General features: G+C 36.7%; 2 protein-coding genes, 1 long non-coding RNA gene and 2 pseudogenes across 4 annotated transcripts; 4 read left to right on the top strand and 1 right to left on the bottom strand.

Annotated features, from left to right (window-relative positions):
- The first annotated feature begins 4683 nt into the window (after positions 1 to 4683).
- LOC146138099 (uncharacterized) lies at positions 4684 to 5256 on the top strand. Its single transcript, XM_083394516.1, has one exon. It carries the CDS (start codon positions 4684 to 4686, stop codon positions 5254 to 5256), a length of 573 nt encoding a protein of 190 aa, XP_083250642.1.
- A 13463-nt stretch (positions 5257 to 18719) lies between these two features.
- LOC146138098 (glutathione peroxidase-like) lies at positions 18720 to 27006 on the top strand (annotated as a pseudogene). The gene is made up of 5 exons (XR_014501411.1): positions 18720 to 18977; positions 24545 to 24675; positions 24756 to 24893; positions 24979 to 25106; positions 26698 to 27006. The product of XR_014501411.1 is annotated as a glutathione peroxidase-like (transcript).
- A 3804-nt stretch (positions 27007 to 30810) lies between these two features.
- Positions 30811 to 32703, bottom strand: LOC146138097 (uncharacterized). Its single transcript, XR_014501429.1, has 2 exons — positions 32540 to 32703; positions 30811 to 32046 (listed from the first exon to the last, which is right to left on the bottom strand). It is a non-coding gene; the product is annotated as an uncharacterized LOC146138097 (long non-coding RNA).
- Positions 32704 to 48200: 15497 nt separating this feature from the next.
- Positions 48201 to 68526, top strand: LOC146138096 (ubiquitin thioesterase otubain-like). The gene is made up of 7 exons (XM_083393577.1): positions 48201 to 48509; positions 56999 to 57060; positions 63652 to 63750; positions 64132 to 64250; positions 66406 to 66490; positions 67533 to 67727; positions 67790 to 68526. The coding sequence occupies exons 1-7, from the start codon at positions 48452 to 48454 to the stop codon at positions 67985 to 67987; spliced, it is 816 nt and encodes a 271-aa protein (XP_083249703.1). The 5' UTR covers positions 48201 to 48451; the 3' UTR covers positions 67988 to 68526.
- A 34893-nt stretch (positions 68527 to 103419) lies between these two features.
- LOC146138095 (uncharacterized) lies at positions 103420 to 104498 on the top strand (annotated as a pseudogene).
- Positions 104499 to 109111: the final 4613 nt, after the last annotated feature.

The raw sequence follows: 109111 nt of genomic DNA, 5'->3' as shown, positions 1-109111 counted from the left end.
TGAAACCGAAATTTATTTTCAGGACGTAAATTTTTAACACAATTACAGTTTTTACGCGATTTAGGTGCAGATACAGCTGTGGGGTCAATAATGGCGCCCTCACAAGTTGACAAAATCATCTTGATAAATGCAAAGGAGCGGATAGTTTGTGATTCTTGATTGTGCGCGAAAAGCATCACGCATTATGTTTGTAAAATTAAACCTTTTGTCAATTTAATCCAAGTATTCAGTGGCGTAGCCAGCCGAAAATTTTGGGGTGGCCAAAAAGTTGGAATTTTCTGTTCAGCTTTTGTCATTGTATTAACTGCCGTAACGAACACAAATAACAATGCTAGCAAACCGTTTCGAGCAGCAACTGACTTAGTGTTAACGCAATACTCAAAAAACAGTCAAAGAGGAAAAACTGTCTAAAAGTAGTAAAAGTACATTAATGTATAGTAAATGCTATATTAACTACATCGTTTGTGACGTAACAATGCATGACAATTACAGAGTGGCATGCCTGTGATCAAATGTTGTGGTACTGCTCATAAATGCTACAAAACAAATTATTAAGAGTAAAATATTTATAAATTTTGGGGGGGGCCATGGCCCCTCATGCCCCCCCCCCCTGGTTACGCCTATGCAAGTATTCGGATTTTTTTTTCGCGCGTCCGCATTGTTTGCCATATCCTTGTTTCATGTCGTCACGCTTTGTGACGTCATCTTTAAAAGTTTCAAACCTCGCCCCCAATACAAAAAACATTGATCTGCCGCGAGCTCCTGCCAACGCAGCCGTAAAATATTCTTGCGCACCACAGAAATATTCTTGCGCACTACAAAAAATATTTGCGCAGTAGAAAATGTTCTTAGAGGGAACACTGCTCACATCACGAAATTTAGTTACTTTGTATCCCGTTGAGTTCCCGAGAATGATGTGGCGCCGGTAATACATTTTTGTTTGGACCGACCATCGCCTTCGCTAAATCGCAAATGGTGTTGCCACTAAAACACTGTCCGCAATCCCCATTCTTGAATTTTTTTTTTAATGTGGATTTGGACGACCTATTTTAGACACAAAACGGAATTTTTTTTTTTTAAGTAATTTTTTAATCGTCGGTTATAAAGCGAGATATAAGCACACTGACACATTATGGGTCAATAGTGATGAAGCTTAACAGGTAACAGCTTGATGGCCACCCGAGAACGATTTGGCACCGGGTACATATTTGTTTTAAATATGACGCCAATCGATTAACTGCCGCTTTTATACAGACCGTTTCCATATAAGGTTTTACTGGTATTTTGGGAAAATATTGTTCATTTCACACGTAATCAGCGGCTAAAATCACAGGGACGAACAGCTTCCAGTGCCATTGTTGTTTTACTATTACAAGCTACCTGATAATTGCGAACTACCAAAAAACACATAATGTGAAATTTATTTTACCGAACGTGTAGCTCCATGAAGTTCAACAAGGAAATTAAAATGTTTTACCACTTTACGCACTATTTAGCACTCTAGCCAGGATATAACGGTATCAGTAAGACTACTCTTTACAGTAGCCTACACTCTTTAGTAACATGGTAAATTGCCTTTTTTAAATCATCGACAATAACACGCGGCTCAAGCAAATGACGCAGGGTTCAAAATAATATGTAATAAAGTTATTAATATGCCGCAGCTTAATATAATCTTACATTTTGTTCAACCTATACTCAAAATGATTTAACCTGGGTAATACGCATTTGTTATGTACACACGCATTTGTTATGGGACAAGCCGCATCCTACTTTAACTGTGAAAAAGTATTTACTCGACCCATTTTATACACAATACGGAACATTACTTTCGGTTACAATTTAAATTACACATCATTTACACTTGAAATGGTACACCATAATATCCGTTGGTGATCAACAATGAAAAGTTTGATGGCTTCATACATTTAATCTACATAATAAAAGAGAAAGTTTGTGAGATGTAAGTGTGTGGCAAGATGTTCGCACAGTCGGTGATGATTATGATATGAAAGCGTTTGTTTTTTCAATGAGGATTTTTCTCACGTTTGACGCAGTTTAGCACCGGGATTACGTATTTGCTTAAATATGACGCTATCAAGCAAGTCTAGGCAATTGCTGCTGCAACCCAAAGTTTTACGTTTGGGAATTATTCTCAATTGACAAACGTAACGGGTTTTCGTTACTGAAAAGATGTCCGTTGTCTACGCATTTGTTGTGCTGCGGCGTTTCGTTTAAGGAGAGTCTGACATTTACCAAGATTGTATTTAAGCACGTATCCCAGGCCCGAGCGTTAGTTAATTTAATATAGGTATATTTATAAATTGTTGTGTTAAGTAGAGTTTAAGTAAAAGATAGTCCAAGTTTAACGTATCCGCGCAAAACTTTTTTTAAGCGCAATTATTACCTGCCGGGAAATAAAAAAATGAAAGTAAGTATGTTTCCTTAGTAAAGTAAAATTTTAATGTTTCCAACTAAGACTATTATGTTTAGGAACTTATTGATGCCTGTTTACGCGTAAAATTTAGGTAAATTTTATGTGGCAAAGTTTATACTTTTATGTTTAATATCTTTTTGCAGTTTGTTTAACCACTTAAGACAATATTGATTGTAAAATTGAGGGTCAGTAGAGTGAGAAGTGGTTAATTTGTTAAGAATTTTTTTTTTTTTCCTAAAAAACACTAACAAGTAGGTTTACCCAAAATTTATTTTAATAAGTTTTAATTTTAAAACTGTGAAACTTTTTCGCATGCCTTTCAATTTCAAAATGTTTCTCCGTATCGGCCAGCTTTTCTTACAATTCTTAAATTACACATTTTTCTCGTCGTGGAATTACAATTTTTAACTAACTAAATTATAAACGCTGTTCGCGTACTGTGAGTTGCAGTAATCTCGGATTTTACTTAAAATTTAAGTTTTTTGCAAAATAGAAGGTTACTAAAAATTCACACTTTCTTTGGTCGGTAAATTGACAACTAACAATATAAACGACATAATAGATGAACTTTTAATATTGACGTTATTTTTTAAATTAGATTTTCTATGTTCATTAATTCAAACGATTCCCTCAGCGGTATCACAAAGCAGTTCCTTAATAAGGGTTCCGTTTTAACATTTGTAGATACCTTAAATACAACTACTTTATCATATTGTTATGTAGAAACTGATTATTGTACCAACTTGGTATTATGGCAACCGATTTCGAGCATAGTTTTTAAATTCTGTTTACTGAATCATGTTCAATAAATTTGTATCACGTCGGTGGCGGAGCCCATAGCCTTCAAAACGATATAATTTTTCTGTAGTTCAGAAATATCACTGGAAAAATGTACTTCTCCCGCTATGTCACCTGCTGCAAAACGCATGAGGGCTTTAAGGGAGACAGAATCTGAAGAGCAGCGACGAAATCGGTTGCAAGCGAATGCAGCACGTAAATTACTGGAAACACCGGAGGAACGTCGGACTCGGCTCGAACGGACTACCGCAACACGAGAATTGTGGAAACAACGGGAAACACCAGAAGAACGTCAGACTCGCCTTCAACAAAACGCCGCAGCACAACAAATGCGTAGACAACGGGAGACTCCTGAGGAACGTCAGACTCGCCTTCAACAAAACGCCGCAGCACAAGAAATGCGTAGACAACGGGAGACTCCTGAGGAACGTCAGACTCGCCTTCAACAAAACGCCGCAGCACGAGCAACACGTGAACAATTGGAGACGCCTGAGGAATGTCAGACTCGCCTTGAACGAAACGCCGCAGCACAACAAATGCGTAGACAACGGGAGACTCCTGAGGAACGTCAGACTCGCCTTCAACAAAACGCCGCAGCACGAGCAACACGTGAACAATTGGAGACACCTGAGGAATGTCAGACTCGCCTTGAACGAAACGCCGCAGCACAAGAAATGCGTAGACAACGGGAGACTCCTGAGGAACGTCAGACTCGCCTTCAACAAAACGCCGCAGCACGAGCAACACGTGAACAATTGGAGACACCTGAGGAAAGGCAGACTCGGCTTCAGCATCAAGCTGTCCAGATGGCTGGGCTAAGATGTAACGAAACGTCAGAACAGCGTCAGACAAGACAGAGATCACAACGTTCAAGGCAAGCTACAGTTCGATCCCGGCCCTTTACAACTCAGCACTGGAATTTGGCTGCATTCAATTATAATCCTGTGCATGACTACACTTCAGAGAGTGTTGTTTCGGTTGGAACGATGTCAAAGCAATGTTGCATATGTGGCGCTAAAAAGTGGAAAGATGAAACGGCTTCGTTGTGTTGCAACAGTGGAAAAGTAAGTATATCATTATTAGTTGATCCAACGGAGACTCTATTAACTCTTCTTTCTGGCGACAATGAGGAATCCAGGCATTTTTTGCAAAATATCAGGAAATATAATTGTGCCTTTCAAATTACTTCTTTCGGAGCTAACATCGTGAGGGAACAGGGTTTTATGCCGACATTTAAAGTTCATGGACAAATTTATCACAGGATCGGATCACTACAACCGTCCCTTAACAGTGATCCAAGTTTTTTACAATTATACTTCGTTGAGGATTTGAACTCACAGGCTCACAGTAGAAACGCAATCTCCACAGGCACAATGTTATCATTGATACTACAATTGCAAGAAATGATCCACGAAAATAATAGTTATGTAAGAAGTTTTAAATGTGTAATGGAGACTACACCCACTGTAGACTTCCATGTTGTCATCGATGCAGACAAGATGCCTTCTGGCGAACACTCTAGACGTTTCAATGCACCAGAATGCAATGAGGTCGCTGTAATTATATGCGGAGAGCAAGCTGGCAAAAGAGACATCATACTAAAGCGCAGAGATAACACTCTTAAAAATATAAATGAGACACACAGATCGTACGATGCACTGCAATACCCTCTTCTTTATGTCAATGGGGAAGATGGATATCACTTTGGAATTCCGCAAGCCAACCCGCGTTCTAACAAATCTGTATCTTGCATGGCTTTCTATTCTTTTCATTTTATGATTCGGGATGCTTCCTTCAACCACCTTCATCGCAGTCAAAACCTTTTTCATCAGTTTGCCGTAGATATGTTTGCCAAAATTCAGTCTGAAAGGTTGTGTTATATCAGAACTCACCAGAAGGAGCTTAGAGCAGATTCGTATGTACATTTAAGAGATTCTATTAACAACGATTCGGACGGAAACGAACTTCCAACTTTGTATACTTCCTTTAAGTTTTACTGGCAGCCCCCGATACATGCATGAACGGACACAGGATGCGATGACATATGTTCGTCGTTTTGGAAAACCGGATCTTTTCATAACGTTTACTTGCAATCCAAAATGGCAAGAAATTAAGCAGGAACTCCTTCCAGGCCAAAGTTACGTCCACCGGCATGACTTAACTGCGCGAGTGTTTCACTTAAAACTCATGAAAATGATGTGTCTGATCACTGTGTCAAGTGTTCGGAACAGTAAGGTGTTATATGTACACGATATAATGGCAATAACGAGGTTTGCCACATGCGCACATCCTTTTATGGCTGGAAAATGCCATCTACACCAATCAAGTTAATTCCATTATATCAGCGGAACTTCCGGATCCTGGCGTTGACAAGCATCTTTTCAACTGCGTTAAAACTCAAATGGTTCACGGCCCCTGTGGTGCAATCAACCGGAATTCCCCTTGCATGAAAGACGGAAAATGTACGAAACGTTTTCCGCGAGCATTTGTTAAAGAAACCCAAACAGGCGAACACAGCAATATGGTTGCAACGATGCACTGAAGCAATTTCCAAAAGCCTGAATGTTTTGTGGTGCGGGTCAAAAACCAAAGCACACCGCGGGCCGCATTCGGAAGAGTCTAACTTGGGCTGCTGAACTTATTGACTACGATCAGATTTGGTTCAAAAGGCAGAGTTCAAACAGTTAAAAAACTATACTGAATTTTGGGTATCGCTTCTCAACAGTCCAAAATACCAAAATCTCAGTCTAAAAGCGATTTCCATTCTTGTTCGCATGCACCGACATACCTTTGCTCGCAAAGATGTTCTGCTCTTGTTAAAATTAAATCCAAAAAGGAATTCTATCAAGAATGTTGATACGGAAGGAGAACTTGAAACAAGGCTACCCTTCGCACAACTGACTAAAGAAATTCAAGAGCAGCGCTCGCGTTAACTGACGTAATATGTATTACTTATGAAGGTTAAAATATTATATATTATCCATTGATATACTTTAAAAAATATAAAAATACCATACCGGTACTTTTAACTTCAGACGAAACACCCGGTGTTGCCCATGTTAAATAGGGAAGAAAAACCAAGTTCATAGGCAAAATTCGAGCGTGGGAACCCAAACTAAAATATTTATTGTTAATTTCAAAAATTGAAGTGAGTTGAATAACCAAATGCATTTTTTAACGGACTAAAATAACGATTAAGGTCAATCAACAAAACAGCTTCAAAAACAGTACAATGCGATTTTAAGCAGTACCGGTAATAATAAACATTTGGCAGTCACAAACCTAATAAAAAATCAACCAAAAAGCACAACAAACATTCAACACCAGTATGAACTATATGGTGTGATTAAATGTAGTAGTAATAATAGGTATAGTTTTCGCAGATTTCCTTTAAATAACCACAACAGTAACAACAGATGTAATTTATTTCACCATCGTTAAACGTACTTTTTAGAATTAGTAGAAATCAAAAATATACTAATTGAAATTAAATAAACAGTATAATTGCAAACTTGCTCTTCTTAACGTAATACTTCTGGATAGACAATGTTTTTGGTCGTCCCAGACGGAGCATATATAAACAGATGGCTAGGGCTTCCGACACGTGAACATCCAACGTCAAGTTGGCCATGGGCAAAGCAGGATTCTTCGAGATGAATGCCTCCCACTGCTAACGTCTGACCTTGAGATTTGTTGATGGACATGGCGAAACTAAGACGTATTGGAAACTGTAGTCTTTTAAACTGGAAAGGTACATCTGTTGGAATTAGTGGAATCCTGGGTATTACGGCTTCATCACCTTTAGCGCATCCAGTGATAATTGTGGCGATAATCACATGTGCCATTAGCTTTTTAACAATCAGTCTAGTACCGTTGCATAACCGCGGCTGATCTAAATTTCGCAGTAACATAATCGGGGAGCCAACTTTTAGTTCTAGTTTGTGTGGTGGTAGTCCGGAAGGTTGCAGAGAGTTTAAAAATTCTATTGGAAAATGAACGATTTCTTCTTGATGTACTACAGTGTCAATTGACTTGTAAATTGTGGTGCTACCTGGAAGTTGCTGCAACAGTTGCCAGTTGATTTTGTTGACTGTTACGTTTTTTGGCGCAAGGATAGCTCTTTCGCATAACCATTCGTGTGACAAATAATTGTATTCTAAACCGGAGAATACCTTTAATAGCAGTTCATCTTCATTGATCAGCACTGTGCTGATAGAGTCTGGATTTATTGCGCCATTGCTATCCAAAGGGAATGATCCATTTCCAATTTAATAATACAGGGGCGGATTTCGTCGGCCTTGGTTCCCCTAGAAATAATTGGCAGGGTTTGTCGAAAGTCACCAGACAACACTACTGTGACTCCTCCCATTGTCGAGGAGTTGTTACGCAAGTCGTGAAGCGTTCTATCCAATGCCTCGAGAGCTTTTTTGTGAGTCATGGTGCACTCATCCCACACAATTAACCGACATCGTTGTAATACCGTTCCGGTTCCCGATTGTTTGGAGATGTTGCAGACAGGTGCGTCATTCGTTTCGAAGTTTAGTGGAAGTTTAAGAGCTGAATGTGCAGTCCGGCCACCTGGAAGTAACCTTGCAGCAATACCCGTGGAAGCAATGGCAAACGCAATCTCATTTTCTTGTCGCACTTTGGCCAATAAAAGGCCGATAAGAAATGTCTTTCCAGTTCCTCCAGAGGCATCTATGAAGTAGATACCACCTTGTTTCTGTTTAACTTTATCCAAAATTGAAGCATATACTAATCTTTGATCTGATGTGAGTTTTGGTTCATTTTGATTCACATATCTTGCTAAGGTTTCGGCGTCGTAGGAAGTTTCTCGAATGATTTCTGCAGATAAAGTAGCGGCAAATGTACGGTTAGGTTGAGGAAGACCGCACGTTTGAAGCTCCTGGCCGTTCAAATCCTTTAGCTTGTTGTCTATATCTATAAGTGCTGCGTTATACATTTCCTCCGAGTAACCTAGTTCTAAATCTGGCTGAAGTTGTTGGGCGCGATGCTTAAAATCTTCCGCAAAGTCGTCACGGAACTTTTCCCATAGCTGAAGTGGGCTAGCAGGTTCACAACACCTTAAAATAATGGCAAAAAGAACCCTAAGACTCGTTGCTGACTTGGTTACAGAAGCTTCATACAACGTGGCATCCCACTGGGCGTCATTCTCTAACAAATATAGCCTGCGACACGCCCATCTGTAGGTGGTGCACACTTCGCCATCTACTGTCCGAAGATCTTTAAACGAACGTGAACCTCGAAATTCGTGTAAAAGCATTCTCAAATAAAAACATTCATGCTGACTTGGGTGAACTGTGTAAACTCTACCTATAGCACTGTCAAATCTGATATCTGGCTGGCCGTCGACAGGGGTACCTTTCTTTCTACGCCTCCATTGCTTGCTGCTCCATGTATAATACGAAGGGACCTCATGATAAAGTAATGTTTTTGCAAATGAATCCTCTTCACAGAGCTTAAAAACGCTGTAAGTGTGGTTGTGCGCAGCGTTGTTTGTGCGCAGCGTTGTTTGAAGTGAAATAAACACGTTGGCCATTTTCGAGGTGAACTGCAAGCTGCTGAATTGTTGGATATCTTTGATGAATGGGAAAGCCAAAAATACGCCAAAAAGCCTCGTTGCTGCTGATGTATTGACCCTGTTGAAATTGAGTAACCTCATCGCGGTGGTTTTGCTCTCCCTGGGCAAAATCGCAGCGTCAGAGACCTTGTTGACGTATTTGCAAACGTATTTAATTGACTTAATTGAATTGCAAAACTCTACATTAATATGCGCATTGAAAATTTTAAGCAGAAGTGGGCAGTATAGAACGATCCACCTGTCGTCTATCTCATAGACCCGAACCAACGTTTGAAATCCTCCGTCCTCTGGTGCTTTCATTCAAGGGGAATTCCGGTTGATTGCACCACAGGGGCCGTGAACCATTTGAGTTTTAACGCAGTTGAAAAGATGCTTGTCAACGCCAGGATCCGGAAGTTCCGCTGATATAATGGAATCAACTTGATTGGTGTAGATAGCATTTTCCAGCCATAAAAGGATGTGCGCATGCCCCAAACCTCGTTTTTGCCATTATATCGTGAACATATGACACCTTCCTGGTCCGAACACTTGACACAGTGATCAGACACATCATTTTCATGAGTTTTAAGTGAAACACTCGCGCAGTTAAGTCATGCCGGTGGACGTAACTTTGGCCTGGAAGGAGTTCCTGCTTAATTTCTTGCCATTTTGGATTGCAAGTAAACGTTATGAAAAGATCCGGTTTTCCAAAACGACGAACATATGTCATCGCATCCTGTGTCCGTTCATGCATGTATCGGGGGCTGCCAGTAAAACTTAAAGGAAGTATACAAAGTTGGCCAAGTTCGTTTCCGTCCGCATCGTTGTTAATAGAATCTCTTAAATGTACATACGAATCTGCTCTAAGCTCCTTCTGGTGAGTTCTGATATAACACAACCTTTCAGACTGAATTTTGGCGAACATATCTACGGCAAACTGATAAAAAAGGTTTTGACTGCGATGAAGGTGGTTGAAGGAAGCATCCCGAATCATAAAATGAAAAGAATAGAAAGCCATGCAAGATACAGATTTGTTAGAACGCGGGTTGGCTTGCGGAATTCCAAAGTGATATCCATCTTCCCCATTGACATAAAGAAGAGGGTATTGCAGTGCATCGTACGATCTGTGTGTCTCATTTATATTTTTAAGAGTGTTATCTCTGCGCTTTAGTATGATGTCTCTTTTGCCAGCTTGCTCTCCGCTTATAATTACAGCGACCTCATTGCATTCTGGTGCATTGAAACGTCTAGAGTGTTCGCCAGAAGGCCTCTTGTCTGCATCGATGACAACATGGAAGTCTACAGTGGGTGTAGTCTCCATTGCACATTTAAAACTTCTTACATAACTATTCTTTTCGTGGATCATTTCTTGCAACACAACGAAGCCGTTTCATCTTTCCACTTTTTAGCGCCACATATGCAACATTGCTTTGACATCGTTCCAACCGAAACAACACTCTCTGAAGTGTAGTCATGCACAGGATTATAATTGAATGCAGCCAAATTCCAGTGCTGAGTTGTAAAGGGCCGGGATCGAACTGTAGCTTGCCTTGAACGTTGTGATCTCTGCCTTGTCTGACGCTGTTCTGACGTTTCGTTGCATCTTAGCCCAGCCATCTGGACAGCTTGATGCTGAAGCCGAGTCTGCCTTTCCTCAGGTGTCTCCAATTGTTCACGTGTTGCTCGTGCTGCGGCGTTTTGTTGAAGGCGAGTCTGACGTTCCTCGGGAGTCTCCCGTTGTCGACGCAGTTGTTGTGCTGCGGCGTTTCGTTCAAGGCGAGTCTGACATTCCTCAGTCGTCTCCCGTTGTCTACGAATTTGTTGTGCTGCGGCGTTTTGTTGAAGGCAAGTCTGGCGTTCCTCAGGAGTCTCCCGTTGTCTACGCATTTGTTGTGCTGCGGCGTTTCGTTCAAGGCGAGTCTGACATTCCTCAGGCGTCTCCAATTGTTCACGTGTTGCTCGTGCTGCGGCGTTTTGTTGAAAGCGAGTCTGACGTTTCTCAGGAGTCTCCCGTTGTCTACGCATTTGTTGTGCTGCGGCGTTTTGTTGAAGGCGAGTCTGACGTTCTTCTGGTGTTTCCCGTTGTTTCCACAATTCTCGTGTTGCGGTAGCCCGTTCGAGCCGAGTCCGACGTTCCTCCGGTGTTTCCAGTAATTTACGTGCTGCATTCGCTTGCAACCGATTTCGTCGCTGCTCTTCAGATTCTGTCTCCCTTAAAGCCCTCATGCGTTTTGCAGCAGGTGACATAGCGGGAGAAGTACATTTTTCCAGTGTCATTTCTGAACTAAAGAAAAATTATATCGTTTTGAAGGCTATGGGCTCCGCCACCGACGTGATACAAATTTATTGAACATAATTCAGTAAACAGAATTTAAAAAGTATGCTCGAAATCGGTTGTCATAATACCAAGTCGGTACAATAATCAGTTTCTACATAACAATATGATAAAGTAATTGTATTTAAGGTATCTACAAATGTTAAAACGGAACCCTTATTAAGGAACTGCTTTGTGATACCGCTGAGGGAATCGTTTGAATTAATGTACATAGAAAATCTAATTTCAAAAATAACGTCAATATTAAAAGTTCATCTATTATGTCGTTTATATTGTTAGTTGTTAATTTACCGACCAAAGAAAGTGTGAATTTTTAGTAACCTTCTATTTTGCAAAAAACTTAAATTTTAAGTAAAATCCGAGATTACTGCAACTTACAGTACGCGAACAGCGTTTATAATTTAATTAGTTAAAAATTGTAATTCCCCGACGAAAAAATGTGAGTAATTTAAGAATTGTAAGAAAAGCTGGACGATACGGTGAAACATTTTGAAATTGAAAGGCATGCGAAAAAGTTTCACAGTTTTAAAATTAAAACTTATTAAAATAAATTTTGGGTAAACCTACTTGTTAGTGTTCTTTAGAATTACCTTGGTAGCCGTGAAATGTTTTTGACTTGATTTAAAAAATTCTTAACAAATTAACCACTTCCCACTCTACTGACCCTCAATTTTACAATCAATATTGTCTTAAGTGGTTAAACAAACTGCAAAAAGATATTAAACATAAAAGTATAAACTTTGCCACATAAAATTTACCTAAATTTTACGCGTAAACAGGCATCAATAAGTTCCTAAACATAATAGTCTTAGTTGGAAACATTAAAATTTTACTTTACTAAGGAAATATACTTACTTTCATTTTTTTATTTCCCGGCAGGTAATTGCGCTTGAAAAAAAGTTTTGCGCGGATACGTTAAACTTGGACTATCTTTTACTTAAACTCTACTTAACACAAAAATTTATAAATATACCTATATTAAATTAACTAACGCTGGGGCCTGGGATACGTGCTTAAATACAATCTTGGTAAATGTCAGACTCTCCTTAAACGAAACGCCGCAGCACAACAAATGCGTAGACAACGGACATCTTTTCAGTAACGAAAACCCGTTACGTTTGTCAATTGAGAATAACTCCCAAACGTAAAACTTTGGGTTGCAGCAGCAATTGCTTAGACTTGCTTGATAGCGTCATATTTAAGCAAATACGTAATCCCGGTGCTAAACTGCGTCAAACGTGAGAAAAATCCTCATTGAAAAAACAAATGCTTACTGTTAACTGTTGCAATAAAGCTTTTTTCGCGAACTCTGCTAAGTATTGCGTGGGTAAACACATTGTAAGAAGTCATTAGGCTTTGGCCTGAATCACTATCGCTAACAAACGGCTTGAAAATAAAAATTCAATTCTTCGTGAATTTGCGAACTCTACCTAAATTTTAGGCGGTAACAGGCATCAATAAGTTCCTCAACATAATAGTCTTAGTTGGAAACAATAAAATTTTACTTTACTAAGGAAATATGCTTACTTTTAGTTTTTTATTTCCCCGCAGGTAATTGCGCTTGGAAAAAAGTTTTGCGCGGATACGTTAAACTTGGACTATCTTTTACTTAAACTCTACTTAACACAAAAACTTATAAATATACCTATATTAAATTAACTAACGCTGGGGCCTGGGATACGTGCTTAAACACAATCTTGGTAAGTGACAAATCACATTGTAACATTTTGTAAAAACACGTTGTAAATCGCATTGAGTGTGACGTAACATTGTGATGCAACACATTATAAATTGAAAGTGAGCATTACAACAGTTTTCCACCAGTGAGCTAAAGCGGCGCAACGTCAATCTGGTCGAACATCTTGCCACACACATAAGCTGGATGCACACCGCGAAACGATACGATAACGACAGGGGAATTCCCAGCCGTCGTCCGACCGCCGTCTGACGCTCTGAACCGACGCCGACGGTTGCTACCGACGTTTAATGCACATTGCTTACGATTGTCGGTTACAAACATATGGGTTAATATTTACAAATTCGGATACTAACGGAAATAATAATTAATCTACGGCTGACAGACTAAATTACCTTACACCTCCTCATTCATAAATTAAAGATCAAAATACAAAAATATGCTGTTGTATTTATAGTTGCTTCAAATTTCCCATACATATACATACATGGGTAAATGGCAATGTAAATTAGATAGAGACACTGTACATAATATGAAATAGAAAAGAGTGCAATCATAACACTTAAAAGAAACCTGTTTTTACATGACACTGAAAACAGTACTCAAAAAAGCCAAGTCATTGGCAGAAATAAAACCCAGTGATGTTGATTATAGCGGAATGGAAGGCTAAAATAGTATTACTTAATTGTCTATTTCTTATCTCTATTTATACTAACAGTCAGTTTTGTGTACAGGAAAAATAAATGTAAATGTCATAATTAAACAAATGCAGTCATCTTGAATAAGTGTCCATTGCCAGAAAACAGTATCAAATTTAATGGAATTTACACAGCAGATGCCTGATTTTTCTAGCATCATTGCACTATATCATTATTATGGTAGCCACAGTTAACAAAATATTAACATAGATGAATATGTTATTGTAATGAGCATCACATGAATCAAAATTAAATGGTACAAATCTCTTGTAGCTGCAGAATCAATAGCCACTGTATGTATGACATTAATCCTAAAGTGTTTGCCACCCAAAGAAACAAAACAATTTGGGAATATACTTTTGACTTTGTTGTCTGAGTCAAATTCAGTCATTTATAAGTTCTAGTTTTTATTAGAGAAATATATTTTGCCAATCCGACATCATCAGTCTCTAAAAAATCAAACACAAAACAATGCAAACATGTAAACTAGGTGGTAGAAATTAAAAGTCATAAATAATAATAGAACCAAGAGCAACAAACTATGTGACTAGGCATAAAATCTAAGATAAAAGTAATAGGTAGGCCTATAGGAAACTGGCCCATCCTACTGCCCAAGTCTTGGGAAAAACAACAACCCGCTGTGTTTGACACAGCGAAAATAAAAAAGGAAAAAAGGGTGGCAACAAAGAAGATAAGGCAAACGGAGAGGCCCATGTAACTAAAAATAAAAAAGTAAAAACAGAGAAGACACATAATTATTTGATTCCGGGTAAAACCATTTCAAATGGTAGCAATATACTGCCAACTCTGTTGTCTGAGTTAAAATCAGTCATTTATGATTTTGACTCGACAACAAACTGGAAAGTATATTGCTACCAGTCATTGTCATCATTAACGTGCTTTAGGGGGAGTAGATATCTTCTTTTCTACATATTCAGTTTGCAACAATTTGGGAAGTTCCAAATAATCTCCTGTAATTGTGTGCTTAAAATTCTTTCCAACCAACAACAGTCCAAAGTGGTTTTGAGTTTCTTTCGAAAAGTGGTCTTGAGTTTTCTTTTTTGAAAAATCAATTAAAACAGAACATGATTAGAAAAGTTATTTGTCTGAAATAATTGCTAAATAAACACATAAAAACATGCTTATATTGATTCAGTCATTTGAAAAGCAAAATCACACTAGTGTCAAAATTAATCTTTGCCCTGGACTCAATAGCTTACAAAAAATTTAATAAAAATTGTTTGCTGTTTTTGTTTAAAATGAGTTACTTACTGTAGTACATCATAAAACTGGTTTGACATATGTTTTTATAACATATCATCAACCCATACACATCTAAAAAATATTGCCAAAATTACCTAAATATTGCATCAAGTGTCTAAATTTTGCTTTCCATCATTTTTACCCTGTGTTTATCTGTTGCATCAACCATAACACCATTATTACTTAAAATATTGAACACAACTTTTCACATTTAAGTTCAACAATTTACGAAGAACATAACGACATTAGCATTTACTGTTTAAAAGGCTTCAACTAGTAAAAATAATAAGGTGGCGTTTGCCAAAACTATAACTGCATGTTTTTCCAACAAAAGAGCTTCCCGACGCGCTAACGACGCCCGACGAAGTAGGATTGAATCCTACTCGATCGGGCCGTCGTAGCAAGCACTTATCGCGTCGGGAGAGCCGCGAAAATTCGCTTCTCTCAGTATGCTCTGACGCGGTGTGCATTGGCATACGTAAGCGCTCGTCGGCGTCGCGTCGGAAGGCGCTTACGACACGATAACGACGGCAGTGTGCATTGGGCTATACACACATTTCACAAACTTTCTCTTTTATTATGTAGAAGGCTTTATGTATGTAGTAGCCTTGTTTCAAGTGCTCCTCCCAATAAGCGTATCAACATTCTTGATAGAATTTCTTTTTTGGATTTAATTTTAACAAGAGCAGAACATCTTTGCGAGCAAAGGTATGTCGGTGCATGCGAACAAGAATGGAAATCGCTTTTAGACTGAGATTTTGGTATTTTGGACTGTTGAGAATCGATACCCAAAATTCAGTATAGTTTTTTAACTGTTTGAACTCTTCCTTTTGAACCACATCTGATCGTAGTCAATAAGTTCAGCAGCCCAAGTTAGACTCTTCCAAATGCGGCCCGCGGTATGCTTTGGTTTTTGACCCGCACCAAAAAACATTCAGGCTTTTGGAAATTGCTTTAGTGCATCGTTGCAACCATATTTTGCTCTAACTAGTGCAGTGGTTCTTAACCTGGGTTCGATCGACCCTTGGGGTTCAACGCAGCTGTTTCAAGGGTTCGGCGAAAACGTCCTCTGAAACATAAATGCTGTTATTTCAAGCTAAATTTGAATCTCTTTTATTTGCCAAGGTGTAATGTAATGTTATAAATCGGCCAATTTAATCTATATAAATGCAAGTTTATAATTTGATTTTGCCAAGTTTCAGCTGCTAGGAGGAAGAACAAATACTGAGCGAAAATTTGGGGTTCGACGAAAACTTGCGGAATAACATAAGGGTTCGACAGGTTACCAAAGGTTAAGAACCACTGAACTAGTGTATCACAAAATTTTACGACAGATATCCTAAAGTTGCTATTTTGTGCTGGCACACCTTGAACTGGTACAGCAAAAACTGGTTCCTACAGGTCAAACTGGTCGCACGATAAAATGCTTTGAGATAGCTGTTTTACATCCTTTAAAAATATAGTACACCCTGGGGTGTACCATACACCCGGTTGAAAAGCACTGGGATAACAAATCAGCCTTGCTCTATTGTTCACGAGAACTAAACGATATGCGATATACCCGGCGTTGCCCTAGTTGAATAGGGTAATTACTAATTACCAGTTTAATACTATTTTGTCTTACATTTGATATGATACAAAAATTGATTTGGCTACTGACCTTGTCCCGGCAGAATAAAGTAATTACCGCTGTAATAAACGCAAAAAAAATCCAACAAGTATAGTGGGCTTTAATTATACTTGTAAAATACATAGTATCGTGGCCTTGTAAGTTTACCGAAGCCTTATTTTATAGCTCACGGTGATCCAAACACGTCATTTTTGGAGGCCCGCAAAACGTTATTCACACTAATTATTCCTAAACCTAATTTTTTAATTAGTCCCAAACATTATTTTTTGTACACTTATAGCAGGTTTCAAGATGGCCGTTACATTAATGCAGTGTTTCTCAACCTTTTTTACTTGGGGGCGCAGCTAGAGACATATGAAAACGTGGCGGCGCACCTTGTGAGCGAAGCGAGTGCGAAAGTTTTGAGGTGTACCGGTATTTGTTTTAAATTGCTTGCAATTTTTCATTATATAGGTTTTTTAGTTGCAAATCTTTAAAGGGATTCTATGCAGCCTTGAGACCAAAATTGGAACAACATCAACTTCGAAATGAAAGACAGTAGGAATAAGGCGTATATAGGACTAATACCTAATAGTCGTAAAAATGACGAAATTGAAATCAGACCTAAATAGCCCAAATAAGGCCTATACAACATTTTGTCTAATCCCAAACCCATAAATATTACTGACTATCCTAATATTTTCAGCCCTAACCAAATTGCTAACATCCCATGAGCCAAAACAGGTGCAAAAAATCCGTGGCTAAAATAGCTGCGCCCAAATGTCGACAGCGAACGGCCAATGCCAGACAGGTGTCCCCCAATCATCCTATACCCTTTCTCTGCAGTCTTAGGCGTTATTTTGTTCATTTAAGTGTTATTCAGGTTAACTTTGGACTTATTTCGACATGTTTAGGTCTTATCTAGACTATTTTAGATCTTATTCTGTCGTGGTTATTACTGCACATTTGGCGTTTATGTCGGTGGTCTCATTACTATGGTATCATAGATTATATCTGATTTAGATATTGCTGCTTTGTAATTCTTATGATGTCTTCTACTTTAAGTATAACTGTGAAATCAGTGAGCTAAGCTTAATAGGAAAGTAAACAATATATATAATCTGAAACACTTTAGAAAGTAAGGATCTCCCGCGGACAACAAAATGTAAAAGAAAGATTCTTGTCTTCGTATTCAAAGATCTTAAGACTGTTTATTTATTAAAACAGATAAAACATAAAATCATTTCTTAAAATCTTACAGAAATATATAAATTACTCCTATAAGGCATCATCAGTTTCTTATTCAAATAGAATAAGAATAAGAAACTGATGATGCCTTATAGGCGTAATATATATATTTCTGTAAGATTTTAAGAAATGATTTTATGTTTTATCTGTTTTAATAAATAAACAGTCTTAAGATCAATATATATATATGTTTTATTTATCATTTTTTTCCTTTTGCTTGCGGCGCACCTGGCAACCTTCCATGGCGCACCGGTTGAGAAGCGCTGCATTAATGTTTTGTTCGCAATTCCAAAAAACGAAAACGTCGAACGAATTGCATAAAAATTATGAATACTAAGTTTGCAAAACTTTTTTAAAAGAGTGTCATACTACTAGACAGAGCAATTTTCGTATGAAAGAAGCCTCAAAAATGTCATAACTTTGTCCAATTGTGCCCAATAGAATTTTTCGTTACCCTTACTTGTTTTTTAATATTTTTATATGAGACCAAACTCATGTTCTATAAGCATTTTAATTTCCCATGATAAACATCGAAGGCGTCATTTGACATGCTAGTTGTGATGTTTTTCCGGGAACAGGACTTTTTTAGGCAAAGGTACAATATTATGACTGTTGCCAGTAAGATAAAATAATAGATAAAACAACATTATACAGGTACAAACTATCTCTTAAATAATCAAAACACGAAAATGTGAACAATAAAAAGAAACGAAGTAAGAGAAATGGAGGTGGTATACTGAAACAAATTACAAGGTGAGCGTTCACCCATCAAACAGAATTAGTGGTCTTACTTTTGCTACTTTTGCTAAGAAAAATGCTTGGCAAAATTGTCTGTGCAATTAATATGTTTTATTTAAATGCGCTATAAATTGCGGGTTTTTAACTGTGGCAGTCCACATAATTTGTCCTGACGGCAGCGGGCTCAAACCCCTGGGAAAAGGCTTCACCAGTCAAGCGATTGTTCATGTAGGTTGTAGGTGGTCCTTTTTTTAGTGCAACGCTTGACTGGCGCGCAACGAAAAGAGAAAGGAATGTAAGCCATTTACATCGGACACGTCGATACGAGTTTGCAATAGGGCTGTTGTTTTTTCCGTCAGGCACGGACAGTCGGACAGCTTTAACACAAAAATGTTTAGGCAAATAGTTTTAACCGTAAGTCTCTTGGTCTGTTGTTTTACGTTGACTACTTTGGGTCATCGAAGTACTTCACATAGAGTAAAATGCTTTAAATCGCCAAGAACAATTTTTGATTTCAACTACCGTTTTACTACTTTGCAAAACAACACCGAGGTTCCTTTAGCTCAATATAGAGGTAAGTAGAAGTGTGTGAAAAATTCGAGGGTGAGAACCTCTTCAGGTAGTTATATCTAAATTTAAAGTTCTACCAATTTAAACCAAATAAACGCAAGTTTCTCTGCGCCTCGCGCGGTAAGACTCTACCTCAATTGAATATTTGCGCATTTTAAAACAAGAAACACAGGTTTCTTAAGATTCGCTGTTTTATGACGTCACGTTACAACTTTTTAAACAAAAGCTATTTGGAGATTAATTTATGAGTTTAAATTGAGTACATAACAGTTGGTTTCTCACGAATTTTTCGGTCGCGAACTCAAAAAGATTGAGAAGCACTGTTATATTAGATACTAGACGAAATACCCGGCGTTGCCCAGGTTAAATAGAATATTTACCAGTTATTTCAACTGGCTAAAAATGAATTACACCTACAATAACCGTCATAATGTACGAAGTCTACCTGAATTTTGTCTGGTTAAACAAAATGAAACAATCTATCATACTGTTTGCTCTTTATCACTTTGCACGTTACGTTGTTACATGTCAAACTACTGGCCTCATGTTATAGCCCATGATTATGGAAGATAGATGTGGTAATCAGAATATATCCAAAAAGTAATGTTACGGATAGCGCAAAAATTTCGTAAGAGGCATAAATAATGCAAACATATTAATTTAATGTCATAACAAATTTGCTTATGCCTAAACGTTTGCACTGCGTGTCCCTAAATACAAATTTCAAATCATGTGATGTGTTTCAAATCATGTCATATTGTGTGTTTAAAGTCTGTTAACCTAATGCTTTCCACAATCAGAGTAATACCTCACATCCTGTGTGAAAGTGGCATTAATGCAATGGCGTGTTTAATTGTGTGACTTATCTGCGTGGCTCTAAAGATTTAATTCTTGGCTTCTGTAAACTCCCAATAATTTTTGCATTTGGTTAAAACAGTGTAAAAATGAAAAATTAGCGTATAAAAAGCCGTTTTAGGTCTGAAATAAGTCACTAAAAGGAAAGGCGCGAACGCGCTCTGACCATTTAATCACTAATCACGTGTTACCAGCATTGTATAACCTTTTTCCTGAAGCCGCATGTTATAGCTGATAATTAAAAAATATATATTTAACTTCAAACCAAATTGCAACGATGGGTGTTTTTTTAAATAGAGCTACTAAACCAGGGGTAGGCAACCTACGGCCCACCGATGTAATTCATCCGGCCCGCCGCCTCTTTGATAAATTAGAAACGAGTCCATTTCACATACTTTTTGACTATTTTCACTACGTAAGTGCGAAATTAGCTCTTTATTACCGTTGCGCCGTGGAAGGTTGCCAAGTGCGTCGCGGAAAAATGGAAAACGTACTTATTCTAAAATATTGGACATATATTTTTTAACATGTTATTTATTTTTCATTTTCGGCAATGTAATAAAAACTTGCTAGAAATTTAAACGAAATGCCCGTATACAAAAAAAAATCGTGTTCGCTTCGCTCGCCAGGTGTCCCTTGACTTAAAAAGGTTAACAAACACTGAGCTATAGATTACCTTTAAATGTTATCGCTTTCCATCAAAGTAATTTTATTACACTTTTCATTCGTTGCACGGATGACGACGCTAATTTTAAACCAAACAAACTCTTTTTTTCGCTTTGCGTCAACACTTTACTGCCTCCTTAAATGTAATTAAACACGTTTTTAAGTGCAAAAACGATCCGAGGCCCGCCTGATTCACATTTCTAACATTTAATAACACAATTATTAGTTAACATTTTGTGCGGCCCGCAGAGGCCTTTCTGAGTTTGGTTTTGGCCTGCGACTAGAAAAAGGTTGCCGACCCTTGTACTAAACAGACAACCTTGGCTAAACACGTCTCGCATATTTTACGTAATGGAAACCCGTAACTTATATCGATCAAAAATCATTAACTAACGTAAAACCGTATGTCGTAGAAGCAATAATTCAAATTGCGCGAAATTCAAGCAAATACGTAATATTCCGGTAGATATCACACTGCATCCAACGAAAAAAAATCCCGTTTGAAAAGTAAATTTGCTTACTGTGCAAACCGCTGCAATAAAGGCGATATTTTGCAAACTCAGTCCAAATGTTGCGTAGTTTATACTCGGTTATAGGGTTGCTGTACGTTGTCTGTGTAAGTGACATAATGCCTCATGAAGAATGTTAAGGAAACGGCTGCAATACACGCAATATTATGCGAACTTAGGCTCCATTAACGTGTTAAACAAACTGTAAAAAGCTATAAAACATAAAGCTGAAATTTTGCCACATGAAATTTTATTTTTACCAAGGCAATGCAATTGACTTGATTTTTGCGGTCACGCAGATTATTGCCTTATAAATGTTTGGAAGCGTTTTACCCTTATACGTCAATATGTTTTGCGAGAAGTTGCACGCGCGCCCTTTGTATTTAACATGCAAACAAACTACAATGCTGTGTGATGTTTTGGAAATGGTACGACTAAATAATCAACTGTATCACACATCACTTGGGTAAGCATGTCATACATCCTTTAAGTAACGAAACCCCGTAACATTTGTCAAATGAGAATAACTCTCAGACGTAAAACTTTAGGTTGTAGCAGCAATTGTGCTAAACTGCGTCAAAAGTGGGAAAAATCCCCCATGAAAAAACAAATGCCTACTGTTCTGCTGCAATAAACGCAATATTTTGCGAACTCTGCCAAGTATTGCGTGGTTAAACACGTTTGTTGTTGGATGTCCGTGCAGGTTTCCTGATGTTTATTCTTTTATTTAAGTATGTTTAAAAAAAATTTAAAAATGCTAAACCTTTGCACTAAACGCCAAATTAAAGTGCGTCAAACGTCAGACAAACCCGTAATCCGTTGAAAATATAAATTGTTTACTGTTCAAACTGCGACAACAATCGCGATATTTTGCGAACTCTGCCTAAATTTGGCCTTGTTAAACTTGAATCTTTACTTGGAACTTTGCAAACGTTTGTTAACATGGATTATAACATGCGGTGTGCTTTTAACGTAATGCCGACACCATGCCGGTACTAAATTCAGTTCTTCGTAATTTTGCGAACTCTTCCTAAATTTTAGGCGGTAACAGACATCAATAAGTTCCTAAACATAACAGTCTGCAGTTGGAAACATTAAAATTGTACTTTATTAAGGAAATATACTTATTTTTTTTATTTCCCGGCAGGTAATTGCATTGAAAAAACGTTTTGCATGGATACGTTAAATTTGGACTATGTTTTACGTACTGCGACAACAAACGCGATATTTTGCGAATCAAAAATTTGGCATTGTTAAACTTAAGTCTTTACTTGGAACGTTGCACACGTTTGCTAACATGAATTATAACATGTGATGTGCATTTTACGTAATCCCAGTACCATATTTCTTCCAACGTAAATAGAATCTCGCTTAAAACTGACAATGGGTTACTATTAAAACTGAAGGATTAAATACCCAACGGCTAAGCACGTCAAACATCAAGTTGAAAACATTAAAATTTATTTTTCACGCGCGCGCCCGTGGAGAAGCGAGCCACGGGGAGTCGCCGGTCCTTTTGTTAATGTCGTGTGGGCGCCCGTGGAGAATTGTGCACACGACGGGGAGCCGCCGGTCCTTTTGTTAGTCGATGACGACGTTGCTCTGCCAGCGACCGACCGGGCGAACATGTTGCCACATCTCACAAATCTCCTATTTTATATATATAAAGACAATGTTATATTTCGTTTTACGCGGTACAACGCAAACTCGGTTGGAAACTTGTTTGTGAAGTTTTTCTGATGTCCCGGTATTTAAAATACTCCTTGTTCAGTCCTTTTAGATTACTTTGGTCCCAGTCTGGGGCGGATCGAGTGGAGGTGGGTACCAGTACCATTCCCTAAACTAAATTTTTTGCCAACTGTTACTATATAAAAACCGAAAATTGTTCGTGAAACTTCCATCCACTTTAACTATGTTTTTTCAGCAAGAAACTGTAAAATTTTTGACCCAACACAATTCAGGGGTCTCAACTCAAATTGTTAGCAATCCGGCCCGCCAAAGGAATTTAATCTGGGCCGCGTCTCATTTTTTTTATAAAAAAAATCAAGTAAAACTAAGTCTTTACATATTCATCTTTAGATCATGTTGTTAAATAAATTATCGTTTTTGAGCAACCTCACTTTATCTTAACGTCACCTGTTTGCTGAAGTAATGTTATTCACATATTTTTTAATACAGAACGATACTTAATATTAGTTGCTTTTCAGTGTCTATTTAAGATTTCAGTGTCGGCTTTTCAAGATGTTTTTTTATTCTCATGATGCTTCCTCCTGTTGTCGATTAACTAGAAACGCAATTGACTAGACCAGGGTAATCCAAGATCGCCAGCACCTTTAATATACTATCGGTGTATCGTTCGCTGGCTAAACACGATACAACGGCGGCCCCTGATCCCTGCTGCCAATCAGTCTTCGGTGGACTGCGGGCATATAATATTTTATCATTTTCAGCCAGTAACTCAATTTTCATAACTTAATAATGACCTCAGAGAACTTCCTATTGACATTCAGTAAACGAATTTTCTGAAAGTTTCGGAAACAGGTGGCACAAACTGTTAATGCCCCATGGAAGAGACCTAACCACTGTAATAGGCTTAAACTCACATGCTAATGTTTGTTTAGTATGTACGTCATAACGTAACGTAAAACAATTCATCCCAAATAAAGGCTGTTTCTCGAGATCTCGTATGTAAATATGCAACTGGAAAAAAATCGTGTATGGACAAAACGCCAAACAGGGTTTATCCAGATTCAAAAGTTATCGAAATATAATTTTCTATACAATGGCCATATTGCAAAGACGGTATAGATTCGCACAAACACCTAAAAACATTAGATTTAATCGATGAATATCGTAGATTTGCGATTTCCATATATCCGGAATTCACAAGGCGCTAGTAGGAAAAAATACTTCTTTATCGTTTGTACAATTTGTCTGTGTAAAAAACATGTGTGATATTTTGCACTGTGCGCTAACTTTTCACGTAGATTCTGTGCATTAGCAAAAGTTGAAAAACAAAGGTTAAATCATTTGTTTGACCTTGTCAAGTCTTTAGCCTAAAATTTCGAGTGCCTATTAACACACGGGATCGACCTAGAACAGCAGGTGTCTTAAGGTTGCTTGTTTTATGACGTAACTTTGCAACGTAATCCCTGAAAATTTTCACGCGTTCCAGTAAGAGAATTATTCTACTTTCGCCTAAAAACTACCCGTCTTCGGCTATATAGCTACCCGTTTGTACTAAATATCGGGGATCTGACCGGGCATATCAAGTTTCTTTGCAACCAAAGCAAATCATTTACTTTTTTTCGGAGTCACGATTTTACAAATATGTTATGTCCGTCTTTAAACATTATTGTTTTCTTAATCTTCTTTAGCTTTCGATTTAGCTGTTTTTACACTTTTACTTGTATTATTCTTGGCATTTTACAAACAGTTGGCCTAAAAAGGGATTAATGGGCAGCCAGCTCATATTAACCAATCGCCAAGAATAACAGTAGTGTTTTATAAATTAATTTAACACCAGTTATATTTGTTTAAGGCGATGTGTTGGTGATCGTCAATGTTGCTTCTTTCTGAGCATCGACTTGGCAGTATCCACGATTAAACGCACTGCAATCAATGGAGGGTGTTACCGTTCTCGCGTTTCCTTGTAATCAGTTTGGACTTCAGGTCGCATATACTGCATGTTTTTCCAATCTAAACAATTTTCTATGATTTTTATTATACAAACTTTTAAATTATATTTACAGGAACCAAGTAGAAACAATGAAATTTTAAATGTGTTGCAACACGTGCGACCAGGAAATGGATATCGACCTAATTTTCCTATTTTTGAAAAACTAGATGTCAATGGAGAAAATGCTCATCCTTTATTTAAGTTTATGAAAGTAAGTGGGTCACAACATGTGGACAACAAAGTTGCGATACCGAGCACTACAGACTTTATGTTAACATACTTTAATGCACAAACAGAGTCAATGTCATGGAGTTACAAACAGGTTCGAGCCTCGCCATAGGTTGTTCTACGACCCTATGCAGCCAAATGATATCGAATGGAACTACCACAAGTTTTTGGTTGACCACGTAGGTCACGTACATAGGTAATACTTATTAGTTCAACGTTAAACAACTATTTCATATTAACAATCAAACGCTTGTTTAAACATACTAATATAAATAGGACAGCAGCAGTTTAGTAAAAAAAGTTCAAACAGTCTAATACTCTATACGTAATGATTGCTTTGGATTAGTGTTCCTTAACTTAACCTATGTTTACCGGGTTCAGTATATTTTGACCCTTTAGATCAGCGGGTTCCCAAACTAGGTTCCGCGGACCAAACGGGGTCCGTAGAGCTGTTTTAGAGGGTCCGCAAGGAGCAGTTTTTAAACATTAGGCTTTAGCGAATGTTTTTAACATTAGTCTATGAGACTCCATGTTTTAAGCATTATCTGTCATCACTATTGTCTTTAATTATACTTTATTATTTAATCATATAGCGTGTGTTATAATGCCTCCTGTGACATCATAAATCATTATGCTGTACTACCTGCTATCAGCGAATCGTTCGCATTAGTTAAAAAATTGTTACATTTGAAAGATCGTGACTGCACTAGTGTAGGCTACTATAATGAACATGGGTCAACTGACCCTTGAATTTTTATAGGGCCGCGAAATATCAAAATAATTGCAACGGGTCCACCAGGTAACATTTTTAGAAAAGTCTGGGAACCGCTGCTTTAGATTATAACTAGTTGTCATATCAAACGCAATATGTTTTTGTTGATTACCCAACAGTGAGATAATTGATAATGCTACTTTAGAAACTAAAGTGAAATTTGAAGCGAGTATTTAATCTATTTTTTGCACAACTTGGGGCGCACGGGGATTTTTGTTAAAGGAGGTTTTTAGAATTTATTACGCTACAAAATTGCGTCGTAGGCCTAACATGTTGTCATAAAAAAGGAAATTATATAAGAAATCTGTCGTTCTCGGGAAAACTGATATGCAAATGTTAAACTATCCTGCGAAAAAAATGCGTTCATTTGGTTTAAAATGACGAAATTTTCAATATATAAGAAAGACGTTTTTCGGGCGAATTAGTGACAATGCTCGAAAACATGTCATTGATTTATAACATGATTTTAGGAGACATTGTGTGAGAGTTATGGTCTCAACAGCAGTGCACGGAATAGTAAAAAGCCTTAATATATAGGCTACACAATGTTAAAGTACTTATGAAGACTTACAGCTGAAATAGATCCCCTCAAAACAGGCCAACATATAAAATAATCAAAAAAGAGAATAAATGCATTTGGGCCTACAAATAAATTGGGAAATTATAGTTATGCGGAAACTTATCTGGTACCCCACACGTCTATACAATAATATGAAAGCTTTTACTAAGCATAGCCGAAATACAAAAAAGGAGCGAAAATGCTCACAGATTTTTAGTAAGTTAACTAATGACAGGCACGGATCCAAGGGGAACGTGGCCATGTTTTTTTTTTTTTTTGACTTCACGTCTAAAAACATTTCATGGCCCCCGAAACAACAAAAAATCCTTGATCCGCGCCTGACTACTTTAGATAACAAAACCGCTTGTTTGAACCATGTCCCCTGGTTTAAAACCACTGTTTAAGTTAAAAAAAAACTACATTTTACTGTACATCTGATATACACCCTATATTTAGACGCTACAATCACAACGTATCCCCAGATTGGCCCACCCTTGTTCAGGATATCAACAATCTGCTACAAATGAGGAATCGCAAGAATTAATTTTACGCCGTATATTACAAAATTCCCAATTTTAAGGCATTAGGTGCACAATGAAGATTCTGCTGTAAATTTCGTAAAGACACCAGCAGCTTCTGATAAAACACCACTTTTAACTATGTAAGCAGTGGAGCATTATTAAAAGTCGGTGTTGTACTAATTTGCCATAAAGTCTGTTGGAGTTTTGTATATTATATAATTAAATAAAAGTATGTTATGATGAATGCTAATTTGGTATTTAGAATTGCCTGTTTAGATATAAATCAGGTGGCAGCGTTGTCAGAGAAATTGCATTTTAGCGTATACAATCTTTCGCGCAATGCTACACCTGGTCAGAAGAATAAACAAAAATGAAAAAGTTCATCGATTAAATGACGTTCAAGGATAGCCAGACTAAGAGTTTTATGAGATATACATGGCGCGAATCATTTTGTGCAGATCTGTGTATAACCCAGTGTTGTAAACAAGTCAGTTTGAAATGACTTAAATCCAGTCAAGTCGTTAGTAAAATAACGTAAGTCCAAGTCAAGTCTTTTGCTAAAATAGCAAGTCATGTCCCAGACCAAGTCATCAGATGAATGCCCAAGTCAAGTCATTTTGAGAGCAAGTGAACTTCAAATAAATTAAACGTTTAACTATTAAAATTGGCAAACTCGTTTGATTACGAGCAATGACTCGACTAAAAATAATAAAAACGTAGACAACTAGGAAACTGTTTTACGCGCAAAACTGAAGATAAATAGCCCAATTTCATTAAAAAATGTTATAAAAAAACTTAATTTAAACCCAAGTTATTTGACACAATGACTTAAGTCCTAGTCTAGTCATTTTTCTGAAAGACTTAAGTCAAGTCAAGTCATTTGAAAATAGTGAGTGCACTTAAGTCATTACAACACTGGTATAACCACGGTATGAGTATAACCGTTACCGTCATGAGGGGCTACTTTGAACAGCACTCTAACTTTGAACACTAATTTAAAAAAATTATTGCACCATACATTAAGGTCCGTAAAATCACGTGACTTTTTACCAGCATTTGGCAGTTTTTAAGTAGCCTGGAAACTTCTAGTTGGATCTCGGAAAGTAAAAGAGGTTTTGATGGATTTTTTTCAGTAAAATGTTAGGAATTTTATTAGCACATAAAAGATAATTCAAAACTTGGTTTATATGGAGAATACCGTTCAGTATTTAAAATTACTAAAGTGGGTTACGTTTTTGTTTTTGGTGTGCCTAACTTGGAACAGTGTTCAAAGTAGCCCCACCTACTTTTATGGCGACTTCAATACGTTTTTGGTGCTGTACAAAGTAGCCTATACGGTAAACGTGTTGTTATTGTTGCATTGAAATACCATTGATAAATAATGTCCTATTTTAGATTCCTCATATCTTAGTGGTACTTTCGTTGACCATGTAAATGATATGCATACTGAAGATGAAATTTTTTCCAGCATAAAAATACATCCATTAATTTATTAAATTTTTTGATACAATAATATTGATAAGCACTGTAAAATGGTTCGTGCATTCAAACGATCACTTGGATCACGAAACTATAGAGCCTATTCGAGTCAAACATTAAGCCCGTTTATATGAACGTTTAAGCCGGATTCCAATCTATTTCGTTAATTCATTCTCTCTCGTTTTGGCGCTGGAATGAATTAAGTTCTCTCGTTTCTTAATCGGTCAAAAGGAATGGTTTTCAATCCGTTCGCCGCTTAATCTGTTTGTTTCGCTGACGGCCGAAATCGTTTAATGTAGAATGTCCTGCTTTTACGCAGTAAACATCACGCCACTTTTGGGGCATTATGCTACTCGTAAACAAAACAACAGGTTTAGCGCATAAGGAAATAATATTTACATACACTCGTCATAGTTGCCATTCTAGATTATTTTAATCTAGATTTAGGTGTTTTGATTTGATTCTAGATGTAGGATTGTACAATCTAGATCAGGGTTTCTCAACCGTGGTCCTCGGTCCCCCTGGGGGGCCACGAGCATAAGTCTGTAGCAATGTTGTGGTATTGCAAAACCCGTGTCATTATTTTTAATTTAATTTGTATTAGTTAAACTCAAACTTGTAGTGTTAAACCTTCTTTGACCAATTTTAACGCATTTTTTCTTACACATTACTACTTGCTTTTCGTGAGAAGTGCACCAGTCGACGTCAAGCTTGTGATTCTTTATCTGCTCGCCTAATTGCCAAACATTGTTACGTCACATACAACCAACATTTGTGCTTTGTCTAGTTTACTCAGTTTCTCTTTGGAACGTTTAAAAATGTCGAAAATTTGCAAATGGTGTGAGAGTTACGTTTTTTGGCTTCACAAAAGTTAGACAAGACGGCCATGATTGTGCGCAGTGTCTGCACTGCTCGGTGGTGATATCAAATGCGTCATTACGACCCTCCAAACTTAAAAATCACGGCGATAAAAAGCATCCCCCAAAAAAGAATGATGCCGCCGATTTAATTTCTGCTAAAAAAGTACGATTTGATCAGGAAGCGACGTCACCTGATTTCGGATTTTAATTAATTTATTCATTCGTTGGCTTTCGTCCAATTGAAGTGTTTTTTAACAACATGGTGAAATAAAATAAGTGAAAACACGTTAAACACAATTTTAGTCATTTTTTATAACCGAAGGGGGCCACGAAGATTAAAAGCCTTTCGAAGGGGGCCACGAGGCACGAAAGGTTGAGAACCACTGATCTAGATGTTAGATGTTTTTTTTAGATTATTGTGAAAAAAATATTATATAATCTAAATTAGTGACAGATTCGCTATCCAGGTTAAATATTTCAGTAGGGTAAAAAGCCTGTAGGTCATACAATATCAGCTGACCATAAGTACTATATAATATGGTAACACACTCATTGGCGCGCCAACGTCGTCCAGTTAATGAACAACGCGTTGCTGTAGAGTAGACCAGTAGTTCCAAACCGAGGAATTTACATTTTTTTATTATTACTAGTAAGCCTTTTGGTACAACTTTTTGTGTTCGCTTATTATAGTACAATAAACAAACTATTACAATATTGTTTAAAGTTATTTTTATTGCCACAGTTTCGTTTAATTTAGCATTACAGTAAAACACTTAAAGAAAATTAAAGTAGGTATCTTGTAATATACTTTATTATTCTTTAGTTTTGGTGGAATATTAACATTACACATTTTGCTACCAGTTTAGTGGATAGGGTTCGGTGAACAATTAGTGTGTAATATTGTTCATTTAAAAAAGGAAAGCACCAGATTATGCAGCTTTGTAATCTGTTGAAATTAAATGTAATAATAACATTTATTCTTTTACAACCAGTTATCCAATCAAATTTAAACTGAATAAAGATATATATATTTAAGCTGTTTACAAGATGTCACCTCCTTCTATACATGGGCTTTGATATTCATTCAACTACAACCTCCAGCAAGTAAGCTCCAAACTTTTGCTATTAGGGAGAAAAGATGAGAAGCACTTGAGGTAAAAAATACTTTTCGCAAACTTACATTGAAAATGACAAAATGTATCTATTTCAAACAGGGCGGTGGAGTCAGCTAAAAATAACCCGAGTCCGACTCCGGTTAAATGTGGCATTTCGTTGAGTCCTGAGTCCGCCCCTGACTAAACAGCCTGTTTTCTACCAATTTACCTAACCAAAATAACATGGATATTCAGCTATCCACTTTTAGGGGTGTCGTATAATTCGTTCTCTCATAATACCTACATGGTTGGAAAATATTCCATCACATGCTATTCCACCTTTACAATTTTCAGTTTGCGGTCATATTAGTTTACTGCGCATGTCAGACTTGGGACTCGGGTAGTTTTAAATGGTCTTACTCGAGTCCCCGAGTCCGACTCCAGCAAAACAAACCGACTCCGCAGTCCTGATTTCAAACCTGCACAATATGCTACCTAGTTTTGTGTGGATTTTTTTATTTACTCTAAATTAAGCCACTAAACTTTTAGAGTCTATAATTTATTTCCTGAAATTTATTTAAATTTATTCTCAACAACTATTTTGACGATAAAGTAAAAATTTATTAATATTTTATTCATATAAAACAAAACGTTTACTTTGTAATACACACTTTGAAATATAAATATAATAAATCAGTGCAAAGAGATAATCTAATAAAAGTATAAAAAAACATTTGTAATATATTGGTCGATAAATTGTGTTCTTACAGACGCTGTTGACCATATACTACACAAAAGAATACAATACTGAAGTGGCCTCTGGAATCTGGTGTCAATAAAGAACTTTATTTATTCTTTAAATTGATTGATTTTTACCATGTTTAACCAAATAGCTTTTAAATAAACATTATTTTGTTTTGCTTGCCTGAGTTTGCATATAAGGTATACCAAGAAGTAGGAAAATAATGACACTTTTAACAAAAATTGATAAATTAAGGCAGGGTGGTCCAAAACCCAGGCCCGACATCATTGTTTATGGCCCGCGAAGCACTGTGGAATTATTATAATGCGTACAAGATTTATTTTAAAGAAATATAAGTGACCAACAATCAGCGAGCATACTGCAATGGTTTGGTTAGGGTTACATTTTTCCGATTACACCATTAAATAAACCAGTTTACTATGACTTGGAAAAAAAGCCTATTTTTTGTATGTGTCAGACAGGTTTAAAAGTCGCAGTGCGTCCTATAGGGAACTTTCTAAAATGGCTGTTTTGCAATGCAAGTTATATTTGTGTTCACTTATAAACGCAGTCTTTTTCAAAATTAAGTGTTGTCAAATATGCAATTTTGCGTGTTTGGAGCGCACCATTCTCCAGTCTGATTATTATCGCTCGATTTTATTTGTGCACAATTTGGTGATAGCAGAAAGTTTGTGCAGCTTATATATCTTTCAACAGTTACTTTTTGACAATGCTTTGTGCTGCCATCTTTAAACACCTTATACTCCGACCTAACGAAAATCGTTTATCCTCTCCTGGCACGCATGTAGCCTGCTTTGTGGCCCGTAAAGAATATGTAAGAAAAATTGTGCAACCTTGGACCACTCTGACTTAAGAAATCAAAATCACTGAAAAGCCCAAACAATTGCCAGTGGGAATTTGTGTAAAGCAGTGTCATACGTTATCCACAAGAGAATAGAGTTTCACATTAATTAATAGGCTTCTTACAGCACAACAAATGGTAAAAGGGTGGAAAATTTGAAGGAATTTATTGTGTTTTACTCTTTAAATAATCTGCTCTTTCTGTGACCAGAACTTTTTAAGTGGAGGTTCCCAATCAGTTTTCTAACCTGTATAATGGAAAAATAGTGTAACATACTAAATTAAAAAAAAGATTTTAAATAAATAAATACTTAAAATATGCCAGTAAGTCACAAACAAAACATTGGTAAAAGTACTCGGAAGTTTTGTATAACTAGACCAGGGCTTTCCAAACTGGGGGTTGCTCATGGAGTTAAATTTTATACAAAGTGCTAAATTTATAAAATTGTTATATTTTTGTTTGGTATGTTAATGGCAAATTATGTAATGCACATTACTTCAATAAATACATGCCAAAGCAGACATCAAGAAATGATATGTTTTAAAATGTTAAACCTAGTGGGTCAAAAAGTTTAATACAATAAAAACAGTCACAGACTGAAAAGTTTGGGTAGCCCTAAACTAGATAGGCCTAAACTTTACCCATGGACAAATGGCAGTTTGAAGTTTTGTTTTTAAGTAAAATAAATACTCTATAATGGTTTGCATTACACTATGATCTCATTGTCACAATAATCTTACCAGAGATTTGTTGTATCTTTGAGGAATAGACTGACTATTTTTTTATTTTCCCAGTGAACTGCTGATATGTCTTTAAGCAATGTCCAACATAATCCCAGAATGGCTGAATCACAGTTATAGACGAACATGTGTTCTTATTATAGTTTAACTAGTAAATACGAGCAAGTTCTATAAAAATAAACCAAGTGGAGAAGTTTAACATTATAATAACATACTCCAATACTGAGCAATCAAATATAATATAATTTGAAAAATTATTAACTGAATTCAGTGACATTTGGTAACTACTGATTTCAAATGTAACTACCTTTTTTAAATGTAACTACAAATGCTAATTGCTTGCTTCACTCGCACAAGCAGCACACCACCAATAATATTTGCTAGTTAAATATTACACACAGCAAACTGAGGTGCAAAAACTTTTTGTTTGAACGATGTTTTCAAAGAATTTGGTATTAATTTTCAGTTTATGGTATCAATTTCAATGTGTCTTAATTTGTAACACTGGAACAAGTATATAGAAGACTATTTAGAGCAGCAGTACAGCATAAATTTATTCTGCGCACTGAACACTGGCATACTAAAGAAAAATTACTGTATGGAAAGTATTCTTTAGGATAAGGATATATTTGCGTAAAACATTTCCTAAATGAGCAATGGCTGTTACCATTTACCAAGCACAGCAAATTTTTTTATTTAAATTAAATTGGTATACAACCAAATATTACTCCAACTTACTTTATGTAAGAAAAGCTGGCAAATTACCACCAAGGGGCAGACAAAATTTGCACTTCAAAAAATTGTTCGCAAACTGCATAGCACTACTGTGCCCCACCGCTAAATTTGGGATCTTAAACAGTAGTATAGAAATAGATACATTTGTATTCCAATAGTAATGTAAGGCAGTGGTTCGCAAACTTTTTTTGCGACGCCCTCAAAAAAGAATTTTGATTTGCGGCACACTTATCAAATTTGGAATTCTACAATTTTTAGTAAAATTTATACACTAAAGCCAATTCATTTATGGGTTTGGTTTACCAAAAGTTTCTTTTTCTGTAATACGCTCTGTAGTGTACAGTGTACAATGCAAAATACCTATATCATTTACATTAAGAAGCTAACAATTAACACCGCCATACAGTTAAGTTTAATGAGTTCGGCACCTTGAAATTAACAACAAACTAAGTGATATTAATTTAATTTATACGCCAATTCCTCACATAAATCTTAACGTAGAAAGTAACGCAAAAAACGGTCATTAAATACCGCATACCGCAACGGGTTACGGTGCGGGTTTGAGTTTGGGTTGGTAGAGCATTATTATTAATAATAAAATAATGATGTGCGTTGCGTTATGCGGCATTTGTAGACCGTTTTTTGCGTTACTTTCTACGTACCAAATGGAAAGAGCCCCGAAATCAACGACATAGCTCAATCGCGTACATTTTAACAGTAACACGCCTTTCAAAAAAGTACAGTAGGGTCCTAAGAAAGTGTCACGCAACTTGTGATAACCTTGCCTGTCCTACCAAGTCAATTTTGTAAACAGAAAACGGTTTAAATTAGGACTAGGGGTCATTAAACAACAAATTACGCCAAAAGCGTACATTTTTATAACAGGCTTAAATGGGAAAGATGATGTTTTTCTTATTGTGAATCAGACCGTGACGGCTGTCGAAAGTAGAATGTATTGCTTAAAGGCAAAAGAAAAAAGGCAAAAGTGAGAGTTAGTCCTCATGGTTATAATCTCTTTGGTCTACCTCAGTGCTCCGCAACCTTTTTTCACTTACGGCACACCAACAGAGCTAAAAAAAATTTGGCGGCACACCTACGAAATATATGAAGATCAACAATACACAAAAAGGCAAACATACTAGGCAGCACATAGATAAAGGAGCGATTAATGATTAAACGCACTGGAAATTTGATGTATTACATTTTTTTTATGTTTTGAATTTGCTATCTTACTTCCTAAAACAGGTGTCGGGAACCTTTTTAGCCAAGGGAGCCATAAAAGCCAAATATGCTTAGTTGTATTTCCATGAGAGCCATATAATATTTTGTAACATCCAGCAAAAAATAGTAAACTGAGCAGGGCCGTTTATTTTGTTCTCATTCAAAGGACAGAACATGCTATGCAACAAAATTGAATTAGCTAAGTTTGTACAACTTTGATTACAAAGTTTCGTTGAAAAAATAGGGGCTTTTGGATATTAAGAGACACCTTCAAACGGGATAACAGTCTCTAACAACAAATAAAATTCGCGCGAAGCGCCAAACTCTTGCTACTATGTGCGAAAAAAGGTAATGTAAAGTAAAGAAAGCCGCCATGGCCGCATCCAGTTTTAGTTGAGATCATGCAAAGAAATAATAGCTTAGATTTTTTTGCAAGCAAAAATTCTTCATCAACAAAGCCATAAGGCGTCACAAAAAGAGCCATATATGGCTCGCGAGCCATAGGTTCCCGACCCCTGTCCTAAATATCTTAAGACGGCCAATAAGTAGGCTTACCATACGTCCCGTTTTAGGCGGGACAGTCCCGCTTTTTAACGTCTTGTCCCGGCGTCCCGACCAGTCAGCCCAACGTCCCGCTTTTTAACGTCTCGTTACTGTTACAAATCTACATTAGTGTAAACTGTTCCCCTTTTTATGTAATTTAAATGGTTGAAAATCACCGCCTCATGCGGTCACGATGTCGCCTCGTTTTTTGTTGAAAACGTAGCCGTTTGTTTGCTGTTTTTTTAAGCTGGTAATGTTTCATTGTTCATGCCTTTACAGAAGTAATTTAAAAGCTAAATTTGAACTGACTGTGTAAAGTTTCATCTGCTGCGCATTTTAAAGTATTTCAACTCAAGCCAATATTTTGGTAAGTGCTGTGTGACTGTTGAAATGTACATGTAAACATTAACTTCGTGTGTAGTAATTTTAAGAATCGTCATTATTGTTCATTGTTACGGCGATTGTTTTCTTTGTGCCAACTATAAGTAGCCTAAATTTAATGTTATAATTACAGTGTGACTTCGTGCTTACGCAAATTTTAGTTGAAGACCCAGGCTCAAACGTTTCGGTGAAATTTGTACTATTTGTTGTTTGCTGTTGTAAAATGTATATATAATTGGCATATTCGTTGATTTTAGAAAACCACTCGCCTACATAATTGCTCGTCCTGCCATTTCAAGCCTTTAAAGCGTGTCACCAGTAATAAAGTTTTGGTTGGATTCCTTTGTGGAGATTGGGGGAAGAGAATTGTGTAGGAGAGCGCGTTTTCGAATTGTCAAACCTGAAGTACCCGATTGGGCGTCTGCGTTGGCCTGGACGCGGAAGTAGACGCTACATGCATGTTTGTTTATGTAGGTTAGGTATGTAACTTGACTAAAAGTAGCAGTGCTAAATTATCTTGTTAAAATGCCCAAAAGAAAATGTACATTTACAAATGACTTAAAACAAGAATACCCATATTTAAAAGAAACCGTTGTTGATAAAGATCAAGTTCGCTGCAATCATTGTATAGCTGTGTTTGCAATTAGCCACGGCGGACGATTAGATATTGACAAACACTTGCAAACCCAAAAACACAAGTCCTCTATTAAGGCGGCAGCGTTGTCGTCGCGCGTAACAAATTTCTTCAAACCGGCTAATTCTGATCAATCTTTAAAGTTAGCAGTAAAGGAAGCTACGTTTGCATATCACACTGCTATTCACGGACAGAGCTTCAAGAGTTCCGATTGTACATCAAAGCTAGTTTCAAAATTTTTTGAACCTAAATTTGCTTTAGCAAGGACGAAATGCGAAGCAGTGATTGTAAATTGCATTGCACCGATGGTAGCTACTGATCTACGACAAGAATTGGGCAAAGCCAACTTCGTCACCGTGACTATTGATGCTTCGAACAGCAAAGAGATCAAGCTTGTTTCTGTTGTGGTTCGCTACTTAGTACCTGATATCGGCGTGAAAGTGAAGCTGTTAGAATTTAAATCACTTCCCGGTGAAACTGCCGAAATACTTAGCGATTACCTGGTTTCGATTCTTGACCAAAATGAGCTTAAAGAACAAGTTGTTGGGTTTTGTGCCGACAACTGCAACACTAATTTTGGAGGTGTGAAAAGAAGAGGGCAAAATAATGTTTTCTTCATAGTGAAAGAAAAGATCGAAAGAGATCTGACAGGGATCGGATGTGCAGCTCATATTGTTCACAACTGCCTCCAACATGCTGTGGATACTCTCCCTGTATGTGTCGAAAGTCTTGTTGTGAAAATCTATAAAAAATTTTCACATTTACACCGTTCGAGTTACTGAGCTGAAAAATTTTTGCGAGTTTGTAGAAATTGAGTATCAGCGTATCTTGTAACATGGCAATACAAGATTTCTCTCTTTGCTACCAGCTTTGCAAAGAATACTTGAAATGTTTGAGGGATTAAAAAGTTACTTCAACTCCCAAGAAGGTTGTCCTAGTCTCATCAAAAAATGCTTCGAAGAACCAACACAAGAGCTCTATTTGAAATTTGTTCATGGGCAGTTGAAATATTTCAACGAGACTATTCTAAAGTTAGAAAACGAAAACGCTAGTGCCGTAGATGTGGCACATGTTCTGTCAGAGCTAAAGCTAAACTTACTTAAAAAGAAAGAAAACAACTTCATCCCATCTGCAGCATTGACTCTCTTGGGCAAGCTAGAAGAAGCAGGCGAAGTAAACGTAAACTTGTTTTACAAAGAAGCAAGAGATTTTTACGATAAATGCTTATCGTATCTGGATCTTTATGATGGTTCTTATAAAGATGTGCTTCCTCATCTTTGGATCGACCTAAACAAAGAAATATCCTGGGTGCGAGTGTATGAGTCTGCGGAAGAGATCAACATAATGTTTGGGAAGCAGGTGATCAACAGCGACTCTCTTTTCGAAGAACAAGTACTAGCGAAAAGTCACATGTCTGAACGTTGTAAGGAAGAGAGCTGGCAAAATGCGTCTTTGAAACAAAAGTGGGTCGAGATGTTCAAAGAATTTGAAAAAAAACGCATACGCGTTTCAAACTTTCAAAAGCTGGTAGAGTTCATATTTTGTTTACCCGGAACATCCGCACCCGTTGAAAGATTTTTTTCCATCATGAAGAGCATGTGGTCTGAGAGCAGAAGCAGGATGCTGGAGCAGAACGTGAAAGCCGTTATCACATGTAAAATCAATACTGATTGGTCCTGCTCTGACTTTTACGAGAATGTAAAATTGAACAATGTCTTTTTGAAGAAGGTGTTATCTACAGAAAAGTATGATTGGGCGAATAAGTAAATTTTGTATCGTTAACGTCAATTCCTTTCTATTTTTCGAACTGAAACCGATATTTAGACAGAGAATATGCGCATGAACTCTTGATGACAAATATAGGCCTATGTAATAATATCGGAAAATGTAAAGTTAAAAAATCACAGCAAAGGGGTCTTGGTCTTTGGAGGCGTCTCGCTTTGAAGTCACAAAAATATGGTAAGCCTACCAATAAGGGACTCCAGCCATACAACGAAAGTAAAACAGCACTACGTCGAAATAAAACACAGTTCGCAATAAGACCAAAATCTCGCTCAAGTCAACCACGCTCAATTCAACCACGTGGATTTCTGCTGTCTTCCACCTAATTCCACTCATTTCTTGTAACCGTTAGATGTTGCATTTTTTGCACCACTTAAAAACTCCTGGCGTAAAATTTTAGATAATTGGAAATCTACTAACAAGAAGAGTGCTGCGACATTAAGCAAAAATGGTTTTCCTGCTCTTTTAGACAAACTTTACATAGAGCTGTTTAGCCATGGCAATTCTGACAATCTTCAAAATGGATTCAATTCCTCGTGGAATTTCTTCATTTGCGCCAGAAGAAGCATTGAAGAGGCTCCCAAATACGAATATTAGTCCTCCTAATGTCGTTGAAAAAAGGGTTTCTGATGTTGTAGTGGGCATGTTAAAAGCAATGCGAGGAGTCGACAATGGTAACCACTGACCTCCCAGGAAGCGGAGAAGAAAGATAAACGTCACACCAGGAAAGGGAGTTACCCCAGCAGACATGGAGAGCAGTTCAGAAGACTCAGACACTGAACTTGTTCTGAATGATGACTCCGAATGCAGCAGTGAAAGCGGCGAAGATTTGGGAAATACGTCTGATTCCAGTGAAGAAGAAGGGCGAAGTGTCGATAACAACGTAGATAAAATCAAAGAAATTGAATGTGGCAAGCCACAAAGTGGTTGTAGTAATTCTAATGTATCCATAAATAGCATCCATGTTGGAGATTTTGTCATCGTTTCATACGAGGGGTCGAATTTCCCTGGAAAGGTTATAGAAATGGATAAGGAAGGTGCCAAGGTTTCTACCTTAGCAAAGTGTCGTAAAGGTTGGCGATGGCCACACTGTGTCGACGAGATTGACTATGTGTGGGACAAAGTTGTTAAGCACAACATAGAGGTTACCGGATTTTTCAGGGTTCCTGATCTTGAAAATGAGTGAGGGTATAAATATGTATAAATATTGTGTTCGCATAAGCAACTGTTTTCGCTGTTTTGTTGTTTTAGCTGCATCGTTATTACACTTTACGTAAATAAAATAAAAATTTTCCATCGACCTGGTGTCGTTTTTGTGTGTGAGGGGGTAGGGGGCTTTGGATTTTTAGAAAAAGGGCTGTCCTTCGTACTTAAAATTGCCCTTTTTGGGGGAATTATTTTACTAAACCTGTTTTAAATACCCAAGTTTATTTCCAATAATGCTACGTAAAGTATAATTTTAAACAGAACTTGTCATTCAAGCCCTAAAGTGCTTTTACTATGTAGTGTTCAAAGAACAACCCAGCCTAACTTTGAACACATAGAAATTTGACGGACAATCCCCCGAAAATTCGATATTTAAAAAAAAATCACTTATTTAAAAAAAAAATCATCTAAAACTTTTATACACAGTATGTCAAATACTAATTTATCTACTTTGTTATTAAAGGTTTCAAGCAAACTTAAAGCTTGCAACGACAAAACGTCAACGCGTCTAGCTGCCATGCTAGGTAATATAAGGGCAGGTAATGTTTTTTCGAAGCCAAAGGGAAATAATTCGAACTTTTCCATTTCTTAGCTACGTCATACGAAAATAGGCTATTTTTCTAAACCTGTTTCTCCTTTCTCTAAAAACAAATTTACAGAAAGAAATGATGTTCCAATGCCATCGGTTCAAGTTGTTACACCGATTGCAGTGCCAATCTCGTCTAACGATTCTGTTTCTCAACCTGAAGCTGTCTTTTTAGCTGAGCCGCAGTGATGTGATGTTGCTGAGTTTTGCGATGTTTGGAAGTCTCCGCCGGACCTAACAGCTTGCAAGAAAACCGTTCGCATCTATTGCGATGGAAGCCGCACCTTCTTACGACGTTTACACCTGATGATAACCGAGTAAAATTACATTACTTTACTTTACCTTATTCAATGAAACATGCACACATATGTGTGTTAACAACTGAGATCTAGCCCTTCTGAAGTTGCTTTTTGATCAACGACTACGGCTTACGTATAATTAGTACACCGAAAGCCATTGCAGACTCACCGAATCTGTTGATTTATGATGCAAGCAGGGCAGGCCAGAAAAACAACTAGCCTGCAGTGAGATTCGAACTCACGACCTTCGGTCAAGCCGGGACTGTACTAACAGATTGAGCAAACATTGGCGTATGGTTGCTTCTCGACTCGCTCCTCCTGCATAGCTCAGTTGGTAGAGCGACGTTCCCGGCTTGACCGGAGGTCGTGAGTTCGAACCTCACTACAGGCTAGTTGTTTTTCTGACCTGCCCTGCTTGCATCATAGATCAACAGATTCGGTGAGTCTGCAATGGCTTTCGGTGTATTTTACTTTACCCTATCTATCTACGGCAGGGGTCGGCAACCCCTGGCACGCGTGCCACAAGTGGCAGATGATATTGCATGGCACGCCAATTGATTTAACGCGTACTTTATATCACCTTAGGAAAGTGCATCAATACCACATCATTAACATTACTATTACATCACTAACACTAGCGCTAACTAAATGGTTGCACACATTGCCAGTTCGTGTCACAAATAAGTGTCTTCTGTTGTATCTAATATTGTTGTTGTATTTAATATTATTTTTGTGGGCGTTATACTTGTTGTTTACCACTAACCGTTCCTATTACGTCACAATGTCCCAAATTTGGCGTAACGTTTACTACGTTAAAGCAGGGCATTCTACATCAGTGGTTCTCAACCGCCGGTCCGCGTCAACTTTCCTGCCAGTCCGCCAAATATACTACAAATTTATATCTCAATTGCAAAAAGCAAGATGTTGAAGGCGGCTTGTCCAACAAATTTAGAACATAGCCAGTTCCGTAGTTTGCAGATTTGTGCCTTAACATAGAGGTAATCGTCTACTTTGGACTCTATCGTACGTCACAATGCTACGAGTGTTGGCTACAACTAGTTTAAGTCTTAAATTTAAGATTAGTTGTACGTGAAAAACTTCAACGGAACCACCAATAACACGTATGATATCAAAAAGACAGCAGCAAATTTCTCATTATATTAAAGTTTTCGTTATTTGCTTTAAAGTTGCATACTTTTGTCATAATTACATTCTGGATTCATTTTAATTTTTAAAGGCCACCGGTCCGCAAAACCTGTTTTAAATTTTTACCGGTCCGTACGCTAAAAAGGTTGAGAAACGCTGTTTTACATTAAAAGTAAGCACGTGTGTTTTTGTGCGACTGAGAAACTAACAAAAACGAAACTGATAGTTAACACTTCTAGGTATCAGCTTAAAAGCATCAAAGTATATTTCAGAAAATATACGTAAATTAGATGTCAGATCACAGCAGGGAACTACCCAAGTCCGACATGTGCGCATGCGCAGTACCAAATTTCGAAACTGATAAGGCAGCGCAAACTGTAAATTGTTAAGGTGGAATAGCATATGCTCGTGGCATATTTTCCATGACCCTATCAGTGGATTGCGGAATATCCACCTTAATTTAGTTATTGGTGAAATACAGAGGCTGAGTCGGACTCGTGACGCGATGAAACCTCATATTCGGCCCGAGTCGGACTCTGGTTGTTTTTAACCAACTCCACAGCCCTGATTGCCAGTGCGAAACCAAACATAGAAAAATGTTTGGCACGCGAGTTGTAATATTTTAACATTATTCATAAACTGGCACACTGCGTACGAAAGGTTGCCGACCCCTGATCTACGGCCTCTTACTATCCTAACCTTCTTTTTCCCTTATCAGCCTTTAGCTATTTTTTTTTTGATAGATTTTTAGTTAACGTTTTTGGGTAATTTTTAGCACCTATAGCTTAATTAAGTTACCGTTAACACAGGGATGGGTCTTACACCAATTAAATTGAATTATAATAGGCTCATTACGTACAGACTTGGACAACTAGATCTAATTCATTGAATTAGAGCAAAATGCGGCTAATTCTAATCTAATTTATGAATTGCCTGTGTGCTCTAATTCTAGTTCTAATCCAATTCGGATTTTCCGAAACTGCTACTTTGTCCATCGGCATTTTTAGTCACGCAGTTGAAACACAGAATTTCAATTAAAACTCTTTGGTTGAAACGAATTGTATGTAATTTTTACAGTCTAAAAAACATCAAAAGGCTTACAAATTAGCACACACATATTTACCATTCACATTGTTATAAGAATACTTGCTAGTTCAAATTCTAGTTGAAATTTGTTTTTTTAGGATTCGGTAATTCTAATTCTAATCTAATTTGAAAAAACTCAAAACAATCTAATTCTAATCTAATTTAGAAAAACTAAAATGCTCTAATTTTAATTCTAATCTAATTTTAAAAAGCTAAAATAAATCTAGTTGTCCAAGTCTGATTACGTAGGATGACAGCTATAATTTATTCGTAATTTTTGTGCGCGCTATGCATTGTCAGTTATTGATACATGCCGGACACAGTCATCTCATCATGCCTTGTTTATAATTTTACGCACCACGCCTCTTTCTCTCTAAGCTGCCGCAGTTGTAGGCTCAAGTATTTTGCCGCTGAATTAATGTTGTCTTATCGGTCGTGCAATGCAGATTTAAAACCGCGCTTGAGCTAAACTAAATTTACGGCATAGCTGTTCAGCCATTTGCAAAATTACGTCCCTTTTTGTGAAGTTGAAGGAGAAACTTTACGTAAGAGAATGTTCTTCTCTCGTAAACTAATCTCTAAGCCAATAAACAGATATATTTATCTCTCACACTTACAGAAGTTGCGCCTTCTGAAGTGCATTTCCTTAAGCGGCTAACGTGTCGTCTGGTCCTATATTGTTTACGGTGTTTGATTAGAGATATCACACCTAGAATAACCTGGCCGTTTTGTTTGCATTCCGGGCAGAGAATGATTTCAAAGCCACGTGATGCCTTTTTACTTTACAGACAGCTGAGATACCCGTCGCATGTCTTTTTGAGTTACAAGCTTGCATAGTGTAACTTTTTAGTTTAACCTTTACGCCAAGGTTAAAATGTCTGTCATTTAGGGATTACTTTAAAAATGGACAAGGCGTTAAGTTTGTTTTCGAGCTTCAGAGATTAGCACTGTTTGACTTTCTTGATTTAGTTTTCTAGAACGATAGATTCTAGGCATTTGACTGACGGCTTTGCCTTTCTACATTAGATTACGTTTTTACAGCTCTATTTCAAAATTATGTGATCTTCACAGAAAATTAGGGCACCCTGGTTTTACTCGACTATATGATTTTGTTGAAAAAGTCGAAATTTACCATATTCAAGTAAAGAAGTGAAGCAGATGGGCAATCGTGCCAAACCTGTGCCGAGTTTAAACTTCGCCTTTATCACCCTGAACCACGAACACTTGTTAATTGTTTAGATTTCCTATGTGTAGCTGACTTATAGGTTATTAAAGCTTAACGTATTAATCATACTAAAGTATTGTCACTGATTTCAAATTTCAACTAAATTAAACACTGATAAAGCTTCTTACAACCTAATAAAAAAGTGCTAAAGTATCATCACCTAATTTAATTTATTTAGTCAGCAAGCAACTAATATATTGTTTTACCTGTTGGGTCACTTGGAAAGTAGCGTCTGCTTGACTTGTATTCCAACATCAGTCTATTCAGTTCTTAATCGTTCCGAGCGCTTCCTAGTGACAGAAAGCATTTCATGGGCTTTAATTTCAACCACTAATTGCGATCAGAGGCGTAGCTACGGGCGGGGGAGGGGGCATATGTCCCCGGGCGCCAAGGTACGGGGGCGCCAAAATGAAGCTTACAAAAGCAAAACGAGACTGCTTCTTCTTGAAATGCAATGTTCGATTAAAATTTGAATTGTTTTTCCTATAAAGCAGTGTTTCTTAACCAGAGGGCGCGCCAAGCATTTTTTAGGGGGGCGCGAATATTTTTTACAGTGATTTTAATGGTTTCGTTTGGAATGGGCACCACTCCTACAACTGTACAAACTCTGTTTTTTTGCCAACTTTAGCAATGAAACTGCAAAGAAATTTCGCGCTTTGTGCGAATCTCATGTTTTCTACTTTGTTGCCTTTTTTACCACAAGTTTCTTTAAGTGCCATTGCATTTTTTCTGTCTATTAGTAATACACATGTCTTTTTAGTTTTTTAGCGCTTGCCATGCGACATTTTAGCGCTTGCCATGCGGATTTAGCGTGTAGAAGCCACTTTGTCATATTGTGTTTACACAGAGAATTTTTGTTTTTAATCGATGTGTCGTAACGGAAAATTTTCAGTAAAAATCTATGGCCTAAATTCTTTGCAACCACATTGTAATGTTTGCGTTACTCCTTGCAGCCAATGTGCAAACGATAAGCGGAAAGTTTTCGGTAAAATTCCGTTACGTAGATTTCTTGCAACCACATTGTAATGTTTGCTATATTTGCAGCGAATTTGCAAAAATTCAAATTGCTGACACCAATTTTTATGCGTCAAGGTATTTACATCCGTTTTTTGTATATGTTTCAAAACACCGCGGTCTGAACATTAGTCGGTTTCCCCGGTTGTGTGATTTTCAAACTGTTGACATTTAACTGGAGTCAGAGGCTGTTTCGCAATCGCATTTTGACGTAAAATTTGTATGTTTCGCGTCAGAAATAAGTGTGAAAAAGGTTTAGACCACGCCTTGTTATCACGTGATATTTTGTTAAGTATTATAAGAATTAATGACGTAAATCTTTCTTTATCGCAGAAATTTTCTTAACTGATTCTCGTCTATAAATAGCGTGTTCAATCAATATAAAATGGCTTTTATAGCTTCTACTCAGACAGCAAACTTGAGTGCTTTTGTGACTGAACCAGATAGAGGCTTTTACAGCTTTGACTGAAGACAGCAAAAATTGACTGTTCATGTATCTGAACTAAAGGAAAGAATTGGACCTGAATGGCCTCACGAAGACAGGCCATCTCAAATCTTGTAGGAGTGTGGTCGATTCATCTTGGCAATTATATAAATGAAGACTCATTAATCGGACCCACTCCCTCAAGCGCTTGCCATGCGACAACAATGGGATCCATGGTGTATGCGCAATGTGCTCTACCGGTACTTCAGGTAACAATAGAGAACAAAACAGTATGACAGATCAAAGAAACAAAGCCTCAGAGCGCAGAACAGAATGGAACGAAACTTGCTGCTGCAGGAAATTAAGCAGAACCCTCTAGGCACGATGCGTTGTGACACGAGCCTTCGTAAGCTATGCTTCACTACAACGGAAGCAAAGAGCGTAAGGGCACAACGTGCTAAACTTGAGTGTCGAGGGCACTTCTTGCCTAGCGACGATAATTCGTACGATGCACTATGGTGAAACGGGACAACACGATTCGCAGCCACTTATTGCCGAGCGACGATAGTTCGTACAATGCACTTCGGTGCAACGGGACAACAGGGGCAACTCAACTTTGCTTTTACTCAATAGAGGGTGGTCGACTGACAAAATTAGCTATGCTGTCATCTAGCGGCAAATATGTATTACGATAGGGTCCGTTGGACCTTCTTTTTACGAGTCAAATTGCACCTGAAGAGAGCGCGCTGGGGAAAAGGCTATTTAAAGTAGCAACTCAACTTTGCTTTTACTTAATAGAGGGGGTCACACCCTCGACTGACAAAATTAGCTATGCTGCCATCTAGCGGCAAATATGTATTACGATAGGGTCCGTTGGACCTTCCGCCAGGTGTCGCATCTTGTAGCTATCACCTCGGCTGTGCCACTGTTGCACAGCACATGGATTCTTCTTTCCAACAAAGTAAAACTTGTTATGCTGCAAGCAACAGAAAAGGCGCAATTATTTTTTGAAAGAGACCTTTCTTTACGTACAATACTAAAGAAGTGATCTTTTAAAGGCAAATCCCGTTATATAGAGAGTGGCTTTTTACGAGTCAAATTGCACCTGAAGAGAGCGCGCTGGGGGAAAGGCCTCTTAAAGTAGCAACTCAACTTTGCTTTTACTTAATAGAGGAGGCCACACCCTCGACTGACAAAATTATCTTTGCTGCCATCTAGCGGCAAATATGTATTACGATAGGGTCCGTTGAACCTTCCGCCAGGTGTCGCACCTTGTAGCTATCAGCTCGGCTGTACCACTGTTGCACAGCACAAGGATTCTTCTTTCCAACAAAGTAAAACTTGTCATGCTGCGAGCAACAGAAAAGGCACAATTAATTTTTTTAAGGAGATCTTTAATAATAAAATACGCTAGTGGTCTCACCATGCTGTTTATAAACGTTTTGCACAATTTCATCTGGGGGGCGTTGAGCTGGGTCAGAAAATGTAAAAAACATTATACTGACATACCCACAGCGTTCGCAATCTCAGCTCTTTATAATTTGTATACCGTACCATTTTTTTTACGTACATAAGTAAAAGAGCGTCCATTAATGGTTCATTAAAAGTTTCTGATAAACCCTGTCACCCTTGGTCTTTGTGTAGCTTTTCGTACTGGTGCGTACTTCCCTTTGGTGTCAAAAAGCAATGTACACAGCCACGGGCGCCCGCAGAAAATTTTCCAGGGTGGGGCAATCAGGAGCGTAACCAAAAAATCAAAAAGGGGGGTCCTGAATTTTTAACTTAGGGAATTCCCCTATTTTTCGTCTGACGTTAATGAATGATGACGTCATAAAACAGTGACAGTATGACGTCATAGAATGGTGATTGCAAGACGTGATAAAAAAACTAATTAGAAACAGCCAAATACGTCCAGCAAATGCGAGACGCGTGCGTCGTCGACAATCCGGTCAGGCGCCAGCTGCGAAATCAGAGTGTGCAATCTTTAACTTGGGGCGAAAAAAAACAACGACCGTGAAATATGTGTGACTAATTGTGGTAGAATTACACATAATTCGCGACTATCAGTAGCGCAGTTTTCAAGGTCCATGAACGGAACGAGCGCTAAATTGTAAGCACGACTTTCACCACCTGCAATACTAAACGAAGATCGTTTTTCCGGGTGTTGCCACGATTAGCGCAACATCGCCGAGCTGTGTGCCCAGTCAGCGAAATTACAAGCTGCGGTTGAGGGTAAATAAGTTGTGTCCATTGCACACTTAGCACGTGGTCTTACAGTATGCTTAAAGAGCATAATTTTACGTTAACCATTATTACTTAAAAATGGAGACTTTGAAACGCGCACGACAGTCACCATTATACCTTCTTTTACGAATCTGCTTCAGTTAAACAAATGTCGATGGTACACCAACATCGGATATTAGCGCAGAAACCGAACAGCGAGGAACATACTGCGTATAACTCGACGTTTTTTAGCGAGAAAAAAAGAAAGAAGGTTTGACTTAGCGTTGTCAATTGTCGAATACACACTTGCTAATCAGTCAACCTAAACAAATAACGAAAGAGAAAAACTTCCAGCGTTTACGGTCAACCAAACAAAAGACGAAAAACGGCGTTTTGCGCTCGATTTTGGTTTCGCATTAAATTAAGACGCGTGATCCAATTACTTAAAAAGCACGCCGCTTCAAACAGTTTGTTAAACCATGACAAAAACGAACAAATAACGATAGTATCACTTACAAAAGGGGGTAAGAACTCCCGCGCCCTTGGATACGCCACTGGGGGCAATGGATAATGTATAACATTTTTGACCTTCATAAGTAATACATATTACACTTATAAATAATACTAATATTCGCATTTTGAAATTCCAGGGGGGGGGGCAAGTGCGCCCCCCCCCCCCTTGTCCCCCCGTGCGGGCGCCCATGTACACAGCCCGCACCGCCCGACTGATATTGACTACAAGCTATGGCGCTTTTTAAAGAGTATAGGCGCCCTGTTTTAATTTTGTTCATTTTTTGGTTAGTTCGCGTGAGGTGCGGAAATGTTTACGTCTAGTGTTTTATGGCGAATATTAATATTAAATTATCATATTCATAAAATAAAGACCTGTCTTAGTGTGGTGGTAATTTTTTTTTTAATTCTGCATAAATATGTTTTTTTTCCATTAAAGTAGTACGGTTGGACAAGCTTTGGCGCTGGTCTAGAATCCTACCACAGTTCTAAAATCAACGCACAAAATTTGAGTTAGGATGCGGGTTAGCGTTTGGGTGTGGGTGGGTCAAGTATTATTATATTCCTAATTTAATAATAATACTTGACCCACCTTAACCCAAACGCTAACCTGTACCCTAACCCAAATGGTGTTTCGTTGTGGTAGGATTCTAGACCAGCGCCCAAGCTTTTTTAGGTTGACTAGCTTTTGGTCAGCACAAGGCATGTGTGAAGATTTTAGATCTCTAACATGAATGTTAGATTCGAGATGCTAAAAGTTGGGTAGGCCTACTTTGGACGGGCAAAGCCATAAAAATAGCCATTTGTCTTAAAAGAATGGATATGAAGGTTATATACTTGAAATGTTTAATTTTAAGTAAAAGTTAATATTAGATGTGTAAAATATTTTAAATTACAATGTCGCAAAATGAAGAAGAAGAAACTGGCCAAGTTAAAGAGCAGGATTATTTAAATGGTAAGTTGTGTAAATATATAAAAGCTGTGTAAATAGGTAAAAGTTAGCTAAAACAGTCTGGTATACAATTGAGATATAAGGGCACTCGGCCATGCCAAAAAACTTTGTTTTTTGTGAACTTCAACAATGTATATCCAATTTTTTTGTGATTTTACCATTCTTTCAGTTTCTAGTAAAGTTGTATCCTGTTGATTTTATGGAATGTTTTCTGTCTTTAAAAATACACTTTTTTGTATTATTTTTGCCATCTTACATAAACGATATATATACAGTAAGTTATTCTGCATGTGATGACAGACTAGTTCCGTGAGTACTCAGATTTTTTGCGCTTACCCATATGTTTAATGTTTTTAGAATGTTGTAATTATAACATGATTGACTAACATCAATTACAACAAGATAAATGCCATATAATTTTTGCATTTTGCTCCAACTCTTTATGTGATTTCTCTTTCGCCTTACAGCTCCGGAGTCGATAACCTCGACAGCATGTTTGTCATTCCCCAAAATAAAAAATTCTACATTGATTTAAACATGTTGCTCGGAAGTTTTTTAAATTATCCTACTGATGTGTAACTGACAAATACAGAATTGCTTTGAGTATTTTAGTTAAAATATCAAAGGGGTGCCTGCAGGGGCGTATCTAGAAATCCACAAAGGGGTCTCCAATTTGTAACTTAGGGAATTGGCATATTCCATCTAACGTTAATGAATAAAAAACATCAAAATATGTTGATGGTAATGATGTCCTAAATAGGAAAAAAATTAATTAGAAACAAAATATGTGTAATTGAGTTTGGTAAATTCGTAATTCCAATATGAGAAGTTCACTAAATTGCAAGTACTTCTTTCGCCACCTGCAATCAAAAAACGATTTTTTTGGCATCTTAGTATGCCACAGTTATCCCAACTTCTGCATGGAGCTTTTAGCCAAGTCAGGTAAAATACAAGTTTTGGTTGAGGGAAAATAAATTGTGTTAATTGCACACTAATCAAATATGAATAATATATATGCTAGAGAATAATTTTCGGTAAATATTATTACCTAAAATCCATACATCAAAATTAGTATATTTCCCAAAATATCCAACTAAAAAGTGCCCAAATAGCCTCCATGGAGGCCCCTTTTTGGTTTCATTTTTTTTAGTCTGTTAATACCAAAGTGCTTATTCACAAAAGCGGCGTAACAGAAAGACTGCCTAATCACTGCTTAGCTTACCATTAAACCAAGGGTCTCAAACTCAAATTGCTCTTGAGGGCCAAATGAGGACGTGTCAAATGCCCAAGGGCCGCAATTCACAATAATTAGAACACAATAGAATATAAACACATGTAGGCTGATTTTAGGCCATAGTTATTTGTTCTGGCTGCTTTACTGGCAGCGTTTTTCAAGGACACGGATCTCGATATTAGGCTTCAAATTGTCAGCAAAAACAAATCTTAGAGTTGCTTGCAGATGTGGACTGCCTAATATTGGCAAAGAAAATTCTTTGTTTGCAAAATGCTGGTTTAACTTTTTATTTTTTTACTTTACCCTGGTAAGCATATTATTTATCGCGGTGCATTGTTTTGAAGTGCAAACCCTTGTTATACTTCTTCATAACAGCGATCTTCTGCCAGCAAATAAGGCAATAACTAGTACCTCTGACCGCGGTAACAAAATATAACTCCTCCCACTTATCTTGAAAAACTTTTCTTTCGTCTGTGATTTTTCTCATTTTTGAAGCAAAAGACAAGTGTAATTTAGCTTTTTAAGCTATAGAAATTTATTTCAATACTAGGGTAAAACAATCAAAGCCTACAACTCGACAATTAATTTATACATTATGAGATGACCAATTACACTAACACATAACTGACACACTTTCCAGCGTTATTGTGACAACTGTACAGAGTTGAATAGGCAATGTGACGTAATAGTAGATCTTTTACCGCATAAATGGTAGTGTTTGAAAGTGATATGACAGTGAAGTTTGGTGAGTATAGTTTCATTTTTTTGAAGCAATTTTAAAGTGAATTTTAACTTTCAAATCTGATAAAAAAAGATATGTAGCACTTAAATATTGTTAAATACTTGGAAATCCAAAATTTCTACATGGGCCGCACAAAATGTTCTTGCGGGCGGCGTGTTTGAGACCCTTGCATTAAACAGACCATCTTGTCTAACTTGTAAATTATATAAAAACTTGTTGCCAAACTCAAAAAATATAATAATTTCGCAAACTACTGTTTTTATCCCAAATATTTAATCTGTTATTATTTTTGGCTTGGTTTGTCCATCGTTTTCGTTCAAGGGAGAGACTGAGCAATATGCACGAGAGACCGAGATTAACTTCACCCAGCCATATAAATGAGTCTCTTTATTTTAAGTATTGTGCTCGTTTAAGCTGCGGTTTTAGCAGTAAGCAATATTAACTTTTAAACGAATATTAACATATTTTTCTTACTTTGACAACTTTGATTAAAATGAGATATCGCCCTCGCAGCTTTTCTGTTTATAATGACATAAATTCAGGCAGCTCATTGAATCCATGTAAAACACAACAACATTTTTGGGACACAACAAAACAGCCAGGGTGTAGCGTGGAGTCTAGACAACCCTTTGAAATCTAATTAAACAATGATCACAAAACTAAAACCAGAATTGCTGTGATGTTGCATTGGAAACATTGCACCTGGCGTGGAAAAAGTTGTGAAACGAAATACTCGCATGAACCACCTTGTTTCAACAACTAAGCTCAGATAGGTCGTAGAGATGCACATATGAGTTGAATAATTAGTAGCTTAAAACCTTGCCAATGACAAAATCACGGTTGAGAACCACTGTTATAAAGTGTTACTTATATTCAGGGGTCGTATCCAGAAAATCAAAAATGGGGGGTTCCAAATTATCAACTTAGGGTATTCCCCTACTTTCCGTCTGAAGTTTATGAATAATGACGTCATAAAATAGTGATTATAATGAAGTTATAAAAAATAATCAGACACAGCCAATTAATGTCCAGCAAAGCAAACCTTTAAGACTCAAAGCGAACACGCCAGTCAAGACCACTTAGTGTGCAATTGTTAACTTCAGGCGGAAAAACTAAACCAAGACAACGTTAAAATGTGTGTGTTTAAATTTGATAGAATCATGTTTCGACTATCAGCAGAGCAGTTTTCTAATTTCCATGTACGGGACTAGCTAAAGCAGTGTGCAAAGTCAGCTAACATACAAGCTGCGGTTAAGAAAAAAATAAGTTGTGTCAAAAACACTAAACACGTGGTCTCAGGAAATGCTTATAGAGAATGATTTTGCGGTAACTATCATTACATAAAAAGGCGGCTTTGAAAAGTCAAGTTAGACCACCTTTCAAGAGAATCGGCTTAAGTCAAATCGTTGTTACACCAACATCAGATATTAGCGCAGACAACGAAAAGTAGCAAAAAGGGGAAGAAGCCTAACGTTGTCAATTGTTGCGTACACCCTTGCTAATCAGTCAACCTGAATGAGTAAACAAAAAACATCGTTTTACGCTCGAGTTGGGTTTCGCATTAGCTTAAGATGCATGACCTAAGTACATTAACAACACTTCTGTTTTAGACAGTGAGTTAAACCTTGACAAAAACGAACAAAAAATGATAATATCACTTACAAAAAAAAAGGGGGGGGGGGTCCGAACCCCCAAAACCCTACCGTAGTATTCTGCTCTTTTTTTAAAAAGTTGTTTTAGATCTTTTTTATAGCTTTGAAAAACTGATAGGCAATGTTTGTATTTTTTAAGGACTATTAAATAGTACCTGAAGTACCCCGTTTTTACTTAACCAAAGTTTTAAAAAAGTGCCCAAATTAGTTTTATCCGGGCTACATACAGACAAAAAAGGCCCAAATTAGTTTTATCTTAGCCACGTACGTACAAAAATGGCCAAAATCAATTTTATCAGAGCAACATACGGACAAAAAAGGGCCCGAATTCGTTTTATCGGGGTAACGTTCAGACAAAAAGGGTCACAAACTAGTTTTATCCAAGCCATGTATGACCAAAAAAGTGCTCTCCAGCGCGTATTGCTCAGTCTCTTCCTTGCAACAAACATCTGTCCGCCAGACAAACCAAAAATGATAATAGATTATATTTAGAAGTTAATAAAAACAGAAGTAGTTTGTAAAATAATTATAATTTTTGCATTTGGCAACAAGTTTGATAGAATTTACAAGATGCTCTGCTCAATAGGAAGTATGCTAAGCAGTGATTAGGTGGCCTGTCATGTCGCTTCAGGTGAATCTATGTGCGCAGGTGTTACCAGACTAACACCAAAGAACGGAAAAAGTATTCCGCTAGGCCTATTTTGGCAATTTGTGCACTGATTTTCGGCTCTTGCGCAAAATTTTGGGCACCTGCACATGGTAAAATTAGAAGAAACACTGGTTTAGAATACACAAAACGAACAAAAATCGCACTGCACTCGCTTTTAAAAACGATAGTCAGGCAGGGGCCATCAATCAGCACTCGCCTGACGAAATAACACTCCAAAAATGTTGGCTTGCCATCTGCAAATTTCTGTCAGTCATTTATTATGTTAACGTTAATATGTCTTGTAGTTTCTATACTTAAACAGTAATGACCCATAAAGCAGTTTACGCTTAAAACAATGTAAGCAACTGGTTCGTCGCACAATGTTTTCGATTCGTATCTAAAATTAATTGCCATATAAAATATTCACAGACAGTTATATTTTAAGCTTTGGCTTGGTTGACCGCTATGAACTTTAAGAGATCGCAACAGCATACTTTTTTAGACTAATTGCTAATTATCAGCTGTTGACATTTTCATTCAAACTTATTGAAAAAAGCAGCAATTTTCTAATACAAACAATTCAATAAATACAGAAAAGTAAAATTCTTATCACTGGGTACATCGTAGGTTGAATGACATTTTCCAAAGGCATTAACAACTGGGTTAAACAATTAGAAATTAACAATGTTTAAGTTAAACAATAAAATTATCCATTTGCCACTGCAGCAATGACGTCTTGATGTTGTCGGTAATGGATTATTTAAAAACGGGATCAAGAGTCATTATTACGATCATAGCTTCGAACGTGACCTACGATTAAGCTTATTATTTCTGTAGTGTAAAATGTATTTGTGCCTTAGTGTTTATGTAAATATCTGTCGCTAAGTAGTATTTTGCATGGTAATGGTGCCTAATACAAGTTGTTGTACACAAACTAATTAAATTTCTCGCCAGTCCGGCGATTAGGTGTCAATCAGCACTCACCAGAGCGATTTTCAACCCTGTATGTTCTGAGATTTATAATTACCGAACATGTATAGCGTCAGGTTTGTAGAGCTCTTCTGGCAAATGTAATTTTTATTCCGACGTTTCGACGTCCTATACAGGTCGTCTTCATCAGGGTAAATAACACTGAATGCGACTAGTACAGTGCACGATAAACAAAGGAAAAAAAGGAAAAAAGACGTGATGCTTTCAGCGTGCTACAGGCACCTGCTTAAAGATTAGAGGCCCAATCATTCGTTATCGCGTGTTGTTTTCGTTGCGTTGTAACGTGCTTGCGTTCCATTCTTTTTTCCATTTTTTCCTTTGTTTATCGTGCACTGTACTAGTCGCATTCAGTGTTATTTACCCTGATGAAGACGACCTGTATAGGACGTCGAAACGTCGGAATAAAAATTACATTTGCCAGAAGAGCTCTACAAACCTGATATTATGCCTGGCAGCAATAGCTTATATATGTATAGCGTCACCTAGTGTAATTTTATACGTAAAAACTGTTTTGGTATTTCAAAATACATTTTCACACATTCTTTAGCCCCCTGAACAATCCGTAACATTACTTTTTGGTTACATGTGAATTGCAACATTTATCTTTTCAGTCATGGTCTATCCATGATCATAAAATAAATAACTTGTAGTATGCCAGTCAATTCAATGTAGCTTCCACACAGACCTTATCCTTATAAGGTGAATTTGTCTTATTGTGGGAAAGCATAAAGTTAACCCGTTTCAGACACAATCAGTGGCAAACAGTCACGAACGACCAGCACCATTGTTGTTTCACAATAGGCTACACTTTAATACACACACAAAGAAAATATTGTTACCAAAGGTATGTAAGGTTCCAAATAAAGACTCAAATTTGCAGTATGTTTAAACAAACAACATTTAGACAGAAGGAGCAAAATATCAAGTTTTTTTTTACATTTTGCACAGTAAGCAATTTATATTTCAAAAAGGTTGCAGGTTTTTCCGATGTTTACAGTAACGCAGTGAACCAATTTAAAGTCATCACATTTGCGAAGTTAGGACTTTTATGCTCAGTGTTTTCAAAACAGTGTGGAGTTATAAAGCTTACTGAGTAAATTTGCAGAATAGTTTGAAAAAAATTGTGCCTTTCTATGATAGAAAGACGGAGCAACGAAATTGCATCTCAAGCAAGCTTCGCCTCAATACTCTTCAAAATAGTCATACCAAAAACGGCCCTGGGTTAAAAGTTAATTTGCTTCTTACAGTACAGTATGTTTGCCCCCACAACATTTACAGATTTTTATTCTGTAGTACTCCATTTGGTACCGGGATTACGTGTTTGCTTAAATATCACATGAGTCAAACATATACTGCTATCACACGAGTCATTTACTAAACATACTTCGATTAAACCATGAGGAAACATACTAAAGTATCATACAACAAACCTTCCCAAGAATGATTTGATGGTGATTGAGGCCAAAGCCTAATAGCTTCTTACAATGTGTTTAACCACACCAAATTTAGGCAAACTTTGCCAAAATATTGCGTTTATTGTAGCAGTTTAACAGTAGGCTATTTTATTTTCAATGGCGATTTTTCTTATGTTTGACACAGTTTAGCATTGGGATTATATATTTGCTTGATTATCATACTATCGTGCAAGTCTAAACACTTGCTGCTACAACCTAAGTTTTACGTCTGAGAGTATTTCCAAACAACAAATGTCACATGCTTTTGTTACCTTAAAGATCTATGACATGCTTTTTTAAGTGTTGTGTGTCAATTATGTGAAAAAATTGGAAACTTTGGTGACATAAAAAGGATACTATGGTTATTCATTTAAAAACCTTGTAAAATAGTGATCATGTGGGCTACACAGAAGACAATTGTAGGGTAATTTATTTTTTGCTCGCACATTTTTATGAAAAAATAAGTGTACAGGTGGACGAAATTTTGCGCAAAAAATGCACTTGGGGGGTTCATAATCTAATAATTTTTGTATTAAAGTTAATTATGCCAATTATGTTGCTTTATAGGCAGGGGCGTATCCAGAAATTTGAAAAGGGGGGGTTTGAAAAGGGGGAAATTTTCAACTTGGGGAATTCCCCGCTTTTTCTGACGTTAATGACGTCATAAAATAGCGATTGTGATAACATAAATAATACCGCTTAGTGCGCAATCGTTAACTTCAGGAGTAAATTGAAAACAAGACCGTGAAATATGTGTAATTGATTTTGGTAGATCCATGTAGGGGACTAGGCTAAATTACAAGCACGTCTTTGGCCACCTGCAATACTAAACGTAGATCGTTTTCCCTGGTGTTATTCGACTAGCACAACATAAAAACACCTCTTAAATAGTTGTAAAATCAGTGTTGTTAACCTTTTTAAGAGAGGGCACACCTGGCGAGCGCGATTTTTTTTGGTATAACGGCATTTCTTTTAAATTTATTGCAAGTTTTATCACATTGCCGAAACTAAAAAATATGTCCAATATTTTTGAATACGTTTTTCATTTGTCCGCGACGCACTTGGCAGCCCTCCACGGCGCAACGGTAAAGCAGCGTAGTTCAAAAGACAGCATTAAAATGTAAACAAAACGGACGTTAAAAAGTCATTCGCACGAATCGCGAAAATTTTTCGCTCTTACGTAGTCAAAATAGTCGAAAATTATATGAAATGGCAAACTGCGAGAAACATCAGCACCGCCTAACTCGACGTTATAAGCGAGAAAAAGGCGGAGACCGCTTGATTTATTGTTGTTAATTGTCAAATAAGGAAATGCGAGAGAAAAAATATCCTGCGTTTACGGTCGACCAAACAAGAAATGATTTTGGTTTCGCATTAGCTTAAGACGCGTGAGTCGTGACCCAATTACATTGAAAAACACGCAGCTTTGGACGGTGAGTTTAAACGCTGACAAAAACGAACAAAAAACGATATTGTCACATACGAAAAGGGGGGTATCCGAACCCCCAACCCCCCCCTGGATACGCCACTGTCTATAGGTGTTATTGTATGTTCCTTACTATGATTTTATTGGTAGTAGTAGTTCATTTTAAGTTAATGTATTAAATAGTTTTACACTGATTTACAAATTATACAAATGCAAAATATTGTCATTGCTAATTTTTTATACAGTAATAAATGTAATATGTTAAATTTTGTAGTTTAAAAATTTGTAAAAGGACAATTCACTTTTCAATACAATATTTGTATCAATCCATGGTTTTATGTTTAGCTATGCCCAATCAACAGTTTGATGAAGCTGTAACAGCCATGCAAACCAGCATTCAAAATCAGGTAAACTAGGTATTGTATAATTCTAAATATGGAAATCCGGTTCCACTGTGTAACAACAAATTGTAATAAAGTAAATAGGGTTGAATTCCATTGCTACTGGTACAGTGGTGGCACCATATGTCATAGATTTAAAAAAAAATTCATATGTAGAATCTCCGTGCAATTCTAAGAAAAGTGATGTCAATTTTACCGAAATCTGTCAAGTACTTTTTGAGATATCAGCAATTGAAAATTGACCCTTTTTAGGCATTTTCGTGATAGCTCATGCATAGAAATTAACTGCAAATTTTGTTTGACGTATTATGAAGGTGTTTTAAATGATAACTTCCAAAAATAAAATGCATATCAGTTCTTCAAAGTAAGGAGATTCTGAAAATATATATTGTTGTTTGATTTTGTATCACTACAGGCCACCAAGTGACTAGTTTCACACATGACTATTTGTCATCAGTCATGCATGACAAAACTTTGATCGCTTATAGCGAAAAATACTCTACTTCGATTTTTCTGTAACTTAGCTTAAATGAAAGGTAATTTTGTTGGCTTTCTACCCTCTAAATATGAAGTGGGATATTTGAGTAGAAATGACAAAATTTGTTTGCTTTGTAATACAATGCGGAAAAGCTTTATGACGCACTATTATATTGTATAACTATGAAGGATGGTTGTGTGGTGCTTCAAGAAACAAGAAACTTAAAGAAATCTGCTGGTACAAAAATGCACACCAAAAGCCAATACATAGACCAATAATTTTAATCAATTTATGGAGAAAATTGCCATTAATTTTAATGTTTTGCCGCTAAAACACTTTATGCACAGTCCGTGCACAATAATCCATATCCTTTTTTTTATTATTTTTTTTTTCTATAATATCTTGGGATTCTACTTTGAACATATTTTGCTTCATCTTGGGGTGCACCGTATACACCAGTTGAAGAGCACTGCTTTGGATGACTTTTCTTGTTACTACCTACGCTGGTCAGTGTTTTTTTCCTTTGGCCGATATGAAGATTAAACCTTTTTGGCGAAACCCTTGAATGCTGAAATGCTCACTATATAGAAAAAAATGTTTAGCCAAGGACCTTCATATAGTTAAACATATTACCTACCTTCTGTACCCTATTTTACTTTAACAAAATTTTTAAGTGTCCAAACTAGGTTTATTCAAGCTACGTACAAATAGAAAAAATGGTCTCTTCTAAAAGACACTTTAAAGCTCATTATTATCTGCCTTTGACATTCTTGTCAATAGATTTTCATTTAACCTTGTTCGTCTGATTCCCTCCCCCAACAAAACTTTGGGGCTACAAAATAAAAAAATTAGGTACGCTTCGCATTTCACATAAAATAAAGCAGTTGCGCTTCATTTAATTTTATTGTTACGAATTGTTTTTTCGTAAAGCAAGTTCATGCTTGATCCTGCATTAAACGACAAACTGTGCTCACAAAAAAGACCAATGTGCTGTCTTTCATCGTACCATAAACTTCCCTATACACATCTATTTATTCATTACAAAATTGACCGGATGTTTAAATAAATCTTGCTTAAAAAGACGCGCAGTGTTGGTTAATTTTTTCATGATGGCATGCCTGCAGACCAGGGAATATTTTCTATTTGAGAAACACAAAATTTTGTTGCAGGAGGATCAAATAGAGATCTTGACACTATAAAACAAGTTAGCGTCAGACGCCTTTCATTAATCCAGGAGTTGTGCGCAAATGTGCCACTGAGGTCAAATTTAAAGAAAAGGTGACAATGCACAGAAAGTGGAAAACATTAGGGTTATTTGGTTTAAAATGAAAACTTTAATTAGAGTGGGACGTGAGTCACATGATGCATTGAGCACAATCAAAAACGAAATCAAAACAAAACTCCTTAAAATAACATTATTCTAACGAATGTTTAAATAATATATTATCCGGGATGTTATAAGACACTGTAAGAGGGACGTTAAATAGTTGATTATAGTTAAAAAACAGAAAACATATTTCCATTTACCCAAAAATAATGTTTTAAGGAAATTTAAGGTCAGCTTTAAATTGTGTGTAGCATAACTATTTTGCACTGTAAATAGAGTTAGCTCCACCAGGCAACATATTAATAGATAGAAATCGCTCTTCTGGTGTAAACAAAGTATAAACTGCTGTTTCGGCAGCAGATACCAGTTGACCCTATCAGAGTTAATAATTAAAACGAGATTGTGTTAGCCAGTTTATATACAAAAAAGTAAACAATAAAAAGACTATAAATAAAATAATAATTCTAGACGTTGCTGAAGCTAAAGTATGCGATAAGCTGTGACAACGAGCGTTTATCAGTCATGACGTAAGCAACAACGAAGAGTAGATAGCCGGAAACTCAAATCCATTTTGTTTATGGTGTTACGACATTTGGCAATCCAGAATGATTTAATGAACTGTCTCTTTTTTTTCTCTGAGTTTTTCTCTTTGTTTCCTTTCATACCAGGAAACTTGAACATATGCATGATATCTGCCACCAAAGGGCATCCCCGTCAGCTCTGGCAAAGCATGCGGTTGAACTTCGACACGGAATTGATTGGGATAATTGTAAAATTCTAGACTGGGAATCTCCATTTAATCCTTTTTGTTTCTCCATATATTCATCATTTTTAGTTTTCCATATATTTATGTATTTCATTTGCTTGTCGCATATAGTATCTTCAAGCTGGGACTGCAGGATGCCACAAGCTTACAAGGCATATATGATATTTTCACCCGATCCATCAGAAATTAGTGCAGTTCTAAGCGAAAAGGTCTAAAACTATTAGTGCATTCAAAGTAGGGTTGGGCATTTGACCGGTCAAATAAAATCCGGTCAATTGACCAGTCAAATACTCGTCAAATAGGTCAAATATTGGTCAAATACTATACACACTTTCAAAATGCAATTGAAGGTAAAAATCAACCTTGATTTTTACTTTAAATAAAATATATGAACGTTTTAGCTCAAGTACAATGGTTTTTAAAACTAAAACAATTATTTTTTAAACATTAATAATAATTTTACCACTACTTCAACCACTAAGTTAAGCCAACAAGTTTATTAACGAAATTTAACAAGTAAATGTATCAGTACACAAAACATTTTTACACCTCATCTGAACTTTTGTCACTATCTGAATTTCCGAAGTCATTACCAGTATCTGAATCAGGATCCACTGGAGACAAAGGATTCGGTTCTTCAAAATTCCCAAGTAGCCTGAGATTGTGGTATACCCCAACCAGTTTGCCAACCGTTGATGTTTTAAGTCTGTTGCGATTTTTTGTGTGGATATTTCCCCAGACAGACCAGTTGCGTTCAGCACAAGCAGAAGAGCTTGCAAGTGAAAGTAGTATTTCCGCTACTTTACTCAAAATACAAGAAGGGGCAAGGCCTTTCCACCATGAGCTAGGTTTAAGGCGGTTTGCTTTGACTGATGAAATTGCATTCCACAATATTTTTCTGGCAAATATGCCACTTTTAGCTCTAAAATTTCCAATTTGTGCAATTACTTCCATCATTGCATGAGCTTCCTTTAAAATTTGCAGTAGAGGTAATCACATCACATGCTTCATCAAACTCTTCATCTGTAAGCTCCTGGCCTTGAAATCTCGGGTCAAGTAAGTATGCCGCATTGTGTGTCGGCGTCACTACTTGATTTTTACGGAACAAAATTCTTGCCTTTACATTTTCCTCTTCTAAGCATCTTAATGGGCTGGAATGTACAGGCCCGTCAATGTGTTTTTGGATAGTTGAAAACTCTTGTCTAACATCAGACAATGTAGTCACATCACTTTCTAGTTTGTAAATAGAATCAGCAATTGGCTTAATAAAATCTAAAAGTTTTGCATTTTTGGTCCAAAATGCATCATTGTCTAAAATATTATTCCGTATATCTTTGGGACATGCACTTGATACTTCATCTTCTACAATTGCAGATTGCAGGGCCTTTTTACAGGTTTGCAGATTTTGAATGCAGGTTATCATAGACGCCCAACGTGTGTTACAAATTCTACTGAGTGTGGAAGAAATTGAGTGCTGCATTAACTGTCGTTTGAAGATTGCTGCTGGAACTTGCTTGTTTTTGAAAAATCTTACAATTTTATTGACACTTGAAGTATGGGATGACACTGTTGTAAAATTTTCGAGATCTTGTATAAAAAGTTGTAAAGTGTGTGCAGAACATCCATAACATTGGATATGTGGAATCTCTTCCTTTATTATGTGCCAAGCAGCTTTCATGTTTGCAGCATTGTCTGTTAGAACCAATCTCATGTATAACATTTTGGAATTGATCTGCAATATATGCTGCTGTATGGCGATGTTCTGTAGTGTTTTGGAAAGAGTAAAAGATTGGGTTAGGTGTTGTAACCATGAAATTAATTATTCCCTCATTGCGCATGTTACTCCAGCCATCTGATACAATTGAGACAAATGCAGCTTCATGCAAAATATCCTGAACCTTTTTCTTTATTTCGTCTGCTTCCTCATCTAAAAACAGCTTGCGCGATGGCAAACTATATACTGGTCTTAGCTTTTCAAAAAACTCCTTTACATATGGATTTTCCACAATGTGAAATGGCATGTTACTTGCATACACTGCCCTTGCAAATGATTGGTCTAAATGCTGTTTTGATAGTGGTGTCATTCGGTCTACAAATCCTTTAATACTACTTTGATATGAAGCTGCAGATGCAGAAGACACTGACATCTTATCACTTTCTTCTTCTTCAAATAAATTTACACTTATTTCATTGCTGCTAGTACTGGCTATATCTTGTGTAGATCCTGGCTTTCCTGTTTGAAGTTGCATAATGGTTCCTTCACACTAGTTGGACAGGAACTGCATTGTGACAGTAAATGTTTTACCATCCTGTCCACATGGGTTACATACTCTTTAGCACAAAACCTACACTGTGCTTAAACTTTGCTGCCCCTTTTAATTGTGTTGTAAAATTTCCAAATAAAGGTCTTTGGCTTACCCATAACTTTAGCAATGACAAATTCTGTACAGATAAAAAAACATTAATGCTCAGTATAATCAATAAGTTACAAGCATATTTCCTGTTAAAATTTACTCCTAAGCTACTGACAAAAGATGACTACACTACAAAGCTGTAAATCAAATCTGAAACTGCAAAACCAAGTATTCTATTACTTTCCTTCTATTCCTTTTATGACAAACACAATTCACCACCATTGTGATGTCACAGCAAAAGAAAGCCAGTGAATTTACACTGTATGGTGCAACTCATACTAGTAAACAGACTGGAAGACTCAAAAATATGAAATGCATTTATTCTACTCTAAACAAAATAAAATCACTTTTGCTATTACAAACACTTTGTTATTACCACAAAACTTGTGTTTGCATTAGGTAAACACTACCATTTTATATTTAAATTCTTTAAAAAAGTTACACTTGGGATTATTAAAAACTTCACAAAACAACCGCCGATAAAATTTACAACATTTGCTTCCGAAATGAGTATTTGACCGGTTAAATAAAGTGTGGTCAATTGACCGTATTTGACCAGTCAATTGACAGGCTTGCCAACCCTAATTCAAAGGATCAAAAAGTCAGACTTTTAGACTTTAAGATCTTGGACAATGCACTAATTTGACTTAACAAACGTTCATAAGAATTAAGTTTAATAATACTTGACCCACCCTAACCCAAACACTAACCAGCACCATAACCCAAATAATGTACTTTGATTTAATAATTACATAAATGCTTGGGTCCCCCAATACCTCACTTTGTGACATCGAGAAACTATCTTGCCCACCTGAGTTAGGGCTTTTTTTCCAGCGTTCAAATAATTATTAAATTAATGCACATTATTTGGGTTATGATTCAGGTTAGCGTTTGGGTTCCGGTGGATCAAGTGTTATTTAATCTCACATGTTTTGTTATCTTGAGAATTTTCAGCAAATACTTTCAATTTATGTATGCCGGAAGTTTACTCCAAATTATTGCATTGGCACAACCTCAAGGTCTAAAAGTCAGACTTTTCTGCCCTTGGATGCCCTAATTGTTGTATACCTTTTTGCTTAGAACTGCACTAATTTCTAACAGATCAGGTGACATTTTAATGAGAAAACTGTGGATTATGCCCTTATCAGCAATCTTATTTCCATGCAGAAAAGCAAAAAAACAAAATTGCTTTGAAGCTTCTACAAGCCTCTCTTCCTGTCCAATTCTAATATGGCATACCTGTATATCAAGAAATTGTTATTATGAAAACCAGACTGGCCGACATAGTCGGGCCAAAACTTTGGCTCATTTTTGGTGATCTTGGGGTAGCAGCTAAGGCAACTTATTTTGAAGCGGTAAATGACACAGCAGAGAGGGTTGTCAAGCTGTATTCTGAAAATCTGCTATTCTAGTGAACAATCCATTTGCAACTAGTTGAACAACACATAAAAACATCCCGATTCCAGAAAACATCCCACTCCAGTGCCATAAAGCATGTTTGCAAAATTCCATCAATTTTGTGACATACATAGATACATATATATAAACTTGTGTATCACCTATTTTACCTGGCAAAGTAATTAATTTTTTTTTTACAAATTGCTTTTTACAGATTGCTGCTACTAGTGACCTTATAAGTGACAAACTGGATGTACAAGTTTTAGTTGAGGATTACAGTGAAGAAAACCACAACTTCATTGATAAACTGAAGGTACATATTACCATTTTAGTGACATGTGATGAGGGGTTTAGCACAGTGTTATAGTTTCAAAGAGTAAAACAATTATAGTGAAGGGGTTGTGTTTCTTGGTACTACCATACCTCTGCCAATAAAGTCTCACTAGATACTTTTTAGCTATTTTTAAAAATCAACAAAAAACTGTTAAAGGCTCATTAAAGTAAAAAATTTTGGAAAATATTTTGCAGCGTAGATAGGTGATGCGTAAAAACAAGAATAGTAAACAATGAGAAATAAATTAAAAACTATTTGATTACTGAGGAAATGTCATTTAATTGTATATATTACTGAAAATGTTTTTTCTGCTCAAATGTCCGTTAATATTTTGTTTTTAGTTATGCATATTTTTTAAAGGAATTAAATTCACGCTACAGTCATGTAAGAAAAACAAGAGGTGATGGAAATTGTTTCTTTCGTGCATTTGGATTTGGTTACTTAGAGCATATGCTTCAATCTAAAGAAGAATTTTCAAGGTATTTTTTTTCAGACAAATGTGTTGTTGACATTGATTGGTATTTCACATGTTTCAATTAAAAGTTTAAACTGATGTTCAACATTTGTTGTAAACATAGATTCCGACTTTTTCACAGAGAATTTTTTCGGTAAATATGCTGTTAACAAATGCTTGCTGATCTGGTGATTTTAAATTCCAAGTAAAGTATATTTAACTTAGTCTGGCCAAATTTTAGGTGTAATCTGTTTTGCTTTTTTGACAATTGGCTTTTTGAATACAAATGCAAGATTACCTGTCCAACTGGTTTCCTTTTAATGAAGTCCTGTTAAGGATATATTGCTACCGCTAGATAGGAGTAAAATTTAAATATTCACAACGTCACATTAATTTTATTATGTATACTTTTAGATAAAACTGTGGACAAAAATCAGTATCACACATACAAAAAAAAGTCATAAAAGAATTTTGACAAAACAGATATGTACCTTTGGGGGTTTGGAAACGGAAAACGGCGTTTTTAGTCTTTTGTTTAGTCTACCGTAAACGCAGGATATTTTTTCTCTTTCGGTATTCGTTCAGGTTGGTTTATTAACAAGTATGTATGCGATTCCAATTTATTTTTTCCCTATTGATGACGTCATTACAAAATCACTATTTTATGACATCACAACCATCGCTATTTTATGACGCCATTAGTAATTACGTGGAACAAAAAATACGGGAATTCCATAGATTGAAAATTCAACCCCCCCCCTTTTTGGATTTCTGCATACGCCCCTGGGTGTATATATGTAACAAATTAAAGCACAGCTGTCAAAACTTTTTCTAGAGTAGGGTTTAAGGCAGGAGCGGACATTTGGCGGGCCCGATATGGGAAAACAAAGTACTTGGTGGGCCGGATTCCTGAATCGATACATTATTTGTGTTATCCATCTATACAAGGAATAAATCGTATTTTATGCAGGGGCTTATCCAGAAAATCAAAAAGGGGGGGATGGAATTTTATTTTCCGTCTAACGTTCATGCATAATGACGTCATAAATAGTGATTGCAATGACGACATAAATAAATCAGTAACAGACTGACAGCAATTTTGCAATGACGACATAAATAAATAAATCAGTAACAGACTGACAGCAATTTACGTCAGACGCAAATCGAAAACGTGCCACTTAGTGTGTGAAGACCGTGAAATGTGTGATTGATTTTGGTAGAATTGTGTTTCGACTATCAGCAACACAGATTCCCAACTTACATGTACGGGACTGCACTAAATTACAAGCACATGTTTCGCCACCAGCAATACTAAACGAGGATCGTTTTTCCTGGGTGTTATTATTCCACGATTAGCGCAGTCGGCTAAAAATAGAACAGTCGGCTAAAATACAAGCTGCTGTTGAGAGAAAATAAGTTGTGTCAATTGCACACTAAACACGTGGTCTTAGGATATGCGTATAGAGAATATTTTTGCGATAGGTATCATTACATAAAAAAGGCAACTCTGAACAGTCAAAGTTAGACCATCTTTTAAGAGAATCCGCTTCAGTAAAAAAATGCCGTTGTTACACCAACATCGGATATTACCGGAGACAGCGAACAGCGAAAAACATCAAGCCTAACTCGACGTTTTTAGCGGGATAAAAAATAAAAAAGGCTTGACTTGGCGTTGTTATTTGTCGAATATACCCTTGCTAATCAGCCAACCTGAACATATAACGAAAGGCAAAAGAGAAAAAAATCCTGCGTTTACGGTCAACCAAACAAAAGACGAAAAAGGGCGTTTTGCGTTTGATTTTTGTTTCACATTAGAAGACGCGTGACCTAATTGCATTATAAAATATTGCCTCTTCGGACGGTGAGTTGAACCCTAACAAAAACGATAATATCACTTACGAAAAGGGGGGGGGAATTCATTGATTATGGATTCTCTGTTTACCCTTCTTGTTATTGAAATAAAACACGTTCTTTTTTTTGTTGCTTTGGAGATATGCACCCTCTTAACACCCTCTTAACCAGAGCCGCATGCGGCTCCTAACCGTCTTTTTAGCGGATCCCATTAGGATTTTTGTCCTATTTTACTCATATAAATGCAAAAATGTTCGCACTTTGTGAGAATCTGATACATATAATTATGCGTAAAATGTGCAAAACATAAATAATATACATTAATTAAGGTTCAAGAAAAATGCTGAATTATCTTTTCAAAAGCTGATGGAATTGCAATATCCTTCGTTCACAGTGGAAGATTTTTATGAAAATGTGAGTATGACTTTGTCCACTGACATCCATATTTAAAATTACCTAAATATTGCGCATAGCATCAGTTTTCCGTTGATAGTGCTACGCTATGTGGCTTATGCCACTGCTTAAAAGTAGTTATTTGGACATTCATAGCTCTTGATATGTTGCGGTAGTCAGCTGACATAAATTAAGTGATTAGAGAAATTTATTTATATATTTTGTTAACAATTGGTTTGTCGTTACCCCTCAAAATCCATTTATACTAATCTTTGAGTAGCATAATTGCCAAAAATTGCATTTTAGTACGAAAGTCATTTACTTTTAACCCTATATATATATATATATATATATATATATATATATATCTATATCAAACAACTAAACCAGCGGTTCTCAACCAGTGGGCCATGGCTCACTGGTGGGCCATGGAAACTTTTTAGGTGGGTCACAGACCAATTTGAAAATGATTTATTGAAAAATTTAGTTTTATTTGTGTTACTATACCTAATTTCATAGGAATAATGGCTTGTGGAGGAATTGAGAAGGAACTTAAATAAAACCTATATTTATTAATATATGCTCCGCTTTTTTTTGTTCTAAACCTTATTTATAGTTTGTTCTTTCGTAAAAATTTATTGGGCGACAGCATTTTTGTTCAACGAAAATGGGCCACGAAACAAAACAGATTGAGAACCACTGAACTAAACAATAAAACTCGAAGATTAAAAAACGAGTGAAACACAGGATCAAACTTTTTTCAAAGGCATATATATTTTGCCTACACTGGCATCTGGCAGTTTCTGTAAGTAAAGTAAAATTAACATACATTGCCAGGTGATAATAAAATCAATAAACGTTTAAAAAAATGTAAAAGCACTACAGATTGGATAAAAAAAATTAAAACAAAACTATTGCATAATTTAATTGTTTTAAAGTGGCAGATGGCAATTTAATTCTGTCTACCCTGCTTTCAAACTATTAGATAACGATTTTTCAGCGTTTTTACTTTCTGACTCGAATATAAACGTCTGATTTTTTAACCTTTTGTTATTGGTTACAGTTTATGTCTTTAATAAAGTCTGTTGGACACAATTTATCTCTGGAAGACTTAATAACGGTTTTTCGTGATGAGGGTATGTCAAACTACTGCGTGGTTTACTTGCGATTAATTACATCTTGTCAATTGCAAAATCAAGCAGATTTTTATCAAAATTTTCTGGATGATGGAAAAGCATTGGTTGAATTTTGTAAAATGGTAATATTGTTCATCATATAGAACAGGTATGTTAAAAAAATTGACTCTATTTTACCATAAAGGAGGTGGAGCCAATGTACCAAGAAAGTGACCATATTCATATAAGTGCGCTGTCTAGTTTTCTGGAAGCCAACGTTCGAGTTGCCTATATTGACCAGAATGGAGACAAAATTGTTTATCATGATTTTCCTGAAGGATGCCGGCCTTCTTTACATCTACTGTACCGACCAGGACATTATGACATTCTTTATCCGAGATAACATCTGCTAGCCTTTTTGATGACCATTAGAATGCTATGGTAAATCTTTAACGTTTTTCTCCACCATATTTAAATTATTGCGACGTATTATGACAACATACCCGTGAATACAAGGAGATTAATTCGTATGCCTTATAGCTTTTGATTACCTACACTGAAATACGTTAGAAAAACATTTCTCATCGTGGAATTTTAAAACAATTAGACGAAGTAGTTTACAACGCCTCGATTGTTAGAGAAATATAAATCTATGCCATCTCATTGCCGCTTGATCAGAGAGCATTGTACGATTAGCCAAAAGCAACCAGATGGGGCCATAACCAATTTTGAGGGAAGCACAAGCTCTAATAAAAATTCATTTTTTTGTGTAGTGATTATTTGCTCCATTGATATCCGCTTACTTTAAAGTCTGATTTTATGCAGTGCTATGCTTTTCATGAAATACATGTGTAGTTTGATTAAAAATTATTAACCTATAAAATATATAGGTTTATGATTTTGCGATTCGCAAGTTTTTATGCTACTAAACTATTTTCATTATTTGGGCTAATTTTGTTCTACCAGTTTGGGCTACATAATTAGTTAGAACACGTAATTGAAATATTTTCGCTTTTGTATTTTGTTGTTTGGATTATTTTTTTCAGAATATTGATTTAACACGAGGTTTCCGTGCGTATCGGGGTAGGCCTACTGCCATAAAAGTACACATATTTATGTTATTTCTGACATTTAGATAAACCACAAATGTTATTCCTCTTAAAATATTTCTTACATGTTTTGGTGCGACGTTTTAGTATACCTAAAACGTTTTTAAAGATAAATCCTGATATATTTTACAAAAAATAAACTGACATAGGCGAGCTCAAGAAGAAGGCAATTAATACGATACGATACAATTTTATTTGGAGACGAATTTACCAAGATATCGTTGAGGTAGACGATCCAATAGTGTAGCAATGCAATCCGACTTAGTTAACGGCGCAAATGTTTACAATGGTGAAGATGCTGAGTGTGGCACAATTTGTTCGATAATTTAGTCAGGTAGACGGTTTGTGACGTTTTTGCCAGTGTGGGTGCGTATCACAAAGCTATAATATTTATTGCGTAGGCTATAAACCAGGGGTTCCCAAGCTGTGTTACGCGTACCACTAGTGGTACGCGAAGGTTTTTCAGGTGGTACGCGAGTAGATTCCGTTTTTTTCACAAAACCTTAGATTCACAACTTTATATTTTGTTTATCTGGTTTTGATTACATAAAAAAAATTCCCCTGAAGCTCATTCTTACTGTTACTTAACTATTCCTGTTGTTTCGAAACAATGCGATCTTCAAAATACTTGTCGGCAAGGAGCACAGATGCTTTGTAAAGCGTCCAACGCTGTGGGACAGTGGGCGTTAATTACGTCAAATGATTGCTCGCCTCTTGGTACATACAATCTACTGTTTTATAGCTTAAGCCAGTGTTTCTTAAAGTGGTGAATGGTTCACCCCAGGGTGAATAAAATTTTTGCAGGGGTGAACCAACCAAAAGGGGTGAATAAGGGTGAACGAAAGTTCAGGAGCATCCTATAGTCACTAGTAAACAACTTTCTGAAGTAAATCGACTACTGAACTGTTGTCTTTTTGGTGTTTTTTTGCTTATTGTAATACTTGAGTTGGTTTGCACTGAGTGTATAAATTAGGCCTACTGTATATTTCGACAGGTGAGACATGACCACCGTGTTATCTGACTCCACTTAATCGAAACTAAAACAAACTGCCATTGTAATTTAAGGAGCATACTGTCAGGTCGCTTATAGATTTATTGTACATTCACATAATTCAGCATAGTTCGCAAACACGTCTCGCAAGTAAGGCATGCATCTGTTGACTGTAGTGCAGTAGAAAGGACACTTTGACTAACGTTGCATTCAAAGCGAATGCGTTGAGGATTAAAACTGGCCAGTTAACTAGCAGGATGCAGCGCACAGGAAACACGCCAGAAAGACTTTAGCAGACTTTAGCACACGCACAATAAACACAGTACTGTTAATAACAAATACAGACGCTGATTCGCTACACCATCCGCCTTCCCCCAGGAACACAAAAAAAGTTCCTAGCAGTTCGTTGAGCCGCGCTTCTTCTTTAAAATCTTCCCAGGATCCGATCAGAAGTCGACCAACAAACGCAGAACGTCGGACATTTGTGCAATATGGAAACAGCACGTGTTGGGAACCGTGGTGTTCAATAGAGCGAAGAGGGTTCATGAATTCCTTGTCTTGGCGGCCCACGAACAACTCCAGGGGTAGCTGGTTGTACGACACGATGTAACGTCTGAAATGGTACTTGAAAGGCACAATAAACAACAATGCAAAACACTTTTGAATAGCCTATAATGCAGAAAATGATCGTCTTAAAACGCAATTCTAATTTCAAATCGCAAAACTGAAGTTAGTTGCTTAGAGTCTTTTGCTCTAGAATACCAATTAAAAGGGGCAAGGTGCTAATCTCAAAAACGCGAAAACAAATTACATCGCCTAGTCCACATTAGATGGGTTCCCTAAAGCAGACATAATAACCTTGGCGCAAAAGGTTATTCTAGAAAGTTACTCTCTGCATGCTAGTAACTTCATGTGGGCTATATGACGGTTATCTCACACCGTCTGAAAGGTAAATGAGGCACCAAAGGCCTTAGCAATCATGGGTTTATAATACCCAGAGCATTTTCGCTTGCAGTCACAAAATGAGATAAATCTCGCGTTATGTTGGGAATTGGCAACAAGGTTTGGCCTTCTGCTCTGTTTTCCTTCTTATAAATCATAACGGTTAAGTGACGCAGGAATTTCAGACAAAGTGATCAGGTTATTTTGGGTGAGATATAAAACATCAATCACCATAACACGTGACCAGAGACAATAGCCGCAGTGGCTTTGACACTTTAAAAGTAACGACTTCTGTAAGTGCTGGTTGAGATAGAATCTATCCGTTTATTGGTTTTGAGATTAGGCCTAGTTATCACGAGAGGTGTTCAACCTCGATCGTAATATTTTCACCTTTAAAACTTTACCAAAAAAGGGCCATAATTTCGCAACAATAACTATAACAGTCTTGCGTAACCACTAATTTAAAGCGTCAAACGATTTTTCTCTGCATTACGGCTAATCAAATATCAATTTAACAAGCAATAACGCTGGCATAAACTAGTCAACAAACGTTTCAACAAATCATAACTGATCGGCGTAGCTTAAAAATACTTACAAGCGAAAAACTGCGCTAGCAAACCAAATGAATACATACTTTCTATGCAACCTGACAGTATGCATAAAATTTAAATCAGAAGGGTTTAATTGCGTGTTCATATCACGTCGGGCTCACCAATGTATATTTCAACAGGTGAGACATGACCACCGTGCTATCTGACTCCACTAAATCGAAACTAAAACAAACTGCCATTGTAATTTAAGGAGCATACTGTCAGGTCGCTTATAGATTTATTGTACATTCACATAATTCAGCATAGTTCGCAAACACGTCTCGCAAGTAAGGCATGCATCTGTTGACTGTAGTGCAGTAGAAAGGACACTTTGACTAACGTTGCATTCAAAGCGAATGCGTTGAGGATTAAAACTGGCCAGTTAACTAGCAGGATGCAGCGCACAGGAAACACGCCAGAAAGACTTTAGCAGACTTTAGCACACGCACAATAAACACAGTACTGTTAATAACAAATACAGACGCTGATTCGCTACACTACCATATGTCCTCTCTTAGGAATGTGTCCTCTTTTGCCAAGAAAACTGAAAGGTCCTCCCTAGGACGCTCAAAAATGTCCAAATGTCGTATTTTTTTCGCATTTCGAGTTTGTTGCTTATACTTTTAACAAGACTTTTAGGCTAGACGTTATATTTATTTCCAAAAAATACTTAAGCCATAAAAGATGCTGAATTGCTGGTTTGAAAAGCGTTTATAGGGGAGAAAACAATTTCTAGGGGGACTCCAAGCAATTCGTAGGGAGGGAGGCGAGTTCTAAGTTAATATTTAAATTTTTTGCTATGATTCTAATGGTATCGCTTTCGTTTTGGTTGTACACCAATCCTACAGCGCTGTACAAACTCTGTTTTTGCCAACTTTAACATTAAAACTGCCAAAAAAAATTTGCGAATCTTCTGTTATCTAATTTTGTTTACTTTGTTGAGCACAAAGTCTCTTTGAGTGCCATTGCATGTTTTCATATCATCGAAGGTATAAGGGCCCTATTTAATTATAATTTTGCTAACTTCTAGATAAACGATAAAAGTCATCCACCGATTGAACTATTTTTTATCCATATTTTATATAATTGGATAACAGGCTGGCAACAGCGGGATGAAATGTTTTGCGAAAATTGTTTTTTTGCGAAGATTTTACAGTTTAGCGCCAATACACCCAATTAAATCCTATTTTTTTTCGCGCTCGCGCGACCGACAACAAACTTATTTTCAAGTTGTCTTAGTGATATTTAATTAAAAATTCCGAACTGCTTTTCGTAGGGGTGCAAGGCATAGGAAAATAACAAAGGGTGCCGCTGCTGAAAAAAGTTGTGGATATGGCACGTATTTCTCAAACGTAACAATTCTATTTTCGTTTTACTTGCAGGCAAAAAAATGTCCTCTTTTGGGGTGCTAAAAATATGGAAGCCCTAGAGTACCGGGAACAACAATTTGGCGACTTTGTTTTGTGCTTTTGAACTCGAGAAATTGTAGATTTGCAGTGGTAAAACTTAGATTGTCATTTTGTGCTATTATATATAGACGAGATAGTTTTATAATATCATGAGACAAGGGGAAATGAAATCTGAAGATAGATGGTAGGGGTGAATAAAACTAAAAAAGTTTAAGAAGCACTGGCTTAAGCTACAAATAGCGTTGAATAATGCTAGTTGTAACCGAAAAATGGATAAAAATATGATTCGATCAAATTAGTTGTTCTGCAAAAAGTGGTACGCACGACACTACAGAGCGTCCAAGTGGTACGAGATCGTAAAAAGGTAGGGAATCCCTGGTATAAACGAACGACAATCAGTCCTACTTACAGAACTATAGTTTCAATAATTTTTCCTCCGTAGCGTGCGCGATAATAACTCCACGTATGAACAGTATAGGCATATGTAACTGCTGCTTTTTGCATAAATTGTCATCACCTAAACACATTATACCAGATGGCAGTAATTGTATTTCATAACAAACCGGTTTAGAGACGCGACAAAACAGTAAATTCTGGAAAATTGACGAAACACTTCCAGCAATATTCTGACAGATTAACACACATAGGCAGGCTACACCAGTTTAACTCCCAAGTTAACATTGTTCATCAAACCGCCCTGGCAATAAATATTTGTATTTGCGCCGTATTAATTCCCCGATTCGAAGGTTGAATTGTTTATTAACTTAGTTCACGATTTCAGATTATCACCCTCAAAATATCAATAACTTCAAAGTTGGTTGAGGTGGCTGTGGCATGTTTAGCTTTTTTTTGGTCAGGTTAAATATGGTTAGTGCATTGAACTAGCATGCATTTGCCAAGTAAAAGGATTTTCTATGTTTAATTTATATATTTTTCATTGTCCTGGAGTTGTTCCACAAAATATAGGTTTCTCTGTTGTGATGGAAGATTTCAGTTCTGTAGCTATAATATTCTTCAAAATGCCTTATTTTTAGCGAAAGGTACAAGCTTGCATGATATTGTCTACTCTATGTTATGCTTATTTACCTTTGCAAAAAAACATTGGGTCACATGTAAGAAAATAACCACACTAACTTAATATTAAGGTAACAAACATTCATAAAAGTAGGCCTACCCCCATTGCAAAATAAAATAACACTAGACGGGGGTGTGGTTGTTGTATATTTTGTCGGGGGTTCTATATTTGCATGGTTTAGTGTTCATGTTTTTACTTTATTTTATTTAAATTGTATTTTGTGTTAGTAGGCCGTTATAAATAGCGTTACTTACCAGGTTTACTTTTAAATAGTATTAATTTCATTTTGGTAAGTGGTTAAGTATATTCGTTACATCTAGTTTCCTTAACTCGTTTCTGCAAGCAAAAACAGATGTGGGCCGAAAATTTCCCGCCTTTACTTTTATGGCTTAGATCAGGGGTTCTTAAACTTTTTTCACCGCGAACCCCTAAAATTATTTTTTGCTTCACATGGACCCCTGTAGGCAAGACATTATTAAAAATGACGTCATAAATTGACGTCACAATCAAATAGCATTTCAGAAATGTGCTAATGATTTAAGTAAAAAGGAGTCTAACATTTAGTGGTAAAACGTTTTATTTTTAATTAAACTTTTTTTTAATTTGATTAGTTTTTAAACGTACACTAATATTTCAATTTGACCTTCATGGACCCCCTGAAATTAGTTCACGGATCCCCAAGGGGTACATGGACCCCAGTTTAAGAACCCCTGGCTTAGATAAATTCAAATACGGCAAAAAAATGCTGTAGCAGTTAGCCTACTTTACGTCACTAAACACGTGACCGTTGTCCACTGACGTGTGACCGCCGCGCCTAGCGAATTGCTTTTCCTCGTTTCACATTCATTCTGCTATACGCTTGATACTGAAAACGTCTTACTGATTAGCGGCTTGAATCACCGCTTCGTGTGTTGCTGGGATTTGTAACAATCTCTAAGATGACAGAAGGAAATTCCATGGGCAAGTTGACGAGCTGTGGGACCGGGACCACGTTTAAGCTGTAATTATACAGTTGACTTATTGTTCGCGAACCGAGTTCGAATCTCGGCTGCACCGTACAAACTTGACCCTTCACCTTTTCACCCTACACCCTTTGTGAATCCACATCTACCATTGTCATACAAACATGCTGTTTGGTGGCAAGACATATGGAGGCTATCAAAGGTTTCTATGCATCAACATGCTCCCCAACTTCATAAGTTTCCAGGCGTCCTCACAGGTCAACTACGCATCGGAACCAGCTTGTCACGAGAACAGCTTTCCGACCGCTCATTGTGATCGAATATGATCTCAATCTTAAGTTCAACTCTGAACGCACTTCATCAAACACTGCGTTGAACTTCTCAGCACAAGAATACGTGATGCCACGTCTTTGCTTTCGTTCAACCGATTTCAGTAAAGTGAATTTTATTGAAAACTCACGCTGATTTACTGAGGAAATCTCGAGCTACGTGAGACAGCCCTGCTAACTATGAAGATCCTTCGGGAATGAACTATATCCCGGGGAGCTTTCGACTACGCAAATTTTCTAGAGGACGCATATCTACACCTCCTTGCCTCTAACAAACCCAAACCCCTAGCAGACCCCCTTACTAACATACTAATACCTGCAGCGTTACTGCTGACAGAGCTAATATGGCGACACAGAGACCCAAATTATATGTTTGCTAAATTAAAGCCAAATGTTAAGCTTACCGAATGTGCATGAAATTTATCGCCATGTATCTATTATTCGATGTATCGCATTTCATCATTGTACGTCAGAAATATATTTGTGTCATAAGGGTTCGAGAAACCAAGATTTCATTATTTACAAAACAGACAGCCTTAGCTGTTCATTTAAGTTTCTGTGGTCATAGAATCCACAGCCTATAATTTATTGCTTCCTGTATTGTATTTTTAAATCGTTTGTGTACACATTATTCGCAGAGAAAAATCTTTTAAAAACTCGCCTTCAAAAAAATTATAAAAACACCCATAAAATGTTGCTCCGCTGAGTTGTATATATATTGTTTTCTCATAGCGCTAAACAGATGTGTTTTTCGCTCGCCATTTTTGCATGCCATTTCTCTTTGTGTTCTACAGTTTGACACACGCCCTAACCATATCCTAATATCCATCTTCCAGATCTCTTTTTAAATTAATAAACAACCCTTCCTACGTCTGACTTGTTCACTGGAAGGGGGATTCTGTAGCAGTTAGCCTACTTTTACGTCACTAAACACGTGACCGTTGTCCACTGACGCCTAGCGAATTGCTTTTCCGCGTTTCACATTCATTCTACTATACGCTTGATACTGAAAACGTCTTACTAATTAGCGGCTTGAATCACCGCTCTGTTTATCGCTGTGTTTGTGAGATTTGTGAATATACTCAAAGAGCAATTATCTACTGAGTGGATTGTCTTTGCTGCCTAGAGCAGTGGTTCCCAACCTTTTTGTTGTCGCTACCCCTTTTCCAGTTTTCGAAACTTACGCGACCCCTCAATTGTTAATTAATGATACATTGACCGAAATAAATTAGAGTCACATTTAAATTGGTAAAACGATCACATTTCTCGACCGATTGTTGCAAATTTGGTTAAACTTATACGGATTAACGAAAAAGTATATGTACTACTAGGGGCGTATCCAGAAATTTAAAAAGGGGGGGGTCCCGAATTTTCAACTTAGGGAATTCCCCGCTTTTTCGTCTGACGTTAATGACATCTTAAAATAGTGACGTATATGACGTCATAAACTAGCGATTGTGATTTAGTATACAATCGTTAACTTCAGGAGTAGATCGAAAACAAGACCGTGAAATATTTATGATTGATTTTGGTAGATCCATGTACGGGACCACGCTAAATTACAAGCACGTCTTTCGCCACGTGCAATACGAAACGAAGATCGTTTTCCCGGGTGTTATTCGATTAGCACAACATGAAAACGCCACTTAAATAGTTCTAAAATCAGTGTTGTTAACCTTCTTAAGAGAGGGCACACCTGGCAAGCGAAGCGAGCGCGATTTTTTATTGGTATAAGTGTATAACGGCATTTCTTTTTTTTCGCGCTTACGTCGTTGAAATAGTCGAAAAGTATATGAAATGGCAAACTGTGAGAAACATCAGCACCGCCTAACTCGGCGTTATAAGCGGGAAAAAGGTGGAGACCGCTTGATTTATTGTTGTTAATTGTCGAACACACACTTGCTAATCAGCCAACCTGAACGAATAACGAAATGCGAGAAAAAAAATATCCTGCGTTTACAGTCGACCAAACAAGAAACGAAAAACGGCGTTTTGCGTTTGATTTTGGTTTCGCATTAGCTTAAGACGCGTGACCCAATTACATTAAAAAACACGCAACTTCGGACGGTGAGTTTAAACGCTGACAAAAACGAACAAAAAACGATATTGTCACTTACGAAAAGGGGGAGTCCGAACCCGAAAAAGTGCCTTAATCAGTTTATTTGAGCTACGTGTGGACGGAAGAGTTCCCAAAATATTTTTGTCAGGGCAACGTAAAAAAACAATGTTGTGTGTTTTCTTTTATTTTGATAATTGCCTTGACCATTGGGCGGTTAAATTGCGCTGAAAAGTACGCCACACAAACTACCAAGCGAAATCACGTCTCAAGCGAGCACAATTCTTGTACTACAGCGACAAGAAATTCAAATACGGCGAGGTATTTAGGGAATGATCGAAATATATATTTGATAAATACAATTTACGTAAATAATGCGTACAGCCATGTTATTAAACTTTGGTCAGCTAACATTTGTAAAAAGGAAATATAGCCTAATTCATTGGTTCTCAAAGGAAGCCACTTGGCTCACTTTGGGGGGAATTTTAAATTTTGGGGAGTAAATTTGTTCCAGAGAGGAATTGGCGAGGAAAAGTGGATGAAAATTGCTAAATTTTTATGAATTGATATTTAACACATATAACTAACTGCATATGGTTTAAATGGGAACTCACTATAAGACTGAAAGTATAAGTGAAGACAATAAATGCTGCTTTAACTGTGTTAACCGACGCCATGAGGAGACTGTTTGGTTTACAAAATGTATTGTTTCGTCACAGTAAGTAAGTTTACTAGCATCCGGTTTAATTTTTGTCTGGAAGGAATTAACAGCGTTGAGTCTTTAAGGTAGAAATATAAAAAAAACTAAACTTTTTTTGATATGTTTGGTTAGAACAGTGGTTCTCAAAGGGAGCCACTTGGTTTACTTTGGGGAGAATTTTCAATTTTGGGGAGGAAATTTGTTCCAAAGAGGAATTGGGGAGGAAAATTGGATGAAAATTGCCAACTTTTTATGAATTGATATTTAACACATATAACTAACTGAACATGGTTTAAATGGGAACTTACAATAAGACTTAAAAGTATACCCGAAGAAAATAATATGCTGCTATAACTGTGATAACCGACGCCATAAGGAGACCGTTTGGTTTACAATATGTATTGTTTCGTCACAGTAAGTTAGTTTACTAGCAACAGGTGACTGTTTCATACTGTTTAAGCAAACACTTCTATTTCCCACTATATATTGATTGCTTGACATTTGCAAAATGCGGAGAATTTCGTGCATAACTGAAACATAGTGAATATTCGTTTTTTGATTTATGTCGGGGAGGAATTAACAGTACTTGAGTCTTTAAGGAAGGAATATGAAAAAAACTTTGAGAACCACTGGGTTAGAACAACATGCAAAGCAGGTGCTAACAGAGAGGTCTAGGCTACGTTACCACCAGATTTCGCATTTAAATTTGCCGCGGTAAAATAAGAGCAACTAGACGGGGGTGCGGTTGTTGTATATTTTATCGGGGGGTGTATTTTCACGGGGGTATATTTATTTTAGTTAATTGTGTTTTATTTTATTACGATTTATATTATTTTAGTTTCCTTAACTTGTTTTTGCAAGCAAAAACAGATATGGGATGAAATTATCCCCACTTAATTTATTGTTTATTTTTTGTGCTTAATTTGTGGCTTAGATGCGACAGGCGTTCAAATACGGCGAGGTATTTGGGAAATAATCGAATACTTGATAAATATAATTTTAGTAGATTATGCGTACGGCCTAGTTATAAAATACCATATAATAAGAGCAAAATAAGGTATGACCCGAAAAAAAAATATTTTTTTAGGCCCATATAACTAGAAAATTAACAGGTTAAAAAATTACGACATTTCGTTGCGAACCGGTAAGGTTTTTGATGATACTAAATATATATATAAGCGCGCAATTTTTTCTTTTGGATAAAATAATCGTTATATTGCTAATAAACCATAAGTTGTGCAAGCTTACTACGCAAACTCGGAAATTTTTGCCAAATTTTAAAACCATCGGTTTTGTAACACATTGTTGAACTGTAAAGGATTACGATCTATATTCGATTTAGTACATTTAAGTTTGTGGCTCTCCACAAGAGGTCGGAAACCACTGATATGTCAGGCGAGATGAATCGGTTAAGCACGTCACAGAAGACAATCCGCACATTTTATAACTGCACTGTTTCTTGTTTAAACCTCTAATATGATAACATTTATATGGCATGTTTAATATATTGCAAAATTCAATAAATTGCTGAAAAGTTGACCAACATTTGGAGACAAATTTTTGTGAACTTAAGTGTGCTGTTACTGTCGATTGTGGGTGCACAACTAGGAGGCGCGTTGGAAAATACATTTTTGTCAGATTAAAGTTAAATAGGACAACATTTAAAACGGATAAATTAGCAACAAACTGTCGATTTAGCTATAATCGGACAGTAGGCTATTTGAAGTAATACGGTCTAATTTAGGTTAAATGCGCTAACCAATTGTTAGGAGAGCGAAAGCTCTCTCCAAAATCACACTTTTTATAACGATTTTCATTTGGCTAATGTGCTGGTGTGTTGTCTTATGCTTTACATCAGTGCTCCGCAACCGGTGTGCCACGACGTCCCCGGAGTTGTGTGACTTGCTTTTACACTTTTTATCATCATTAGAATTAACACAAAAAATTGATATGTCATCGAGGCAAGAATTTTAGGAACTTTCCATAATATTTAAAACTTTTTTAAAACCTATGTTATCACCTATTACCGGAAATCAATTCCAAAATATATTTTTTACTTAACTAACTACCAGGATTTAACACAATTAAACATACAACAATTGAATTCAAACGTTACACCAAAATGAAAAGGGAGATTAACCATATGCTCCAAACCCATAAAACATGTAAATAAAAAATCAATAAATATATTTTTCACATTATGTGATTGCATAATTTGGCAGCTGTTTCGAAAAAATAATTTTAGCAAAAACGTAGGCTACAAACCACCAAGGTGAGTTTTATTTTTCGAATGCTATTAAAGTCGTCTGTTCTCTGACCAGCGAAGAGAGTAGAATTTTCAGGACTTTGGAAGGAAGTCTGCAAAACCGCAAAATCAGAAGACAAAGGAAGAGGTACCGGTAATAAATAAAAATGTTCGGCGCGTTTCTTTTTATGTTGGCAGCATACGATTTTTGGTGATGTTGTTTATCGTTGATCTATATGCATTCGGAGGTGTGCCGCCGAATTGTGTTAGCTCTGTTACAATACGTAGAAGAAGTGAAAAAATGGAAAGGTAACTGCATTCAAAAGAAACGTAAAATCGGAAAACGAATATATGTTACAGCAGCAGATGTGGTGGGGCTGTACCCAAACTTACCAAGAGCAACCGTCAAGAAAGCTGTAGCTGCAGTCTTACAAGAGCAATCTACCTTTACCACGGCAGCGCAAAACCAACTTGTAGATCTGACGATTCTAACGCTTCAGAGCGTGGTGACGAAGCATGGAGATAATTTTTACCAGCAGAAAGATGGTATAGTTACAGGCGATAACCACTGAGTATCGCTGGCTAACATTACAATGCATTATATAATAAAACCATGGATTGAAACCTTAAAGGAAGCACAAGTCTTTAAAAGATTCATCGATGACATTGTCTGGATTGTTGCAGGAGGAGCAGCAAACAGACACATTCAAACATCTTTGGAAAAGGTACTTGCAGCACATGGACTCCGTCTCCTATTTCGTTCCTTCTGTACAACCGACGTACGTGGACAGGTCGAGTTTCTTGACGTACTCCATGTCCCATGTGCAGAATCACCCTTCGGCTTCAAACTAAAGGATTTCAAAAAAGAAACTGCAAAACATTGGCAGTTCTTGCACGGAACTTCCCACCACCCCATTTCCGTTTTTAAATCAATCATAACTGGAGAGGCGACACGCCTTAGACAACTAAACGAGATGGAGGAAGACTACTCACTGAGCCTTCAAAATCTCGGCAATAAATGTCTGCGGTCGCAGTTTCCTCCAAGGATGGTTAAAGTCACGTTAAAAACTGCAGCACAGTTTGAAGCTAAAGTGCGCCAAAGGCAGACAAAGAAAAACAGAAAGGACCTTGTAGTTTGGCCCACAGCCTTTCCAAAGCTGCTTAAAACTACCTTACACGAAAGAAGGCTGCAGCCACAAGCGATGCTTGTCTACAAAAGACCTCCGACACTTGGAAGCGTACTTACCAACTACCGCGCAATTAGTCAACCGGCAAGTACCATCCATTTCACTGGAAAGTCAATCCCGTGCGGCCACTGCTGTTTATGCGGTCATTATAAACAGGCAGAGAGCATGGTCTCGAAGGTTTTCACAGTTCCCACTCGCAATGGGAACATAGCACCGAAACAAGCACTTTGCTGCACCGACCACGGTATTTACATGGCGTCCTGTCGGCAATGTGGCGAACGATACGTCGGGCAAACAAAATATTCATTTGCAACAAGGTGGAGAGGCCATAGAGCAGTATGGAAAACTTACAAAGAAAATAACGACAAAGCAGCACTTCTGCGCCACTACGCTGACAAACACATGTCCATGCTGAGGCAGAGGCCTACCATTGCAGAGTGTTTCAGCATAACATTTTTAGAAAAAAAACCTTTTAAAAAGTTGGACATATGTGAAGCAAAGTGGCTAAAGGTAGTCAACGCAACCATTAACATCCAAAAAATGGTTCTACCGCGAGTAAGATAAACCGCTATCTTATCGCTACCCATTCGAGCCGCATTTTACCGTCTAGCATCTCGCACTGCTCATATGTATTTTTTCCCCTTCCTCCACTTATTTGCGTCGCCTACTCATTTATCCCAGTCGTGTTGCCTGCGAGGCTGTAGTGCTTTTCATTGCGTTTTTAGTCTATTATCATGTTTTAATATTTTATTGTTTACTTTTATTGGTTTGTTGATGGCTGCGCTCTGATTTTATTTATTTATTTGTACTCTTACAGGAACTGATGATGCTACTTTGGCGAAATATATTTTCCTTTAAACAAAACGTCTGATCCTGTTTTTACTCATGTTTTTAACTATGAGTTTTACACGTGAAAAAAGGTTGAGGAACACTGCTTTACATTACAAATAAACATGTGTAATGAGTCTAAGGCGACAACCAGTTTATTCAGCGACCAAAAACGAAAAGACCAAACGGGCGGTGACTGCGCGCATAAAAACGATATAAGAGAAATAAGAAAAAGGTTCACTTCGTGTACACGTATATGGGAAATTACAGGGCCGCTACAAGTCGCTCAAAAATAAGGAGTTCTTGATTTTACGATTTGCGAACTTTTGGGTTCTTAAAATATTTGCTACTTCTTAATGACGACCGACATAGGCTGTGTTATGTCAGAACAGTATGATATTGTTGAAGGACATCAAAGAACGAAGTTGTGCAAAATGCCCCCACCCTCTCGTCAAACTGTGTTTTTACAAAGTTTAAGAACAAAACTGCCAAAAAAATTGCGTTTCGCACAAACCTGTTAATTATTATACACAATTATTTAGCGCTAGCAAACTTAAAACTTTTCGCGCGAATTGTAAACCTTATTTGCAGTATAGCCATTGTATTTCGTGTTATTACAACTCTTAAAACACAATTAACGCAATGTTCAATTTTTCCCTTTGGACGACAGTTTTATAAAGTTTCTATGCAGCCTTCCAATTGTGAAGTCCATGCTCTCATATGTAGGCTAGGTGTCACAGTCAGCTCGATTAAAATTAATACAATTTTGGTGTGCCCAATGAGCCGGTCTCTTATAATGAAGTTTATTCCTTTTGAACTAAAAAAACACATATTTGTTTCGGCTCTAACAATTAGGAGCCGACGTTCGTATTTTTATGTAATCGTAAGCTCGTTTATACATGCACCTTTCGCAGGCAGATTAGAATAAGGTTCAATTCGGATTAAAAAGTAATCCGTTTCAGCGTCGTAAATACATGGCGCGCAGTTCAAGCCAGCTTAAGTGTAGTTTCTTTATTACTAGGGCGATTAATTTTGACTTGTCAAAAAAAGTCAAAATTTTGACGTTAGTTCAAAACTTGTCAAAATTATTTCAAGTCAAAAACGATTAAAAATGCACATAAATCGTTTACAAAATTTAAAAAACTATACTCGGTTTTAAATAATTGCCGTTCAGTTGAAATTTTATCCAAAAAATTAAAAAAAAAAAGTTTTGAGTTTTATTCAACGACATTTTAACTCTTCATTAGAGCATACGCCAGTGGTTCTCAACCGCCGGTGCCTTTTTATATCTCAAAAATACAATATGTTGAAGGCTTGTCCATCAAATTTAGGACTTCACCAGTTTCGCAATTTGCAACATTGTGACGTAACAAAGAGTGAGTGGTCTACTTTGGACTTTATCGTACGACACAATGCTGCAAGTGTTATAGCCAATTGTTTAAATGTAGGCTACAACCCGTTCAAGTCTTAACCTGTAAGACCAGAAGTTGTATGTGAACTTAAAAAACTTTAATAGAACAACGTATGATATTAAAACGACAGCAGCAAATTTCTCATTGAATCAAAGTTTTGTTTTTTGCTTTAAAGTTGCATACTTTGTCGTAATTTCATTTTGGATTGATTTTAATTTTTAAATGTCCATCGGTCCGCAAAATTTGTTTTGAAACTTTACCGGTCCGTGAGCTAAAGAGGTTGAGAACCACTGCGCTAGATAACATAGCAGATATACTTTAGCAGCCTAACCAGTGCAAGATTTGCGATTTCCCTTGTCTAACACAACTACATTTTACTTCGGAAATACTACACTTTTCACACTTTGCAGAGACAATGCAGCAAAATCGTAAACAACCGCGATTCTGAATTTAATCGTCATAAACTTTAACGCCAGTGATTAGTGTTCACAGACAAAATAGGCAGATGTTTTCTGTGGAAGGGTCATTACAAGTTATTTATTTACCGAAATTATCTGCCTATTCTTCCAAATCATTTCCATAATCATTATCTTTAATGCTCTTTCAACTATTTTTACGGTGTTTTTCGTTTTTGATTTGCCTCCCAGCTATGGACTTGAGGGGGTGGGTCAGATTAATGAGTCATCATTTATATAATTGCCAAGATGAATCGACCACACTCCTTCAAGATTTGAGATGGCCTGTCTTCGTGAGCCAGACAGGTCCAATTCTTTCATTTAGTTCAGATACATGAGCAGTCAATTTTGCTGTCTCAGTATTTTCTCTCTGCAGGCAGTACTGGGTGATACTGGTTCAGTCACAAAAGCACTCGAGTTTGCTGTCTGAGTAAAAGCCGTAAAAGCCCTTGTATATTGATTGAACACGCTATTTATAGACGAGAATCAGTTAAGAAAATTTCTGCGAACAAAGAAAGATTTACGTCATTAATTCTTACAATATCTAATAAAAGGTCACGTGACAAGGGCGGATCCCTCAAAACCTTCTTTGCACTTATTTCTGACACGAAACATACAATTTTTACGTCAAAACGCGATTGCGAAACAGCCTCTGACTTCAGTTAAATGACAACAGTTTGAAATCACACGACCGGGGAAACTGATTTATGTTTAGACCGCGGCGGTTTGAAAACATATGCTAAAACGGATGTAAATGCCTTGACGCATAAAAAATTGATGTCAAAAATTGAATTTTTGCAAATTCGCTGCAAGGATATCGCAAACATTGAGAATGTGGTTGCAAGAAATCTAGGTAACGGAATTTTACCGAAAACTTTCCGTTTATCGTTTGCACATTGGCTGCAAGAAATAACGCAAACATTGAAAGGGATTGCAAAGAATTTAGGCCATACATTTTTACTGAAAAAGTGCTGCTATAAATATTCCCACGCTAGATTTTGGACCAGCTTGCATATTAAAAGCTGGTTATTTGTTTGTGAAATGTGTGTGGACACGTGGACGCGAAAATTGTTCGATCACATAACGCATTTGCGCAATTGTTTTTAGTCAGATTCCTGATTCCTTGAGAAAGTTTTCTCTTTGGTGCCTGAACTGGCAACCGAGGACTTTGATGTCAGCGTTCGCTGAGTTGCTCGAAATTGTTGTGTGCTTGACACACCATGCATTGCTGTGGATTGAGCTTTTCAGGCGATCTGTGCGGCAGCAGGGGAAATTCCCTGTTCGGTGCGTTGCAATTCTGACGTCACCGGAAAGCCGTTCTCGTGCGCTGCGCTGTGCTGTGATCTTTCGCTGTCCAACGTGAATTTGTATTCTGAAAAAGGCGAACTATTTTTCGGCAGATGTGTGTTCGTATGTCTGGAACATTTTTATTGCAACACTTCAAACTTAGGTTATTAACATTTTGGTTATAGTTTCATATATTTATATTTATACATATAGGCGCTTTAGGTTATATTTAAAGTTTGAGACAATTAATTACTGCAATTTGTAGTTACTCACGTTACATCTTTTGCGATTCAATACAAAATTAAATTCTATTGATTTTTAACATTGAGCAACATTTCCTTCAAAATTTGCATTTTTTTAGTTTGCACAATTCGTTCAATGTAAGTTTTAAAATAACGACGCATCACAAGAAAATACGCTTTGAAATTGCTGCTTTTTCACTATTAATTTTAACAAAGGCAGGTAATGGGCTTATCCCTAATTCGTGTTTATAGACTTACACGATTTTGAAGCATATATTTCGCGTGTGGAAAAATCATTATGCTTTTCTTCGAGGTATTTAGACTCGTGTTTGTTTTTAACTACCTAACTAAACGCGGCTGCGTATGACGAGAGTTCCCTAAACTAAAACCCAAAAACGTATCAAATGTTTAAAAGAATTCGGAAATTTAACACAAAATTATTTCGTGCACAACAAAATTAATTCGTGATTCACAAGTTTAACGCGTTGATTTCAAACTATTGAGCTCCAAGCACAAAATTAAGCTCTTTTAACATTTATCAAAATATCGTGCGATCGACGTTTTAATTTAGACTTAATAGATATAGACTATACATAATTTGCATATTGAAGATTTTCACCTGATAAACTAGGCAGAATCAGTTATTGTGAAATCTATGTGCAATTGCGGTTTCCATAATTCCTAGCGGTGATGTCGTTCATCGGCAACGCTTGTTTATATTTAGTGTTCCGTAATCCAAGCAAATGCTTTGCTGACGATACGGAGCGTCTTTTGATGTATCTTTTGACGAGATCAATTCTTCCAACAGCTAGCTTCTTGCAGGTTTCAAACATAATAGTTTTTTAGGCGGTCGCTTGTAGGTGGTCCCTACAGATTAAGGCACATCTTTTCTTGTACATATGCGTGAAATTTGAGTTCTTCGATCCTCACTCGGGTCGCGCCAATTGGAGGGGGTGGGTCAGATTAATGAGTCATCATTTATATAATTGCCAAGATGATTCGACCACACTCCTTCAAGATTTGAGATGGCCTGTCTTCGTGAGGCCAGACAGGTCCAATTCTTTCCTTTAGTTCAGATACACTGTCAGAACGGTGTTTAAATTTGAACACCAAAACGGTCTATACACGTTTAAAATCTAAACACTTAAACACCTAATTTAAACACCTTTGTGTTTAATTTTAGTTTTGGTGTTTAAATTATAAACACCTGAACGATTTTATGTTAAACACCTGATATTTTAACGTGTTTAACAACGATTATTGGGTGATTTTAAGCACAATTGACGAATTTAAACATGTTTACGATTAAACACTTCATAATTTAACACGTCAATTATTAGACATGTTTATAGCTCAAGTCATTTATGTTGACGTTATAAGATGTTGATTAGGGGTATTGGTATTTTAAAGCACTGAACAGTTGTTTTATGTACGATTTCGTCAAATATTTAACTATACAAGTTTGCATGTATGATCGATTGATCGTACCAGATCACAATAAACGGAATGACTTAAATTATGGTTTCACTTAACATCTGTACGGCTTATTAGGCGTCATTTCATTTTTTTAATATAACGACAATCATAAAAATACGGGTTTGTGTTCTTGACGTGCCATTAAATCCAATATTTGATTTCATTATGTAGCTTGCGAATAACTTTGTACCACCCAAGTAAAAAGCGAAGCTGTGCGGTCTTGCGCCGCCATGACCTACTTAAATTGCGCCAGCAATAAAATGCGTGACGAACACAATCTTTGGGAAGGACTTTTTTCTAGGGCAATGCTGTATCGCCGTGAAGCTTATATATTTTTCAAGTTTAAATTGTTTAACGTATGACGAACAGTAAGTATTATTTATTAAATGTTTGATTTACGATATATTTTAACTATTTATAGTAAATTTTGTTTTGTTATAGAACAAGTTTTTGTCATATTGTACATATTACGTACATTCAATAAATCAACTCATGATTGAAATTATTTGAAATTGATTCGGTCCGATGAACATCAACAAAGCATATCCACTGGTCTGTGACTGTGACCAACGCGGGAATTCAAAATGCCGAAAAAAAGTTTAACTTTTAACCAGTACAAGTTATACATTACAGTTAAAGACGGTTTTGCGTATTTTTGGCTTTCGAGTTACTAAGATTGAGGTAAAACAAATACTAATGTGTATAGTGGTGATTTATATATATATTATTTATTTTAATTTGCTTTTTCATAAATGTGTAGTGATAATGTTTTGTTAGCTGTGCAAGACGCTTGAAGACGGGCAGGTCTAGAGTGTGAAATTTATGTTTAAAAAAAGTTTTCCAAGCGAAAACGAAATGTCTGAAATTGGATTTTTGTTTCAGAATTTTAGGTATTTCATTCATAAATCCAAAAGCAATGAAAGTTGTAAGACTACTTCATAATAGTTTGGTGCCATACACATGTAGACATGGAAAATTAAACGAAACAGGTTTGTAAGCTATTTCTTGTCTAAAGTAGCACTTTAATTATTCTGTTAACAATCAAGTATGCTTTTATTAAATCATTATTATTAAAGGTATTTAGATTACACTGCTTTGTTTCAGGGCAATCAATGACAGCAAACCATTTGCTCTTTTCAACTTCAGAAAAACTTGGTTCACAGGAGATTAGGTTAAAAATGTAAGTAAATTTTACTTACATGTTTTACATTAATATAGTTTATTCCCATTTGGCTTTTATTTTGTTAGTAGCAGCCAGCAAATTATTTTTTTTTATCTCTGTAAAATTTCTGAAGTACTTTTGTATGTGTTTTAGTTTCAATTTATCATTTCCATAGTTTAAATCTTACATTGAAGCTTTAAATGTAAAATTTAATATGTAGTACTTTTGGTATGCTACTGACGCTTTAATAAAATGATATAGTTTACATAATTAGAGTTTTTATTTATTTACAGGAATTTTAACTGCAGTGTAAGATGGTAAAATAAAAGTCTGTGACAAAGTTCAAGTGGAAAACAACAAAAGAGTATAGATCTACTAAAATTGATACACAAGGTAAACAAACTAAAATTTTCTTCTTCCCAAGTTCATTTATCGAACCTTAAAATTTGTGGTAAATACATATAATTAAATAGATATTTAATTTATGTGTTGTGTTCCATAACTTGTGTATAATGTTTGGTCTGCATGTCCCAGTAATGGGTGACTTTTTTGTGTCAAATTGTGTATCACTAGTTTAAGCAACTATTTTAATAGAACATAATGGCCAATACAATATTCTGGCCCACATTTTTACTTTTTATCTGAAATTATTTAATGGTTCAATTGGTTTTTAAAGTAGGGTTAAACCTTTTTTTTTTAATTTTAGAGGGTCATGGAAATATCAATACAAATAAAAATGAACTTATTTTGTAATCATTGCGCTGTCATTAAGTTACAGTGTAACATAAATATTAATTAATACATTTTATAATGCTATGCTTAAAGAGTACATTGCCACCAAACCTAGAACACATCATAATAATATGCTTTTGTAGTGATAGGTGACAAACTAAAACATAGTTTTATGACGTGGCATGTAGTGGTTTTGGTGAATAACAGCAAATGAACAAAAAGTTGTTCAGTGACAGTGTATAATTTAATTATTGCAGTATATTATATTGATCTAAATTTTATTTTTTAGGCAGCCATGATCAACTCGTCTTAACGAAGAACTCTTTAAGGTCTTTAACAGGCAAACCTTTGTACGGCACAGCAGCATTTCTGCATTTGTATATTAGTGGATGGACATTAAATTTGTGGAAGAACAACACTTATTGAACGAATTGTTAAGTTATATTTCATTGATATTCGAGCCTGTTAATATGCACGGGATTTAAGTTATCCACCCTGTTGCTCTGTGTTTATATGTTTTTAAACCACTTAATTAAGGCCCCACCTTGAAAATTTGCCAAGCATAGCAATTATAAATCTTATAATAAAGGTTTTAACTTTGTAATATATCTCCTTTTTCTGTGCTTTTTTTTTACTTTTTCTGTTTTTTTATCACATTTTGTTTGCAAAAAAAGTTTGAACTATTACTCAATTTGGTTTCAAACAACCTACTAAAGACCCAACCTTGAAAATTCGCCAAGAATAGAACTTATAAATATTAAAAAAATATATCTTTTGTTGTTTTTATTTACTTTTTCTCTTTTTTATTTATTGTCGCATACATATTTCTGTTTGCATAAACACTTTCATTGTATGTTTTCTGTTTTCCTACCTCTTTTTATTTCTAATATGAGCACTTCAATTTTTAATGTATAGTTTTCCTTTCCAAGTTTAACCCTTTTTTTCAACTTTTTTTTTTTTCAACTTGTGTTGAGCTTTTTGTGGTGTTTTTCACCTTTTTCGCACAATAAACTGGTTTACGTAATGAAATTTTTGTGGAATTGATTTGGAAACACTGAATACTAGCCCTAAACACCTGACCGAATAAACGGCAAAACGTCTAAACACCTGAAATTTAAACACGTTTATTTTTAAACATGTTACATTTTTGCCCATTTCAGGTGTTTAATTTTGGTGTTTAATCGAATGACAGTGTACATGAACAGTCAATTTTACTGTCTCAGTATTTTCTCTCTGCACTAGGCAGTACTGGGTGATACTGGTTCAGTCACAAAAGCACTCGAGTTTGCTGTCTGAGTAAAAGCCGTAAAAGCCCTTGTATATTGATTGAACACGCTATTTATAGACGAGAATCAGAATTTCTGCGAACAAAGAAAGATTTACGTCATTAATTCTTACAATATCTAATAAAAGGTCACGTGACAAGGGCGGATCCCTCAAAACCTTCTTTGCACTTATTTCTGACACGGAACATACAATTTTTACGTCAAAACTTCTTCACACTGTTCCACCAGCTATTCCTACAATTCAAACCCAGCAACAAAAAAAACGAAAGAAGTCTAAAATCCGGACTATACAACATTTTGCCTAACCCGAACGCCCGAACGTACATCACCAACTATCCTAACCTTACCAAAGTATTAGCAGGGTCGGGGATGACAAACCGGTGCCAAAACCCTGTTTAAAAGTCGGAATTCAAAATAAAAAGTAGACGCCTAAACGGCCGATTGTCCCGCACCCTCTTCCTACGCATACAGTTTTAGGAGTTATCTGTCGAGATTAGCTCTGCTTTTGTGGGTGTAATTGTGAATTTGGCTTTATTATGCAGTTGGTCTTACTACCACGGTAGTAGGCCTATAGAATTTTCAGCAACCTAGCACACTTTTTTTTTTTACAACCTAGCACACTTTTATCGGAGAAGTTGATTATATATTGCCAAAACTGTAAGGGTTAGGCACGTAGAATTAGGTGTATTTTCACGCCATATTTATTTGTTCTTCACAAAATCATTTTTGACAACTCGTTCTGTTACATTTGGTAGGATTCTAGAATCTAGACCAGTGTTTCTTAACCTTTTTTTACTGGGCGCACCTAGAGACGTATGAAAACGCGGCTGCGCACGAGCGAAGCAACCGCGACATTTTTTAGGTGTATCGGTATTTTGCAATTTTTTTATTACATAGGTTTTATAGTTGCATAGCTTTAAAGGAACTCCAGCCTTTAAGACTAAAAACGTTATATTGTCCATTTAAGGGTCATTCCATGTCAATTCATCAGGCCATGTAACCCATGGTTTCAGATTCTTGAATTTTATTGAACTTGGTAGAGCATTCCTTCCTAAAAAAAATAACTACTTATTTCTCTCAGATTATTTCTATTTTGGGAGATGGCCTTTTTTTAAGGTCACTTTTGTGTTCATTGAAGCGTAACTGAAAACGTAAAATGTGAAGGCGTGTTGGTTTCTTGCATTTTCTCAGTGATGCAACTTTGTAGAAGGTTCAAATAAGTTGTAAAGAACCATCAGGCATGCCACTTTTAAGTTACTGCAAAATTTATTGTTTATCCAATTGTTCTCATTGTTTATTGTCTATTGTTTACAGCGTAGTTTACGAAATCATTCAAGCGGAACTATATTTTAGTTAGCTTTTATTGGAAACCCTTAATTTCGATTTTTCTGCAAATTATCTTTTTTGAAAGATATTTGTACATTTCATATATCAGAAAAAAATTGGAGTGTACTTTTTTGTTTAAACGTTTTTAGGGGTGTTTGAATTTTGTAAAAACTTTTCATCTAAAGTGTAAGTATTGATATTTTAGGATGTTTTTTTCACCAATAAGATTTTCTAGTCTGCTGTAAGACAGGAATAAATATATGATATAGTAAAAAGTTTTAATTTTTAATTTGTTTAAACTTGTTTATACATGTGAAGCAAGTGGGTTAATTATGAGTTCTCATTTATGTCTTTTGCCTCGATCAATTACCTACTTCTTCATTGGGGGAGATTGTACAAAATTGTTCATTCAGCTATTGTCTTATTCTGATATAAATTGACTCGGTTTTCGTTGGCTTAGCCAGCATTTGAAATGACTTGAAATGCTACAAATACTCCCATGCAAAACGAGACGCCGGGCTGAATATATACGACCGGCTTTTTTGATTGCTTTTGTCTGTGTAGTTATGTTTTGTTGTTGTGGAATGTTTGTGGAACGTTGGACGCGAAATGCGAGAATTGTCCGATCACTTGCGCAATTTGTGCTTTGTTTTTCATTCCTGTTTCGTTGAGAAATTTTCTCTTGTGTGTTCTGTTGATCCAAGTTCTTTTGTCTTGGAGACGCTGATTTGATGTTAGCTGTCGCTGGATGGTCGAAACTCGTTGTTTCTTCAACGCGCTGGCAGAGCTATCTTTTGCTTTTGTGGACAGGAATTTATGAGAATCGGGTGGGGAATCCCTGTTCGGTGCTCAACAATGCTGATGTCACCGGAAATCATTGGTGCGCACTCCGCGACCGTTCGCAGTCTAACGTTTGTTGTAAAAAATTTCTGAAAATTCAAAATAGTATTTCGGCAGATATGTTGTTCCAAATTATTGGCGGGAGTGTTTGGTTGCATTTCTCGCCATTCAGGCATTTTACACTTCGATTATAAACATATACTTTACTCTAATTTTATTTATTTTTGATTTTGTATTATTAATTTTTTTGCTTTTTATAATATAAAAAGCAAAATAACCTAAAGCGCCTATGTATTGCGATTCAATACAATAACACATATACTTTATAGCGATTACATATTAATTCAATCTCCGTTGTATGCGATTAATATAGCAACATATTCATAGCGGTTACACTTTTACATTTTTCGCTTCATTGGCGATACATACAATGATTAAGGTTGCAACAATTTACACCAGTGAAACATTTGTAATTAATGCTCGAGCAACGTGCATTTTCACTGAATTTGGTTATCGTTTATTTGTTTTCGACTAGCTCGTCGAGGTTTATCATAACTTGATTTTTTTTTGCTGCAGAAACTCTACGATTTGTTGGTTTCTGAAGTAGGGAAAGCGTTGTTGGAGGTAAGTTCTCCAACCATTTGTAATTGCGGCCGCATATAGGCCTAGGCGGATAAGAGGAATTTTCTTATCATGGAAATAGTAGAATTAACCACCATAATAGGTTATTATGGTCAACGTAGCAAGAACATCACATTAGCGATGGAGCCCGTGACAAGCAAGCAATTAGTAACGTGAAAATACATTTATGGGCACTCGGTGAAAGCTTGTTTACATCGGTTGATACTGTGCCATGTATCGTTTTGAAAAGGTAAAATATTTAGCTTGAAACCTAGAATTCTGCTTTTACGTTTCGGACCCGACTTTTTCCAAAAGAGATCGAGTTGGCAACTAAGCCTTGTAAGCCAGGCTTGCCTTCGGCGTAAGATTACAGATGAACAAGCTATTTTTTAGATAGGGTCAGGTGTCCTTACTCGTACTTTTATAATCCTGCTAAATTGAAAATTTCTGCGCGGACTTTACGCAGAATTGGTTCATGAGATCAAAGAATATTAGACGTTGCAGTGTACACTCGAGATTAGTCAATTTGACTGACTTTCGAGTTAGTAGTATCTGCGAATCCGTTTCCAGAAACGCTGTTTGTTTAAGGGAAGGAAAATGCGGTTTGAAACGCGGTTAGAACACAAAAACACAATCGTAGAGCGCCGTTAGGAAATCGCTTGATTTCCGCTTTTTTTAATTGGGGTTGCATTCGATAAGCACGGAGTTAAACGATACATTGAAATTATTTACATAAAACATTTACATTACGACGATGAGTAGGGTTTTCATTGTGGCGTTAAAAGCTAGTATTGGGGCGTACATCGCCGAAAAGACGCGTTCTCTGATTTGTGCGCATGGTTTGCAAAAAATGATTTGCTAAATTCGACACATGTATGGTTAAGAAAAAGTCACATTAAACAATTTACAGACCTTCCGGTCGGTATTTTTACTTATTTATTTTTAAAAGTATAGTAGATTTTCACCTGATAAACTAGGCAGAGTCAGTTATTGTGAAATCCATGTGCAATTGCGGTTTCCATAATGTGATGTCGTTTATCGGCAACGCTTGTTTATATTTAGTGTTGCGTATCACAAGCAAATGCTTTGATCACGCTATTGAGCGTCTCTTTCGACGAGATCAATTCTTCCAAAAGCTGGGTCCTTACAGGTTCCAAACATGATAGTTTTCAGAGTTCGTTCCACGACTTTTCTTGTCCATAAGATATGCGGGAAATTAGAATTCTTCCTCCATCTCGGGTCGCACCATTTTGAAGCAGTGGGTTAGTTATGAGAAGCATTAAGTCTTTTGTCTCAATGAATCTTCCCTTAATTACTACTTCAAGGTAGAGACTGCATTCGTCAAGAAATTGTTCATCTGGCTGCTTCGTATTTCTGATATGTTTCCACACTGATTCGTTGGCATGAAAGCCAGCAAGCAAAGCAGCCCGCGAGGCACACCCGTTCTGTTTATTGACTAGACATGACTGGGATACATTCATATAACGTTCTTGCTTATACTATTTGAAGCAGTGAAGGCGTGAAATCACAACACATACATTTAAAATGACTTGAAATGCTACACATGGCAAACCTTGCAATTGAGTGCAAATAGTAACTTTTAGTTTATAGAACAGTATTAATACCACAGTCACTTTTAGTTGCAGAATTTATTGAGTTATTGATCAGCAAACTAATGGTATTGATTCTCCTTCATACATTTCAAAACCACAATCAATATATCTCGAAAAGGAAAATCTAAAAAACAAGAAAAATAAAGGGATTCCTATTGATAAAAATCATTGTAATTGAAAACTCTATTAAAAACACTATAGTAGTGACACTAAAAAGTATCACTGTTTTTGCTATAATTTTTGCAACAAAAAAACATACCCTCAGTTAAATGATCATATCTCAAAAAGTACTTGACGAATTTCGGATTTTTTTCAGTTTTGAGTTAATGAAGAGTCATTCTAGATTACCTGAAAGTTTCACCAAAATCTGAAATGGTGGGTTATATTTTTCGATTTTTCTGGTGAATTGACATGGAATGACCCTCAAGTCTTATTTCGGTTAGTTTTGGACTTCGACATGTTTAGATCTTATTCTGTCGTGGTCATTACTGCGAATATGGCGTTATTATGTCGGTGGTCTGAATAGGTCTACTCAGATAGCCTATTACAGGGGTGTTCAAATGATTTCTGCCATGATCCACCACAGCCAAACCTGACAACATGACGATCCTCCAAATACGAATAGTAAACATATTTGACAAGCTTTAATTTTTATGGTGCTTTATTTATGCAAATCTACCCTACAACATATTGATTACTTTGTAAAAGTCAAAAGTAAAGTGTGCTACCGCACCAAGATTGTTTCAGTGAGTAGAATGACGAGTTGGTTTAGACCAGGGGTTGGCAAGCTTTTTCTAGTCGCGGGCCAACACCAAACACAGAAAGGTCTTTGTGGGCCGCACAAAATGTTAACTCAGAATTGTGTTATTAAAATGTTAGAACAACTTTTAATCAGGCGGACCTCGGATCTTTTTTTTCACTTAAAAACGTGTGGACCGTGTAATATTATGTGTCATTTAAGGAGGCAGTGAAGTGTTGGCAAAGCGCGAAAAAAGGCGATGTTTGGTTTAAAATTCGAACCCAAACTTCGTCATCCATACTACTAATGAAAAGTGTAATAAAACTTCTTTGAAGAAACGCGATAACTTTTATAGTTAATGTTGTTTAATGTTTGTTAACCTTTCTAAGTCAGGGCGCACGTGGCGAGCGCGATTTTTTTAGGTATACCGACATTTCTTTTAAATTTCTTGCCAGTTTTTATTACATTGCCGAAAATACAAAATGTTAAAAAATTGTGTCCAATATTTTGAATGCGTTTTCTATTAACGGTAACGTAGCGCTGATCTAGTTCAAAAGACCGCATTAAAATGTAAACAAGCCGGACGTAGAAAGATGATTCGCGGGAAGGTTTTTCAAACTTACGTAGTTAAAATAGTCATTAAGTATTTGAAATGGACTCGTACCTAGTTTGTCAGAGGCGGCGGGCTGAACGAATTACATTAGCGGTGTGCATTCGGCCTGGGGGCCGTAGGTTGCCGATCCCTGTTTTAGACTTTAGATCTTACCTCAAACGTTTTCGATACATAGATTAGCATTTGGAAGTCTCGTTCTATGCTTGATTTTTTTACGCAATTAATTAACACTGACAATTGGTATTCACATGAAAACACTGTAGAAAGTTTACTTTTTCAAGACTACATTAGACGATTCGCACAAAACGCTGAAAAGATCCGAAACCGGATCGTGATCTGCCATTTGAACATGACCGTACTATTATTTAAATTAATTTAGATATTGTTGCTTTGTAAGTCTTATTGCGTTTTCTACTTGAAAGGCTTGCGGATTCAATGAGCTAAGCTTAATAGGAAAGTAAAAAATATGTTTTATATTATAGGACCTACATTATTTTTTCCTTTTGCTCGCGGCGCACCAGTGCATCGGTTCAGAAACGCTGATCTTTCTGCTTTTGGCCTTGTGTGTTACAGACTTGAAAACTAGATTAATTTTGGCTTTTTACAATTAGAGCATTTCCGTTTTTCTGAACTAGATTAACATTGAATCAATTATTTCTTTTTTGAATTTGATTAGATTTACCTAATTCTTCAAAATGTCATTAAATCCGAAATTAATCTTAGAAGAATGTGAATTATTAAGCATGGCTTCCTAGCAACGTACAATCAAGATTAGAATTAGCCGCATTTTGCTCAAACTCAATCAATTGGAAGAAAAACTAGAATTACCTAGTTGTCCAAGTCTAGTGTGTTGTTAGGCCTACCCTACAACTCTCACTTACATTTTTAAGGATCTTAAAATGTGCGCTCATTGTGCAAAACAAAGCCACATACCGCTTGTGGTCCCGCACTTGAATAAGTTGTACCGGAAACTAAATGTAACCGAATTTTTGAGGACAATTATATCTCCTGACCTAAATAAATTAACGGAGTTGTTTGCAAGTCATTATGACAATCCGCGTTACAGGAATAAAAGATTTACGGGAGCCAACCCTAAATACGACTGAAAGCTATCTTACTAAACTCAACCAAATAGTCGCTATGAGCAAGCATGAAAAACGTAACACGAAAGAAACCACAGCGAAGCAAAACACAAATGCATTACACAATATGTACTGATGTGGTGATCGGTTTCTGGGTCTCCGGTCATAAAACAAAACGTCCTGAAAAAAATATATGTTTATAATGTGGAGTGCCATAGATGCCGACTTGTTAGCTAAATATAACCACCGGTATTAAAACCATACCCTTTCTGAAATCCTGTTTCTTTCTACCTGAAAACACGGATTGTATAATGCTGATCATTGTGGCTTTGAAACCTATAGTTCGCGTTTCCTTAAGTTGTGTCAAGAGACACGGCCACAAAAGAGCCCCTTGCCTTGTCTACAGAGTTGGATAAATTGTAATAGATAAAATTAATTACAGATTTTAATTTAATTGGGGGGCATTTTCATTCAGTGCACCTTCATAACACTCTACGCCAGAGGTTCCCAACGTGGGCGGTACCGCCCCCTTGTGGGCGTTGGAGAGTTACAAGGGGGCGTTTTGGGTCTGTTTCTAATTTGGGGGGCGCTGAATGCACATAAGGGGGCGTTACATAAAAGTACTTATAGGCTAAATTTTATAAAAAGTTCACATAAAAATAGTAACAAACAGGACTGTAGGTAACTTTTAACCTTAAATGACAACTTTTGTACTGCGAACTTGTAGTAGTTTTCCGACCATTGTTACGTAATAATTGACTTTCTTATGTAAAGTTGTTGGTTGTTGTTGCGTTTCACAGTTTTATACGCGGCAAAATGTTTGTATATTTAAAGCAGGGGTCGCCAACTTACGGCCCGCCACCTCTTTGACAACTAGACACGAGTCCATTATACTTTTAAATACTTTTTGACTATTTTAACTTAGCACTGGCAAAAAATATTCGCGCTTCGCGCCAATGATCTTTCTACGTCCAGTTTGTTTACGTTTTAATGCTATCTTTGGAACATATTAGCGCTTTTTTACGGTTGCGGACAAAAGGAAAACGTATTCAAAAATAATAGACATATATTTTTTAACATTTTTTGATTTTTTTCGGCAATGTAAAAAATACTAGCACAAAATTTAAAATAAATGTTGGTATACCCCAAAAATATTGCGCTCGCCAGGTGCGCCAGGACTTAAAGAGCTTAACAAACACTGAATTACACTATCTATAAACACTAAGGTTATCGCGTTTCCTCAAACTAGCTTTATTACACTTTTCATTAGTAGTATGGATGAAAAAAATCCGAGGTCCGCCTGTTTCACAGTTGTTCTAACATTCCAATAACACAATTCTTAGTTAACATTTTGTGCGGCCCACAGAGACCTTTCTGAGTTTGATTGGTGCCCGTGACAAGAAAAGGTTGCCGACCCCTGATTTTAAGTATTGGTGCAGAAAGTTGAATATTTCCTGGTAATGACATAACCTGGTGAAGTAATGTATCCATAAATTCCTATAGTGAATGTATGTTAGACAACCTAAAATAAGACTGACAGCTTATCGAAACGAATGTGAAGTCAATATGATGTTAGGCAACGATTAATATAACACTTTACTGTAAAGGAATATGAGGGGGGCGATATGAAATAATATTTAGCCCAAGGGGGCACTAGTGTCAAAAAGGTTGGGACACACTGCTCTACGCCATGTGTAAAAATTGAAAGTTCTACCATGTCTACTTTTTCTATAAAGCTTCGGACAAAAATCGGCCGTAAAAAGGCAAAAGCAAACCATAGGAAACCAAAAAAGAACTAGACGGGGATGCGGTTGTTGTGTCTTTGTCATGGGGTATATTTTTTTTCGCGGATATTTTGCTTTGAACATCCCTACTCGCACTGCTTCCCTGCGTTAATTGTACGGTGGGTGAAAGTATTTTCACGGCCTTACCTCTTTGTGTATTACCACGACAATACGATGAAATACGATTTGGAGAATACTTGAAAAAATCGTGTTTGGAGAATATTTGCTATTTGCACCTGTATAGTATGTTACTCCAATCCAACATATCAACACACAATTTTAAGTTGTGTAGGCCTGGTGTTGATATGCTGGATTGGAGTTGCCACCAGATTTCGCATTTAAATTTGCGGCGGTAAAATATGTTGTTTCTTAAGAGCATTTTGTTATTTTACTAAAGAGAAGCCTCTTTTAAAAATGCAAGTCGCACGCGCCCAGTTTTGGACGCGACACAATGAAAGTCTTATGCGCGGGACAATAAAGCGCAGCAGGCGTCCAGCCGCTTCGTCACTTCACGAGCTGGACAAAGCAAACGAATATGAACGAATTCTGTATGGAAGTTTTTCTGCTGCTAGATGACAGTCGTTAGCTACAGAGAGCTAAAATGCAATATTTCAGGTTATTGACCCCCAGTAAAAGGCACCTAGGGGTGCAGCCTCATAAACCTCAACATTGCACCTTCATACCACTCTACGCCATGTCTGAAAATTTGAAAGTTATACGATGTATAATTTTTCTATAAACCTCCGGACAAAAATCGGTCTGAAACATTTTCGGCCAAAAACAAGATATGTCCCGAAAATAAATTTTCGGCCCATATAACTAGATAATGCGTACGGCCATGTTATTACATTCTGTTCAGGTAACATGTTAAAAAAAAAACATTATCAGTAAATTTTTACCATGGCTTGGTCCGAACAATCACTGTTAAAACAGGCTTTAAATCTGTAGTTTCAAACAATATGAAAAACACTATTATGTGCCTAATACGCAAATTATTAAATCGAAAGTTTTGCTAGTTGTTTAGGCCTGATGTTGGTATGTTGGTTGGAGCAACATGCACAACAGGTACTAACAGAGAGGCGTACACTGCCTCAAGATTTTGCATTTAAATTTGCGGCGGTAAATACACCCTATTGACACTTGATTATTAGGCGAAGCTTATCACGAAGTAATTGGTCGCCCGAAAAAACGCTGACGCCGCATTGAAAGCAAGCATTATAAATGAGTCGCCGATATTCTGCTTTGAACATCCCTACTCGCAATGCTTCCCTGCGTTAATTGTACAGTGGGTGAAAGTTTATTCACGGCCTTACCTCTTTGTGTATTACCGCGACAATACGATGAAATACGATTTGCAGAATATTTGAAAAAATCGTATTTGGGGAATGTTTGCTATTTGCACCTGTTTCGTATGTTACTCCAATCCAACATATCAACACACAATTATAAGTTGTGTATAATAATATAATAACTTATGGCTTTGAAGCGAAAGGGGTTCAAATATGGCGTAGATTTTGGGAAATGATCGAAACATATATTTGATCAATAACAAATTACGTAGATAATGCTTACGGCCATGTTATTACATTTTGGTCAGCTAGCATGTTTAAAAAGCCAATATTTTCATTCTCTCTAAATGATTTAACGTCTATATGGTTTGCTATACTTTTTCCAACTTTTACTGGGTACATTTTTACCATGCCTTGGTCTGAGCAATCACTGTTGAAACAGAGTTTAAATCTGTAGTTTTGAGCAATATCCAAACACGTTTATGTGCCTAATAAGCCACGTTTTATATTGAAAGTTTTGCCAATTTAAATCCAATAAACGCAAGATTTATTTATTTATGACGCCATGTTATGACGTAGCTTTGTAACGTCGTCGTTAAGAATGCGTTAAACTTAAGCTTTTTGTTGTTGCGGCCCTTGTATAATTATATTTGTTTAGGCCTGGTGTTGATATGTTTGAATGGGGCAACAATTACAACAGGTGCTAACAGAGATGTGTCCACTGCCTCAAGGATTCGCATTTAAATTTGCCGTGGTAAAATATTTTGTGTTGTAAGAGCAATAGGTTTTTTTACTTAGAGAGGCCTCTTTATGAAAGGCAAGTCGCATGCGCCCACTTCGAACAAAAACGTTGCACGTGCAGGACAGTGAGGCACAGCAGGGATGCCGGCAGCCGCCTCGTCGCGACGCGAGCTGAATAAAGCAAGTGAATGAACGCATTCTGTTTTGAAGTTTTTCTGCCGCTAGATAGTAGTAGATAGCTGTTATGAACTAAAACGATGACGTAACGCTTTTGTTTTTTGTCCCCCAATTGGAGGTGCCTAGGGGTGCAGCCTCATAAACCTCTACATAGCACCTTCATACCACTCTACGCCATGTCTGAAAATTTGAAAGTTCTACGATGTTAAGTTTTTCTATAATGCTCTGGACAAAAATCGGTCTGAAACATGCCATAGCAAACCATAGCAAACCATATGAAACCAAAAAAAACAACGGCAAAAACAAGATATGTCCCGAAAATAAATTTTCGGCCCATATAAAAAGAATAGGGCAAAACCAAGATATTTTCGGCCCATATAAATAGCGGCAAAAACAAGATATGTCCCGAAAATAAATTCGGCCCATATAATAATTTCATGTTGTCTCACAGGACAATTACCGAAGGGTGTGAGGCAGAAAGGTCAAGAGCAACAGCACAACCTTCCATAGAGTACGGCACACAGTAAAACTTCCATAGTGTATGGCTCCTTAAAGATAGTGTATATTCCATAGTGTATGGACTAAAAAGATTAACCCAAAACATGCCAAAAAAAAAAAAAAGATCTTAAGCGCTAGAATGTTTGCATTAAAAGTTGTCAAAAAATTGTTTGAGGGGCATTGTTTTTGTACATGCATAGGAGTTGCCACATGGCAATTTAAAAAAAAAGGGAACATATAAAACAAAATGAATGCTCTTAACCTTATTAAAAATAAAAAGCTTGACAATTTACAACTTAAAAACAAGAGATGTTAAATAATTCCGGGTCATAACAAAAAGGTTAAAAAATCACATGTATGACATAACTCTATTCCAGAAATCAAACCTTTTCATCACGCGAGTCACAAACACTCAGTCCTTAGAAAATGGACAAGTGGGTCATATAATTAATTATATGCTAATTTTATGCGAAACTTAGCTGCTTCGTCGTTTTAGGTGTTATCGTCTGGGTTGTTAATCAGGGCTTTTGTACAATTTCCAAATTCAGATTCTCACAAATATATACTTTTTCAACACGTTTTAAGCGTTGAAAAGCAGTTAAAGTAGACCTACTCAACAGCCCTAAAACACCTTTGCACAGCCCACAGATGCTGCCCTAAATTAAACAGTATAATAGTGCTATCTAGCAAAGAATTAGTTTTTGCATTCATCCTTTTCTGAAAATTTCTGTATTTCTAGAGAGACAAGTGGGTCATTAAACATCTGTGGTGGGTCACTCTGTGACAATGGTTCGCCCTCCCTGCTGTAGTATGAAGACTGGCGGTTAATGGCCGGATAGATCACCTGCACGGAACATTAATTGTGACATATTTTTAGAAAGCTGTAATTTGCTTATTTTGAAGAGGTTTATTTTTATTTGCAGATGGAATTATAATTAGGGTTTGTCAAATATGGAACTTTTTATAGTCCATATACATGTAATCTTCGGGAGACATGCTATTCTAGTTAGGAAAAATATACTTGGAAGGGGCATTGCATGGTTGCTCTGTCCTTGTTCACACAGAAAACTGAAAAAGTTCGCTTAAAGCAAAAAAAAAATCAAATGCACTTACCATGTTAAATTGAGTTGAAGATGTATTCCTTAAAAAACGGTGACTCCTGCAAAGACTCTATATAACAAAATCTGAATTTTGCTCTCCTGTCTGTAGTTTCAACTTTAAACCTTTATTATTTTTTCCAGATTTTATCTTGTCTGCTTTCAGCAACTTTACATCAGGTTCCCAACCTTAGGCTAAGGGCATGTTGTTGTATTATTTGTAAATGAAATATTTAAAAGAAAAAGGTGTACAATATAAAATTAAGTTTGAAAACAGAAATTGCAAAACCACCCATGTGTTTGTTGCAGGTGCTTCAGACTTCAGAGTACCAATAGTATTTGTGACTTTATCATTGTGTTTGTCTTTAATCATTTGCAGCAGGAAAAACCGTCTTTAATAACATTTACATATAATTAAAGTTTACGTAACACAATTTTCCTTAATTATAAATGGATGTCCAGGGTTAAACAGAGTAAAAAAGTATTTTACAATTTGGCATTAGGTATACAAATTGACGTAATAATAATTTCATTGGTATAATATAAATATTCACATCAGAAAAAATAATAATGACTTGCTAAACAAATTGATTTGCTTCATTGTTGTATCGCAGTTTCATTGTTAAGTCTAACAATACTATTAACTGAGATAAGTCTGTCAACACTATTATTCAAGATAATGTAGTGTTTTATAATGTGCCGGTTACCATTTCGTGTCGTCTGTTACATGAACTGTTGTGTACATAAGGATTCTACCTAGCGTGTGCTGAAGTTGTGCTGCGTAATTGACAGCAACGTAATAAATCCGTTTGAATCCCTAAAAGCGTGAGTGAGACGCTACATTTGGCAACGAGGATCTGTTTTTCATTCATTTAATCAACATTTGGGTTGATTGTGGAACTTTCTGAAGGTAATGGAAGGGAATCCTGACCTCGTGGGAATGTCAAACAGTGATGTTGGTGCACTGAAACCGTTCGATGTTCAAGACGATGCACATGGTTTAACGCTGGAAGCGTTGGAAACGAGCTTTCAATCTATTCTTGGTGGGAAAGGGAATCACGAGTAGCGCTCAGAAAAAGGCACTGTTGCTACATACTGCAGGTATGAATGTGCAGGAAATTTACTATACATTAGTAAACGAGGAAGATGACAATAAGACCTATGATGAAACTTTAACTGTTTCAAATGAGTATTTTATACCTGCAACATACCTTTTGAACGACACTTGTTTCGTCAATTGCATCAAAGAAATGACGAATCAGTTGATCAGTTTGTATGTCGACTAAGACAAAGTGCAGCTACTTGTAATTTTGGAAATGAGACAGATGACCAAATTCGTGATCAAAGTAATTGATAAATGTCACTCAAATGCACTACGTAGAAAGTTTCTAGAGAGAGATACACTTACCCTTAAAGATGTGTTGTCAATGTCCAAAGCATTTGAAGCTGTGAATTCTCAAGCAAAACTGATGGAGGGAAGCCAGACAGTCAACTACATTGAAAAGCCTGGAAAACGTCAGGTTGCTTCAACATCAAGAAAAGAAGTAAAAACCTGTTTTGCTTGTGGTCAAAAGGCACATTTTAAGAAAGATATGATATGTCCAGCTAGAAAAAAAGCTTGTGCTAAATGTGGTAGAGTTGGACACTTTAAATCAAAGTGTTGGTCCAATGGTTTCCAGCCATCAAAATATAACGGTGAAGAGGGACATCGTCCTTTTGAAAGGCGTTCCAATAATAACACTGTACAAAATGGAATAGAGAAGGAAGATGGTGATGGATTTGTTTTTGGTCTAAAACCTCTAACAGAGTTTTATACAGTGACACTGGTAATTGGTGGTGTTACCTTGCCAAATATTTTGGTTGATTCAGGGGCGTCAGCAAATATTGTTGACAAGGATACACGGGAATGGCTAAAGAAGCAGAAAATTGAAGCAGAAACCAGAAAGTCTGCCAAGACGTTATATGCATATGGCAGTAAAGGGCCTCTTGCTACCTTAGGAACTTTTACAGCCCAGGTGAAATCTGAAGACAGTCTTCAAGAGTGCAAGGCAGATTTTATTGTCACAGAAAAAAAGGGTCACACCTTGCTTGGAAAGCATACTGCAGAAGTGTTAGGATTACTACACTTGGGGCCAAGTTGTCTGAACTCTGTGTATGATGATGTTTTGTCCAGATTTCCAAAACTGTTTTCTGGAATTGGTTTGTTGAAGGAATACAAGTTGAAGTTGCACATCAATGATAAAGTTAAACCTGTGGCACAGCCTGTGAGAAGAATTCCATTTCAGCTGAGAGAAAAAGTGGAATTAAAATTAGAAGAGCTGTTAAAGGGGGGATACTCGAGGAAGCACCTGAAGGGCCTACTGGTTGGATATCTCCATTGGTGGTAATTCCTAAACCTGATGGTGACATTAGAGAGTGTGTGGATATGCGACAGGCTAATACAGCTATTGTAAGGGAAAGACACCCAATACCCACAGTGGAAGAGTTGCTCTATGAGCTCAATGGAAGTACTGTTTTCAGTAAATTGGACTTGAAGTGGGGATTTCATCAAATTTTGCTTGATGAACACAGTAGGCATATCACCACATTTATCACACACAAGGGATTGTACAGGTACACTAGACTAATGTTTGGTCTAAACTCAGCCCCAGAGAAATCTCAGAAGATTATATGGGATATTTTGAAGGGATGTCAAGGAACTGCAAACATTGCAGATGATGTTATTATACATGGGCGTACAAGAAAAGAGCATGATCAGAGGTTGTATGCTGTGTTGGATAAAATGTCTCGTGGTTTGACACTGAATGCTAAAAAGTGCAAATTTCGTATGGCTAAACTTACCTTTTTTGGCCATGATTTGAGCAAGCAAGGGATTAATCCAAGTGAAGAGAAAATAGCAGCAATCAAGAATGCTGAACCCTCCCAAAAGTGAGGCAAGATCATTTATGGGTTTGGTGCAATATTCTGCAGGATTTATCCTGAATTTGTCTTCAATTGCAAGACCCATTTTGGATTTAACAAAGAAAAGTGTCAAGTTTACATGGGGCAAGGCCCAGGACATTGCATTTGTAAAACTAAAGGATTTAATTGCCAAAGCAGACACACTTGCCTATTTTCGCAATGACTGCACAACAAGAGTAATTGCAGATGCTTCTCCATATGGATTGGGTGCAGTTTTGACTCAGTGGCAATGTGGTCAATGGAGGGTTATATCTTATGCATCAGGAGTCTTACTGATGTGGAAAGAAGATACAGCCAAACAGAACGAGAGGCATTGGCTTTAGTTTGGGCTTGTGAGCAGTTTAATTTGTATTTGTTCGGAAAAAAGTTTGAATTAGAGACTGACCATAAACCACTTCAGTTTATTTACTCAAAGTCATCAAAGCTTCCAGCACGTATTGAACGTTGGGTGCTGATACTGCAAGGGTATGATTTTAAAGTTGTGTACAGACCAGGCAAAAGTAATATTGCCTATGCGATGTCAAGGTTTAATTTAGCATGCTGTATTGACAACAGTGTTTCTGAAGACATTATTGGTCAAGTTGTGGAATACAGTACACCTGTTGCTATGTCATCAAAAGAAGTGGAAAGAGAATCCGAAAAAGATGAAGAACTAAGAGTGGTTAGACATTGTGTAAAAACAGGTGATTGGTCAAAATGTGTTAATCCAAGCCATCCACATGTGAAAAATGAACTTAGTATATATGGAAACCTGATACTTAGAGGCACTAGACTTGTAATTCCTGGTAGTTTGCGTCAAGCTGTGCTGAAACTTGCTCATGAGGGACACCAGGGTATTGTAAAAACAAAGAACAGGCTTCGTTGTAAAGTTTGGTGGCCAAAGATGGATAGAGATGCAAAAACCCTGTGTAAGAAATGTCATGGATGCCAAGTAACTAGTGAGTACAGCAGACCAGAACCAATTGCAAGAGTCCTACCTCCAAGTCAACCATGGCAGGATTGTGCAGCTGATATACTGGGACCTTTACCAAGTGGAGACAACAAATTGGTTGTTGTGGATTATTATAGCAGGTTCTATGAAGTGGTAATTATGAGGTCAATTACAAGTTCCTGTGTAATACAAGCGCTAAGCAAAATGTTTGCACGGTTCGGTATGCCTTACTCACTTCGGACTGATAATGGCCCACAGTTCATTTCTAAGGAATTTGAAGATTTTCTAAAAGAAAATGGTGTTGAACATGTTCATACAACTCCACTTTGGCCTCCGGCTAATGGAGAAGTGGAGAGGCAAAACAGAACTTTAATGAAGGCAATCCGTGTGGCTCATTCGGAACACAAAGATTAGAAGGCTGAGATGGACAAATTTTTAATGGCGTACAGATCAACACCACAGTCATTAACTGGAGCTTCTCCATATTATTTAATGTTTGGTCGTGAAATGCGAACAAAGCTTCCGGAGCTTTGTCAAAAACCAAGGGTGACGGAAGAGGAGTTTCATGACAGGGACTGGAGCAACAAGCTAAAAGGAAAACTATACACTGACGAGAAAAGAAGAGCAATTTCCTCTGGAATAAAAGTTGGTGATCAAGTTTTGGTGAAGCAGCCCAAAACCAACAAGCTTTTTACCAATTTTGATCCGGAACCTAAAATAGTTGTCGGTGAAGAAAGTGGCCAAGTTACAATTCAGAATGAGGAGGGTGTGGAAATGATAAGAAATTCATCATTTCTGCGAAAGTATGTCAATGACGAAAGTGAATCAGAGGATGTTCCCCATGTACCACCATTGGTCGACGTGGAAGGCTCTTCCCCGAATTCTGATAGGCCAGATGGAACACCAAGTCGCTCTGGGAGACAAATTGTAACGCCAGTGCGGTTTCGTGATTTTGTGTAATATTGCCATGTACTTGAGTTTAATAATGTGCCGGTTACCATTTCGTGTCGTCTGTTACATGAACTGTTGTGTACATAAGGATTCTACCTAGCGTGTGCTGAAGTTGTGCTGCGTAATTGACAGCAACGTAATAAATCCGTTTGAATCCCTAAAAGCGTGAGTGAGACGCTACAGATAAGTCTTACAATAGTCCTTTCAAAATAAAGCCTATTTCTGCAACTCTGCCAGAATTCCATACCTGACATTTTTCATGAGTTAGTCGTCCCATAACACTTTGATATCAGAAATTAATTGGACGCTTCTCCCCCCCCCCCCCAAAAAAAAACACTACATGGCTATATTCAAATTTTCACTTTTAGGGATGTAGTTCCAAATTGGAACTTTAAGCCCCTTCTAGGGACAAATCTGGGAATTTTGATGATCTAGGGATTTTTGCAAATTATTTTTTATAATTTGTTAACTAGTAAATGTTTACCGAATTGCAGTTTTAGAAAAAAAAAACGGTTCAAAATATGATAGCCTAGCCTACTTGTTTCTGTTCATTTGGAAGTTTATATGAAATTTTAAAGACTAACTGAAACTGCTTGCCTATTTCAAACTTGGCATGAATTTGTTGATTGTTGCGCTATTGGACGTTATGCATCATACTACCAGCTTAGCTAATTTTTCTTCTTAATGTAGTCAGGTGAAAGATATAATTTTAATTAAAATGGCACCAGGTGGTGAAGTATGTCAGCACATTGCTGCTCAAATGAGTAGCTGGGCATAATGGACAATAATAGTCTAGAGTAGACCTATAGGCTACACCAGGGTGGTCCAAACCCAGGCCCACAACATCATTGTTCGTGGCCGCGAAGCTATGCTGAATTAATTATTGCATGCGCACAGTTGAGAGTTGTATCAAAGAACTCTAAGTGACCAACGGACAGTAAGCGTACTGCAATTGTTTAAGTATAATTACATTTTTCCGGTTATAAACCAGTTTTTACGCGATGAAATTTTTGTAATTTGGCGATTGTATAGTTTGCAACACCTCATTTTAGTAAGGTACGCATGGTTTCAGCAAATACTCTACGCTTATAAAACGCAGTCATCTAAATAAGTTTTGTCAAATACGCAAATTTTTCGCGCTTCACGCGCACCAATTCTTCCACTCTTATGACACTCGATTTCATTTGCGCAGAAGTTCGACGATAGTAGCAAGTTTCTGGAGCTTATATGTATTTGACGATGCTTTGTGACGTCATTTTAACCATTTTATGCCCTGACCAAACGAAAATTATTGATCCGCCCCTGGCACGCATGTAGCACTTTATGTGGCCCGCAAAGAATATGCAAGAAATATTGTGGCCCACGATGCTGTCAAACTTGGACCACGCTGGGCTACACAATGCAGTTATTTAAAAAATATGGGAAAATATACAGCACGCCTTTAACATGTAAACAAGGTTAATTTGTTTCTCATTTGTATATATATATATATGTACCCCTACTAGCCATCTTTGAGGTAATGTGATTACATAGTAATTGGTATTATAACGCGCTAATTATAGTTTAGGGATTTTTCATGCCATCTAGGGATTTTTTAACATAGCTTTAGGGATTTTCTGGTTTTCATTTGTGAGAACCCTGAAACGCAGTAATTGTTTCACCCATGCTTCAGGCCTTCGTCCAACTTTTCACCCTTGATGTACAAATAGGTTCAACCAACCATGGTCAAACAAAATAAATAGCTTTTCCAATTACCCAATATAAAGTTCAGAATTGGATTGAATCCAAT

The sequence above is a fragment of the Ascidiella aspersa genome, chromosome 7 (assembly GCF_963924565.1).
Source record: "Ascidiella aspersa chromosome 7, kaAscAspe10.2, whole genome shotgun sequence".
In the NCBI taxonomy this organism is placed as follows: Eukaryota; Metazoa; Chordata; class Ascidiacea; order Phlebobranchia; family Ascidiidae; genus Ascidiella; species Ascidiella aspersa.
The sequence above is the reverse complement of the archived record's forward strand: the minus strand, read 5'-3'. Positions and strand labels throughout refer to the sequence as shown.

Bases quoted from the DNA above. Each gene is read 5' to 3' on its own strand.
- LOC146138099 (XM_083394516.1), top strand. From the start codon at position 4,684: ATGGAGACTACACCCACTGTAGACTTCCATGTTGTCATCGATGCAGAC.
- LOC146138096 (XM_083393577.1), top strand. From the start codon at position 48,452: ATGTCGCAAAATGAAGAAGAAGAAACTGGCCAAGTTAAAGAGCAGGAT. The intron at 63,751-64,131 runs GTACATATTACC...TATTTTTTAAAG, and splicing joins ACTTCATTGATAAACTGAAG to GAATTAAATTCACGCTACAG. The intron at 67,728-67,789 runs GTAATATTGTTC...TTTACCATAAAG, and splicing joins TGGTTGAATTTTGTAAAATG to GAGGTGGAGCCAATGTACCA.